This window comes from Oncorhynchus gorbuscha, linkage group LG12, assembly GCF_021184085.1.
Source record: "Oncorhynchus gorbuscha isolate QuinsamMale2020 ecotype Even-year linkage group LG12, OgorEven_v1.0, whole genome shotgun sequence".
Lineage (NCBI taxonomy): Eukaryota > Metazoa > Chordata > Actinopteri > Salmoniformes > Salmonidae > Oncorhynchus > Oncorhynchus gorbuscha.
Window position 1 is genome coordinate 77,083,260 of NC_060184.1, and position 144,179 is coordinate 77,227,438.

General features: G+C 44.4%; 1 protein-coding gene across 3 annotated transcripts; it reads left to right on the forward strand.

Moving 5' to 3' along the window:
* Positions 1 to 21,415: 21,415 nt before the first annotated feature.
* On the forward strand, positions 21,416 to 104,707 carry LOC123991414 (TGF-beta receptor type-1-like). 3 transcript variants are annotated; one of them, XM_046292990.1, is made up of 9 exons: positions 21,416 to 21,497; positions 62,262 to 62,510; positions 78,373 to 78,609; positions 82,075 to 82,305; positions 84,559 to 84,726; positions 88,053 to 88,209; positions 93,657 to 93,781; positions 94,786 to 94,916; positions 101,568 to 104,707. In XM_046292990.1, exons 1-9 carry the CDS (start codon positions 21,428 to 21,430, stop codon positions 101,691 to 101,693), a joined length of 1,494 nt encoding a protein of 497 aa, XP_046148946.1. In that variant the 5' UTR covers positions 21,416 to 21,427; the 3' UTR covers positions 101,694 to 104,707. The 3 variants fall into 3 exon arrangements, with proteins under 3 accessions (XP_046148946.1, XP_046148947.1, XP_046148948.1); XM_046292991.1 differs by having other exon boundaries at positions 94,798 to 94,916; XM_046292992.1 differs by lacking the exon at positions 78,373 to 78,609.
* Positions 104,708 to 144,179: the final 39,472 nt, after the last annotated feature.

The following is a 144,179-nucleotide window of genomic DNA, read 5'->3' on the forward strand; positions in this document are numbered from 1 at the left end:
CCTCATAACTGTTTTGGAATATATATATATATCTTTTTTTCCAGATTTCACAGGGAAGTTGAGTACTACATAAAATATTATACCAATCTAATCAATATGATTTTGCTCAAGAGTGAATTAGAACTGAAACATCACAGGTTAAACTCTTCCTTATCTTCAGGCTCTTTCGCATTTGTTTTCCTCGTCTTCCTCGTTCTCAAACGGAGAAGTTCCAAGATCCCTCCTCTCAGTGGGTTTTGTGAGAAAGAGGCAAGGGGAGAGGACATGAGGAATCAAAGGAAAAGCCCAAAGCCCCAACCCGGCACCTCTAACATGTAATAACATACTATTACCACAAGGGGACAGGCTGTGACAGAGTAACGGAGACGAGAGCGTCTGCTTCCTCAACACTTCCTAGGGCCCCTTGTCCGTAGTGCCCCTAGAAAGGGGACGACGAAGTGGAAGACCCTGGTGTCTGATAATGGTCTCGTCGGCTCCCCTTAAGTCTGATTTACATGATCCACTGTGTAATTAATGACCATGACAAGCACAGCCTCCATGGGTCCTCTCGCTCTCTCTCTCTCTCTCTCTCTCTCTCTCTCTCTCTCTCTCTCTCTCTCTCTCTCTCTCTCTCTCTCTCTCTCTCTCTCTCTCTCTCTCTCTCTCTCTCTCTCTCTCTCTCTCTCTCGCTCTCTCGCTCTCTCTCTCTCTCTCTCCTTCGCTCTCGTTCTCTCTTCTTCTTCCTCCCTCTCTCTTCCCTCTCTCTTCCCTCTCTCTCTCGTTCTCTCTCGTTCTCTCTCTCGTTCTCTCCTCTTCTTTCTCTCTCCCTCTTCCCTCTCTCCCTCTCTCTTCCCTCTCTCTCATCCCTCTTCCCTCTCTCCCTCTCTCTTCCCTCTCTCTTCCCTCTCTCTCTCGTTCTCTCTCGTTCTCTCTCGTTCTCTCTCTCGTTCTCTCGCTCTCTCACTCTCTCCCTCTTCCCTCTCTCCCTCTCTCTTCCCTCTCTCTTCCCTCTCTCTCTCGTTCTCTCTCGTTCTCTCTCTCGTTCTCTCGCTCTCTCACTCTCTCCCTCTTCCCTCTCTCCCTCTCTCTTCCCTCTCTCATCCCTCTTCCCTCTCTCCCTCTCTCTTCCCTCTCTCTCATCCCTCTTCCCTCTCTCTCTCTCGTTCTGGTGTTTGGGCTGGTGTGTGTCTGCTTGAGATGTGTAAATATTTTTATTGGGATGAACCCCTCTAAGAGCAGTAAAGTATCCAAAGTAAAATTCGTTCCTAGAACAGTGTTTTTTTGTTTCTGATCCACTGCTGAAATACCTCAACCATTGTAAGTAACAACCAGTGACCACAAGAACCTACTGCCCATACAGTAATGTACTAATGCACAGATGATGTGATGTGGGTGTAATCATTAGTCCAAAACGTTTCGCAACGAAGACCGTTTGCTTCAAACGGAAAGCGTTTTTTTCCAATTCAGGTAGGTCCTCTCCCTGTTTCGTTCCGTTTGCTTCCGTTCCCAGTGAAGACACCCCAGTCATGTGATGGAGATTCCAATGAGATCTAGGGAGGAGCGGAGAACATGCCTTTTCAGGAATTTTACAGTAATGTGAAATCCCATTGAAGAAGCCCGAGCACCACCGTCTGATTAATCCCTCAACGTGAAAGAGCACATGAACGTCTAACTAGCCGGTGCCCAAGACGCCAAAGGTCACATCTACAGCCACCTGCCTCTCTAACTTTAGGAACTGATCCTCTCTCGCTGGTTCTGTAAAGCAGTGTGGTATGTTGTCCTGTAATGCACCCTATTAGATTACAGCAGAATTTATTCTATACACAGTCACTTTTCTTTCCTTTCATGCTTATGATCATAATGGATTCAATTAATGTAACTGCATTCAATTACAGAGGCTCTTTACATGGCGAGCTGAGTCATTTACTGTAGATCACTCATCACTGGTCATAATATCACCAGCTATAGTGATGCATGGCAGCCATTTTGTGCCAGATGGCTCGTTGTACATTAGCAGTAGCCGTGGAGAGATGAGAGATGACTAAAGTCAATACTGAGATTCCTGATAGTGAACTCTATCCCTGATCCCTGAACTCTATCCCTGATCCCTGATCCCTGAACTCTATCCCTGATCCCTGATAGTGAACTCTATCCCTGAGCTCATTGTCACAATCTCTTCAGAGTGGCTCATACAAGTACCTGCTTGGCAATTTACCTGCATTACAGGTTCTGCCCAAAATCATCGCTCTTGAATACAAAAGTGATTTCTCAGTCTTCCTCAGCCCTATCCCTAAATATAATGTCAAAATGCATTTATTTTACCTTTCTTTTTTTTAAACTAGGGCAAGTCAGTTAAGAACAAATACTTATTTTCAATGACGGCCTAGGAACAGTGGGTTAACTCCCTCGTTCAGGGGCAGAACGACAGATTTGTACCTTGTCAGCTCGGAGTATTCAATCTAGCAACCTTTCAGTTGCCGCATTGCTCAGTCTACCATGATATATCACTCCAAACAAAAGGTTCTGGATAATAATATAATATAATAATGATATATGCCATTTAGCAGACGCTTTTATCCAAAGGGACTTACAGTCATGTGTGCATACATTCTATGTATGGGTGGTCCCGGGGATCGAACCCACTACCCTGGCGTTACAAGCGCCATGCTCTACCAACTGAGCTATTACGTGAAGCCTTAACACTCTCCAAATAAGTACAAATAAGTCTCCAAATAAGTAAAGTACACATTCAATTTCATGGCAGAAATTCTCATTGTTCGAAGCTGAGAACGAGAGAGTCAGTTTAGAGCAGGTATATGATTCATCACATCCATAGTTTACAGCAGGTATAAAAGCTGCAGTGCTTGTGTGCTAGCTTCCTCAACATTACAGAACAATAACCAATATCAATTATATCAATAATATATTACAGGAATAAAGATATTATATAAATATAACAGTGTTATCTTGTGATCAAGCCGTCAATGTTTTGTCATTTTTGGTGTCGTAAAAAATGTTAATTAACGGGTTAAGAATTAGCATGTTTGACATTTGAGTGGAACTACTACTACTATCAAATCAAAGTTTATTTGTCACGTGAAATGCTTACTGTTTGATAAGCGGTTTAGCAAAACAAGTACAGCCTGTATTATCGGCATACGGTCCCCAGTTATTGGCCACCTTACTGTTTTGTTCAATTCTAAGATATATCCGTTAAATGTTGTTCTAAAAAAGAGACACCAACCTCGCATCCAAACTGTTAACTAGATAGTTAACTGGTTGGCTAGCTTTCCGGTAAAAAAATTAATTACTTGCCTGAAATATTTTAAATATATTTCAGAGGTAAAATGTTGGATGTTAAATGATGTGTGTGTGGTTTGTCGTGCAGTCACATTTTACAATATACAGTGGTCCACAAAATGTCTATATATATTCTGTTTTTTTTTTAACTCTCAAAACCTAACTTACGTAAATTGGAATAGAAATCGGTGTTCAGCTAGCTAGAAGGGTGTCTTTAGTGGCAAAACGTACCATTATTTTCCAGTCCGTTTAAATGTTAAACTCGAGGTGATTTAATCCTCTAATCGCTAGACCTCTGACCTCTGAAGTTAGGAGATGTACGAAGTTAGGGGGTGTACGAAGTTAGGGTTTGTACGAAGTTAGGGGGTGTACAAAGTTAGGGGGTGTACGAAGTTAGGAGGTATACGAAGTTAGGGGGTGTACGAAGTTAGGGGGTGTACGAAGACTTCTACCTTGTGAGTGTGTGTGTGCATGTGTGTATGCGTGTAAAGGATAGATGTATGGACAGTCAGTGTAGGTCTGTGCAGGAAGAAAATTAGGGTTAGCTGTACAGCAGTCTGATTGCCTGGTGGTAGAAGTGGTCTTGCAGCCTGTTGGTCCGAGGCCCAGACAGTAACAGATTATTCCGGGTCCTCCTCCTACACCTCCTGATATAAATGACGGCAGGCAGGAAGCTCGCCCTCTGTGATGTATTGGGCCGTTCTCACCACACTCTGTGGAGCGGTTGAGGGCGGTGCAGTTGCCATACCAGGCGGTGATACAGCTGGTCAAGATGCTGTCGATGTCGCAGCTATAGAACTTCTTGAGGATCCGAGGGCCCATTACAAATTTTCTTCAGTCGTCTGAGGTTGAAGAGGCGCTGCCGAGCCTTCTTCACCACAGTGTCGGTGTGATTGGACCATGTCAGGTCCTCTGTGATGAACACACCAAGGAACTTGGTAGTCCGCAATCAGCTCCTTGGTGTTGCTGACGTTGAGGGATAGGCTATTTACCTGGCACCACTCTGCCAGGGCTCTAACTTCCTTTTTCCACACTGCAGAATCCCATAGTGTGTTTGGTTTACAGGTGACAGGTTGGGGACACGACACAGTGTTGGTGGCAGACCCCCTCTTCATGTGGTAAATGGGATGTCACCAGCTGTCGAGGCTGGTACATCCAGGATCCTATTTGGGAGCCATATGTGCGTGCACCCCGCATCATTAGTGGGAGAGAAGGAGGGCAACACCATTAATATTCACATCTGTCATTCAATCCTGAAAGAACCCCCCCCCCCCACCACCACCACCACCTGGCCCCGTTGCTCCCTCTCTTTCACTCAAACTCAAAAGTACGCCCCTTTTTAAAATTGTCGCATATTATCACCACGCATTGTCACAGAAAGACACAGACGCCATGTTTCCTTCTTTCCTTCCTTCTTTCCTTCCTTCTTTCCTTCCTTCTTTCTTTCTTTCTTTCCTTCCTTCCTTCCTTCCTTCCTTCCTTCCTTCCTTCCTTCCTTCCTTCCTTCCTTCCCTCGCACAATGCCAGACCTAGTAAGACTGAACAAAGATATGTGTAGCAAATCCCCATGTTACTGAGGAAATGCATAGGAAAGGTGATGACATCCCTGCCAAAGGCTAAGCTGACTGAACAAGAGTGTGCAAAGCTGTCATCAAGGCAAAGAGTGGCAACTTTGAAGAATCTCAAATCTAAAATATATTATCAAAATTATTCAAGCGCTGTTAAATTGGTTGTTGATCATTGCTAGACAACCTTTTTCAGGTCTTGCCATAGATTTCCAAGTGGATTAAGTCAAAACTGTAACTGGGCTACTCAGGAACATTCTTCTTGGTCATCGACTCCAGCGTATATTTGGCCTTGTGTTTTAGGTTATTGTCCTGCTGAAAGGTGAATTCATCTCCTAGTGTCTGGTGGAAAGCAGAATGAATCAGGTTTTCCTCTAGGATGTTGCCTGTGTTCAGCTCCATTCCGTTTCTTTTTTATCCTTAACGATTACAAGCATACCCATAACATGATGCAGCCACCACTATGCTTGAAAATATGGAGAGTGGTACTCAGTAATGTGCTGTATTGGATTTACCCCAAACATAACCTTTTGTTTTCAGGACATAAAGTTAATTGTTTTGACAGATTTGGAATATTTTAATTCTGTACATGTTTCCTTCTTTTCATTCTGTCATTTAGGTTTGTATTGTGGGGTAAGTAAAATGTTGCTGATCCATCCTCAGTTTTCTCCAATCACAGCCATTAAACTATGTAACTGTTTTAAAGTCACCATTGACCTTATGGTGAAATCAGTGGAGGCTGCTGAGAGGAAGACAACTCATAATAATGTCTGGAACGGAGCAAATGGAATGGAATCAAACACATGGAAAACATGTTGGATGTATTTGGTACCATTCCACCTGTTCTGCTCCAGTCATTACCACGAGTACGTTCTCCCCAATTAAGGTGCCACCAACCTCCTGTGGGTGAAATCCCTGTGCAGTGTTTTTCCTCTCCGGCGACTGAGTTAGGAAGGACGCCTGTATCTTTGTAGTGACTGGGTGATACACCATTCAAAGTGTCATTAATAACTTCACCATGCTCAAAGGGTTAAGCTAATTTTGACTTCTGAACTTATTTACGCTTGCCATAACAAAGGGGTTGAATACTAATTAACTCAAGACATTTCAGCTTTTTATTTTTAATTCATTTGTAAACATAACAACAAAACAAAACAAATAGAATTCCACTTTAACATTATAGCAGCGTGACTCTGTCCTTGGGACCCCAAGGAGTGCACGTTTGGTTACTGACCTATCAATACACAGCTGATTCAAATGATTAATGATTGATGATTAGTTAATTATTTTGGATCAGCTGTGTAACCCGAAGACCGAGTTAGGGAAACCTTGCATTATGGGGGATTGAGTGTAGACCAGTGACAAAACAAATCTAAATGTTCGTTTAAATTCAGGATGTAACACAACAAAATGTAGAAAAAGTCAAGGGGTGTGGATACTTTTTTCTGACGTCACTTCCTTTTTTGGTTGTTTGTAAAAATAAAAAAACAATTGTTGTTGTTTCTCTGTAATGCTACTTGAGACTTAACAATTTTATGAAGTTGTCTTCAGCCCAGATAGGATTCATAATCTCCAAACCTCATAACTAGATACCAAGAAGCCATTTCAGGTTATCAAGTTAGAGTAGCTAGCTTGTCTAACCATCTCAGCTGGCATGCCTGCTGGCAAGGGTTGGTAGACTTTGGAAAAGCAAGCAATTACTAAATGTACTGAATAAGACTCACATTCCTTTCAAACTTTTACCCCAATTTCAGCAGACATACAGAGAAGCATATTTAGTTTCTTTAAAAAATATATATCCACCAGCCAGGAGGATGTACAGACAGCATAAAAGGTATACTTAGATATTCAGAAAAATATATATCCACCAGCCAGGAGGATGTACAGACAGCTTAAAAGGCCAGGAGGATGTAAGACTTAAAAGGTTTTCTTAGATATTCAGAAAAATATATATCCACCAGCCAGGAGGATGTACAGACAGCTTAAAAGGTTTTCTTAGATATTCAGAAAAATATATATCCACCAGCCAGGAGGATGTACAGACAGCTTAAAAGGTTTTCTTAGATATTCAGAAAAATATATATCCACCAGCCAGGAGGATATACAGACAGCTTAAAAGGTATACTTAGATATTCAGAAAAATATATATCCACCAGCCAGGAGGATATACAGACAGCTTAAAAGGTATACTTAGATATTCAGAAAAAAAATATATATCCACCAGCCAGGAGGATGTACAGACAGCTTAAAAGGTATACTTAGATATTCAGAAAAATATATATCCACCAGCCAGGAGGATGTACAGACAGCTTAAAAGGTATACTTAGATATTCAGAAAAATATATATCCACCAGCCAGGAGGATGTACAGACAGCTTAAAAGGTATACTTAGATATTCAGAAAAATATATATCCACCAGCCAGGAGGATGTACAGACAGCGTAAAAGGTATACTTAGATATTCAGAAAAATATACATATTTATTTTACATAGAATGAAGCATAATGGTTATCAAATTGAATTTGTCACATCGTAAAACAACAGGCGTAGGCTACCAGTGAATTTTTATTTTCTATTTATTTTACTAGGCAAGTCAGTTAAGAAGAAATTATTATTTTCAATGACGGCCTAGGAACAGTGGGTTAACTGCCTGTTCAGGAGCAGAACGACAGATTTTGTACCTTGTCAGCTCGGGGGTTTGAACTTGCAACCTTTCGGTTACTAGTCCAATGCTCTAACCACCAGGCTACCCTTCCCAACAATGCAGAGAGATATTGAAACATTTTTTTAAAAGTAATAACACAAGGAAGAAATACACAATGAGTAATGATAACTTGGCTATATACACATGTTACCAGTACTGAGTGGATGTGCAGGGGTACGAGGTCATTGAGGTACATACTGTATGTACATATAGGTAAGGGTAGAGTAACTAGGCAACAGGATAGATAATAAACAGTAGCATGCGATGAGTCCAAGCACTCTGTAAAAGCGTGTCAATACAGACTATTTATTTGTCTTATGGTTTGGGAGTAGAAGCTGTTCAGGGTCCTTCCTGTTGGTTCCAAACTTGGTGCTTCGGTACCAAATGCTGTGCGATAGCAGAGAAAACAGTCTATGACTTGGGTGGCCGGAGTCTTTGACCATTTTTAGAGCCTTCCTCTGACACCACCTGGATGGCAGGGAGCTCGGCCCCCACTTCCCTCTCTATCGACTTGCGGTCGGATGCCAAGCAGTTGCAATACCAAGCGATGGTACAGCCAGTCAAGATGCTCTCAATGGTGCAGCTGTAAAACTAATTGAGGATTATGGCTCAAAATTGCAGGAAAATGCTGTTTTCAGGTGTCCGAAAAAATACTAAATTCTTGTGCCCCCTCAGATATTTGGGATGCATGACGCCCCTGAGAGAGAGAGAGAGAGAGAGAGAGACTCTGGTTTCAGTGCTCCACCAGATTTACTCAGCACATGGCTAATTTGCCCCTCCACCAATCTGTTCCTCTCATTTGCATGGCCATGTGGTGCAGTTGGTTTCCTTCCAGGGAGAAGAGGCCACTTCAAACTGAACCAGACACCAGCTACAGAGACTTTGGTGGAGGCCAGTGCACTTTCTAGAGACATTTCTAATCAACAGTTACATGGTTTCTTCTAACCAACTGTTACATGGTTTCTTCTAACCAACTGTTACATGGTTTCTTCTAACCAACTGTTACATGGTTTCTTCTAACCAACTGTTACATGGTTTCTTCTAACCAACTGTTACATGGTTTCTTCTAACCAACTGTTACATGGTTTCTTCTAACCAACTGTTACATGGTTTCTTCTAACCAACTGTTACATGGTTTCTTCTAACCAACTGTTACATGGTTTCTTCTAACCAACTGTTACATGGTTTCTTCTAACCAACTGTTACATGGTTTCTTCTAACCAACTGTTACATGGTTTCTTCTAACCAACTGTTACATGGTTTCTTCTAACCAACTGTTACATGGTTTCTTCTAACCAACTGTTACATGGTTTCTCAAGAGAAGCCAAAACAAAAGCATACCGTGGGAGCTGGTCACTGATACCAGATGTTATCATGGTTTCTTTGCCAACTGTTAGTCAAAAGTTTGATGTGACCGTTTCCTGTGTCTTCAATAGAGAAGTAGACACAGCTGAATGCTGCTGCCTTTGGTTACTCTTCTCTGATAAAACATATTTATTTATTTCATCTTTATTTAACAAGGAAAATCAATTAAGAACAAATTGTTATTTATAATGAACCAACAAAAGTTAAATGGTTTCTTCTAACCAACTGTTACTAAAAATTCTCAAGTAGGACAAAACACAAAATCACTACCGTGGGAGCTGGTCACTGATAAGGGAGATGTTATCTACTCGGCTTGATTGCCATTGTGAGTCAAAAGTATTGATGTGACACCACAACACTCTTCAAGAGAGACCTAAGACAACACCACAGCATGGCAGCAACACAACACTTTAAAGAGTTACTCAACACTACATAAAACATATTTATTTATTTCAACATTTAAGCATGGAAAATCAACATAAGAACAAATGGTTAGCAAATGACAACACAAAATGGCAGCAAAGCATGGCCTCCTATGACAACACGGACAACATGTGCACACAAAACAAAAAATGGTAGCACAAAACATGACAAAAACAAGACAACACGACAAGACAACATGGCAGAAACACAACATGACAGTAACACAACATGACAACACAACATGACAACACAACATGGTAGCAACACAATATCGCAACACAACATGACAACACAACATGGTAGCAACACAACATGACAACACAACATAGTAGCATCACAACATGACAACAACATGACAACACAACATGACAACACAACATGGTAGCATCACAACATGACAACACAACATGGTAGCAACACAACATGACAACACAACATGACAACACAACATGGTAGCAACACAATGTGGCAACACAACATGACAACACAACATGGTAGCAACACAACATGATAGCAACACAACATGGCAACACAACATAGTAGCATCACAACATGACAACAACATGACAACACAACATGGTAGCATCACAACATGACAACAACACAACATGACAACAACACCACATGACAACACAACATGGCAGCAACACAACATAGTAGCATGACAACAAAACAACATGACAACACAACATGACAACACAACATGACAACACAACATGGCAAAACAACATGGCAGCAACACAACATGACAACACAACATGACAACACAACATGACAACACAACATGGTAGCATCACAACATGACAACAACATGATAACAACATGACAACACGACAACACAACATGACAACACAACATGACAACACAACATGGTAGCACCACAACATGACAACACAACATGGTAGCAACACAACATGGCAACACAACATAGTAGCATCACAACATGACAACACAACATGACAACACAACATGACAACACGACAAGACAACATGGCAGAAACACAACATGGCAGCAACACAACATGGCAACACAACATAATAGCATCACAACATGACAACAACATGACAACAACCTGACAACACGACAAGACAACATGGCAGCAACACAACATGGCAACACAACATGGTAGCAACACAACATGACAACACAACATGACAACACAACATGACAACACAACATGGTAGCATCACAACATGACAACAACATGACAACAACATGACAACAACATGACAACACGACAACACAAAATGACAACACAACATGACAACACAACATGGTAGCAACACAACATGACAAAACAACATGGTAGCAACACAACATGGCAACACAACATAGTAGCATCACAACATGACAACACAACATGACAACACAACATGACAACACGACAAGACAACATGGCAGAAACACAACATGGCAGCAACACAACATGACAACACAACATGGTAGCAACACAACATGGCAACACAACATAATAGCATCACAACATGACAACAACATGACAACATGACAAGACAACACAACATGGTAGCAACACAACATGACAACACAACATGACAACACAACATGGTAGCAACACAACATGTAGCATCACAACATGACAACAAACACAACATGACAACACAACATAGTAGCAACACAACATGACAACAAACATGACAACACAACATGGTAGCAAGACAACATGGCAGAAACACAACATGGCAGCAACACAAAATGGCAACACAACATGGCAGCAACACAACATGACAACACAACATGACAACACAACATGGTAGCAACACAACATGGCAGAAACAACATGGTAGCAACACAAAATGGCAGAAACAACATGGTAGCAACACAACATGGCAGAAACACAACATGACAACACAACATGGTAGGAACACAAAATGGCAGCAACAACGTGGTAGCATCACAACATGACAACACAACATAGTAGCATCACAACATGACAACATGACAACAACACAACAGGGCAGAAGCACAAAATGGCAGCAACAACATGGTAGCAACACAACATGACAACGCGACAAGACAACATGGCAGAAACACAACATGGCAGCAACACAACATGACAACACAACATAGTAGCATCACAAAGTGACAACAACACAACATGACAACACAACATGACAACACAACATGGTAGCAACACAACATGGCAACACAACATGGCAGCAACACAACATGACAACACAACATGACAGCATCACAACATGACAACAACATGACAACAACATGACAACACGACAACACAACATGTCAACAAACATGACAACACAACATGACAACACAACATGGCAACACAACATAGTAGCATCACAACATGACAACACAACATGACAACACAACATGACAACACAACATGACAACCCAACATGGCAGAAACACAACATGGCAACACAACATGACAACAACATGACAACACAACATGGCAGCAACACAACATGGCAACACAACATGTAGCATCACAACATGACAACAACATGACAACAACACAACATGGCAGCAACACAACATGGTAGCAACACAACATGACAACACAACATGGCAACACAACATAGTAGCACAAACAACACAACATGACAAACACAACATGGTAGCAACACAACATGACAACAACATGACAACAACACAACATAATAGCAACATGACAAACAACATGGCAACATGACAAGACAACATGGCAGCAACACAACACAACATGGCAACACAACATGGTAGCAACACAACATGACAACACAACATGGAAAAACATGGCAACACAACACAACATGACAACAACATGACAACACAAGACAACATGGCAGAAACACAACATGGCAGCAACACAACATGGAAACACAACATGGCAGCAACACAACATGACAACACAACATGACAACACAACATGGCAGCAACACAACATGACAACACAACATGGTAGCAACACAACATGGCAACACAACATAATAGCATCACAACATGACAACAACATGACAACAACATGACAACATGACAAGACAACATGGCAGCAACACAACATGGCAACACAACATGACAACACAACATGGTAGCAACACAACATGACAACACAACATGGTAGCAACACAACATGGCAACACAACATAGTAGCATCACAACATGACAACAACAACAACACAACATGACAACAAACACAGCATGGTAGCAAACAACATGGCAGAAACAACATGGTAGCAACAAACATGGTAGAAGCACAACATGACAACACAACATGGTAGGAACACAAAATGCATGGTAGCATCACAACATGACAACACAACATAGTAGCATCACAACATGACAACATGACAACAACACAACAGGGCAGAAGCAAAAATTGCAGCAACAACATGGTAGCAACACAACATGACAACGCGACAAGACAACATGGCAGAAACACAACATGGCAGCAACACAACATGACAACACAACATAGTAGCATCACAAAGGACAACAACACAACATGACAACACAACATGACAACACAACATGGTAGCAACACAACATGGCAACAAACATGGCAGCAACACAACACGAAACACAACATGGTAGCATCACATCACAACATGACAACAACACAACATGACAACAGGACAACATGGTAGCAACACAACATGACAGCAGAACAACATGGTAGCATCACAACATGACAACAACACAGCATGGTAGCAGGACAACATGACAACACAACATGGTAGCAGAAACAACATGACAACAACACAACATGACAACACAACATGGTAGCATCACAACATGACAACAAACATGGCAGCAACACAACATGACAAACACAACATGGTAGAATCACAACATGACAACAACACAACATGAAAACAGCATCACAACATGACAACAACACAACATGGCAGCAACACAACATGACAACAACATGGAAAAACATGGCAGCACCACAACATAAAAACAACACAACATGACAACACAACATCACATGGCAACAACATGACAACAACACAAGATGGCAGCAACACAACATGACAACACAACATGGCAGCAACACAACATGACAACACAACATGACAACACAACATGGTAGCAACACAACATGAGAAACAACATGGTAGCAACAACATGGCACAACATGGTAGCAACACAACATGGCAGAAACACAACATGACAACACAACATGGTAGCACAAATGGCAGCAACAACGTGGTAGCATCACAACATGACAACACAACATAGTAGCATCACAACATGACAACATGACAACAACATGGCAGAAGCACAAAATTGCAGCAACAACATGGTAGCAACACAACATGACAACGCGACAAGACAACATGGCAGAAACACAACATGGCAGCAACACAACATGACAACACAACATAGTAGCATCACAAAGTGACAACAACACAACATGACAACACAACATGACAACACAACATGGTAGCAACACAACATGGCAACACAACATGGCAGCAACACAACACGACAACACAACATGGTAGCATCACATCACAACATGACAACAACACAACATGACAACACAACATGACAACCCAACATGGCAGCAACACAACATGACAACACAACATGACAACCCAACATGGTAGCATCACAACATGACAACAACACAACATGACAACCCAACATGGCAGCAACACAACATGACAACACAACATGGTAGCATCACATCACAACATGACAACAACACAACATGACAACACAACATGGTAGCATCACAACATGACAACACAACATGGCAGCAACACAACATGACAAACACAACATGGTAGAATCACAACATGACAACAACACAACATGAAAACACATGGCAGCATCACAACATGACAACAACACAACATGGCAGCAACACAACATGACACACAACATGGAAAAACATGGCAGCACCACAACATAAAAACAACACAACATGACAACACAACATGGCAGCAACACAACATGGCAACAACACAACATTACAACACAAGATGGCAGCAACACAACATGACAACACAACATAGCAGCAACACATCACAACATGACAACAACACAACATAACAACACAACATGACCACACAACAAGACCACACAACATGGCAGCAACACAACATGACACACAACATGATATCAATACAACTTAACAACACAACATGACAACAACACAGCATGGTAGTAGAACAACATGGCAGTAGCACAACATGGTAGCAGCACAACATGACAACAACACAGCATGGTAGCAGGACAACATGGTAGCAACACAACATGGCAGCAGAACAATATGGTAGCAGCACAACATGACAACAACACAGCATGGTAGCAGGACAACATGGTAGCAGGACAACATGGTAGCAGAAACAACATGAAAACAACACAGCATGGTAGCAGCACAACATGGCAGCAACACAACATGACAACAACACAGCATGATAGTAGCACAACATGGTAGAAAACATAACACGGCAGCAGCACAACATGGTAGAAACACAACACGGCAGCAGCACAACATGGTAGAAACACAACATGGTAGCAACACAACATGGTGGCAACACAACATAGCAGCAACACAACATGGCAGCAGCATAGCATGTTACAATAGCAGCACAACGTGGTAGCAGGACACACGGTGCCAATATTGTTAGGCACAGAATTCAACTGATTGTAAACATGGGCGAAAAAGCCAGTCTGTCACTCGGAGACAAATCAAAAGGCTGCAAAGGGATAGGAGGAATATGCAAATTGGAAGAAGGTATCATTGTGGGATGTAAAAAAAGATACTCAAATATACATCTACAGAGGATCTACTTTGTAAGGCCTCGCAGCAAGCGACGTCTTGCGAAAATAAAGACAGCAACCTGTCATGAATTATATCAAAGTGACTGTGCTGGTGTAATGTTATTTTTATGATTGTATTGCTTGAACAATTGTTCACAAAGTGGCTGTGATGTATTTGTATTGATATTGCTGCATTATGGTTGGGGGAGGGGGGGGGGTGTCTGCAGGCTTTCAGCTTCGTTCTACTTCAGCAGATAAGCTGCTTCCTACTGAGGGGGGCCAACGAATGCACACCACTTTTCATCAAAGGCGAACACTAATGATTCAAGTTTAAATCATTTTTGTGCCTCCCTGTACTCTTTCCAGCAAGGAATTCTGGAGAAACGTGTAGTGTTCAACATGAAGGACAAGACTTGTAGAAATATTCAGGATCTTTAACTTTTCCCTTTTCTTCTTCTTCTTCTTCTAATTAGTACAGAAATTCTGTTATCTTTCCAGTACTATGTAATTCACTGAACAAGCGCACTCGAGAGCAAGGCCCTCCCTGAAGATAAAATATTTGTTTCACTTGCCCTACTTAAATCCTTTACATTTAAACAGAAACAGACTGGGTTTTTTTGGAGTTGAACATACATTTATTTTAATTTTTATTTTACCTTTATTTAACCAGGCAAGTCACTTAAGAACAAATTCTTATTTTCAATGATGGCCTAGGAACAGTGGGTTAACTGCCTGTTCAGGGGCAGAACGACAGATTTGTACCTTGTCAGCTCGGGGATTTGAACTTGCAACCTTTCGGTTACTAGTCCAACACTCTAACCACTAGGCTACCTGCCACCTCCACACTCTAACAACTAGGCTACCCTGCCAGCTCTACACTCTAACCACTAGGCTACCTGCCACCTCTACACTCTAACCACTAGGCTACCTGCCACCTCTACACTCTAACCACTAGGCTACCTGCCACCTCTACACTCTAACCACTAGACTACCTGCCACCTCTACACTCTAACCACTAGGCTACCTGCCACCTCTACACTCTAACCACTAGGCTACCTGCCACCTCTACACTCTAACCACTAGACTACCTGCCACCTCTACACTCTAACCACTAGGCTACCTGCCACCTCTACACTCTAACCACTAGGCTACCCTGCCACCTCTACACTCTAACCACTAGGCTACCCTGCCACCTCTACACTCTAACCACTAGGCTACCCTGCCACCTCTACACTCTAACCACTAGGCTACCTGCCACCTCTACACTCTAACCACTAGGCTACCCTGCCACCTCTACACTCTAACCACTAGGCTACCCTGCCACCTCTACACTCTAACCACTAGGCTACCCTGCCACCTCTGCACTCTAACCACTAGGCTACCCTGCCACCTCTACACTCTAACCACTAGGCTACCTGCCACCTCTATACTCTAACCACTAGGCTACCTGCCACCTCTACACTCTAACCACTAGGCTACCTGCCACCTCTACACTCTAACCACTAGGCTACCTACCACCTCTACACTCTAACCACTAGGCTACCTACCACCTCTACACTCTAACCACTAGGCTACCTACCACCTCTACATTCTAACCACTAGGCTTCCTGCCACCTCTACACTCTAACCACTAGGCTACCTGCCACCTCTACACTCTAACCACTAGGCTACCTACCACCACTAGGCTACCTACCACCTCTACACACCACTAGGCTCCTAACATTCTAACCACTAGGCTACCTGCCACCTCTACACTCTAACCACTAGGCTTCCTACCACCTCTACACTCTAACCACTAGGCTACCTACCACCTCTACACTCTAACCACTAGGCTACCTACCACCTCTACACTCTAACCACTAGGCTACCTACCACCTCTACACTCTAACCACTAGGCTACCTGCCACCTCTACACTCTAACCACTAGGCTACCTACCACCTCTACACTCTAACCACTAGGCTACCTCTACACAACCACTAGGCTACATCTAACCCACTAGGCTACCTGCCACCTCTACACTCTAACCACTAGGCTACCTGCCACCTCTACACTCTAACCACTAGGCTACCCTGCCACCTCTACACTCTAACCACTAGGCTACCTACCACCTCTACACTCTAACCACTAGGCTTCCTGCCACCCCATGATGTAAATGACTACGGTTCAGTGGACGGATTGTTAGTTTCCATCGTTTCAGACGTTCCAATAGATGTTTAGAACATTATACCATCTTCACTTTGACATAAAGTCAAGGTTTTCGTCTGCAACCTTTACTCATCCAGATTTCTAAGCCAACCAGGTTGGCTGAACATAGGCTACTGTAAGTATGATAGTTGAGCTCATTGCCTGGCAAATAAGTTGTACCCCAAAATGATGCAAAACTGTATTGGAAGGGAGCTACTTCAGAACAATAAGAACTGAAAAATATAAAGTGACAAATTATACATAATCTGGTTCTGATCTCGGATCAGATTTACGGTTTAAGCTCAGCCTTACAGACAAGACCAGGTGGGAGGGGGAAACATATTCAGGACCATCGGAATGGGCCACGCCCTCCAGAGTGAAATGACACAATTGTCAAAAGTCAACATCTTGTCTGGGGGTTGTCGTGCTAGTCTGACACAGCGTAGCATCTGTAAACTCTCCTCAGCCTTCTGCTCTGTCCCTAAGGGGACAAGACGCCACAGTGGCCCAGATCCTAATGGTGGTGTATAGAGGGGATTTTTTGGGGACCAGGTCACCCCACCAAAAATAGGAATGACAGATAAAGGACACCCAACCATTCCCGGCCTGCGCTGGCACTCCTCCATCACCACCACCAGAGCCTGGGCTGTTTCTGGGTAGATGACTCCAAGAGGGGCATAGTCCACTCTACTCTCTCTCTGTTGAGCAAACACTGGCCTGCCGGCTGTCGCAATATCCACAGAGCAACGTTTTCACGTTGATTCCCCCTTCGCTTTTTTTTTTTAGGAGGTGACTCATTAATGCATCTGTGGGGGTTTGGTGGGACTGCAGAGTGTGCAAACTGAATATTCAGGAAATTACACAGATGGAGATCAAACAATGGACCATCATCAATCTCTGTCACCAACCACAGGTATGGGAGGGGAGGGACTTTATCCTGTTGAGGGTTGCAGAAGGGCAGAGTGAGTGAGTGAGTGAGTGAGTGAGTGAGTGAGTGAGTGAGTGAGTGAGTGAGTGAGTGAGTGAGTGAGTGAGTGAGTGTGTGTGTAAACCTAACCTTAACCATTGTAATTAACCCTTCCCCTGACCCTATCCTTAGCCCTTTAATCTAACTCCTAACATAACCCTAACCTTATTATCCCCTAAATGCAACCCCTAGCCTAGCTAACATTAGCATTAGCCACCTAGCCACCTAGCTAAATTTAGCCACAACAAATTGGAATTTGTAACATATCATACGTTTTGCTAATTCGTTTTGCTAATTCGTAACATATTGTACGTTTTGCAAATCTAGGTCCAGTTTCCTGATAACGATGAAACTTAAACTTGTGAGTGTTTGAACAATGTACCAATCAGTCGACTTGTTACGAATTGAAACTGAACGGATTTTTTAAATATATTTTTTTATTTCACATTTAATTAACCAGGTTGGCTAGTTGAGAACAAGTTCTCATTTGCAACTGTGACCGGGCCAAGATAAAGCAAAGCAGTGTAACACAGACAAAAACACAGAGCTACGAATATGTAGCGATGGCCAGCCGACTAGAGCATACAGGTCGTAGTGGTGGGTGGTATAAGATGATTTCGTAACAAAACGGATGGCACTGTGATAGACTGCATCCAGTTTGCTGAGTAGAGTGTTGGAAACTATTTTGTAGATGACATCACCGAAGTCAAGGATCGGTAGGATAGTCAGTTTTACTAGGGTAAGTTTGGCGGTGTGAGTGAAGGAGGCTTTGTTTTCAAAATAGAAAGCCGATTCTAGATTTGATTTTGGATTGGAGATGTTTAATATGAGTCTGGAAGGAGAGTTTACAGTCTAGCCAGACACCTAGGTATTTATAGTTGTCCACATATTCTAGGTCGGAACCGTCGGGCAGGCGGGTGCGGGCAGCGAACGGTTGAAAAGCATGCGTTTTGTTTTTACTAGAGTTTAAGAGCAGTTGGAGGCCACGGAAGGAGTGTTGTATGGCATTGAAGCTCGTTTGGAGGTTAGTTAGCACAGTGTCCAAGGAAGGGCCAGAAGTATACTGATGTCGTCTGCGTAGAGGTGGATCAGGGAATCGGCCGCAACAAGAGCGACATCATTGCTTTAAACTGTGTCTTTACAGGAGCAGTCTCGTGCTGAAAATTATTCCAGAATATTGGGGAAAGAGCTCGCTGTAGCTCTTAAATCATTTAGCGTCTGCTAAATGATTTATGGCTATTCATATTTTTTACACAATACAGTTTAACCATCAAGAGAAGACTGTAGTCCATTATGTATTCTAAGTGTTTGTATAATGTTAGCCATGTGTTCTGTATTCTAATTGTTTGTATTATGTTGTCCATGTGTTCTGTATTCTAAGTGTTTGTATAATGTTAGCCATGTGTTCTGTATTCTAAGTGTTTGTATTATGTTGGCCATGTGTTCTGTATTCTAAGTGTTTGTATAATGTTAGCCATGTGTTCTGTATTCTAAGTGTTTGTATTATGTTGGCCGTGTGTTCTGTATTCTAAGTATTTGTATTATGTTGGCCGTGTGTTCTGTATTCTAAGTGTTTGTATTATGTTAGCCATGTGTTCTGTATTCTAAGTGTTTGTATTATGTTGGCCGTGTGTTCTGTATTCTAAGTGTTTGTATTATGTTAGCCATGTGTTCTGTATTCTAAGTGTTTGTATTATGTTGGCCGTGTGTTCTGTATTCTAAGTGTTTGTATTATGTTAGCCATGTGTTCTGTATTCTAAATGCTTATAATATGTTTGCCATGTATTCTGTATTCTATGTGTTCTCTCTTGCTATTTTTTATGCAATGTTTGACTATGTAAATTCTGCATTTCTTCAGTTTGTGTAAACTGTGAGCAAGAATAAATAAAGCCAAAGCTGCTTGTTCCTTCATTTGCTATAGAAAATATCAATGTGACCTAAAAAATAGGATATAATGACAATGGTTTATTACATGTCCCCAAAAAAGTCAGATATAGGACAGACACTTCCGAACAAGTTCCTTTAGATATTTTTTTGGGGGACTATCTGTTATTCCATGTTGTGAATCTGTTGTTCCATGTGTTTGTATTGGCTAATAGCAGTAAGGCCAAAAATATGTTTTTATCAAATCCGTTTTTAATATATATTTTTTCTTCACGGGGTCTTAAAATTCTAAATCATATAGCAAAATGATGTTGGGCAATTAGTCCTGGCTCGCAAACGACATTCCAATTAATCTCAAAGGTGGTCGATGGGGTTGAGGTCAGGGCTCTGTGCAGACCAGTCAAGTTCTTCCACACCGATCTTGACAAACCATTTCTGTATGGACCTCGCTTTGTGCACGGGGGCATTGTCATGCTGAAACAGGAAAGGGCCTTTTACAAACTGTTGCCTCAAAGTTGGAAGCACAGAATTGTCTAGAATGTCATTGTATGCTGTAGTGTTAAGATTTCCCTTCACTGGAACTAAGGGGCCCGAACCATGGAAAACAGCCCCAGACCATTATTCCTCCCCCTCGGGGAGGGGGAGCTTGCAACACTAGGGTTGTGGGTTCGATACCCACGGGGGACCAGTACGGAAGTGTATGCACTCACTACTGCAAGTTGCTCTGGATAAGAGCGTCTGCTAAATGACTCAAATGTAAGTGCATTTTGCCAATTAAGACAAGCAAGCTGTAAATAGGCTTGTAAAAGTTCAGTGGCAATTTTAGCATGTAACTCTTTGTGAGGCAAAAAAATAATGTTTTAGATGCATGCCAGCAAAGCCACAACACAACACAACACTAAACAATACGTTCATTCCATTATAACGGTGACCAACGGTGCCCACAAACTGATAAGGCCTACATAAAAGCTGTCCCAACAGCAGAGCTTTCTTTTCAGCACCATGGAGTGAATCCTTAAACCACTGCTACACCTTTGCAATCAGCGGAGCATTGTCTTTCAGCATTAACAGTTCATTTATTTTAATTTGCTACCTTTTTTTTTTCAGCCGACACGGCTGACTTTCTACTGACAATTGAGATGAACAAATGGATAAGTATGTGAACTCTCAGGAAATGTATACATCGGCACGAGAAGGCTTGCTTGGTCTGGGCGGGGTTTGGTACCAGCGGTACCAGCCAATCAGACGGGTTTCCCTCAACCATGGACTAGCGAGAGAAGTTGAGACAGTCAGTCTGGAGTAAAGTCTCAACTACCATGGATGCAGTACCTTATTCTCTCGTGTTAATAGTCCTGTTCTTTGGGACTATGATTCAAGAAAATGATGGTAAGTGAGCGAGGTTATGTCTGGGGATTTTTTTTGTTTTGTTGTTGATTTCTTTTACATTTTATTTTAATAGGTTGTGGACACGAAGTTGATTTTCCCGGCGTCGGTTGTTTGCTCTTTGTTTTCAAGAAGCGGCAGCCTTTTAAAAAGACTTCTCAAAGATGGCGCAGGTCAGACTCGGAGCAAAGCGGCGCTGTCAGAGCCCATGTTTATTGTTGAGGAGGAAAATATCTATCTTTTTTTTGTTGAGGACTTTGGCTTTAGTCCAGGATCAATGCGCGAAGTCATTTGTAAACATGATGTTTCCGAGCTTTGACTGACTTTTTAAACTAGTAACTTGTTATTTCTCAGTCGAGCAAAGACTTTAGTTTGTATCCCTCACATTTGTTTGTGTTTTATTTGGTCTTAATCGTTCATTTCTCGTGCTGGACACTGACCGAGGAGTTAGATGAAGAGAACCTCATGGCAGAAATGTCCAGGCAATGGATGTGTGTTGCGTTTTTGTCCGTGTAGCTAAATAGTCACTGTTAATAAACAAACTGCTCCGGTTGGCTGTCTATTTTGAGGGAGGATTCCCCTTTTAGTTAACTTGCAAATACTTCTTCAATCGAAAGAGATTTGGTTTATAGTTGAACTTGACACCGTAATGGCTATACAGTTGGTTATAATGAACCTATTTTAGCTAGTCTTTTTGTTGTTGCTACAATATGCAGTTGCAGGTCACTCATGCTTTTTGTTTTTGTTGTAAAACAAGGTTTTAACGCCGTTGACAAAAGTTAAACGGCAAAAAAACTAACGTTATCTAGTGACTGATCTTAAGGGGGATGTTTAAAGTCATACTCATTGTACGAGCTGAACTGGCAAGACAAATTGCATCTCACTCGTGGTGATTTTCAAAAATAGCCAATATTTCCTTGACACACGGATTTCTGGTAACATTGTGGCTCAGAGGTGACTCGGACACCCCCTAGATAGTAATGTGGGCTAATTGTCAGACCAAGTAATTATTATGTAACTGACTAGTCGTTTTTTATCAGTTTGATGAATTTTGCTCGAAATTGAGCAGGAACTGCTACTAAAAGTGTAGAGCTGGGCAGCTTTAAAGTTCTCGTTCAACATTTTATCCATGCAATTGAACATCGTGAGACAACCCCCTAACAAGGACTTGGACCCCCCCCCCTCTTCTATGCTTTCTAAATTCCTAATGTGTCGATTATTGTACATTCCGTAACAGCAATGTGGCTGACAATGTGCATTCACACGTTTTTACGAACCTTGAGTTCCTTCATCCTAAATGCCATTATTGTTTAATTAAACACACATATTTGTGAATACGGTCAGCCTGTGATTACCACAAACGAATTTAATGATTAACTAGAATATAGAGTAATTCTGCTGGTTTGGAGGAACCTTCTGATATTCCTTTGTGTGGACGGAGAGTCGATGGAAACGTGATTAATACAGTCCCAGCTCACAGCGCTTGTATTTTGATCACGTAAAGGGAACCGTTCCCATACGTTTTAACCAGTGTGCTTTTTAAAAGAATGTTATTACATGAAACTCAATTGTTATGTTGACCTGCAGAGAGGATTTTTTTGTTGTTGTCCGTTTTTGAAATACGATTGACATGCTTTCGGTGACGTGGGAGCTTAAACGAGGCCGGGTGTATTTGCATCAGAATGAAATCCATATGCTTGATGCATATAATCCTACGGATAAAGGAGCAGACCACTTTCTCAGATTGAAGGTGCTGGACTATTTTTTTTGCGGGATTTCATTTACTTATTTTTACACCAATAAGAAGCTTAGCATCTAGGCGATCTATGCATTTCTGGGAAGCTGTTGTGTGTAAAATAGGGGTGGGGGGGTTGGTGAATCTGTACATCCCCAGTTTACCTCCCCTAGAATATTTGAAGCTATCACCGCTGTCATAAATGATGCACAGCGTCAAGATACATGGATATGAAATAGTTAACGTAAACACACGTTACGTGATAGTAGTGCTCACCATGCAGTCGGTAACATGCATGACACTTCCCTCTGAAATCGGACAATTGTCAGTTATATTGGACCTCCTACCAATGCTGTTTAGGCTTCATCATGGTGCTTCTCTCTTCTAAACGGACTCTCTAAACAATTCCATCTCCTTTAGCTGCGTTGGATGGGGCATTTGGTGACAATAGCAGTTCATTTCACATTATCTGTTGATACAGCTGGTGTTTGACCTTTGCGTCCTCCAGTGACCTTTTGCAAACCTCTTTACTGTCCGGCGTCCAGCTCCCGTGGTGTTCAACAATCCCGTTGTGCCCGGCTCAGAGCCCCCTTTAATTTGCGATCTGCTCAAAACGTGCGTTGCTTGCTCCCCGCATACTGCAGGTAAACAGCGCATGTTCATCAGGGAAATAAAAAAAATATGCGCAGCTTAGTTTAAGTGCTAGATCTCCATGTTACCGATAAGACCACATCAAAAGCTTTAAGCACCTGTGCTGCCGTGTCGGCATCAGAAAGAGGGATAAACTCCAGGCTGCAGCAGCACAGTGCAGAGCAAGACTTTTGAATTCAGTCACATTCCATAACCCCACTCCTCCCCCAGTCAAAAAGGGGTGTTTGCTATGGTCAATACAGTACATTTGCCTGTTGGTCAGAGGAATGTGAAACATTTGAGTGACCGACCCCCAAACTGCCTCTTGTCCTTGGCGTAAGGCACCACAACTAATTTGAGAAGTTGTATTTGTGCCCAGCTGTGATTGGATTCAGGGGTAGTGATGCATTCAGACGGCCCCCGCTTTTACCCGGGATCAAGAATTCTGCTGCGACTAGTTTAAAAATGATTATTTAAAACAAAACACCTTTTCACATGAGTTCCAAATATCTCTAACGGTCTCCTCAGCGTGAGTTGTTTTATGAACGTGATGTCAGAATGCACTCACTGTTCTAATGTGTGATTTGTTACGCAACACTACAGTTAACACACGCTGCCTGATAATTATCTATAGGCAATGTTTCGTCTTGTCAATTTCAAATTATTTTCGGAAACTAGTTTTATTTCCGAACAACAGTTTAAATTGAGGTGTGGTCCGCCCTTCTCGTTAATTCACATAGAGGTAGCCTATTTCTGTGTTGAGGACAATTTTATTTTTGAGGCATTGCCGAGTCTGACAAACTTCTCTCTTTGAGGAGAGCCCAAGTACTTCCCTAGTTTTTCCACAGGTCAAGTATGCAGACATTTACGCAGTCTTGCACGAACTGGTACATTTTCTGTCTGGAATTTATAGTTTCATTCACATGTTTTCAAGTACTGGTGACATCTAATGCATTCTGACTATTGCATACATTATTGTAATGGACACATGTGTGTAAAATGTGTGTAAAATACATTTTTTGAAGGTTGTACTGATTTACAATGAGCTAATGATATGCTGTTTGCCAGCTATGTGTGGCGCCATGTTTTTTTTTACATTATACAATGCATTCTGGGTGTCACGTAAACGTCTGTCAGACCAAAGATGTTCTACTGAGGTGAAGGAATGGCAACTCATCTTTCAAGCAAACTACCGGAAGTGAATGATCGTACACGACCCCCCCCCCCCCCCCCGTCTGAGCGACGACACCTGTCTGAGCGTACGCTGCATGGATCACTGTAGAATGATCACACCTGTCTGAGCGTACGCTGCATGGATCACTGTAGAATGATCACACCTGTCTGAGCGCTGCATGGATCACGCTGCATGGATCACTGTAGAATGATCACACCTGTCTGAGCGTACACTGCATGGATCACTGTAGAATGATCACACCTGTCTGAGCGTACGCTGCATGGATCACTGTAGAATGATCACACCTGTCTGAGCGTACGCTGCATGGATCACTGTAGAATGATCACACCCGTCTGAGCGTACGCTGCATGGATCACTGTAGAATGATCACACCCGTCTGAGCGTACGCTGCATGGATCACTGTAGAATGATCACACCTGTCTGAGCGTACGCTGCATGGATCACTGTAGAAGGATCACACCTGTCTGAGCGTACGCTGCATGGATCACTGTAGAATGATCACACCTGTCTGAGCGTACGCTGCATGGATCACTGTAGAATGATCACACCCGTCTGAGCGTACGCTGCATGGATCACTGTAGAATGATCACACCCGTCTGAGCGTACGCTGCATGGATCACTGTAGAAGGATCACACCTGTCTGAGCGTACGCTGCATGGACCGCTGTAGAATGATCACACCCATTTGTTGGTACATGTAAAAAGGGCTGAAGAAAAGGAGAGACAGAATGCTGCCAGAGAAGGAGTACATTGGAAATAGTAAAGGACTACCTGTTTTGCAATCTGTTTCAATCAGTCGCTGACTTCCTGTCCCCCAAATGCTCTACAGACACTCGTATTAAAGCCACCGGGTGAATTGCTTTTGTCATTATCCTTTTATCTGGAGGATATTTCCAGAAGCAATTTTGGCTAAGTGCCTTTTCTCAAGGGCAAAACAAAAAAACTGTACCTCTACCCCTCCCCTATTAGTATGAACTTGACCCATCTAGCCCATAAAACTCCTGGCCATCATGATGGAATGACGTGCACATACATCCATACAGCCGGAACTACTTTCCTGCATTGAGGTGTGTGTGTGTGCGTGTGTGTTGAATGGGGTTGGCCGCCTCTTCAGACCTTCCAATCACCTCAGCTGACTGACACATGCTTCGAATAGCCTACCTGCTATGAACTCACTTTTTTTTGGGGACGGAGGGGGGGGGGTCAGTTTACGTAACAGTATACAGCCCACTTGAGTCGGTGCTTTTGAACACTCCCCCGACATGTGCAATTTTTGAAAACCGTCAACTTGTGTACATAACCACACGGCACAGTAGCTCCACCGCACTGAGTAGTTCAATGTGTATCGGATTTATCTGCCTCTGCGGTGATAGGAAAAAGCCTCCCGACATATAAATGTGCTGCTGAGATTATCCCCACCCCACATCTACCACTGTTATAGCAGGATTGTTTTGACTCATGGTAAACTTTCATTAGTCTTTTCTGGTTTCATCCTACAGTAATCTCTGGTGTGAATTCTCCAGTCCCACGGGGAAACGTGTGTCCAGTTCAGTGTGTGTGTGCGTGGCAACATCTATTTGGTTAATGGCTGAATGTGGATGCTAGCTTTTTGTTTGTGTTTTTACTACTGCAGTCCACTCTCTTTTTGAACGGGCTGTGTCAAACATAAAATGTGCCCTCTCAGGGCTCCCTCCCTCCCCTCTAGCAGCAGAAGGGAAGGTTTTACGACTCCTCGGTGTGCCACTGAGGCAGCTTGGTGAGCAGGGTATTTATAAAGAACACTCAGTCATATGCTCTGACATGCAAGCAATTAGTAAGGCCTATGCAAAGAGAGGGGCGGAAAAAAGTTGCACTTAAAGGGGCAATCTGCGATTTTTATTTATTTATTTATTTGTTACATTCTTTTTTTATTATTAATTATTTGACTTTTAAATTAATGATTCATAGCCATTTTGATTCTTGAGCATAAATGCGTCATGAGCTTAGTTCAACTGTCTAAGCTAATCGGAACCCAAAATATAAGCTTGTAAACAAACACTGTATTGCCTCGACATGGTTAAAACTGTAATGCTGATATCATGGATGGTCAGTCCTTGGCTCCATAGCCCTGAATTTGAGAGTGGTTACATTTCTCCAGCCCTATCCCATAGCAGTTTACCAGAAACAGTGGCAGCATGGCAATTCTTTTGTTTGTTTTTAGTTTGAATTGCAGATTGCCTCTTTTTTTTTTTACACATTGACTAGTACTCACTGTGTGACTTACTGCTCTCTGAAGTGTTATTAGCAGGTCAGGATAGTGGCAAACACCAGTAGAAATGCAATGTACAGGCCAGGCATACACAGACAGTTCAAACGGCTGAAGTATCCTTTCATATCTTGAACAATAGTGAGCTATAGTCACCCACAAACCCATTGCAGTATTGATAGTTGAAATTTTGGCCTTTTTGACATTTTTTTGTTTGGATGAATAAGTGTTCAACCGTTTTGGAAGGAGTTTCGCTTTTTCAACACACTAAAGACATTGGCCGACTTATCTTGATGAGACTAGATGGTGTTTTTCTGTCCAATTTTTATGGGTGAGATTGTGCCTTTAAGCTCCATGCTCAACAATTGCAGGCAGGCAGGCAGCAGGCAACAAACTCATCTAATCTTGAGCACATTTGGAATAAAAAGCTGTGTGTGTGTGTGAGATATATAAATAAATAAATTGTTTTCATTATGCAGATATTACTACCTTGAGGTATTTTGTGGTCTCTTTTGCGAAAACATCTGTTGCTAACCGACTCTCATCCCAGTGAGTCAGTGGAGCATCTGCTCTGGTGGGGCTGAAGGTCTCTGCTGAACAGCTGGCAACAACGGGAGACTTTCTCTTAAATCAACCTGATGCATATTCATTAGAGGGCTCGTTCAGCCATCAACATGTTTATATTGAATGTCTGCTCGCTGGGAATTGCCGTCAACAGTATTTAAACTCACTGCTCCCCTCAACGCACCTGTGAAAAAGAATATTGGCCCTTTTTTTTTTACAATTTTATTTTGACTTTCTGTTTTAACCTACTAAGAATAACTTACAAATATTATCATAGCCAGTTATTTTTGACACGTAGGCCTAATTGAGAGAACTAACTGATATGCTTCCTTTTTTCCACACCAGTTCCTTTTTGAGAGTCCTAAACCCTGAGCTTGTGCTTTTGTTTCTGCTTGAGCAGCCAGACAATGTTTTGGTCTGAGAGGACGGTCCACCTCGCCCATCCCCACATCTTGTGTGGACAAAAGCAATGGAGGGAATGAGAGAAGGATGGGGAGCGGCGCAGGCCCTGCCATAATGGGGCAGACCGGGGGAAGCGCATGGGAGCGGGGCAGGCCCTGCCATAATGGGGCAGACCGGGGGAGCGCAAGGGAGCGGGGCAGGCCCTGCCATAATGGTAGGGGCCCTGCTGTAATGGAGGGAGCAGGCCCTGCCATAGTGGTAGGGGCCCTGCCAGGCCCTGCCATAGTGGTAGGGGCCCTGCCATAGTGGTAGGGGCCCTGCTTTAATGGAGGGAGCAGGCCCTGCCATAGTGGTAGGGGCCCTGCCATAATGGAGAGGGCTGCCATAATGGAGGGGAAGGGGGCAGGCCCTGCTATAAATAATGGAGGGGGAGGGCCAGGGAGTGGGCAGGCCCTGATGTTAACTGTTAATTGGTTGGCCCTTAGCAGCCAAAAATACATTTGACCAGTCATGCTTATCGGTCTATAGGGTAATTTGCATAATTTTGTGCAATTTCAATTGGCGCGTGTGTATTTTTGGTTAGTTGACACGCATCTTATTTATCACATGCACAGCATACAGAGCCTAGATTGAGGAGAGGAATACCCCACCACCTGTCAGACAGCATGCAGAGCCTAATTAAAGCGCACAGTCGCCATTTGGGTCTATCCTGCCTACCGTTAACTATCGGCGCATCACCCACCACTTTGCTATGTGAACTGGAGGCAGCAGCGTAGTGCAATGTGAACTCTGAACGTTTGACTTTACTTCAAATAATGAGGCATGCCTTGCTTAGTCATAACAACAACCCATCATAGTTGTTGATATTAGATTCCTCCTCTTTCTAAGAGATTTCTAACAGAAATTTTAATGTCTCTCAACTGTTTGCATTAGGTTTAGAACTGTTTTCTGCGAATTGCGTTTTGTTTGAAAATGACGTTTTTATTAGCTACTTAATTACAGGAGTTGCATGTACACAATAATAGGCTATATAGCCTCTTGTTATTGTTGCATGTTTCCATTTAAGCTCTTAATTAAAAATGTCAGGTCCTTTGTATGAATGCATAGTATCAGAGAGGAAGAGGCAAAGCAAGAGGTTTCACTCTCGCCAGAATCAGTCAAAAAAAAAAGTGTTTCTATGGGTTATTTTGGACCTAAGCTTGTCGCCTTCCTTCCCGCCTTGGGCCGACTCCCATTGTTAGGGCGGAAACATAAGTATCTCGTCATTATATACAGACCTATAATAGTATTTTGCTGGTCACGTCATTTTACTGTTTTGGAAACAATTTAACCGTTTGTTGACTGGTAGATTGAGGGTTTGTTTGTCGGTAGCAAAATTGACCGAACTTAGCCATGACTGAGAAGCTCCATCTGACCATCAAAATCCACAAACTAGCACTTTGCTACGTTTTGTGCACAGCAGGCCAGGTACTTATCAGGACAAAGAAACCAGAGAAATCCTAATTTCTCACTTCTTATTTATATATATTTTTACCTTTTTATTTAACTAGGCAAGTCAGTTAAGAACAAAGTCTTATTTACAATGATAACCTACTGTTCCTAGGTCAACTGCCTTGTTCAGGGGCAGTATACGGCAGATTTTTACCTTGTACACTTGGGGATTCGAACTTGAAACCTTGCGGTTACTGGCAAATGCTCTAACCTGCTCGGCAAAAAACATCAAAATCAAATTGATTTATATAGCCCTTTGTACATCAGCTGATATCTCAAAGTGCTGTACAGAAACACAGCCTAAAACCCCAAAAAAGCAAGCAATGCAGATGTAGAAGCACGGTGGCTAGGAAAAACTTCCTAGAAAGGCCAAACTTAGGAAGAAACCAATAGAGGAACCAGGCTATGTGGGGTGGCCAGTCCTCTTCTTGGCCATGTTCTGTTATAATCTCCACCCGGCACAGCCAGATGTTCAAATATTCATAAATGACCAGCATGGTCAAATAATAATAATCACAGGCAGAACAGTTGAAACTGGAGCAGCAGCACGGCCAGGTGGACTGGGGACAGCAAGGAGTCATCATGTCAGGTAGTCCTGAGGCATGGTCCTAGGGCTCAGGTCTTCAGAGAGAGAGAGAAAGAAAGAGAGAATTAGAGAGGGCATACTTAAATTCACACAGGACACCAGATAGGACAGGAGAAGTACTCCAGATATAACAAACTGACCCTAGCCCCCGACACAAACTACTGCAGCATAAATATTGGAGGCTGAGGCAGGAGGGGTCAGGAGACACTGTGGCCCCATCCGATGACACCCCGGACAGGGCCAAACCGGAAGGATATAACCCCACCCACTTTGCCAGAGCACAGCCCCTACACCACTAGAGGGTTATCTTCAACCACCAACTTACCATCCTGAGATAAGGCCGAGTATAGCCCACAAAGATCTCCGCCATGGCACAACCAAAGGGGGGGTGCCAACCCAGACAGGAAGATCACATCAGTGACTCAACCCACTCAAGTGACGCACCCCTCCTAGGGACGGTATGAAAGAGCCCTAGTAAGCCAGTGTCTCAGTCCCTGTAATAGAGGGGAACTGGCCAGGCAGAGACAGCAAGGGCGGTTCGTGGCTCCAGAGCCTTTCCGTTCATCTTCACACTCCTGGGCCAGACTACACTCAATCATACGACCCACTGAAGAGATGAGTCTTCACTAAAGATTTAGCATACGTGTAGGTATGTACGGCAGGACCAAATCGGAGAGATAGGCTTGCTCCAACCTATGTAATGCTTTTGTAGGTTAGCAGTAAAACCTTGAAATTAGCCCTTGCCTTGACAGGAAGCCAGTGTAGGGAGGCTAATATGATCAATTTTTTTTGGTTCTAGTCAGGATTCTAGCAGCCGTATTTAGCACTAACTGAAGTTTATTTAGTGCTTTAGCCGGAAAGTAGAGCATTGCAGTAGTCTAACCTAGAAGTGACAAAAGATTAAGGATTAACTGTTCTGCATCATTTTTGGACAATGTTACGTAGATGGAAAAAAACTGTCCTTGAAACCGTCTTGATATGTTCATCAAAAGAGAGATCAGGGTCCAGAGTAACGCCGAGGTCCTATTTATTTGAGACGACTGTACAACCATTAAGATTAATTGTCAGATTCAACAGAAGATCTAGCTACCTGCTAGCCTACCTGCTAGCCTACCTGCTAGCCTACCTGCTAGCCTACCTGCTAGCCTACCTGCTAGGCACCTGTCGCCCCACATGAACCTCTCCAAACCAAAAGACAATTTTTTTAAAGTATAAAAGGGACAACTCTTAAATGATGGTTATGAAATATACCAGAAACAAGTGTAGCAGCTTGTGAACTCTGGAAACAACGTGTCCACTCAGAATGAGATAATGGAGGGGGAGGAAAACTGGCGTAAATTACTGTAATGTTTTACTGACGTTAACAGAAATTAGTGTAACCAAATGACAGAGATTAACGGTACATTTTACTAATGGTGACATGCAGTACCAGTCAAAAGTTTGGACAAACCTACTCCAGGGTGTTTAAAAAAAATTCTACATTGTAGAATAATAGTGAAAACATCACAATTATGTGAGCACAGGGTAGCCTAGTGGTTAGAGCGTTGGACTAGTAACCGGAAGGTTGCAAGTTCAAACCCCCCGAGCTGACAAGGTACAAATCTGTCATTCTGCCCCTGAACAGGCAGTTAACCCACTGCTCCTAGGCCATCATTGAAAATAAGAATTTGTTCTTAACTGACTTGCCTAGTTAAATAAAATGTTAAATAAATAAATAACAATTATAAAATAACTCTTGGAAGCATGTATTAACCAAAAAAGTGTTAAAACAAATCACAATATATTTGAGATTCTTCAATGAAGGAGTTCCCACATATGCTGAGCACTTGTTGGCTGCTTTTCCAGTATGTATTTACTTTCAGAATTTAGACTTGAGCTAGCAGACTGGTTTAGACCACTGTGACTTCACACCACATCCCTCCTGTCCTGCTGCCACTTCTCTCAGCCTGGTCTAGTCAATGAGAGTTTGGCTACCCCAAGGCTGACTGGGTGGCGCAAAGCACACAGACCACCCCAGCCATAGGCTAAGCTCTGGAGCAGAGCGGGTTACATATTTATTTTATTTTTAGATTTTTTTATTTTATACTTTTTAAAATTTATTTTGACAGGGAAGTTTTATACTGAGACTAAGGTCTCTCTTTCAGTTGAGCCCTGCATAAATAACTCAAACATATTTATTTAGAGATATAGATATTAAGAAAAATACATTTATTAACATAGAGGTCTCTTAACATTTATCTGAACAGACCAATGGGGGCCAGAACATCTCATTTCATTGTAAGATCTCTTCCACATTTCAAAGCCTGTGTGTCTGTAACATCTGCCAGTTGTAAGGTTTCTAAGTTGTTCCACATTCAAAGTGTGTGTGTGTGTGTGTGTGTGTGTGTGTGTGTGTGTGTGTGTGTGTGTGTGTGTGTGCGCAAGGAAAGGCAGCGGCTCAGACAATTTGCATAGTAGTGTAGAGAGGATGAGGTCGCACCAATTTGGCATAGAGAATGTGATACTCACATTGTGTGATTTATCAGCAAGAGAGAACTCTCAGTCCCAGGTGAACATTGTTTCAAGTATAGTGTGCTAAATCGAAGTAGGTCATCTGTTATTTCAGTGTTCGCGGTGGTGACTGGCTCTGTCTTGTTGCCCTCGGCAGGAGAGGACCAATGCCTGACCCGGTTGGTCTGAGTGGATTGTCATAAACTCTTGAGATTTAAAGAAGAGCATTGGTACAAGATAAAACTGTAATTGGAGGCTACGCCGACTTAAAGGCACTGTCCTAAAAGAGTTTTATAGCCACACACTCGAAGATGGGATGTGTATATCAGTGGGCTTTCAACAACAAAAGATGTAGCCAGTGATATGTTAACATTACAATAGTTGTTGATTTACATGATATGCTGAGCCCCATCAAGGAATCATATTCAAATTGAACAAGATTACCTTTTTCTAGAGGAGTTCTACTTCTGTAATTTGTTTTAGTATCACGCCTGTAAATCGTACTGTGCTTTTTTTAATGAATGAAAAATTCTGACGAAGAGACAAAGTAGGCCTACCCACCATTTTACTGTAAGAGAACGCACAGGCTATCAATTGGCGCAGTCGTCTATACAACACAAAGAAACGAGGACTCCTTTCTCTCTTCTCTCTCTCTTCGCTGCTGCATAGCAATTGAACGGGTCGCTCTGCTATTGAATGCGAGATAATTCAATTACCTCATTAGAGGTTGCAGCCACAGGCTCCAAAGATGTGAAAATCCAATTGCCATTGATTTCGGAAATCTGAGGCCGTTGTCTTTTTTGCTTCTCTTTTTGCAGTGAACCGGTATTAGATTTAAACTTTATACCATCCTTTTCATTTGCAGCCTCTCTGGGGGGGGGCTCTTCGGTGCAGCAGGCACTTGAAGCTTGGACTTAGCAAACTACACCCCCCCCCCCCAAACGCTGTTAGAAAATGGCTGATTTAGTCATAATCAGATTGTGCGCTATGGAATGAAGTTAATTGGAGGCATTAGAGGACTTCAATGACTCCAGATGATATGAGGCTCTAAAAATGCCAGTGTAAATCACAAAGGTCTTGCTGTTGCCGAAATGCATTATTGACGACTGCATGTTTCATTCAGATAAATGTGCCGTCGCCCTCCGAAACAAGTTTAACCCCCGTGCGGCTTGCTGCTTACCAGAATTGGACCCTTATCAGTGTGAAGTCAGCCACGTTCTCTGCTCTGGAGAAATCTCTTGATTTGGTTCTGACAGTTAGGCTGGCCTAGGTCTGTTCAGTTATCGTCTAAACAGCCTTGCTGTCAATCAGTACATCTTCTTTGAACCTGGACCAGACTTTTCCTAAGCGCCTCCTAGCAGCAGTTCCCACTAGATGGCCAAGCTGCTAAGTCAAATTCGGCTCTATACGGTGCATTTGGAAAGTATTCAGACCCCTTGACTTTTCCCACGTTTTGTTATGTTACAGCCTTATTATAAAATGGATGAAATCGTTTTTTTTTACCATTTATAAATCTTCACACACTAACTGATAATGACAAAGCAGAAACAGTTTTTTTTTTTTTTTTTTGCAAATGTGTTAAAAATACAAACCTGAAATATCACATTTACAATAGTATTCAGACCCGTTACTCTGTACTTTGTTGAAGCACCTTTGGCAGCAATTACAGCCTCGTGTGTTCTTAGGTATGATGCTACAAGTTTGGCACACCTGTATTTGGAGAGTTTCTCCCATTCTTCGCTGCAGATCCTCTCATGCTCTGTTAGGTTGGCTGGGGAGTGTCGCTGCACAGCTGTTTTCAGGTCTCTCCAGAGATGTTCGATCAAGGTTCAAGTCCAGGATCTGGCTGGGCCACTCAAAGACATTCCGAGACTTGTCACGAAGCCATTCCTGCCTTGTCTTGGCTGTGTGCTTAGGGTTGTTGTCCTGTTGGAAGGTGAACCTTCGCCAACAGTCTGAGGTCCCGAGCGCTCTGGAGCAGGTTTTCATCATGGACCTCTCTGTACTTTGCTCCGTTCATATTTCCCTCGATCCTGGCAATTCTCCCAGTCCATGCTGCTGAAAAACATCCCCACATCATGATGCTGCCACCACCATGCTTCACTGTAGAGATGGTGCCAGGTTTCTTCTCAGACATGATATTTGGCATACAGGCCAAATAATTCAATCTTGGTTTCATCAGATCAGAGAATATTGTTTCTCATGGCCTGAAAGTTCTTTAGGTGCTTTTTTGGCAAACTCCAAGTCGGCTGTCGTGCCTTTTAAGTGAGGAGTGGCTTCTGTCTACCTAATGTTCCAGGCAGCCTGTAACCAGCTGCTTGCTCTCTCTGGGTCAAGGCCAGCATTCGTTTTAGCCTCAAATCTCTTAATCCACCTGCCTATGGTCTGGCCTAGTCGCCTTAGTGGTTTTAAGGTTTCCTTTACCTAGTAGTGACAGATGAGACGGTGAGCTGTGCCCTGTGTGCTAGCAGCCTCTCTAAGTGTTAGGTATGCTGTTTAAAAATGTCTTAGTTCTGCAATCCTGTTAACGGGATCGATATGACAACAGGCAGTGAAAGTGCAGGGCGCCAAATTCAAAACGACAGAAATAATAATAAATACAATTCCTCAAACATGCATGTATCTTATACTGTCTTAAAGGTAATCTTGTTGTTAATTCCACCACAGTATCCGCTTTCAAAAAGGCTTTACAGCGAAAGCACCACAAACGATTATGTTAGGTCACCACCAACTCACAGAATAATTCAGCCATTTTTCTAGCCAAAGAGAGGAGTCACAAAAAGCACAAATAGAGGTCAGGTCAGTACAGGTGCATCAAAGCTGGGACCGAGAGACTGAAAAACAGCTTCTATCTCAAGGCCATCAGACTGTTAAACAGCCACCACTAACATTGAGTGGCTGCTGCCAACACACTGTCATTGACACTGACTCAACTCCAGCCATTTTAATAATGGGAATTGATGGGAATGATGTAAATATATCACTAGCCACTTTAAACAATGCTACCTTATATAATGTTACTTACCCTACATTATTCATCTCATATGCATATGTATATACTGTACTCTACATCATCGACTGCATCCTTATGTAACACATGTATCACTAGCCACTTTAACTATGCCACTTTGTTTACTTTGTCTACACACTCATCTCATATGTATATACTGTACTCGATACCATCTACTGTATGCTGCTCTGTACCATCACTCATTCATATATCCTTATGTACATGTTCCTTATCCCCTTACACTGTGTATAAGACAGTAGTTTTGGAATTGTTAGTTAGATTACTTGTTGGTTATCACTGCATTGTCGGAACTAGAAGCACAAGCATTTCGCTACACTCGCATTTAACATCTGCTAACCATGTGTATGTGACAAATAAAATTTGATTTGATTTGAAGTCACAACTGGAGAATTCCTATGTCTGTAGAGAAGCCATGGAACGCAGGTCGCTATCATGTGAAATGCACGTGACCAGGACCTGGCTCTCTGCCAGACCACTGACTCAAAGAGCTCCCATCTGGTTCCACAACACAGTAGAAGCCTCATTCAAGTTTATAAAGACGGTTGACATCTAGTGGAAGCCCTAGGAAGTGCAACTTTATCCATATCCCACTGTGTATTCAGTAGGGGCTGGGTTGAAAATTGACCAACCTCAGATTTTCTACTTCCTGTTTGGATTTCTTCTCGGGTTTTTGCCTGCCATATGAGTTCTGTTATACTCAGACATCATTCAGTTTTTAGAAACTTGTGTTTTCTATCCAATAGTAATCATAATATGTATATATTAGCAACTGAGACTGAGGAGCAGGCCGTTCACTCTGGGCACCTTTCATCCAAGCTACTCAATACTGCCCCTGCAGCCATAAGAAGTTAAAGATTCACTTTTTTTTTTCTCCACCCAGAACCAGAGTCTGTCTCCTCTCTTGGGATAGAGGATGTGAGCCCTCGCTGCCTTATTGGGATGCAAAACTACATTTCTGCTAGAGCATCCATAAGTGATTAGGTGTGATATGCCTGAGCTGGTACAGTGTCCCTGAATCTGGAGGGCAGGCGGTGGTCTGATTCGTAGAGCAACGCACCGCCATGCCCCAATGGGCACTCTGTTGCTACTACCCCAGCCCAGAATCCTTAACACACCTATCCAATCAGGGTTGTGTGAAGCCCCCAGTGCGCTGAGCACATTTATTTTGTTGTATCGGGCAATTCCGCAGTAACAGAATTACGTGGAGAGGGGGGGAGGAGGAGATGGGGGAGGATGCCCTGGGGGAGGATGGAGAGCCCTAGGGGGGAGGATGGAGAGCCCTAGGGGGGGGAGGATGGAGAGCCCTAGGGGGGAGGATGGAGAGCCCTAGGGGGAGGATGGAGAGCCCTAGGGGGAGGATGGAGAGCCCTGGGGGGGGGGATGGAGAGCCCTGGGGGGAGGATGGAGGAGCCCTGGGGGGGATGGGAGGATGGAGAGCCCTGGGGGGGGGATGGAGAGCCCTGGGGGGGGGTTGGAGGCCCTGGGTGGGGGTTGGAGGCCCTGGGGGGTGGAGAGCCTGGGGGGCCCTGGGGGGAGGATGGAGAGCCCTGGGGGGGGGGAGGATGGAGAACCCTAGGGGGGGAGAACCCTAGGGGGGTGGAGACCCTAGGGGGAGGATGGAGGATGGAGGATGGAGAGCCCTAGGGGGTGGGATGGAGAGCCCTGGGGGAGGAAGGAGAGCCCGGGGGAGGGAGGAGGAGGAAGGAGAGCCCGGGGGGAGGGAGGAGGAGGAAGGAGAGCCCGGGGGGAGAGCCTGTGGGGGGAGGGAGCCTGGGGGGAGGAAGGAGAGCCCGGGGGGTGGAGAGGTGTAGAGGGGGAGGAGGATGATGGAGAGCCCTGGGGGAGGAAGGATGGAGAGCCCTAGGGGGGGAGGATTGAGAGCCCTAGGGGAGGAAGGGGGAGGAAGGAGAGCCCGGGGGGATGAAGGTTGAGGAAGGAGAGCTGGGGAAGGGTAGATGGCTCAGGTCTTGCTTGAATTTGAAACCTGTCTGGAATCCATTTCAGTGCACTAGCGACAAACCGGCGAGGCTATGTGCAGCGTCGCTGGTAGCTCATTTGTAACTAGCCTGTACCATTTGTACAAGTCAGGTTGCTTAGTCACACCTCGGGCCCTGCTCTCATGCTGCGCCGCCAGTTCCTGCTTTCAGTACATACACTGCTAGAGTTCTCTGGTTGGTAGTACTAAAGTCCGTTTAGAAAGGTTGATGTAACATATTCATTATATTTGGCAGGTAGTAGTAGTGATGGCACAATTACTGTATAATTGTGAAATCTATGATTCTGGAAGAAACCTGGCATAAAAATAACCATCATTACTTGTATTTTGAGTCCATTTCTGCGGTAGTGTTGTCACAATACTAGAACGTTTACTTCGATACCAGGTTTAGTGTCACAATACTCGATACCATCGTGATACTTAATAGATAAACTCTCTGTTCAGTTGTTGGGCATCTTGAGTTCAATATCATTACATTCTTAAACATTTTACATCAACGTTTTTCAGGGACAAACATAAATGCATCAATTTGACTTTGGTAAAAATAATCTAACTACGTAATAATTTAGTTGATTGGTAAATCTCTATTGATTAACTGGGTAAATCCAGATGTAGCCTAGGCCTATTAACAGGACAGGTGAATGCATATTCACCTGTATATGAGTCTCTAATCTGAAGTTTAGCATTGCTAACAAGTACATGTAATATCCCATAGAGAATGTTACCTAAATGCTAATGAACACGTTGCAACCATTTTTACACAGTCTCTGACCTGAAGTATTCACTGTACAGACAACCCAGCTCATAAAGTTATACAAGTAACTACAGTTTGCTGCACGCACAAAATAAATATTTATCCAGGAGGGGATTCTCTGCTGTTACCAAGTGGTGCTTGATTTTGGAAGAAGCTAACCACTTAACTAGATGGCTAACTAGCTACAAAATTAGCAAACCAAATGCAGAACTGCAGAGCATTTTAGCACATTTTAGTCAGATAACTTAATAGTTGTTATAAGATATCTAGCTGGCAAACATTTACTTGTTAATTCCATACTGTAACTTCTATGCAACATGAGTGGGGAGCTAACATGATGCACCCCAGACTGCCAGTGCAGGCTAAGTGGAGCAGGCATGGTGTGCGCTACATTAGGTGGTTGGCTGTGCTGATACAGGCTTGATCCGGGAGACACATTTGACAGAAGTACCGAAATAAAAAATTATAGTACCGAACTGTTTTTCTATTCATCAAAGAAGTGCCGTAGTTTTGGAATACCGTTCAAAACTATAATGTGGTAACATGAACTCTTTACAACGTGATGAAACAACCAAGGTGTTGTATCAAACAAGTATTTGGTAGTCTAGGCAACACCCCCCCCCCCCCCTGCAGCAGTACATGCAGTCAGAAGCTGTCACTGCCCTAGGTAGTAGTGTGATTTACTCATCAGTTCAGATGTGCCTCCTATACAGATTCATGATGAGTGGATGCCCTTTCTGTTGATCTCAACGTATTCCAACCAGCCATGCATGCTCACAACACAGCCCAGCCTTCCTAATGTCCATCTGGCAGTTGTTAATTTGATTCCACTAAATACTTGCCCAGACTGCTGCCTCAGGTAATGATTAGCAGTGCTTGTCTTTTTAACTGGAGGTTCCTGAAGGCGGGATAAGGGGGTACCTGGGAGACAGAACGATGTGGGGGGAACATAGAATGACGTACCTTCTCTACTTTTTACGCATCAGCTCGGTACAAGTGTAAATTATGCGTCGGAACTCCAGACTTAGATTGGACCAAATTCATTTCATGCCCTCCCTCCGCTAGAGTGTTGACTAGAGGTCGACCGATTAATCGGAATGGCCGATTTTTAATTAGGGCCAATTTCAAGTTTTCATAACAATCGGAAATCGGTATTTTTGGCCGCCGATTATAAAAAAAAAAAATGTATTTTATTTAACTAGGCAAGTCAGTTGAACACGTTCTTATTTTCAATGACTGCCTAGGAACGGTCAGTTAACTGCCTCGTTCAGGGGCAGATTTTCACCTTGTCAGCCCGGGGGATCCAATCTTGCAACCTTTTATAGTTAACTAGTCCAACGCAATTAACGACCTGCCTCTCTCTCGTTGCACTCCACAAGGAGACCGCCTGTTACGCGAATGCAGTAAGCCAAGGCAAGTTGCTAGCTAGCATTAAACTTATCTTATAAAAAACATTCATAATCACTAGTTGACTACACATGGTTGATGATATTACTAGATATTATAATAATATAATAATAATATATGCCATTTAGCAGACGCTTTTATCCAAAGCGACTTACAGTCATGTGTGCATACATTCTACGTATGGGTGGTCCCGGGGATCGAACCCACTACCCTGGCGTTACAAGCGCCATGCTCTACCAACTGAGCTACAGAAGGACCATTATCTAGCGTATCCTGCGTTGCATATAATCTGACTGAGCATACAAGTATCTAAGTATCTGACTGAGCGGTGGTAGGCAGAAGCAGGTGCGTAAACATTCATTCAAACAGGACTTTCGTGCGTTTTGCCAGCAGCTCTTCGTTGTGTGTCAAGCATTGCGCTGTTTATTACTTCAAGTCTATCAACTCCCGAGATGAGGCTGGTGTAACTAAAGTGAAATGGCTAGCTAGTTAGCGCGCGCTAATAGCGTTTCAAACGTCACTCGCTCTGAGCTTTCTAGTAGTTGTTCCCCTTGCTCTGCATGGTTAACGCTGCTTCGATGGTGGCTGTTGTCGTTGTGTTGCTGGTTCGAGTCCAGGGAGGAAGGAGCGAGGAGAGGGACAGAAGCTATACTGTTACAATGGCAATACTAAAGTGCCTATAAGAACATCCAATAGTCAAAGGTTAATGAAATAAAAAAGGTATAGAGGAAAATAGTCCTATAATAACTACAACCTAAAACTTCTTACCTGGGAATATTAAAGACCCATGTTAAAAGGAACCACCAGCTTTCATATGTTCTCATGTTCTGAGCAAGGAACTTAAACGTTAGCTTTCTTACATGGCACATAATTGCACTTTACTTCTCCAACACTTTGTTTTTGCATTATTTAAACCAGTGGTCACCAAACTACGGCCCGCGGGCCGGATACGGCCCGTCAGCACATTTGGCCCGGCCCTCTGAACAATACCAGAGACGCTATCAAATTTTTTTCCTATTTGGCCTCCAGAAAATCCTAGGCCCGGCCCTGTCAAAGAGAGAACGGAATAATGGCGAAAAGGTTAGGTAAGAGAAAAATTGATTCAGAATGCAGGGTATTTAACCTGCAGTGGACAAACGATAATTTTTTTGTTCAATGCAAAGAAAAGGCTGTTTGTCTCATCTGTCAAGAGACGGTGGCGGTATTCAAAGAATACAATCTTCGCCGACACTATGAATCCCGTAATAAAGACAAGTACGATAGCTTGCAAGGCCAAATACGAGCAGACAAACTCTCAAAGCTAAAAAGTGGACTACTATCTCAGCAGAATACATTTGTACGCCAAGCTCAGCTGAACCAGGCATCCGTTTCACTGACGGTGAGTTTGTTAAGAAATGTATGGATGCTGTCGCGGAGGTGTGTCCCGAGAAGAAAGATGCATTTAATGCCGTAAGTCTGTCGGCGAGTACAATCACCAGACGCGTTGAATTCTGTAATGAAGGTTGTGGTGTCGTGCATAAACTTCATCAGAGCAAAGGGACTTAAACACAGGCAGTTCCAAGAATTCCTGTCTGAACTGGAGTCTACGCACGGAGATGTGCTGTACTACACAGAGGTCCGATGGCTGAGCCGGGGCAGAGTTTTGAGTTTTGAGTTTTTACGAGCTGCTACCCGAAATTAACGCATTTCTTCATTTAAAAGACAAAACGGTCCCAGAGCTGATCGACCCAGAATGGAAATGGCACCTCGCATTTTTAACAGACGTGACAGAAATACTTAACAGCCTTAACTTGCAGCTACAAGGTGAGGGGAAACTCATTTGCGACATGTATTCACACATAAAAGCATTTGAGGTGAAATTAGCGCTGCTTTTGGAACAAGTGAAAAGCACAACTTCGTTCATCTTCCTGCTACCCAAAACCTGTCGACAGAGAACCCAGCGGTCCCGTTCCCAGCTGAAAAGTGCGTGGAAGCACTGGAAATGCTGAAGGCGGAGTTCGGTGTGCGATTCAGTGAACTACATGTTCATGCAAAAGAAATCCGTCTTTGATGAAGCCCAGCCTTCATATCAGTTTGAGTTGGCTGAGTTACAGAACTGTGATGTTCTGAAAGACGCATTCAAGCCCAACAGTCTCATTGACTTCTATGCCGCCCTCAAACGACACATATCCAAACATCAAAAACACGCAATGAAAATGTCCACAGTTTTTGGCAGCACGTATATCTGCGAGAAACTGCTGAAAACCCCGATGAGATCAAGATTGACAGATGAACATTTGCATCAGTGCTTGAGACTGGCTGTAACTAGAATGGAACCTGATATTCAACTTCTCACCAGCCAGATGCAGGCCCACAGTTCACACTGATGAACATACATAGGTAAGCTCACTTTTCTGACTTGAATGAGTCATTCTGAGCATAAACAAATATAATCATAATAAAATCTACTGGGATAAAATCCATCTTTACAACCATACTGGAAGTGAAATGTATTGTGCTGTTAGGTGCTGTATCACTTAGTTCAGTTTCTCAACCTGCTTCTTTGTGGTTTTCACAGGGAAGTTGATGAGAGAGAGCTGCAAACAGCGGTGTCTACAAGCCTACTGGAACCTACAAAAGGATTATAAGGAAGGAACACAAGAACTTTAAGAGACTGCTCATATGTGTCAGAGAGATTCTGCTCTGACAACTGAGCTGAACTTTTATCTGTTAAGATTGTGCATGGCACGACAGAAAGTTAATGTTCCATGGCTTTTTTTTCGATGAAGAACCCAGAGAGAGTTATTTAGTTATTATTTATTTCCTGTTTTTCTGTGAAGAACTCAGAGAGGGTTATTTAGTTATTATTTATTTCATTAAGTGTTATTTGTTTCCTGACTTTTTTTCTGTAAAGAACCTGGAAAGGGTTATTTGGTTATGTGTGGCTTTCTGGAAAACAATACATTTTTTAAGCTCCCCTACGATCGTCACACTTTTTCTGTTACAAACTGACACCGGCCCCCCTTCAGAGAAGGGAAAAGTTATGTGGCCCTCACAGGAAAAAGTTTGGGGACCCCTGATTTAAACCAAATTTAACATGTTTAATTATTTATGGCTAAATTGATTTTATTGATGTATTATATTAAGTTAAAATAAGTGTTCATTCAGTATTGTTGTAATTGACATTATAAAAAAAAATGTTAAAAAAATTAGCAGAATTTGTAATTATTTTTTATTTTTTAAATCGGTATTTGGTCCTCCAATAATCGTTATCGGCGTTGAAAAATCATAATCGGTCGACCTCTAGTGTTTACCCGAGTGCCCGGGCTTGTCGCTAGGTCTCGCCTATTTGTTCCCCCCTCTTGTTACTTTGTCTCACTGTTACAAGAGGCAGGGGGTGAGATTTTACCCCCCTAACTGCATACTGACAGCTATGCCTTGTTCGTGTGTTGCCTGGTTACGGCATGCTGGGGGAAAAAATTGTGTAGTGTTTAATGGATTAAAGGCTGTGGCTCGAGGCTCTGTGTGCGCTAGGCGCTTTGGCACTGGACTAGTGTGGGTAGTAGCGTGGCTGGGCCACACGGGGCAGGGCAGCGTGTCACCAGACATCAAACCTCCCTCACCTCTTTTGTCCTCTTGTGTTAGGATGTGCCCCCATTGGAATATTGGAGGCTGATAGCTGAAAATGACCTCTTCACCTCAAATCCTCCCCCCTTCCTCTGTTCCTCCTCTTCTACCCTCTTCCTCTTTCCACTCCCTTTCTATGTTGGTCCCAGAAAGCCTTCTCTTGGCACCGCCACCCAGAAAGCCTTCTCTTGGCACCGCCTCCCAGAAAGCCTTCTCTTGGCACCGCCTCCCAGAAAGCCTTCTCTTGGCACCGCCTCCCAGAAAGCCTTCTCTTGGCACCGCCTCCCAGAAAGCCTTCTCTTGGCACCGCCTCCCAGAAAGCCTTCTCTTGGCACCGCCTCCCAGAAAGCCTTCTCTTGGCACCGCCTCCCAGAAAGCCTTCTCTTGGCACCGCCTCCCAGAAAGCCTTCTCTTGGCACTGCCTCCCAGAAAGCCTTCTCTTGGCACCGCCTCCCAGCAAGCCTTCTCTTGGCACCGCCTCCCAGCAAGCCTTCTCTTGGCACCGCCTCCCAGCAAGCCTTCTCTTGGCACCGCCTCCCAGCAAGCCTTCTCTTGGCACCGCCTCCCAGAAAGCCTTCTCTTGGCACCGCCTCCCAGAAAGCCTTCTCTTGGCACCGCCTCCCAGAAAGCCTTCTCTTGGCACCGCCTCCATGCCAGCAGGGGCTCATTTACTTAACGTGGATATACACATTTACACTCTTCTGGTCTCTCGCTCTTTCTCCTTCTTCCTCTCCTTCAAAACCTAGCTCGGCAGCGAATCAGATGTGGATTGTGGAAGGCCCTCTTCCAACTCCCTCTCTCTGCTCTGGTTACAGCTGCGTGATATGGCCTAAAAATGATATCTAGGTTTTAATTACTTTTCTAAATAAGCTTTGTAGCACAATTTAAAGGTCAATACACTACATTTCAAACAGTCGGTAATCTATCGAATACAGGGCTTGTACAATTATACCTAAGCTTAATATAAGCCTTTAACCATAGGATCCTCTAATAATATAACTATTTTATCAAAATAGCTTGACCTGCTTTTTTATGCAATAATACATGAATTTTGTCGATAAACATTCCCTTTTTGTTACAAATGTAACCACAACCATTAGTGCTAAGCGACTAATGCTTAAAAAAAATAAAAATATGTTCGGTTTAAAAAGAATCAATAATAATCAATCGATTTGTAGTTTAGATATGTTTTATCTTTTTAAACATTAAATTCACTATGCATTATGTAGTTTGAATGTATTAACACAGAATAAAAGTCCCATGATGGTATTGACTGCCAACGACTGCTGATCACTTAAACATAATTTATTCATATTACTTTACTATTTCATTCCAAGTCATCACATCTTTGTAGAGCTGCAGTCTGACAAAATCACTATTTTAGTAGTTCTTCAAAGTAAAAAAAAGACCTTATGTGACTGCTGAATACCAACTATCAGTCACTTAGATCATGTATTTTCAGTCAGAGATGCATCGGGAAGAGACTGCTATTTATCCCGTCTTGATCACTCATTCTTCTGTCTCTTACATCGCAGGCGTAAAAACAACACCATGCCGATCAAGTTTAGACGCGCAATGGATTATGGTCATTGTAGTTAACTACATAGAACATTGGCCTGTTGGAAACTAACTCCCTACTACGTCGCACAGTTCGGGCATATGATCTGATTGCACTACACTATTTTATGGTCAACTTGCGGCGCCGACAAAGATGGCCGCCTCGCTTCGTGTTCCTAGGAAACTATGCATGTATATTTTTTTTCCCGTGTTATTTCTTGCATTGGTACCACAGGTAATCTTAGGTTTTATTACATACAGTTGGGAGGAACTACTGGATATAAGAGCAACGCCAACTCACCATCATGACGACCAGGATTACGACTTTCCTGAAGCGGATCCTGTGTTTTGCCCACCACCCAGGACAATGGATCGGATTCCAGCCGGCGAACCAAAACAACGACGCTGTAAAAGGGGCAGACGAAGCGGTCTTCTGGTCAGGCTCCGGAGACGGGCACATCGGGCACCACTCCCGAGCATACTACTCGCCAATGTCCAGTCTCTTGACAACAAGCTTGATGAAATCCGAGCAAGGGTAGCATTCCAGAGAGACATCAGAGACTGTAACATTCATTGCTTCACAGAAACATGGCTCACTCGAGACATGCTTTCGGAGTCGGTATAGAACTTTTTCTTTCTGGTAAGAAGAGGGACGGGGGGGTATGCCTTATGATTAACGAGACGTGGTGTGATCATAACAACATACATGAACTCAAGTCCTTCTGTTCACCTGACTTAGAATTCCTCACTATCAAATGTTGACCGCATTATCTACCAAGAGAATCACGACTCCATTTTGTTGCTCCCTGCCTATAGACAGAGACTAAAACAGGAAGCTCCTGCGCTCAGGTCTGTACAATGCTGGTCCGACCAATCTGATTCTACGCTTCAAGATTGCTTCAATCACGTGGATTGGAATATATTCCGCATTGCGTCAAATAACAACATTGATGAATACGCTGTTCGTTGAGCAAGTTTATTAGCAAGTGCATCGCGATGTTGTTCCCACTGTGTCTATTAAAACATTACCCAACCAGAAACTGTGGGTTGATAGCAGCATTCGCGCAAAACTGAAAGCGCAAACCACTGCTTTTAACCAAGGCAAGGTGACCAGAAACATGACCGAATACAAACAGTGTAACTATTCCTTTCGCAAGCCAATCAAACAAACTAAGCGTCAGTATAGAGACAAAGTAGAGTCGCAATTCATGGCTCAGACACGAGGTATGTGGCAGGGTCTACAGTCAATCACGGGTTACAAAAAGAAAACCAGCACCGTCGCTGACCAGGATGTCCTGCTCCCAGACAGACTAAACTTCTTTGCTCGCTTTGAGGACAATACAGTGCCACTGACAAGGCTCGCTACCAAACCCTGCTGACTCTCCTTCACTGCAGCCGACGTGAGTAAAACATTTTAAACGTGTCAACCCTCACAAGGCTGCAGCCCCAGATGGCATCCCCAGCCGCGTCCTCAGAGAATGCACAGACCAGCTGGCTGGTGTGTTTACGGACATATTCAATCAATCCTTATCCCAGTCTGCTGTTCCCACATGCTTCAAGAGGGCCACCATTGTTCCTGTTCCCAAGAAGGGTGCGTTCTGAGCCCTCTCCTGTACTCCCTGTTCACCCACGACTGCGTGGCCATGCACGCCTCCAACTCAATCATCAAGTTTGCAGATGAAACTACAGTGGTAGGCTTGATTACCAACAAAGACGAGACAGCCTACAGGGAGGAGGTGAGGACACTGGCTGAGTGTGGTGCCAGTAAAATAACCTCACACTCAACGTCAACAAAACAGATGATCGTGGACTTTAGGAAACAGCAAAAGGAGGACCCCCCCTATCCACATCGACGGGACAGTAGTGGAGAGGGTAGTAAGTTTTAAGTTCCTCGGCGTACACATCACGGACAAACTGAATTGGTCCACCCACACAGACAGAGTGGTGAAGAAGGCGCAGCAGCGCCTCTTCAACCTAAGGAGGCTGAAGAAATTCGGCTTGTCACCAAAAGCACTCCCGAACTTTTACAGATGCACAATCGAGAGCATCCGTTCGGGCTGTATCACCGCCTGGTACGGCAACTGCTCCACCCCCCCCCCCCTCCCCAAGTAAATATAAATAATATGTGGCTGGTCACTGCACCATACACAGCTACAGGTGGGGAAAGAAAAGGGAGCGTGATAGAGAAAGGAGAAAGGCATACAGCCAAGAGGCCGTCATGACTGAGGGCAAGGAGATGGGGGGGGGAGCAAGGAGATGAGGGGGAGAGCAAGGAGATGAGGGGGGAGAGCAAGGAGATGAGGGGGAGAGCAAGGAGATGAGGGGGAGGGGGAGAGCAAGGAGATGAGGGGGAGAGCAAGGAGATGAGGGGGAGAGCAAGGAGATGAGGGGGGAGCAAGGAGATGAGGGGGGAGCAAGGAGATGAGGGGGAGCAGAGATGAGGGGGGAGAGCAAGGAGACGAGGATGTATGTATGAGACTAGGTTGTCGGGAGAAGGGATTGCTGCCTGCCAGGCGGCAGGTCGAGCAGGGCTCAGACAGGCATGAATGAGTCAAGCTTTGCTCTACTCTGAGTGCAGCTAAGGCCCTAGAGTGGTGCTGTAGTGGAAGAATGAGAGGGGATACTCGCGACTTGGCAAGCGTGGGAGCCTGGCGTGTTGAATCAATTTGGCATTGTCTGGATGGATGGCTATATATTTGCTTCTCACAAGAGAGAGTCACGTCTTCGCCGGTGGCAGTCTCCAGGTTGAAACATTTCTCACAGAAGTTACCGGGGTCACTGACGCCAGGAGAGGTGTGACGACTAATGAAAACTTTTAGTAACATTAATTTAGTCAATTATGTGAGTTAATTGTCATATTTGGATTGTTTCAAGAGTTCATAAAGAGCTATTAATGTTGATGTTTCATTGTACTGTACATGCTATGAATGTTGATGTTTCATTGTACTGTACGTGCTATGAATGTTGATGTTGATGTTTCATTGTACATGCTATGAATGTTGATGTTTCATTGTACTGTACGTGCTATGAATGTTGATGTTTCATTGTACTGTACGTGCTATGAATGTTGTTTCATTGTACTGTACGTGCTACGAATGTTGTTTCATTGTACTGTACGTGCTACGAATGTTGTTTCATTGTACTGTACGTGCTACGAATGTTGTTTCATTGTACTGTACGTGCTACGAATGTTGTTTCATTGTACTGTACGTGCTACGAATGTTGTTTCATTGTACTGTACGTGCTACGAATGTTGTTTCATTGTACTGTACGTGCTACGAATGTTGTTTCATTGTACTGTACGTGCTACGAATGTTGTTTCATTGTACTGTACGTGCTACGAATGTTGTTTCATTGTACTGTACGTGCTACGAATGTTGTTTCATTGTACTGTACGTGCTACGAATGTTGTTTCATTGTACTGTACGTGCTACGAATGTTTTTCATTGTACTGTACGTGCTACGAATGTTTTATTGTACTGTACGTGCTTTTACCAGGTAAGTTGACTGAGAACACATTCTCAGTTGCAGCAACAACCTGGGGAATAGTTACAGGGGAGAGGAGGGGGATGAATGAGCCAATTGTAAACTGGGGATTATTAGGTGACCATGATGGTTTGAGGGCCAGATTGGGAATTTAGCCAGGGCACCGGGGTTAACACGCCTACTCTTACGATAAGTGCCATGGGATCTTTAATGATCGCAGAGAGTCAGGAGACCGGTGTAACGTCCCATCTGAAAGACGGTACCCTACACAGGGCATTGTCCCTAATCACTGCCCTCAGGGATTGGGATATTATTTTAGACCAGAGGAAATAGTGCCTCCTACTGGCCCTCCAACACCACTTTCAGCAGCATTTGGTCTCCCATCCAGGGACTCACCAGGACCAACCCTGCTTAGCTTCAGAAGCAAGATTGCAGTGGTATGCAGGATGGTATGCTGCTGGCATGCAATATTGAACTGTTTAATTTAGTTAGCTATGGATGGTGTTTCATTGCACTGTAAGTGCTATGGATGTTGTGTTACAGACACTGTTATTATTTTCGTCAGACATTCCTTGCTTTATTATTCAGTGAAATGTCCCATGGTAAAATGTTATTCAAAATATACATATCCTATATTATGGGTCTCTAACTGTGCATCTTTGATTTAACTTAATCATTTAATGCTAAGACGTCGATTGCAAGATATTAGCTCGTTGTCCCTTAAAGCCTCTTAATGACGGTAAACTTAGACGCGTACATCTTATCGTATTGTGAGTAGTGACGCATGCCTTGCTCCCGAGGCTGTACCCACAGGATACGATTATGGGCCTATAGTATTCACATAGTAATGGAGTTGGATGGATGGAAGGTAGATTATTATTGTTATTATACAACATTTTTCACCAACCTACATAATGGAGACCTCTCATCGTCAGTCGATGGGGATTTCCACCAACCTACATAATGGAGACCTCTCATCGTCAGTCGATGGGGATTTCCACCAACCTACATAATGGAGACCTCTCATCGTCAGTCGATGGGGATTTCCACCAACCTACATAATGGAGACCTCTCATCGTCAGTCGATGGGGATTTCCACCAACCTACATAATGGAGACCTCTCATCGTCAGTCGATGGGGATTTCCACCAACCTACATAATGGAGACCTCTCATCGTCAGTCGATGGGGATTTCCACCAACCTACATAATGGAGACCTCTCATCGTCAGTCGATGGGGATTTCCACCAACCTACATAATGGAGACCTCTCATCGTCAGTCGATGGGGATTTCCACCAACCTACATAATGGAGACCTCTCATCGTCAGTCGATGGGGATTTCCACCAACCTACATAATGGAGACCTCTCATCGTCAGTCGATGGGGATTTCCACCAACCTACATAATGGAGACCTCTCATCGTCAGTCGATGGGGATTTCCACCAACCTACATAATGGAGACCTCTCATCGTCAGTCGATGGGGATTTATACCAACCTACATAATAGTTGGATATAAATGGCCATTTATCCAGTTGATGGGGATTTTCTATTACGCTCCAGTGCTGCCCAGACCTCGGGGACCGGGCTATATGTGGGCCCTTACTACCTTACCCAGACCTCGGGGACTGGGCTATATGTGGGCCCTTACTACCTTACCCAGACCTAGAGGACAAGGCTCTCTGTGGGCCCTGCCCTTAGTACCTGATCCTGACCAAGGGACTAGGCTATATCTGGACCATGCCCTTACTACTTTACCTGGGGCTAGGGGACTAGGCTATATGTGGGTCCTTACTACCTTACCCAGGGCTAGGGGACTGGGCTATGTGTGGGTCCTTACCCAGGGCTAGGGGACTAGGCTATATGTGGGTCCTTACCCAGGGCTAGGGGACTGGGCTATATGTGGGTCCTTACCCAGGGCTAGGGGACTAGGCTATATGTGGGTCCTTACCCAGGGCTAGGGGACTAGGCTATATGTGGGTCCTTACCCAGGGCTAGGGGACTGGGCTATATGTGGGTCCTTACCCAGGGCTAGGGGACTGGGCTATATGTGGGTCCTTACCCAGGGCTAGGGGACTCGGCTATATGTGGGTCCTTACCCAGGGCTAGGGGACTAGGCTATATGTGGGTCCTTACCCAGGGCTAGGGGACTAGGCTATATGTGGGTCCTTACCCAGGGCTAGGGGACTGGGCTATATGTGGGTCCTTACCCAGGGCTAGGGGACTGGGCTATATGTGGGTCCTTACCCAGGGCTAGGGGACTAGGCTATATGTGGGTCCTTACCCAGGGCTAGGGGACTGGGGTATATGTGGGTCCTTACCCAGGGCTAGGGGACTAGGCTATATGTGGGTCCTTACCCAGGGCTAGGGGACTGGGCTATATGTGGGTCCTTACCCAGGGCTAGGGGACTAGGCTATATGTGGGTCCTTACCCAGGGCTAGGGGACTGGGCTATATGTGGGTCCTTACCCAGGGCTAGGGGACTGGGCTATATGTGGGTCCTTACCCAGGGCTAGGGGACTAGGCTATATGTGGGTCCTTACTACCTTACCCAGGGCTAGGGGACTGGGCTATATGTGGGTCCTTACCCAGGGCTAGGGGACTGGGCTATATGTGGGTCCTTACCCAGGGCTAGGGGACTGGGCTATATGTGGGTCCTTACCCAGGGCTAGGGGACTAGGTTATATGTGGGTCCTTACCCAGGGCTAGGGGACTAGGCTATATGTGGGTCCTTACCCAGGGCTAGGGGACTAGGCTATATGTGGGTCCTTACCCAGGGCTAGGGGACTAGGCTATATGTGGGTCCTTACCCAGGGCTAGGGGACTAGGTTATATGTGGGTCCTTACCCAGGGCTAGGGGACTAGGCTATATGTGGGTCCTTACCCAGGGCTAGGGGACTGGGCTATATGTGGGTCCTTATTACCTTACCCCTAACACCTACCCCTCTGTTGTTTGCAGCTGGGGCTGCCTCATTGCCACAGTTCCGCTGAGTGGTTTATTTATTTTTCTCTCGACACGATTGAGATTAACAGTAGGGGGAGCCATTTTAAGAAATTAATTAGGAAATAATTCCAATTATACCTGGAGTTGATATTTTGTCATGAGAGCTGTTTTTACTGGCCAGCTTTTGTTGACTTGTATCTCAGCAAGCCAGCAGTCGGTTGGAGGAAGTGACAGAGAGCAGGGTTTTATTTATTTATATATTTATTTAAATGTTTCCCCCTACTGAATTTAGTTGAATTCATTGACCGTAATTCACTCTGTATGAGAACTTCTGCTAAACAACTTCAATGTAAATGTAGTAATCTACTTGGGTGTAGTCTGTAAGTCTGTACATGTAGCTACTGTAGTCATCTACTTGGGTGTAGTCTGTAAGTCTGTGCATGTATCTTGTTTTATCCAGCCCAGCTCTTTATACACTTGATTCAGCTGATCAAAGTCCATGTGGTCAGGTGATGAGCTGACACATATCCAACATCCTCTTTAGGGACAGAAACAGACTGGTGTGACTGACCAGCCAGCCACTACCCCTAAAGTCACTCTTATAAGACTGGTCTGAGATCAGATGAGACACGGTGTGTTGTTTTCGTGTAGCCGTAGTCGCTGTGTCTGTGATTCATTTTCCAAGCGGGCAGTGAGTTACCCCCCCCCCCCCCCAGATCCAGAATAGGAACAGGCTGTGACTGAGACAACTTGTCCCAACCCTGACTGTCTCTGTCTGTCACACCCATCCTGCTGTTCTGGCAGACACTGAAACATGACAGACTAGTCTCGTCTCAACACTGTTAGCCTAAATGATTTAATCTCTTTCCTCAGTTTATCTTCAATGATCACTGATAGGCGACAGGTTTGGAACCTAGATTTCCATCATAGTGCCTTGACATGCCATGTTGGTTCAGAGCAGTGCTGTTTAACTTAATTACAACATTTCTCATGTTTTATGATCGGAGGGGAAGCAAGGAAGTTCAGGTCTATTGGGCTCTAGAGCCAAGGTGTCTTTCCCATGACCATAAATATACACTGGAGTTGCTTACCAAGACAACAGTGAATGTTCCGGAGTGGCCTAGTTACAATTTTGCCTTAAATATTCTTGAAAATGGTTGTCTAGAAATGATCAACAACCAACTTGACAGAAATGGAAGAATTTGTATGATAATGTGCAAATATTGTACAATCCAGGTTTGCAAAGCTCTTACATGCTGATCTGTTCTACGTGTGCAAGCTGGATAAATACATTTACACATGTTATTTAGTCATTTCATCCAAACTGCTCACGATGGTCTGCGTAGCCAGGGGCTAAAATAGAACTTGGTCTTTGTGTTATCATGTATTTTATGTGGTACTTTTTTTACCCCTTTTTCTCTCCAATTGGTAGTTGGTCTTGTCCCATCGCTGCAACTCCTGTACGGTCTCGGGAACGGCGACGGTCGAGAGCTATTCGTCCTCTGAAACACGACACTGCTCGCTTAACCCGGAAGCCAGCCGAACCAATGTGTCGGCGAAACACCGTGTCAGCATGCATGTGCACGGGCCGCCACGGGAGTTGCTAGAGTGCGATGGGACAAGGACATCCCGGGCCGGCTCCCCTAATCTGAACGACGCTGGGCCGATTGTGCGCTGCCTCATGGGTCTCTCGGTCGCTGGATCTTTGTACATAGAAAATCTACAAAGATCCAGAAGAAAATAAGCAAATGTTTTATATCCCAGGGCAAATTAGCTAGCAACATCAAGCTAGATACAGTTGAAGTCGGAAGTTTACACTTAGGTTGGAGTCATTAAAACTCATTTTTCAACCACTCCACAAATTTCTTGTTAAAAAACCAGTGTCTTGCCAAGTCGTTTAGGACATCTACTTTGTGCATGACCCAAGCCATTTTTCCAACAATTGTTTACAGATTATTTCACTTGTAATTCACTGTATCACAATTCCAGTGGGTCAGAAGTTTACATACACTAAGTTGGCTATGCCTTTATACAGCATGGAAAATTCCAGAAAATGATGTCATGGCTTTAAAGCTTCTGATAGGCTAATTGACATCATTTTAGTCAATTGGAAGTGTACCTGTGGAATCAAGGCCTACCTTCAAATTTAGTGCCTCTTTCCTTGACATCATGGGAAAATCTAAAGAAATCAGCCAAGATCACCTCAGAAAAAATATTGGAGACCTCCACAAGTTTGGTTCATCCTTGGAAGCAATTTCCAAACGCCTGAAGGTACCACGTTCATCTGTACAAACAATAGTACGCAAGTATATACACCACAGGACCACGCAACCGTCATACCGCTCAGGAAGGAGACTCGTTCTTCTCCTAGAGATGAACGTACTTTGGTGGGAAAAGTGCAAATCAATCACAGAACAACAGCAAAGGACCTTTTGAAGATGCTGGAGGAAACGGGTACAAAAGTATCTATATGCACAGTAAAACGAGTCCTATATCGAAATTACCTGAAAGGTCGCTCAGCAAGGAAGAAGCCACTGCTCCAAAACCGTCATTAAAAAAGCCAGACTACGGTTTGCAACTGCACATGGGGACAAAGATCGTACTTTTTGGAGAAATGTCCTCTGGTCTGATGATTTAAAATATAATAAAAAATTGAACTGTTTTGCCATAATGACCATCGTTATGTTTGGAGGAAAAAGGGGGAGGCTAGCTAGTCGAAGAACACCATTCCTACCGTGAAGCACGGAGGTGGCAGCATCATGTTGTGGGGGTACTTTGCTGCAGGAGAGGAACTGGTGCACTTCACAAAATAGATGGCATCATGAGGTAGGACAATTACGTGGATATATTGAAGCAATGTCTCAAGACATCAGTCAGGAAGTTAAAACTTGGTCGGAAATGGGTCTTCCAAATGGACAATGTCCCCAAGCAAACTTCCAAAGTTGTGGCAAAATGGCTTAAGGACAACAAAGTCAAGGTATTGGAGTGGCCATCACAATGCCCCGACCTCATTCCTATAGAACATTTGTGGGCAGAACTGAAAAAGTGGGTGTGAGCAAGGAGGCCTACAAACCTGACTCAGTTACACCAGCTTTGTCAGGAGGAATGGGACAAAATTCACCCAAGTTGTTGTGGAAGGCTACCCGGAACGTTTGAGCCAAGTTAAACAATTTAAAGGCAATACTACCAAATACTAATTGAGTGTATGTAAGTGAATGTGATGAAAGAAATAAAAGCTGAAATAAATAATTCTCTCTAATATTATTCTGACATTTCACATTCTTAAAATAAAGTGGTAACTGACCTAAAACAGGAATGTTTTGCGAGGATTAAATATCTGGAATTGTGAAAAACTGAATTTAAATGTATTTAAACTTCTGACTTGAACTGTAGCTAAATGTCCATGAATGTTTCGTATGTGTTACGAACTGTCCCCAAATTAATATAGTTTCACCCTGTGTATCCTGATCGCGTCTTTTGAGTAAATGAACTAACAATGAAAAAGCAAGGTATTTTTGAGCTATGCATAGAAAGAATGTAGTCTGCTACATTTCCTTGTGTTTTTTGCTAGAAGTTAATATTGCATTTTAACTAGCTACCAGGTTAAAAAAAAAAAAAAAAAACAGCACTGTTCGTGAATGAGGGAATCTGATTTATCAAGATGATAGCAAATATTTATTATCTGTGTGGAGAAGTGCAAACTGAAGCACAGCCATTTTACATTCATGAAATTACAATAGACGTGGTAAAGAGCTCAATGGAACGCAGACTGTGGGGGGTTCAAAGAAGGACGCCGGAAGGGCACACATTCAACATATCTGATCTAACAAAGTGGATTACCGTCAAATCTATCACAATTGGTGTACAGTCGTGGCCAAAAGTTGAATGACACAAATATACATTTTCACAAAGTCTGCTGCCTCAGTTTGTATGATGGCAATATGCATATGCTCTGGAATGTTATGAAGAGTGATCAGATTAATTGCAGTTAATTGCAAAGTCCCTCTTTGCCATGCAAATAAACTGAATCACCAAAAAATATTTCCACTGCTTTTCAGCCCTGCCACAAAAGGACCAGCTGACATGTCAGTGATTCTCTCCACGACTGTATTGTAACAGGCCCACTATGGTTACTAAAATCTGACTTGGAGATATATTATATATTTGGTTGTTTTCGCTGCACAACATTTAGAAGTTGTCTCTTTTCAGGTTTAGTAGAAGTGACTGCTAAATGCTAACTCCCATTTGTATAAGCTGGTAGCATATAGCTAGCATAGAGAAATCATTGGCGGGTGGGGAACAAAACATCGATATTTTGGGTCCAAACTCCCCAGACCTTAATCCCATTGAGAACTTGTGGTCAATCACAAATGAAGTTTAAAAAAAACTAATGCAGTTGATTGGTGACGATGACATTAACATTTTTTTGTATTTATTTTCAAATGCCTTTGACACTTATGAAATCCCTTCAGATTCCAGCTGACAAAAATCTAAAGACACTTGGCAGCAGCTACAGGCCCACTCTTCCTGGGGTCCAAACACATTAAGGCACTTGCATTCATTGTTTTATATGTTGTGTTTTGAATAAACTGCCTTAATGTTGCTTCATTGTTTTATATGTTGTGTTTTGAATAAACTGCCTTAATGTTGCTGTACCCCAGGAAGAGTAGCTGCTGCCTTGGAAACAGCTAATGGGGTTCCATAGTAAATACAAAAACAAAATATAGAACAGTACATCATAACATTATTACACCCCTACATATCTAGAATACAAAATGTATAATACATATATAATTATACTAATTTTTTACCTCAACACAGTGTGAAACAATAGCTTACATATAGGCTCATTTTCCTGGGGGGCAATGAGGAGACTCGGGATCTTTCCCTGACATTCCCATCGCATTTCAATTGTTTTGGTTGAGTTCCCTTGACCGCTGTACCGCATCTGCACTGAGAGTGAAACACATTAGGAACACCTGCTCTTTCCATGACACAGCCTGACCATGTGAATTCAGGTCAAGGCCATGCTCCCTTATTGGTGTCACCTGTTAAATCCACTTCAATCAAGTTAAACTTTTTTAGTGTCGCATGCACAAGTACAGTGAAATGCCTTTCTTGCAATCAGTGTAGATGATTGGGGTGGAGACTGGTTAAATAACTGTATATTTCCCTCCCCCCTTTCACTAACAACCATACCATTAGACTAGGAACTTGACTGGACTCTATGTAATTGGAAACCGTATATCCTGAGGCTGCATTTGTTGTAGCTGGGGATATTAACAAAACATATTTGAGAACAAGGCTACATAAATTCTATCAGCATATTGATTGCACTATGTGCAGGGGTGATACTCTTGACCAGTGCTACTCTAACTTATGCGATGCATACAACCCCCCCCCCCCCTTTGGCAAATCCGACCACTATGCCATCTTGCTCCCACTGCCTTATAGGCAGAAACTCAAATGGGATGTAGCAGTGACGATTATAACCATTCAACGCTGGTCTGACCAATTGGAAACCACTCTTCAAGATTGTTTTGATCAGGCGGACTGGAACATGTTCCGGTCAGCCTCAGAGAACATCATCGACCTATACGCTGACTCGGTGAGTGAGTTTATAAAGAAGTGCATTGGAGATGTTGTACTCACTGAGACTAAAACCTAGCCTAACCAGAAACCCTGGATGGATGGTGGCATTCGCGCAAAACTGAAAGCGCAAACCACCGCATTTAACTATGGAAAGGGGTCTAGAAACTTGTGTGAATATAAACAATGTAGTTATTCCCGCCGCAAGGCAGTCAAACAAGCAAAATGCTGGTACAGGGTCAAGTTGGAGTCGCAATTTGACGGCTCAGACACGAGACGTATGTGGCGGGGTCTACAGGAAATCACGGACTACGTCACGCTTCCAGACAAACTAAACACCTTCTTTGCCTGCTTTGAAGATAATACAGTGCCACCGTTGCGGCTCGCTAACAAGGACTGCACCCCCCCCTCCTTCTCAGTGGCTGACGTGAATAAAACATTTAAACGTGTTAACCCTCGCAAGGCTGCTGGCCCAGACGACATCCCAGGCCTCTTCCTCAGAGCATGCGAAGTCCAGCAGGCTGGTGTGTTTGCAGAACTAAATGACTACCGCCCCGTAGCACTCACTTCTGTCATCTTTAAGTGCTTTGAGAGGCTAGCCATGGATCATGTCACCTCCACCTTACCGGCCACCCTAGACCCAATTCAGTTTGCACACCACCCCAACAGGTCCAAAGATAACAAAATTGCCATCACACTGCCCTATCCGATCTGGACAAAAATAATATCCATGTAAGAATTTTGTTTGACTACAGCTCACCATTCAACAACATAGTACCCTCCAAGTTCATCATCAAGCTGGAGGCCCTGGGTCTCAACCCCGCCCTGTGCATTTGGGTCCTGGACTTTGTAGCGGGCCGCCCCCAGGTGGTGAAGGTAGGAAACATCTCCACTTTGCTGACCCTCAACACTGGGGCCCCACAAGGGTGCATGCTCACCCCTCTCAGGTACTCCCTGTTCACCCACAATTGCGTGGCCATGCATGCCTCCAACTCAATCATCAAGTTTGCAGATGACACAACAGTAGTGGGGTTGATTACCAACAACGACGAGAGGGCCTACAGGGAGGAGGTGAGAACACTCTGAGTGTGGTGTGAGGAAAACAACCTCTCACTCAACGTCAACAAAACAAAAGAGATCAACATCGACGGGACAGTAGTGGAGAGGGTAGTAAGTTTTAAGTTCCTCGGCGTTCACATCACAGACAAATTGAAATGGTCCACCACCACAGACAGTGTGGCGAGGAGGCTGAAGAAATTTGGCTTGTCACCCAAAACCCTGACAAACCTTTACAGATGCACAATCGAGAGCATCCTGTCGGGCTGTATCACAAACTACCTGCCCTCCATGACACCTAGAGCACCCAATGTCACAGGAAGGTCAAAAAGATCATCAAGGACAACAACCACCTGAGCCACTGCCTGTTCACACCACTACCATCCAGAAGGTTAGGTCAGTACAGGTGCATCAAAGCTGGGACCGAGAGATAGAAGCTGTTTTTCAATCTCAAGGCCGTCAGACTGCTAAACAGCAATCACTAACTCAGAGAGGCTGCTGCCTACATTGAGACTCAATCACTGGCCACATTAATACATTGATCACTAGTCACTGTAAACAATGCCACTTTAATAATGTTTACATATCTTACAGTATATACATGTGATATGAGTAATGTATGTATTTTATACCATCTATTGCACCTTCCCTATGCCGATCATCCATATAAACGCATCCATATAAACCAAATGACTTCACAGATCTTCGTTGTTAAGGGTTTAAACACTGTTTCCCATGCTTGTTCAATGAACCATAAACAATTAATGAACATGCACCCGTGGAACGGTCGTTAAGACACTAACAGCTTACAGACGGTAGGCAATTAAGGTCACAGTTATGAACATTTAGGACACTAAAGAGGCCTTTCTACGGACTGAAAAACACCAAAAGAAAGATGCCCAGGGTCCCTGCTCATCTGCGTGAACGTGCCTTAGGCATGCTGCAAGGAGGCATGAGGACTGCAGATGTGGCCAGGGCAATAAATTGCAATGTCCGTATTGTGAGACTGCAGCGCTACAGGGAGACAGGACGGTCAGCTGACCGTCCTCGCAGTGGCAGACCACGTGTAACAACACCTGCACAGGATCGGTACATCCGAACATCACACTTGCGGGACAGGTACAGGATGGCAACAACTGCCTGAGTTACACCAGGAACGCACAAGAGTTGAGAGGCTGAACTGAGGGCTTGTAGGCCTGTTGTAAGGCAGGTCCTCATCAGACATCACCGGCAACAATGTCGCCTATGGGCACCAACCCACCGTCGCTGGACCAGACAGGATTGGCAAAAGTGCTCTTCACTGACGAGTCACGGTTTTGTTTCACCAGGGGTGATGGTTGGATTCGTGTTTATCGTCGAAGGATTGAGCGTTGCGTTACAGGGAAGACATCCTCCTCCCTCATGTGGTACCCTTCCTGCAGGCTTATCCTGACATGACCCCCCCAGCATGACAGTGCCACCAGCCATACTGCTCGTTCTGTGCAAGATTTCCTGCAAGACCGGAATATCAGTGTTCTGCCATGTCCAGCGAAGAGCCCGGATCTCAATCCCATGGAGCATAGGGCCATTCCCCCCAGAAATGTCTGGGAACTTGCACGTGCCTTGGTGGAAGAGTGGGGTAACATCTCACAGCAAGAACGGACAAATCTGGTGCAGTCCATGAGGAGATGCACTGCAGTTCTTAATGCAGCTGGTGGCCACACCGGATACTGACTGTTGATTTTGACCCCCCCCCCTTTGTTCAGGGACACATTATTCCATTTCTGTTAGTCACATGTCTGTGGAACTTGTTCAGTTTATGTCTCAGTTGTTGAATCTTGTTATGTTCATACAAATATTTACTCATGTTAAGTTTGCTGAAAATAAATGCAGTTGACAGTGAGAGGATGTTTCTTTGTTTGCTGCTATTATCTTTCACCCCTTTTTAGATTTGTGTGTATTTGGTAGTTGTTGGGGAATTGTTAGATTACTTATTAGATATTACTGTTGGAACTAGAAGCACAGTCATTTCCCTACGCTCGCATTAACATCTGCTAACCATGTGTATGTGAACAATACAATTTTATTTGATCTTGAACCTTTTAGCAGAGGTAGAGAGACGTTTTTCATCTGCAAGTGCCCTGGCTGCAAAAAGGCTGAGCAAGGAAGCTGGCTTAGAGGCAGTGAGCCCCCGAGTGGCGAGGTGGATCACCTTGGAAACCAGCGAACATTGTTGAAGACTTGTTGTTTATTGTAGCAAACTGGGCTGAGTTTTTTTGTTTTGTTTTGCACTGTAGCTATTTATCTGTTGTTTTTAGCTGTAAACTCACTCAGAACACGTATCGTGTACACACACACTGTTATGTGATATTGCACTCTGGTATTTTATCATACGCTTTGTTGAGTTTCTTTTTGCAGGGTAGAAATCATTCTGGAGTCATTTTTTTGTTGGTATTAGAGGTCGACCGATTTTATCATTTTTGATCTCCGATACCGATTATTGGAGGACCAAAAAATGCAGATTTGCCGTTTTTTTTTTTTTTTTATGTTTTTTTTTTTAACATGCCTATTTAAAAAATAATGACAATTACAACAATACTGAATGAACAATGAACACATTTTATTTTAACTTAATATAAAACATAAATCAATCAATTTGGTCTCAAATAAATAATGAAACATATTCAATTTGGTTTAAATTTGGCAAAAACCCAGTGTTGGAGAAGAAAGTAAAAGTGCAATATGTGCCATGTAAAAAAAGCTAACGTTTCAGTTCCTTGCTCAGAACATGAGAACATATGAAAGCTGGTGGTTCCTTTTTAACATGGGTCTTCAATATTCCCAGGTAGGACGTTTTAGGTTGTAGTTATTATAGGACTATTTCTACCATGTGTTTTTCATAGACCTTTGACTATCGGATGTTCTTATAGGCACTATAGTACTGCCAGCCTAATCTCTGGAGTTGATAGGCTTGAAGTCATAAACAGAGCTGTGCTTCAAGCATTGCTAGGAGCTGCTGGCAAACGCAGGAAAGTGCTGTTTGAATGAATGCTTACGAGCCTGCTGCTGCCTACCACCACTCAGTCAAATTGCTATATCAAATCATAGACTTGATTATAATATAATAAACACACAGAAATACTAGTCTTAGGTCATTAATATGGCCGACTCTGCAAACTATCATTTCGAAAACAAAACGTTTATTCTTTCAGTGAAATATGGAACAGTTCCGTATTTTATCGGGCGGCAACCCGAAGTCTAAATATTGCTGTTGCATTGCACAACCTTCAATGTTATGTCATCATTATATAAAATTCTGGCAAATTAATTGGTCTTTGTTAGGAAGAAATGGTCTTCACACAGTTTGCAACGAGCCAGGCAGCCCAAACTGCTGCATATACCCTGACTCTGCTTACACTGAACGCAAGAGAAGTGACACAATTTCCCTAGTTAATATTGACTGCTAACATGAAATTCTGTAAACTAAATATGCAGGTTTAAAAAAATATATTTGTGCATTGATTTATAAGAAAGGCATTTATGTTTATGGTTAGGTACATTAGTGCAACGATTGTGGTTTTCACGAATGTGCTTTTGTTAAATCATCACCCGTTTGGCGACGTTGAAGTAGGCTGTGATTCGATGATAAATTAACAGGCAACGCATTGATTACAGGCAACACAGGACAAGCTAGTTAACCTAGTAATATCATCAACCGTGTGTAGTTAACTAGTGAATACGTGAAGATTGATAGTTTTTTATAAGATAAGTTTAATACTAGCTAGCATTTTACCTTGGCTCCTTGCTGCACTTGCGTAACAGGCGGCCAGCCTGCCCCCCAGTCTCCTTGTGGACTGCAATGTAATCGGCGTCCAAAAATGGCGATTACCGATTTGTTATAAACTTGAAATCAATTGGTTGACCTCTAGTATTCATCTCCTGTCTCTTGTTCCCTCCCCTTGTTCCCTCCCCTCCCTCCCCTGTCTCTCTACCTGAAACTCTATGTTCCATCACTCTTCTCCCTCCAGCCCTGCAGTGCTATTGCCAGCGCTGTCTCAACTCTACGTGCACCACGGACGGTCTGTGCTTCGTGACTGTCATGAAGTCTGGCAGCCGGCTCACCACCGAGCGCAGCATGTGCGTGCACGAGAGCGAACTGATCCCCCGTGACCGCCCCTTCATCTGCGCGCCCTCCACCAAGGACGACACAGGCATCTACCCAATGTGCTGCGCCTCCGACTGGTGCAACAAGAACCCCAACCTCAGCGTCTTCCCAGGTCCGTCCCAGTCTCTCACTGTCAGTCAGTCCCTTTCCTCATGGGTGCATCTCAAGAGAGCAGAGAGCTGACCCCTGATAAGTAACTTAGTGCAGTTAGCCAGTCCCAGTACAAATGTAGTGCAGTTAGCCAGTCCCTGTACCAAGGTAGTGCAGTTAGCCAGTCCCAGTACCAACGTAGTGCAGTTAGCCAGTCCCAGTACCAATGTAGTGCAGTTTGCCAGTCCCAGTACCAATGTAGTGCAGTTTGCCAGTCCCAGTACCAATGTAGTGCAGTTTGCCAGTCCCAGTACCAACGTAGTGCAGTTAGCCAGTCCTTGTACCAGTGTAGTGCAGTTAGCCAGTCCCAGTACCAACGTAGTGCAGTTTGCCAGTACCAACGTAGTGCAGTTTGCCAGTACCAACGTAGTGCAGTTTGCCAGTACCAACGTAGTGCAGTTTGCCAGTCCCTGTACCAACGTAGTGCAGTTTGCCAGTCCCTGTACCAATGTAGTGCAGTTTGCCAGTCCCTGTACCAGCGTAGTGCAGTTTGCCAGTCCCTGTACCAGCGTAGTGCAGTTTGCCAGTCCCTGTACCAGCGTAGTGCAGTTTGCCAGTCCCTGTACCAGCGTAGTGCAGTTTGCCAGTCCCTGTACCAGCGTAGTGCAGTTTGCCAGTCCCTGTACCAGCGTAGTGCAGTTTGCCAGTCCCTGTACCAACGTAGTGCAGTTTGCCAGTCCCTGTACCAACGTAGTGCAGTTTGCCAGTCCCTGTACCAACGTAGTGCAGTTTGCCAGTCCCTGTACCAACGTAGTGCAGTTTGCCAGTCCCTGTACCAACGTAGTGCAGTTTGCCAGTCCCTGTACCAACGTAGTGCAGTTTGCCAGTCTCTATTACAAATGCATTATCTTTTGTATTGTGATCCATCCAAGTTGTTGCAGTTATCAGGAGTGGACTGCTATCTATGGCAATTCATCAAGGATAGAAACAACAGATTGGATTGATATTCATTGCAGTTTGAGTGAGGTGCTGTGTGGTTACCTAACTGCTCTATTACTGGACTAATTTGTACCTCTGCATCCTTACCCCTGATTGGTGTATCTATAAATATTGAGATCATTTTGTCACGAATGTTCATGTTCAAGGTTGATTCATTCGATTATAGATGCACTTTGTATTCAAGCCACGGGTCAATTGTGTTGTTCAGTTGGGAGGCGGATATATTAACCGTCCTATAAGACTGTTAATATGCCCCCCCTCTCCCAAGCAACACACACACACACACACACACACACACACACACACACACACACACACACACACACACACACACACACACACACACACACACACACACACACACACACACACACACACACACACACACACACACACACACACACACACGTCCCTTATTATGTATGTTATTTCCTTGCCAATCTTGAGTAGCCTTACCTATCAATTATAATAATCATACCACCCTTCTGTCTGGCCATTCCGAACTACCAGCACGACGACGACAACACCATCAAAAATCTTTACAACTGCCCTTTGCACAGAAATCATACTATTAGAATTATGACAGAAATAACCGTCTGGGAATTAGGGATATGCACGGTTATTTGTATAGCCGAACTGACATCTGTATTTGAATACTTGTGATTATTTATTTTTGTTTATTTTGACACTGAAAAGTTTTATATTCAAGATATTTTAACTTTATTTAAGCAGGGAGTCACCATTGAGACCAGGGTCTCTCTCACAAGGGAGCCCTACGTAAACAATTTAATATTATATACCATATTAAAACCCAGGCCCTGCATGTCCCCAGGCACCCTCATTTGTTGACTTCTGTGATCGGAAAAGCCTTGGTTTCATTCATGTCAACATCAGAAGCCTCCTCCCTAAGTTTGTTTTACTCACTGCCTTAGCACACTCTGCCAACCCTGATGTCCTTGCCGTGTCTGAATCCTGGCTTAGGAAGGCCACCAAAAATTCTGAGATTTCCATACCCAACTATAACATTTTCCGTCACGATAGAACTGCCAAAATGGGGAGGAGTTAGCCTGCAAAGTAATGTCATACTTTCCAGGTCCATGCCCAAAAAGTTCGAACTACTAATTTTAAAAATTACTCTCTCCAGAAATAAGTCTCTCACTGTTGCCGCCTGCTACCGACCCCCCTCAGCTCCCAACTGTGCCCTGGACACCATTTGTGAATTGATTGCCCCCCCCTCCCATCTAGCTTCAGAGTTTATTCTGTTAGGTGACCTAAACTGGGTTATGCTTAACACCCCGGCAGTCCTACAATCTAAGCTAGATGCCCTCAATCTCACACAAACCATCAAGGAACCCACCAGGTACAACCCTAAATCTGTAAACAAGGGCACCCTCATAGACGTTATCTTGACCAACTGGCCCTCCAAATACACCTCCGCTGTCTTCAACCAGGATCTCAGCGATCACTGCCTCATTGCCTGTATCCGCTATGGGTCCGCAGTCAAACGACCACCCCTCATCACTGTCAAACGCTCCCTAAAACACTTCTGCGAGCAGGCCTTTCTAATCGACCTGGCCCGGGTATCCTGGAAGGATATTGACCTCATCCCCTCAGTTGAGTATGCCTGGTCTTTCTTTAAAAGTAACTTCCTCACCATCTTAGATATGCATGCTCCGTTCAAAAAATATAGAACTAAGAACAGATATAGCCCTTGGTTCACTCCAGACCTGACTGCCCTCGTGCAGTTAATATAGGTAGTGAGTGGAGGACAGGAGGGCTTCTTAAAGAAAAACTAACAGGTCTGTGAGAGCCGGAATTCTTACTGGTTGGTAGGTGATCAAATACTTATGTCATGCAATAAAATGCAAATTAATTACTTAAAAATCGTACAATGTGATTTTCTGGATTTTTGTTTTAGATTCCGTCTCTCACAGTTGAAGTGTACCTATGATAACATTTACAGACCTCTACATGCTTTGTAAGTAGGAAAACCTGCAAAATCGGCAGTGTATCAAATACTTGTTCTCCCCACTGTATATGGGATGATAAATAACATTGTGTCTGCTTCAAGTCAGATAGCCGAGTTGCCTTGGCTACTGGTTCTCTCTCTGCCTCCGACTTGCTCCAATCTCATAGCGGCCCATCTGCAGCAGCCTCTCTCCCTCGCACAGCAGCTCTCAGGTTAAAAATGATACACGTCTTTACAGTGAACTCTTTGGTTAACTATTTAACTAACTACACTGAATAAAAAAATATAAATGCAACATGTGAAGTGTTGGTCCCATGTTGGTCTCATGTTTCATGAGCTGAAATAAAAGATCCCAGTATTTTTCCATACACACAAGGCTAATTTCTCAACTTTTTGCCTCAAATTTTTATAAATCCCTGTTAGTGCGCATTTCTCATTTGGCAAGCTTATCCATCCACCCGACAGCTGTGAAATATCAAGAAGCTGATTAAACAGCATGATCATTACTTGTTGTTTTTTGTCAGGGACAGCCCATCTTTGTTGACCAACAGACTTTTCTTTTGACCAATCGATTGGTAGAAATGTTTAAACGTGTATTTTTCCATAAGTAAACACATCCTATGTATATTAATCAAATAAACTATATTAAATGCGCTTGTCTGATGCTTTAAGCCAACCGTTTGATGAAATAACTAAGACACACAAATGGCTAGAGGGAGTCCGCCCGCAATTGATTTTTATTCTGCTGGGCCTGACTTGGACTTGCTGCACGGTGTTAAACAAAATACAGTGATTTAACTGTGACTAGCACCCGTTCTTTCTCTCTCTCCTCCCTGCTGCAGCATCCACCACTGAACATTAACAATGTGTATTGTGCTGTCCGTGTTGCTGAAACATTACAGACATTTCTGACTGAAGTTCTGTTACGTTAATCCCTCATTTGTTTAGGATAAACATTTCCTAGTCCCTCAACCCTTGCTCTCTTTACGTGACACATGTATGTAGGGCTGACGTCGTTTGGTCGATTTGGCTGTTGGTAGACTTAGATTATTTTAGTTGAGCAGTGGCACATATATTTATTTTAAATTATGGCACACGAGACAGCTGTCTCATTCACGCCTCTGAATGGACTTTGTAGATTACTTTGTAAATTATGGTAATTAAGGATAAATGTACTACTGGTGATACGGGTGTGCCCCCGCGACTAGAATGGACTAGCCCACTGCGGAGGCCGCGGGGGCACACCAGTATCACCAGTAGTACATTTATCCTTAATTACCATAATTTCTCATCTACAAAGTTTATTTGGTTATGGGAATTTGTCATTTATGTTAACCTCTCTGGGATATGTGGCTAGCGTCCCACCTCGCACAACAGCTGGTGAAATTGCAGGGCGCCAAATTTAAAAAAACAACAGAAATCCCAAAATTAAAAATCCTCAAACATGCAAGTATTTTACACCATTTTAAATATAAACTTCTTGTAAATCCAGCCACAGTGTCCGATTTCAAATAGGCTTTACGGCAGGGTAGCCTAGTGGTTAGAGCGTTGGACTAGTAACCGGAAGGTTGCAAGTTCAAACCCCCGAACTGACAAGGTACAAATCTGTCGTTCTGCCCCTGAACAGGCAGTTAACCCACTGTTCCTAGGCCGTCATTGAAAATAAGAATTTGTTCTTAACTGACTTGCCTAGTTAAATAAAGGTAAAATAAAAATAAATAAATAAATAAAAAGCACACAAAACGATTATGTAAAAAGAAACCATAAAGCAATTTTCCAGCCAAGGAGAGCCTTCATTAAAGTCAGAAATGGTGATTAAATTAATCGCTAACCTTTGATCTTCATCAGATGGCACTCACATTGATATGTTACACAATAAATGTGTATTTTGTTCGGTAAAGTTAATCTTTATGTCCAAAAACCTCATTTTAAATTGGTGTGTTCTGTTCAGAAATGCATTGTCTCAAACAAACATCCAGTGAAAGTGCAGAGAGCCACATCAAATTGCAGAAATACTCCTAATAAACATTGATAAAAGATACAAGTGTTATGCATGTGTAACGGCTTTCTTCCGTTGAAGGAGAGTCGGACCAAAATTCAGCATGGTTAGTTTGATACATATTTATTAAAGAAAAAACACGAACAATACAAAAACAACAAACTGAAGGCTGTGTAGGTTTTCGCATATCTGGTGATAATAACGAACACCGAGACAGGAACAATCACCCACAAAATACACTGTGAAACCCAGGCTACCTAAATATGGTTCCCAATCAGAGACAACGAGAGTCACCTGACTCTGATTGAGAACCGCCTCAGGCAGCCAAGCCTATGCTACACCCCTACTCAGCCACAATCCCAATGCCTACTAAAACCCCAAAACCTGCAGACACCTTGGGGAAAACGTGGAAAACGTAAGCTGACTCCTAGCTCCTCCACAGCCATATAAGGAGTCATTGCCATGAGGCGGTGTCAAAAAATGCGGCACTTCCTGATTGGATTTTTATCTGTTTTTTTTCTGTAACATCAGTTATGTGGCACTCACAGACAATATCTTTGCAGTTTTGGAAACGTCAGTGTTTTCTTTCCAAATATGTCAATTATATGCATAGTCGAGCATCTTTTCGGGACAAAATGTCTTGTTTAAAATGGGAACGTTTTTCATCCAAAAATTAAAATAGCGCCCCCTATATTCAAGAAGTTAATGCAACCACTGTGTCAGATTTAAAAAAGGCTTTACCGCGAAAGCACACCTTGCGATTATGTTAGGTCAGCACCTAGCCACAGATAAACATACAGCCAATTTCCAAATAAGGAGAGATGTCACAAAAGTCAGAAATAGCATTATAAATATTCACTTACCTTTGATGATCTTCATCAGAATGCACTTCCAGGATTCTCAGTTCCACAATAAATGTTTGTTTTGTTCGATAAAATTCAACATTTATGTCCAAATACCTCCTTTTTGTTTGAGCGTTTAGTTCACAAATCCAAACTCACGAGGCGCGGGCAAGTCCAGGCGAAAGTTCAGACGAAAAGTCCAAAAAGTTATATTACAGTTCGTAGAAACATGTCAAACGATGTATAGAATCAATCTTTAGGATCTTCTTATCATACATTTTCAATAATGTTTCAACCGGACAATTCCTTTGTCTTTAGAACTGCAATGGAACGCAGCTAACTCTCACGGGCGTGCGCGAGACTGACCTCATGGCTCTCTGCCAGACACCCGGTTGAAACGGCTCTCATTCTCTCCCCCTTCACAGTAGAAGCCTCAAACAAAGTTCTAAAGACTGTTGACATCTAGTGGAAGCCATAGGAAGTGCAATATGTCCCGACAGACACTGTATATTCGATAGGCAATGAGTTGGAAAAACTACAAACCTCAGATTTCCCACTTCCTGGTTGGATTTTTTCTCAGGTTTTTGCCTGCCATATGAGTTCTGTTATACTCACATACATCATTCAAAGAGTTTTTTTAGAAACTTCAGTGTTTTCTATCCAAATCTACTAATTATATGCATAGTCTAGCTTTTGGGCCTGAGTAGCAGGCAGTTTACTCTGGGCACCTTATTATCCAAGCTACTCAATACTGCCCCCGAGTCCCAAAGAAGTTAATGAGTTCAATATGTTATTATTTATTATTATTATTACAGTCTTCATTGTAGGAGTGGACACATTATTTGCAGAGCATACAACCTCGGCGACACTTGGTTTATTTCATTCCATTTACGAGTTGCCCATTTATTCATTGTCTTCTTTTTGGCGAGCTCCTGTCAATCTTGAGTAAGGACAAATCAAATCAAATGTATTTATATAGCCCTTCTTACATCAGCTGACATCTCAAAGTGCTGTACAGAAACCCAGCCTAAAACCCCAACAGCAAGCAATGCAGGTGTAGAAGCACGGTGGCTAGGAAAAACTCCAGAGAAAGGCCAAAACCCAGGAAGAAACCTACAGAGGAACCAGGCTATGAGGGGTGGCCAGTCCTCTTCTGGCTATGTCAGGTGGAGCTTATAACAGAACATGGCCAAGATGTTCAAATGTTCATAAATTACCAGTATGGTCAAATAATAATAATCACAGTAGTTGTCGACGGTGCAGCAAGTCAGCACCTCTGGAGTAAATGTCAGTTGGCTTTTCATAGCCGATCATTGAGAGTATCTCTACCACTCCTGCTGTCTCTAGAGAGTTGAAAACAGCAGGTCTGGGACAGGTAGCACATCCGGTGAACAGGTCAGGGTTCCATAACCGCAGACAGAACAGTTGAAACTGGAGCAGCAGCACGGCCAGGTGGACTGGGGACAGCAAGGAGTCATCATGCCTGAGGCATGGTCCTAGGGCTCAGGTCCTCAGAGAGAGAGAATTAGAGGGAGCATACTTAAATTCACACAGGACACCGGATAAGACAGGTTAAATACTCCAGATAAAACAGACTAAACCTAGCCCTCCGACACATAAAATACTGGAGGCTGAGACAGGAGGGGTCAGGAGACACTGTGGCCCCATCTGATGATACCACCGGACAGGGCCAAACAGGCAGGATATAACCCCACCCGCTTTGCCAAAGAATAGTCCCCACACCACTAGAGGGATATCTTCAACCACCAACTTACCATCCTGAGACGAGGACGTGTATAGCCCACAAAGATCTCCGCCATGGCACAGCCCAGGGTGTGGGGGCGCCAACTCAGACAAGAAGATCACGTCAGTGACTAAACCCACTCAAGTGACGCACCCCTCCTAGGGACGGCATGGAAGAGCACCAGTAAGCCAGTGACTCAGCCCATGTAATAGGGTTAGAGGCAGAGAATCCCAGTGGAGAGAGGGGAACCGGTCAGGCAGAGACAGCAAGGGTGGCTCATTACTCCAGAGCCTTTCCATTCACCTTCACACTCCTGGGCCAGACTACACTCAATCATATGACCTACTGAAGAGTCTTCAGTAAAGACTTAAAGGTTGAGACCGAGTCTGCGTCTCTCACAAGAGTAGGCAGACCATTCCATAAAAATGGAGCTCTATAGGAGAAAGCCCTGCCTCCAGCTGTTTGCTTAGAAATTCTAGGGCCAATTAGGAGGCCTGCGTCTTGTGAATGTAGCGTACATGTAGGTATGTACGGCAGGACTAAATCGGAAAGATAGGTAGGAGCAAGCCCATGTAATGCTTTGTAGGTTAGCAGTAAAACCTTGAAATCAGCCCTTGCCTTAACTGGAAACCTGTGTAGGGAGGCTAGCACTGGAGTAATATGATCATTTTTGGGGGGTTCTAGTCAGCATTCTAGCAGCCGTATTTAGCACTAACTGAAGTTTATTTAGTGCTTTATCCGGGTAGCCGAAAAGTATGGCATTGCCGTAGTCTAACCTAGAAGTATCAAAAGCATGGATTAATTTTTCTGCATCATTTTTGGACAGAAAGTTTCTGATTTTTGCAGGGTTACGTAGATGGAAAAAAGCTGTCCTTGAAACAGTCTTGATAAGTTCGTCAAAAGAGAGATCAGGGTCCAGAGTTACGCAGAGGTCCTTCACATTTTTTATTTGAGACGACTGTACAACCGTCAAGACTAATTGTCATATTCAACAGAAGATCTCTTTGTTTCTTGGGACCTAGAACAAGCATCTCTGTTTTGTCCGAGTTTAAAAGTGGAACGTTTGCAGCCATCCACTTCCTTATGTCTGAAACACAGGCTTCTAGCAAGGGCAATTTTGGGGCTTCACCATGTTTCATTGAAATGTACAGCTGTGTGTCATCCCCATAGCAATGAAGTTAACATTATGTTTTCGAATGACATCCCCAAGAGGTCAAATATATAGTGAAAACAATAGTGGTCCTAAAACAGAACCTTGAGGAACACTGACATTTATAGTTGATTTGTCAGAAAACAAACCATTCACAGAGACAAACTGATATCTTTCCGACAGATAAGATCTAAACCAGGCCAAAACTTGTCCGTGTAGACCAATTTGGGTTTCCAATCTCTCCAAAAGAATGTGGTGATTGATGGTATCAAAAGCAGCACTAAGGTTTAGGAGCACGAGGACAGATGCAGAGCCTCGGTCTGATGTCATTAAAAGGTCATTTACCACCTTCAAGTGCAGTCTCAGTGCTACGATGGGGTCTAAAACCAGACTGAAGCATTTCGTATACATTGTTTGTCTTCAGGAATGCAGTGAGTTGCTGCACAACAGATTTTTCTAAATTTTTGGAGAGGAACGGAAGATTCAAGTTTTTTTTTTAATTTTCTGGGTCACGCTTTGGCTTTTTCAAGAGAGGCTTTATTACTGCCACTGTTATTGAGTTTGGTACACATCCGGTGGATAGAGAGCCGTTTTATTATGTTCAACATAGGAGGGCCAAACACAGGAAGCAGCTCTTTCAGTAGTTTTGTTGGAATAGGGTCCAGTAGGCAGCTTGAAGGTTTAGAGTCCATGATTATTTTCATCATTGTGTCAAGAGATATAGTACTAAAACACTTGAGTGTCTCTCTTGATCCTAGGTCCTGGCAGAGTTGTGCAGACTCAGGACAACTGAGCTTTGAAGGAATACGCAGATTTAAAGAGGAGTCCGTAATTTGCTTTCTAATAATCATGATCTTTTCCTCAAAGAAAAGTTAGTTAACTTACTTTTTGTAATAAATTAATTAAGTCCTGTTTTTTTTTGTACATGTTTTATGCAAATTATTCAATTGTTGCTTTATTTTATTTTGAAACTATATAAAATGCTTGATTTACATTTACATTACATTTAAGTCATTTAGCAGACGCTCTTATCCAGAGCGACTTACAAATTGGTGCATTCACCTTATGACATCCAGTGGGACAGTCACTTAACAATAGTGCATCTAAAACTTAGGGGGGTGAGAGGGATTACTTATCCTATCCTAGGTATTCCTTAAAGAGGTGGGGTTTCAGGTGTCTCCGGAAGGTGGTGATTGACTCCGCTGTCCTGGCGTCGTGAGGGAGTTTGTTCCACCATTGGGGGGCCAGGGCAGCGAACAGTTTTGACTGGGCAGAGCGGGAGCTGTACTTCCTCAGTGGTAGGGAGGCGAGCAGGCCAGAGGTGGATGAACGCAGTGCCCTTGTTTGGGTGTAGGGCCTGATCAGAGCCTGGAGGTACTGAGGTGCCGTTCCCCTCACAGCTCCGTAGGCAAGCACCATGGTCTTGTAGCAGATGCGAGCTTCAACTGGAAGCCAGTGGAGAGAACGGAGGAGCGGGGTGACGTGAGAGAACTTGGGAAGGTTGAACACCAGACGGGCTGCGGCGTTCTGGATGAGTTGAAGGGGTTTAATGGCACAGGCAGGGAGCCCAGCCAACAGCGAGTTGCAGTAATCCAGACGGGAGATGACAAGTGCCTGGATTAGGACCTGCGCCGCTTCCTGTGTGAGGCAGGGTCGTTCTCTGCGGATGTTGTAGAGCATGAACCTACAGGAACGGGCCACCGCCTTGATGTTGGTTGAGAACGACAGGGTGTTGTCCAGGATCACGCCAAGGTTCTTGGCGCTCTGGGAGGAGGACACAATGGAGTTGTCAACCGTGATGGCGAGATCATGGAACGGGCAGTCCTTCCCCGGGAGGAAGAGCAGCTCCGTCTTGCCTAGTTTCAGCTTGAGGTGGTGATCCGTCATCCACACTGATATGTCTGCCAGACATGCAGAGATGCGATTCGCCACCTGGTCATCAGAAGGGGGAAAGGAGAAGATTAATTGTGTGTCGTCTGCATAGCAATGATAAGAGAGACCATGTGAGGTTATGACAGAGCCAAGTGACTTGGTGTATAGCGAGAATAGGAGAGGGCCAAGAACAGAGCCCTGGGGGACACCAGTGGTGAGAGCGCGTGGTGAGGAGACAGATTCTCGCCACGCCACCTGGTAGGAGCGACCTGTCAGGTAGGACGCAATCCAAGCGTGGGCCGCGCCGGAGATGCCCAACTCGGAGAGGGTGGAGAGGAGGATCTGATGGTTCACAGTATCGAAGGCAGCCGATAGATCTAGAAGGATGAGAGCAGAGGAGAGAGAGTTAGCTTTAGCAGTGCGGAGCGCCTCCGTGATACAGAGGAGAGCAGTCTCAGTTGAATGACTAGTCTTGAAACCTGACTGATTTGGATCAAGAAGGTCATTCAGAGAGAGATAGCGGGAGAGCTGGCCAAGGACGGCACGTTCAAGAGTTTTGGAGAGAAAAGAAAGAAGGGATACTGGTCTGTAATTGTTGACATCGGAGGGATCGAGTGTAGGTTTTTTCAGAAGGGGTGCAACTCTCGCTCTCTTGAAGACGGAAGGGACGTAGCCAGCGGTCAGGGATGAGTTGATGAGCGAGGTGAGGTAAGGGAGAAGGTCTCCGGAAATGGTCTGGAGAAGAGAGGAGGGGATAGGGTCAAGCGGGCAGGTTGTTGGGCGGCCGGCCGTCACAAGACGCGAGATTTCATCTGGAGAGAGAGGGGAGAAAGAGGTCAGAGCACAGGGTAGGGCAGTGTGAGCAGAACCAGCGGTGTCGTTTGACTTAGCAAACGAGGATCGGATGTCGTCGACCTTCTTTTCAAAATGGTTGACGAAGTCATCTGCAGAGAGGGAGGAGGGGGGGGGGCGGAGGATTCAGGAGGGAGGAGAAGGTGGCAAAGAGCTTCCTAGGGTTAGAGGCAGATGCTTGGAATTTAGCGTGGTAGAAAGTGGCTTTAGCAGCAGAGACAGAGGAGGAAAATGTAGAGAGGAGGGAGTGAAAGGATGCCAGGTCCGCAGGGAGGCGAGTTTTCCTCCATTTCCGCTCGGCTGCCCGGAGCCCTGTTCTGTGAGCTCGCAATGAGTCATCGAGCCACGGAGTGGGAGGGGAGGACCGAGCCGGCCTGGAGGATAGGGGACATAGAGAGTCAAGGGATGCAGAGAGGGAGGAGAGGAGGGTTGAGGAGGCAGAATCAGGAGATAGGTTGGAGAAGGTTTGAGCGGAGGGAAGAGATGATAGGATGGAAGAGGAGAGAGTAGCGGGGGAGAGAGAGCGAAGGTTGGGACGGCGCGATACCATCCGAGTAGGGGCAGTGTGGGAGGTGTTGGATGAGAGCGAGAGGGAAAAGGATACAAGGCAGTGGTCGGAGACTTTGAGGGGAGTTGCAATGAGGTTAGTGGAAGAACAGCATCTAGTAAAGATGAGGTCGAGCGTATTGCCTGCCTTGTGAGTAGGGGGAAGGTGAGAGGGTGAGGTCAAAAGAGGAGAGGAGTGGAAAGAAGGAGGCAGAGAGGAAAGAGTCAAAGGTAGACGTGGGGAGGTTAAAGTCGCCCAGAACTGTGAGAGGTGAGCCGTCCTCAGGAAAGGAGCTTATCAAGGCATCAAGCTCATTGATGAACTCTCCGAGGGAACCTGGAGGGCGATAAATGATAAGGATGTTAAGCTTGAAAGGGCTAGTAACTGTGACAGCATGGAATTCAAAGGAGGCGATAGACAGATGGGTAAGGGGAGAAAGAGAGAATGACCACTTGGGAGAGATGAGGATCCCGGTGCCACCACCCCGCTGACCAGACGCTCTCGGGGTGTGCGAGAACACGTGGGCGGACGAAGAGAGAGCAGTAGGAGTAGCAGTGTTGTCTGTGGTGATCCATGTTTCCGTCAGTGCCAAGAAGTCGAGGGACTGGAGGGAGGCATAGGCTGAGATGAACTCTGCCTTGTTGACCGCAGATTGGCAGTTCCAGAGGCTACCGGAGACCTGGAACTCCACGTGGGTCGTGCGCGCTGGGACCACCAGAGTAGGGTGGCCGCGGCCACGCGGTGAGGAGCGTTTGTATGGTCTGTGCAGAGAGGAGAGAACAGGGATAAACAGACACATAGTTGACAGGCTACAGAAGAGGCTACGCTAATGCAAAGGAGATTGGAATGACAAGTGGACTACACGTCTCGAATGTTCAGAAAGTTAAGCTACGTAGCAAGAATCTTATTGACTAAAATGATTAAAATGATACAGTACTGCTGAAGTAGGCCAGCTGGCAGTGGGTGCGTTGTTGACACTACACTAATCAAGTCGTTCCGTTGAGTGTAATAGTTTCTGCAGTGTTGCTATTCGGGGGCTAGCTGGCTAGCTAGCAGTGTTGTTTACGTTACGTTGCGTTAAAAGAACGACAATAGCTGGCTAGCGAACCTAGAAAATCGCTCTAGACTACACAATTATCTTTGATACAAAGACGGCAATGTAGCTAGCTAAGTAGCTAGCTACGATCAAACAAATCAAACCGTTGTACTGTAATGAAATGAAGTGAAAATGTGATACTACCTGTGAATGCGACCGGGTAGTTGAGTTCTATACAGAAGACGTTGGCTAGCGTTGGCTAGCTAGCAGAGTCACCTACGTTAAGGACGACAAATAGCTGGCTAGCTAACCTCGGTAAATTAAGATAACCACTCTAAGACTACACACTCTAAACCTAAACAACACAATTATCTTGGATACGATGATACGAAGACAGCAAAGACAGCTATGTAGCTAGCTAACACTACACTAATCAAGTCGTTCAGTTGAGTGTAATAGTTTCTCCAGTGCAGCTAATCAGTGGACGTTAGCTAGCTGGCTAGTGAAGACTACGTTAGGACGGCGAAATACGATTTGCATTTCAAATCACGAATGACTCCTATGCTGTGATGACATGAACAAAATAAATGATTGATTGATTCAGTAGCCCATTCAGTAGTAGTAAGAATTGAAGTATAGGCCTAAATTGTCGTTTCAACACTAAATAGGAATGCACTTTTAGGCCTCCAGCTCAATGGTGGTTTATACAAGGCTGCTATTCTAAGCCTTCTTATGATAATTACTGATTTATTATAATGTTGATCATAATAACAATAAGAAAGAGTTCAAGGATATAGGAGGGCTATTATAAATACATATTTTTCCTGACGATTTGGAATAGTGTAAACAACACTAAATCAATTCCGAATATCACCAGACAAGTCTAATGAGGAAAAGCCTTTATTACAGCATAGCAAAGATTAGACATTTTGTGAAATTGTTTATCCGACATGTTGTGGTTGCCTGAGGCTTCGTACTCACGGAATGATTAGACTATTTAACAAACACTCAAACAGGACACAGAAGCAGGATCTGTCTTCTTTCTGTAGATATTTATGGATGATTTATTATAGCTAAGGTTTGCACAACGGGCAATTTTTTTATTTTTTTTTTCTCGCCAACTGTCAGAAAGCGTCTCGGGGAAGCTCATCTGCGTGCTCGTCGTCTTCACCAGGTTCTTTACCTGACTGCAGTTCAGCGTCGTAACCGACTTCTTCAGTGGTCAAATACTCACCTTCGATGGCCACTTGAATAAGTGTTCTCTTTACGGATGCAGATGGCAGACCTGTGAAATCCATAGATTAGGGCCCGAATGAATATATTTTGATTGACAGAGTTTCCTTTACATATGAACGGGTGTTCATTCAAATCTTAGGAATTGTTGCATGTTGACATTATATATTTTTTGTTCGGGGGTTGAATATCCGGATAATCAATAAAAATGATTGATACTACTCAAATAGTGAAATGATTTCAAACCTTCATCCCTACTGAGAATGCAGTATATAGGTGGAGGAGGCCCAGAACCCTGTTTGCAGGATCAACCTAGATTACACGTTCTTAGTGGAGGTGTTTTGAATGAACACATTCCATCTACACGAAGCATTTAGTTCTGGCATTGCTGTCTGTATAGGGACATGTAAATGTTGACGACAACAGATGGCTTTTGCCCACACAGTGCAGTGGCCCTGTTTTTCACCACACTCCCCGAAATGCTCTATCGTTGCACCAACGTAAGCCCACCTCTGAATTTTTTATTCTGTTTTTTTTTTAAAGTGTTTGCCAAAAGCCTTGTACTAGGGAGCACGCTGTTCCTGGGACATTTAATACTAGGCGATGGTTCTCAAACAGCTCCTTAAGGACCACCAGACATTTCACAATGTTGTTGTAGCTCTGAACTGGCTCACTCGATTGACCTAGTCAAAGGCTTGATGATTAGTTGACCAGTTGAATCAGGTGTGCTAGCTGTGGAATAGATGAAGTACCTGGAATGGCTGAGGGCCCCGGGTAGAGGTTTGAGAACCACTGCACTAAGACACTGTGTGCTAGCTCTCAAACACATGGAATGTCTGGGGTTCCCCCCGAGGAGAGGTTTGAGAACCACTCGACTAGTGAGCGCGCTGTTCTACTACTTTTAATACACTTCTTCAGCGCACCCCAAACTTGATTTATTTTTCCCTAGCTTCCCCAAGTGATGTTTACAAAGATGGCCGCCCCTAGTGAGTCGTGTTTTGTTTTCTAACTGTTAGAGATAATGTACAGGGTATTGAGTGGCCAACACAGTAGGAGCCTTTATCAGTAGCTTTTCCAGCAGCTTGGGGTTTTGAGAAGCTTCTCTTCCATTACTATTGATGTAGCCAGCCTTCGTGTCACCACGGGTCATCATTTAGGCATGTACTGTACCGTAACGACTTATGAATGCCTATTAACCGGCGCCGTGGTGAAGACAAGCGTGTGAGCCATCCAATTCATAACTCATTTATATTGGATGCCTTTCGACGACAAGGACCGAAGAGCCAAGACCAGGTACTGGTCAGACATTTTTTGGGGGACACTGGTGTATTCTGGGTATTGTAGGTTACCTGTCGTTTTGTACCCAGAACTTAATGGGTGTACAATTGGTCTCACTCCATGTTATCTCAACCAACGGCCCATTCACCCACTCTTATCCCGGAACCATCTGATAATTACATATTCAGATGGAACAATTTGAATCAATTATGTTGATAGTTGCCAAATAGATGAACTCCTGTGAGTTGTTCATGTCCATTGTGGCGTGTCTGGCCAGAGTGGATTTTTTTGTTTGTTTTTGTGTCTTAACTCTTTAAAAAAAAAATCCTTTAATACTCTCCCTTCCCTTTCACCCCCCCACAGTGCCGACAGTGAAGCCGGTTCCTCTGGGGCCTGTGGTTCTGGCGGCAGTGATCGCGGGGCCCGTGTGCGTGCTGTGCTTCGTGCTGGTGCTGGTCTTCTACGTTTGCCACAGCCGGGTGGGTGTGCATCAACGCGTGCCCAACGAGGAGGATCCCTCCATGGATCACCCCTTCCTCACCGTGGGTTCCACTCTCAAAGACCTCATCTACGACATGACCACCTCTGGCTCCGGCTCTGGTGGGTTAAGGAGCCGTGGGGATGTGTGTAGAGTGTTACTCTGTGCTTCCACGGTGTGTGTCGTGTTTGTAACAGCCTAAAGGTGTGTGTCGTGTTAGTAACAGCCTAAAGGTGTGTGTCGTGTTTGTAACAGCCTAAAGGTGTGTGTCGTGTTTGTAACAGCCTAAAGGTGTGTGTCGTGTTAGTAACAGCCTAAAGGTGTGTGTCGTATTTGTAACAGCCTAAAGGTGTGTGTCGTGTTAGTAACAGCCTAAAGGTGTGTGTCGTGTTTGTAACAGCCTAAAGGTGTGTGTCGTGTTTGTAACAGCCTAAAGGTGTGTGTCGTGTTTGTAACAGCCTAAAGGTGTGTGTCGTGTTTGTAACAGCCTAAAGGTGTGTGTCGTGTTTGTAACAGCCTAAAGGTGTGTGTCGTGTTTGTAACAGCCTAAAGGTGTGTGTCGTGTTTGTAACAGCCTAAAGGTGTGTGTCGTGTTTGTAACAGCCTAAAGGTGTGTGTCGTGTTTGTAACAGCCTAAAGGTGTGTGTCGTGTTAGTTTGTAACAGTAAAGGTGTGTGTCAGCCTAAAGGTGTGTGTCGTGTTTGTAACAGCCTAAAGGTGTGTGTCGTGTTTGTAACAGCCTAAAGGTGTGTGTCGTGTTTGTAACAGCCTAAAGGTGTGTGTCGTGTTTGTAACAGCCTAAAGGTGTGTGTCGTGTTAGTAACACAGCCTAAAGGTGTGTGTCGTGTTAGTAACACAGCCTAAAGGTGTGTGTCGTGTTAGTAACACAGCCTAAAGGTGTGTGTCGTGTTAGTAACACAGCCTAAAGGTGTGTGTCGGGTTAGTAACACAGCCTCACGGTGTGTGTCGGGTTAGTAACAGCCTCACGGTGTGTGTTATCTGCTAAGGTGTGGCTTCTTGTGTTGGGCCTCTTCTTTGTTTGCCCTTTGTGTGTGCAATTGTATCAGAGTACTATTGTTCAGTGCGTGTGTGTGCACTTACCAGCATGCGTCTCTGTGTGAGTGTGTGAATAACTCTGCCAGTTTGTGTAGCTTCAGAACAGCTCTTAGGGAGGCTCCCTGCTGTGACATGGTGGGGCAGACTGAGTCAGTGACTCGCTCTCCCTCCCTCCTTCCCTCGGTGAGGTGAGTGTGTAGTGAAAGCAGCAGTTATCTTATCAGTCCATCTCTGGCTCAGGTGGGCTCAGCCTTAACCATGGCGTAATGGGTGCAGAGCTGTGTGGGGCTCTAATGACAGGGTGGTGTTGGAGCTTTGTTGGGCTCTAATGACAGGGTGGTGTTGGTACAGGGCTCTAATGACGGGGTGGTGGTGTTGGAGCGGTACAGGGCTCTAATGATGGGGTGGTGGTGTTGGAGCGGTGCAGGGCTCTAATGATAGGGTGGTGTTGGAGCGGTGCAGGGCTCTAATGATAGGGTGGTGTTGGAGCGGTACAGGGCTCTAATGACGGGGTGGTGTTGGAGCGGTACAGGGCTCTAATGACGGGGTGGTGTTGGAGCGGTGCAGGGCTCTAATGACGGGGTGGTGTTGGAGCGGTGCAGGGCTCTAATGACGGGGTGGTGTTGGAGCGGTGCAGGGCTCTAATGATGGGGTGGTGTTGGAGCGGTGCAGGGCTCTAATGATGGGGTGGTGTTGGAGCTGTGTGGTGCTCTAATGACGGGGTGGTGTTGGAGCTTTGTGGGGCTCTAATGATAGGGTGGTGTTGGAGCGGTGCAGGGCTCTAATGATAGGGTGGTGTTGGAGCTTTGTGGGGCTCTAATGATAGGGTGGTGTTGGAGCTTTGTGGGGCTCTAATGATAGGGTGGTGTTGGAGCGGTGTGGGGCTCTAATGATAGGGTGGTGTTGGAGCTTTGTGGGGCTCTAATGATAGGGTGGTGGTGGAGCTTTGTGGGGCTCTAATGATAGGGTGGTGTTGGAGCGGTACAGGGCTCTAATGATGGGATGGTGATGTTGGAGCGGTGCAGGGCTCTAATGACGGGGTGGTGTTGGAGCGGTACAGGGCTCTAATGACGGGGTGGTGTTGGAGCGGTACAGGGCTCTAATGACGGGGTGGTGTTGGAGCGGTGCAGGGCTCTAATGACGGGTGGTGTTGGAGCGGTACAGGGCTCTAATGACGGGGTGGTGTTGGAGCGGTACAGGGCTCTAATGACGGGGTGGTGTTGGAGCTGTGTGGGGCTCTAATGACGGGGTGGTGTTGGAGATTTGTGGGGCTCTAATGATAGGGTGGTGTTGGAGATTTGTGGGGCTCTAATGATAGGGTGGTGTTGGAGCTTTGTGGGGCTCTAATGATAGGGTGGTGTTGGAGCGGTGCGGGGCTCTAATGATAGGGTGGTGTTGGAGCTTTGTGGGGCTCTAATGATAGGGTGGTGTTGGAGCGGTGCAGGGCTCTAATGATAGGGTGGTGTTGGAGCTTTGTGGGGCTCTAATGATCGGGTGGTGTTGGAGCTTTGTGGGGCTCTAATGATAGGGTGGTGTTGGAGCGGTGCGGGGCTCTAATGATAGGGTGGTGTTGGAGCGGTGCGGGGCTCTAATGATAGGGTGGTGTTGGAGCTTTGTGGGGCTCTAATGATAGGGTGGTGTTGGAGCGGTGCAGGGCTCTAATGATAGGGTGGTGTTGGAGCTTTGTGGGGCTCTAATGATCGGGTGGTGTTGGAGCTTTGTGGGGCTCTAATGATAGGGTGGTGTTGGAGCGGTGCGGGGCTCTAATGACAGGTAGCGCTGACAGAGCTGCTGGAAACTGCTGTCACCCCCAGACGCCAGCCCTGCTAGCCAGGAAACGTGATGTGAGAACTGGCAAGCGGACAGGACACCGTGTCATCTCGTTCCGACCAGAAATGAACAGCTTGCCATCAGGACCGGCATAGAAATCCACACATCTAGGATACCTGGATTTAATTCAGAATCATGTTCCTGGGATATTTTACTGGGGAAAAGTGGGAATCAATATTTATGTAGGATTTTCTGGTATAGGGCAAAGTGGATTTTTTTACATTTTTTTCTGCGTGGTATCAAGACCGTCACATCTGGCAGACTGGCTAAGTCCACAATGAAGTTTGATATGATGTACACTCCAACCCCTATCTAAGTTTCCTTGTTTCAGGCTTCTAAAATGGGATTTCATTGTGACAATAGGATCATAAAGGATGACCCAGCTCAATGTTTTGCTCTTTAACTGAGGCAAGTAGCTCAATCCACAGTCTGCCTGGATTTTGTACACATTAAGGTGGAGAGGGAGAGTGAGTGGGTTTAAGGTTTAAATGTATTTTATATTGTCTCAAAAGCCATCGCAGAGACAGTTCATTTGATAACTTTTTAAACTGACGTTTGGTCCAGGTAATTTTCATGTCTTCCTCTGAATTGAGTCTTTGCTAGTGTTAAACAACTGCTACTATGTAGTGTACATTGCAGTGAGAGACCAGGTCCTTTTGAAGTGTTTTTCTAAAATGCCTTCCTCCTCTTCTTCCTCCCAGGTCTGCCCCTACTGGTACAGAGGACCATAGCCCGGACCATCATCCTTCAGGAGAGCATCGGGAAGGGCCGCTTCGGCGAGGTGTGGCGGGGCAAGTGGCGAGGCGAGGAGGTGGCGGTCAAGATTTTCTCCTCCCGTGAGGAACGTTCGTGGTTCCGTGAGGCCGAGATCTACCAGACGGTCATGCTGCGTCACGAAAACATCCTGGGCTTTATCGCCGCCGACAACAAAGGTACAAACAATCACAGCTCGCCTCTAAAGCGTCAAATCACTTTTGTAAGGGTGCGTTTACTGACTAGGGCCTCTTTTCCTTAAGGTCTGTAGTACCCTTCTATCAGTAATCTAGGTAGGGGTTCTGGTCTGTAGTACCCTTCTGTCAGTGATCTAGGTAGGGGTTCTGGTCTGTAATACCCTTCTGTCAGTGATCTAGGTAGGGGTTCTGGTCTGTAGTACCCTTCTATCAGTGATCTAGGTAGGGGTTCTGGTCTGTATTACCCTTCTATCAGTGATCTAGGTAGGGGTTCTGGTCTGTAGTAGCCTTCTGTCAGTGATCTAGGTAGGGGTTCTGGTCTGTAATACCCTTCTGTCAGTGATCTAGGTAGGGGTTCTGGTCTGTAGTACCCTTCTATCAGTGATCTAGGTAGGGGTTCTGGTCTGTATTACCCTTCTATCAGTGATCTAGGTAGGGGTTCTGGTCTGTAGTAGCCTTCTGTCAGTGATCTAGGTAGGGGTTCTGGTCTGTAATACCCTTCTATCAGTGATCTAGGTAGGGGTTCTGGTCTGTAATACCCTTCTGTCAGTGATCTAGGTAGGGGTTCTGGTCTGTAGTACCCTTCTGTCAGTGATCTAGGTAGGGGTTCTGGTCTGTAGTACCCTTCTGTCAGTGATCTAGGTAGGGGTTCTGGTCTGCCGTGGCAGTAAGGTGGACTGGACTGGTGTGGGCTTGTAAGAATATTTGGATGGTGTCCGTGCACAAACCCTGCTCGAGGTGTGTGTGTGTGTTTTTATGGAGCCGGGTCAATGGTTGTCCAGCTGCTCTGAGCTCTCTCTGACTGTCTGTAGTTAACATCACATTGATCTGAGCTCTCTCTGACTGTCTGTAGTTAACATCACATTGATCTGAGCTCTCTCTGACTGTCTGTAGTTAACATCACATTGATCTGAGCTCTCTCTGACTGTCTGTAGTTAACATCACATTGATCTCTCTCTGACTGTCTGTAGTTAACATCACATTGATCTGAGCTCTCTCTGACTGTCTGTAGTTAACATCACATTGATCTGAGCTCTCTCTGACTGTCTGTAGTTAACATCACATTGATCTGAGCTCTCTCTGACTGTCTGTAGTTAACATCACATTGATCTCTCTGACTGTCTGTAGTTAACATCACATTGATCTGAGCTCTCTCTGACTGTCTGTAGTTAACATCACATTGATCTGAGCTCTCTCTGACTGTCTGTAGTTAACATCACATTGATCTGAGCTCTCTCTGACTGTCTGTAGTTAACATCACATTGATCTGAGCTCTCTCTGACTGTCTGTAGTTAACATCACATTGATCTGAGCTCTCTGACTGTCTGTAGTTAACATCACATTGATCTGAGCTCTCTCTGACTGTCTGTAGTTAACATCACATTGATCTGAGCTCTCTCTGACTGTCTGTAGTTAACATCACATTGATCTGAGCTCTCTCTGACTGTCTGTAGTTAACATCACATTGATCTGAGCTCTCTCTGACTGTCTGTAGTTAACATCACGTTGATCTGAGCTCTCTCTGACTGTCTGTAGTTAACATCACATTGATCTGAGCTCTCTCTGACTGTCTGTAGTTAACATCACATTGATCTGAGCTCTCTCTGACTGTCTGTAGTTAACATCACATTGATCTGAGCTCTCTCTGACTGTCTGTAGTTAACATCACATTGATCTGAGCTCTCTGACTGTCTGTAGTTAACATCACGTTGATCTGAGCTCTCTCTGACTGTCTGTAGTTAACATCACATTGATCTGAGCTCTCTCTGACTGTCTGTAGTTAACATCACATTGATCTGAGCTCTCTCTGGCTGTCTGTAGTTAACATCACATTGATCTCTCTCTGACTGTCTGTAGTTAACATCACATTGATCTGAGCTCTCTCTGACTATCTGTAGTTAACATCACATTGATCTCTCTCTGACTGTCTGTAGTTAACATCACATTGATCTGAGCTCTCTCTGACTGTCTGTAGTTAACATCACATTGATCTCTCTCTGACTGTCTGTAGTTAACATCACATTGATCTGAGCTCTCTCTGGCTGTCTGTAGTTAACATCACGTTGATCTGAGCTCTCTCTGACTGTCTGTAGTTAATATCACATTGATCTGAGGACAACCGACTCACTGTGTTCATTAACCTCTCCTCACCTTCTGTTTTTCTCTCCATCATTCCAATTACTCAACTTTTTTGTTTTGTCTTTGTACATGTCTCACCCTTTGCTCTTTTGTCAGATAACGGGACATGGACCCAGCTGTGGCTGGTGTCAGACTACCACGAGCACGGCTCTCTGTTTGACTACCTGAACCGCTACACAGTCACCGTGGAGGGCATGATCAAACTGTCACTGTCCACCGCCAGCGGTCTGGCCCACCTCCACATGGAGATCGTTGGCACGCAAGGTGAGTGACAACCACGTTGACCAATCAGTCAGAGGGCACAGCAACTCTCAACAATCAGCGACTGAGGACTTTTTTTTTGGTTGAGAGATGAAGTATTCCTTTTGGTTTCATGTATAATATTTATGTTATAAACTGTGTTATAAACTGATACTATTTCTGGTTGTCTTAACTCACCACCACTGTGGCCCCTGGTGTAGCCTATTATCGGCGACTTCAGGAGCTTAACGTCAGAATCTGTGATGACCAGCAGCAGGAGAAGGGTCGGGTCGGGAAGAGTTTTTTTTTTTTTTTTTTTTTTTGGTTAGGCTAAATTGATCTCTGGCTCCCTCTATAGTAATTTGTGTGTCTGAATTTTTAATCGCAGTGCTTAAAGCATCAGACAAGCTCAGTAGCCTACGTAGATTTGATTTTTATTAACACATAAGGTGTGTCTATATATGGAAAAATACACGTTTTAAAATGTTCACCAATCGATTGGTCGAAAGAACAGATGACTCTGTCGACCAAGATTTTTGTTGTTGTTGTCTCAGGGACAGCCCTAGTCACATGATGTATACAGGCAAAACGAGACACAACTTTATATAAATAGTAAGTTGACAGTATGACTCATTCAACTAGGCCACGTGTCTTGTCCTCCACAGAACAGGAGGGAAGCTTCTACAGGAGTCGAGACTGTCATGGAATCTACTTTCCTCATTGTACAGTTCTGTACATTGGGTTTTGCCCTCTTGCTCAGGATACATGCTATAGGCCATGTCCACTAGGCAGTGGTGCAGTATTTGGGGAATAAACAAAACTGTTTATTTAGCTGTTTATGGAGCCTCCGAGCAGAACATTTTCTCAGTAAAGCAGAGCGTTCCGGAGAGACTGTATGTGAACTGTATGTGAAATCCCAATCCCCCCCTGCAGAATCTGTAAATAGATGTTAAATCATCCCTGTCAGGCCTTTGTAGTTTCTCTTCTAACTGTACACTATTACCCCCAATATACCAGCTTATTAGCCCCAATATACCTCGTTATTAGCCCCTATATACCTAGTTATTAGCCCCTATATACCTAGTTATTAGCCCCTATCTGCCTAGTTATTAGCCCCTATCTGCCTAGTTATTAGCCCCTATCTGCCTAGTTATTAGCCCCTATCTGCCTAGTTATTAGCCCCTATCTGCCTAGTTATTAGCCCCTATCTGCCTAGTTATTAGCCCCTATCTGCCTAGTTATTAGCCCCTATCTGCCTAGTTATTAGCCCCGATCTGCCTAGTTATTAGCCCCGATCTGCCTAGTTATTAGCCCCTATCTGCCTAGTTATTAGCCCCTATCTGCCTAGTTATTAGCCCCTATCTGCCTAGTTATTAGCCCCTATCTGCCTAGTTATTAGCCCCTATCTGCCTAGTTATTAGCCCCTATCTGCCGAGTTATTAGCCCCTATCTGCCGAGTTATTAGCCCCTATCTGCCGAGTTATTAGCCCCTATCTGCCGAGTTATTACCCCTATCTGCCGAGTTATTACCCCCTATCTGCCCAGTTATTACCCCCTATCTGCCCAGTTATTACCCCCTATCTGCCTAGTTATTACCCCCTATATACCTAGTTATTAACCCCTATTGTTACTGTAATTTAATTATACCAATGTGTTTTCATTAATTAAATTCCCTTCATCTATTTTATGAGAATTTGTAAGATTCTTGTTTGCATAAAATAGACGGAGACCAGTCTTATCAATAATAGGTAACATAGTTTATTCTCGGAGCGCGCTGCCACGTTACCACGAGCAACAGTTTATATACAATAACATGACGTCATTTCACTGCTTCTAAAAATGAATCCCCTCCTCTCGACCGGGACAAAGGGAACTTTATTCCGAGTTCATTCTAACCCCCCTAGCACATACACAGGACACACAACACAACTGAATTAACTTTTGACTCCTCACCAACTGACCTAAAGGTTTAGGAAATGATAAGTTAACGTTCTCATCCATCAGCCTTAAAACGCATCTCGGGTGCACGTGCAGCGGATCAATAAAATATTCTAATAATTGTAATCGCACTTCCTCAATTCAAATATTATGGCGACACTATACCAAAGATGGTTTGGTACGGTTTAGAAACTTGGGAACCAATCCCATCCGGATTAACGGACATTCTAGGGTAATAATTACGCATCCATCGTTCTCTAGTGATACTAGTCCAGAGCGAATAGGGTTTATGATATGTAGAACCATACACGGGTTTATAAAATATTATGAACTCTTTCCATAGACTGACCAAGTGAATCCAGGTGAAAGCTATGATCCCTTATTGATGTCACCTGTTAAATCCACTTCAATCAGTTTAGAGGAGAGGGAGGAGACAGGATGAAGAAGGATTTTTAAGCTTTCAGACGATTTAAACATGGATTGTGTTTGTGCCATTGAGGGGGGAATGGACAAGATGAAAGATTTAAGTGCCTTTGAACGGGATATGGTTGTAGGTGCCAGGCGCACCGTTTTGTGTCAAGAACTGTAACGCTGCTGGGTTTTTCCACTCTGAACCGTTTCCTGTTTCCTGTGTCTGCCCAATAGAAAGGATCAAAGCGGTGGAATATAAATAGGAACATTTACCAGTTTCATTTGAAGACCAGGATGTTGACAGCTGTTGACATACATATTGCAAAATAGTTGGGAATAGATTTTTGATGTGCCTATTCCCATGGTACAGGGAGTATGAGTTGATGTATAAAACGATGCAAGATTCCAGGCAGGGTGTTGACCCTGGTTGCGTCTGTGGGTCGGGCTCTGGATGGGAATCTGTTAGAGGACTGAATGGGACCTAGATGTTGAGAGACTTCACTGCACGTAGATTGTATGTTTTATATATTCAATAAAATGGTCCACTGCAGAAAGGGGGAGAGATTCAACTCAATATTAGGAAGGCGTTCCTAATGTTTAGCATATGACATCTACAGGACCATATTATGGACTAGATTTTCTTTTCACATGAAGAAGGATGCAGGGTAATTTAAAGCTAAAAATGGTCTTTCAGCTGTCCAGTTCTTTCACATCAGTGTATATGGAAGGAGTAAGAAGAGACTGCTGAGATGCTTCTCCCTGCCCCCCTCCTCCCTCTCCAACATGTCAAATACAATCATGTTCTTTTGAATCGGTGAGCTCTCGTCTAATGCTTTTCCTCTTTTCTTCTCTCTCTCTCTCTCTCTCTCTCTCTCTCTCTCTCTCTCTCTCTCTCTCTCTCTCTCTCTCTCTCTCTCTCTCTCTCTCTCTCTCTCTCTCTCTCTCTCTCTCTCTCTCTCTCTCTCTCTCTCTTCCTCAACGCCATATGTCATACATTTCAGGGAAGCCGGCCATCGCCCACAGGGACCTGAAATCTAAGAACATCCTGGTGAAGAAGAACGGGACTTGCTGCATTGCCGACCTGGGCTTGGCCGTGCGCCACGACTCTGCCACCGACACCATCGACATCGCCCCCAACCACAGAGTAGGGACCAAAAGGTAACTGGATCCCCCATTCGGGCTCTGTTATGACTCTTATTTGGGATGGCAATTTGATAAAGAGTGAGCCGCCATGCCGGCTCTTTGATGTGGTTAGTGGCAACTTCAAACTACTCCACCTCAACCATTGAGCAGGAATCAGAAGGTAACAGGTGAGGATCACACCTGTCATTTGTTGTAACGATGTGATGGGAGATGCCGTTCTGGCTCCCACAGCTCATTGTAATGGCTGGAGGTGTCTTGAAACTGGTTGTCAATTCTGGCTCTAGAGTGCTGCCGAGCCCTCAACCACAGAGTGGGGAAACTCAAAGATAACTGGAGCCCCACGGGGCTGTCATTCCGCCTCGTTTGAGCCGTCATTTGTAGTGACGGAGCCGCCATCTTGGCTCTGACAGCCGCCACTCGCCATCATAGGCAAAAGGTGAAGGTGCAGTGAAACCCGTCATCTTCTCCGGCTCTCCAGAGAGGTCTAGCAGGTAGGTGAGGAGGGGAGGAGGAAGCGTCATGTCATGGAAACACGACGTCTCTCCCACCCTGCAGCAGAATCGATGACATTTCCCCCTTTTCCACAAGACAAGCCTGTGTGGTTGGAAAACACAGAGGTGATGATGGCCACACACACACAGCCGATCCTACCAGCTCAGGCAGTTACGAGCGATGTGCGTCGTTTCCCCTACTTCTATAATTCAACTCCAATAGAAAGAGGAGAAAATTGTCTTGACAACCATATCGCCGATTTTGCTTTCTTCTTGAATAACACTGTCTTGATTCAGTCTTCTGCGGTGTGTATCAAGCAACCCACCAATTCACGATGTAGATTCTATTCCGGCTGCTGTTGTTGACTGGACGGCTGCCACACGGAGCAGCTGTGTTACAACACTCTGCTAGTATAGAGCACCATGTGTTGTGTTACACAGCTCTGCCGGTATAGAACTGAGGCCCAAGCTCATTAATATCGCATGGTATTATTCATAGTTCACATCCGTTGTTGTTGCATCGGTTGTTGCATCCGTTGTTGTTGCTTTGTTGGTATCGTGGTCGGCTCCAGGACACGACACCGTGTAATATAACACGCTCAAATGGTAAAGCAGATTGAATCCTGCCTCCCTTGTCTAAGTGCCGTCGACAAGCACCTGGGAACCTGCTAGCCATTAGCCTAGAGGTGGAACCCTGTGTGACTTGTTTTCTCAGCCTTTATGTCCCCTCTGCCCTTCCTTACCTCTCTTGCACTCCTCCTCCCCTTCTCACTTGCTCCCCTTCCCTTCCCATCCCTCTCTCTTGCCCTCCTCCCCCTCTCTCTTTTCGCTCCCTCCCTCCCTATTCTCTTCTCCCCCATCTCATCCTCCCCTCCTCTCTATTCTCTTCTCCCCCTCTCATCCTCCCCTCCTCTCTCTCCCTCTCTTGCTCTCCTCCAATCCCAGGCTCTTGCTCTTCTCCCCCACTCTCTCTTGCTCTGCTCTCCTCCCCCCTCTCTCTTGTTCTCCTCCCATCCCTCCCTCTCTTACTCTGCTCCCCTCCCTCCCTCTCTTGCTCTGCTCTCCTCCCCCCTCTCTCTTGCTCTCCCCCTCTCTCTTGCTCTCCCCCTCTCTCTTGCTCTCCTCCCCTCCCTCCCTCTCTTGCTCTCCTCCCTCCCTCCCTCTCTTGCTCCCCTCCCTCCCTCTCTTGCTCTCCTCCCCTCCCTCCCTCTCTTGCTCTCCTCCCCTCCCTCCCTCTCTTGCTCTCCTCCCCTCCCTCCCTCTCTTGCTCTCCTCCCCTCCCTCTTGCTCTCCTCCACTCCCTCCTCCTCTCCCTCTTGCTCTCCTCCCCTCCCTCTTGCTCCTCCCTCCCTCCCTCCCTCTCTTGCTCTCCTCTCCCTCCCTCCCTCTCTTGCGATCTCCCTCCCTATCTCTCGCTTGCAATCCCCCTCCCCTACTTCTCTTGCTTTCCTCTCTCTCCCTCTCTCTCTCTCTCTCTCTCTCTCTCTCTCTCTCTCTCTCCCTCGCTCTCCCCCTCCCTTTCTCTCTTGCGATCTCCCTCCCTTTCTCTCTCTTGCGATCTCCCTCCCTTTCTCTCGCTTGCGCTCCCCCTCCCCTACTTCTCTTGCTCTCCCCTCCCTCCCTCGCTCTCCCCCTCCCTTTCTCTCTCTTGTGATCTCCCTCCCTTTCTCTCTCTTGCGATCTCCCTCCCTTTCTCTCGCTTGCGATCTCCCTCCCCTACTTCTCTTGCTCTCCCCCTCCCTCCCTCCCTCGCTCTCCCCCTCCCATTCTCTCTCTTGTGATCTCCCTCCCTTTCTCTCGCTTGCGCTCCCCCTCCCCTACTTCTCTTGCTTTCCCCTCCCTTACTTCTCTTGCTTTCCCCTCCCTCCCTCGCTCTCCCCCTCCCTTTCTCTCGCTTGCGATCCCCCTCCCCTACTTCTCTTGCTCTCCCTCTCCTCTCTCTCTCTCTCTCTCAATTAAATTCGAAGGGCTTAATTGGCATGGGAAACATATGTTTACATTGCCAAAGCAAATGGAATAGACAGTAAACAAAGTGAAATAAACAGGGTAAACATCATTAAACATTACACTCATTATACAAACGTTTTAAAAGAATATCGACATTTCAAATGTTATATTATTGGTAATGTACAGTGTTGTAACAGGTAGTTGAAGTATGAAAGGGAAAATAAACAGATAAATATGGGTTGTATTGACATTGTTTGTTCTCCACTGTATGTCCCTTCTCATGGCAATGGGCCACACATCTTGCTGCTGTGACGGCCCACTGCGATATTTACCCTAACAGATATGGGAGTTTTTCAATCTTTTGATTTCTTTTCAAATTCTGTGTTGATCTATGGGACATTTGTGTCTCCTAATGTGGTTACACATTTGGCAGGAGGTTAGGAAGTGTAGTTTAGTTTCCACCTCCATTTCGTAGGCCGTGGGCACATAGGTTGACATGGCTCCCTCGAGAGATGACAGGCTATGGCGGCCTCTCTCAATAGCAAGGCTATGCTCACTGAGTGTACATTTTGGTCTCTCTCCCTGGGCCAGGCAGGTGGTTGTGTGTTTTGGTCCAGACTGACTGACTGTATGTCTGTCTACCTGGCTGGCCCACTGGAATCTGTGGGGCTTAATTAAGTGGAAGTCTCAGGGACTTTACCCCCCTCTGGAACTGTGGAGGGAGATTAGGCCCAGCGCAGCTAAAACCTTTCCTTCCTGTGGCTCCAACTTTCCAGAGGAGAGAGGAGCCCCCTTCCCAAAACATTATCCCCCTCTCATCTCCCGCTAGGAATCTGGGATTTCCTCCCTTAAGGAACAAAATGGCTACTAACAGGATTAGAGATGTTGCCCCTGACGACTGGTTTAAGGTCAGTCTAATGATGCAGGTTGGGATCTGGAGGGGAAACTGATCCTAAATATGTGCCTAAAGGCCGGGAAACGTCCAAACTGCGATGGATTAGCTGGCTTCATCTCCAAATGTTAAGGGGGATAGTGTTTCATATCGCTCGGAGATACTGTGTTGGGAAATCGCGCCAGGCTGAGGATGCAATCAGTTTTATTGTAGTTTAAAAACCGAGGAACGGTTGCATTTTTTAATGCTTTGGAGTGTTGGGCAAATATTGATCAACTTCATTAACTATTTTGAGTGTTCTGAATTATAGGACACATCACTGCACTCTATACTCCTCTGTAAACTGGTCATCTCTGTATACCCGTCACAAGACTCACTGGTTGATGCTTATTTATAAAAACCCTCTTAGGCCTCACTCCCCCTTATCTGAGATATCTACTGCAGCCCTCATCCTCCACATACAACACCCGTTCTACCAGTCACATTCTGTTAAAGGTCCTTAAAGCACACATATCCCCGGGTCGCTCCTCTTTTCAGTTCTCTGCAGCTGGCAACTGGAACGAGCTGCAACAAAACACTCAAACTGGACAGTTTTATCTCCATCTCTTCTTTCAAAGACTCTTACTGACAGTTGTGGCTGCTTTGCTTGTTGTCTCTACCTTCTTGCCCTTTGTGCTGTTGTCTGTGACCAATAATGTTTGTACCATGTTTTCTGATGCTGCCGTGTTGTGCTGCTGCCTCAGTGTTGTGCTGCTGCCTCAGTGTTGTGCTGCTGCCTCAGTGTTGTGCTGCTGCCTCAGTGTTGTGCTGCTGCCTCAGTGCTGTGCTGCTGCCTCAGTGTTGTGCTGCTGCCTCAGTGTTGTGCTGCTGCCTCAGTGCTGTGCTGCCGCCTCAATGCTGTGCTGCCGTGCTGTGCTGCCACCTCAATGCTGTGCTGTCATGTGTTGCTGCCTTGCTATGTTGTCGTCTTAGGTCTCTCTTTATGTAGTGTTGTCTCTCTCATCGGGATGTGTGTGTGTTCTCCTATATTTGTATGAATTTATTTTGATTTTAAATCCCAGCCCCCGTCCTGGCAGGAGGCCTTTTGATAGGACCGTCATTTTAAATAATAATTTGTTCTTAATTTAACTAGGGCAAGTCAGTTAAGGTTAAATAAAACATGAATTCAAAAGGAATCAGCGAGTGTATCACCACCAGATCTAATAAGGAAGGCGTTTCGTGATTTTTATCGTCGATATGCAACACCTGCTCACGGAATTCAGACATTTTTTTTTCCCCTCAGTGTGGAAGGTTGTGGATTGGGCTTGTGAAATGAACGCTTGTGAAATGAACGCTTGTGAAATGAACGCTTGTGAATTGTTCCTTGATGGTTTTTACCCTTGTGGGGAAACGGGCTTCATTTTTCAAAGGTGCATGTGCCAGTTTTCCTGCAAACGTCGGTATTTATAAATGTTGAACTTGACGGGAAAGTGTGCGAATGTCCACGCCAATCTCAAACCGCACGCGCGCACAACCTCTGGGAGGTGGATCAATTGTAATAGCAAGCAAATAGGCTTATTGATCGTTCTGGTGAAATAGGTGTTTGATGCATGGGAATTATAACAATGGTATTGGATCAATCCCTATATAAAAATCATATCAATAAGTCCCAATAAATCCTAGAATCTCCACATCCGGCAGAATTTAGTATCAAATGCGTTGTTGATAAATGAGGCCCCAGAAGTCCTCACGAGGATAGTAAAACGAGGGGATATTTACCGGTCCCCAGACTCCCCACGAGGATAAAGGCTATTTTAGGTTCACGTTTAGCTGTACAGTTAGGGGTTAGGGGTTACAATTAGGGGTTAGGGGTTAGGTTAAGGGTTCAGGGCAAATACGAAATTGAATTGGAATCAATTGTTTGGTCCCCACAAGGATAGTGAAGTGTGTGTGTGTGTGTGTGTGTGTGTGTGTGTGTGTGTGTGTGTGTGTGTGTGTGTGTGTGTGTGTGTGTGTGTGTGTGTGTGTGTGTGTGTGTGTGTGTGTGTGTGTGTGTGTGTGTGTGTGTGTGTGTGTGTGTGTGTGTGTGTGTGTGTGTGTGTGTGTGTGTCTACTATCGTATCTAACCAACATTACGGTCTCTCTCCCTCCAGGTATATGGCACCAGAGGTGCTAGACGACTCGATAAACATGAAGCATTTTGAGTCGTTTAAGAGGGCAGATATCTACGCCATGGGCTTGGTGTTCTGGGAGATAGCCAGTCGATGCTCTCTGGCAGGTATGTGTGTTGCCCCCCCCCCATAGTCACTCAGTAATCCAGTAGATGTTCTGACAGGTACAGTGCCTTGCGAAAGTATTCGGCCCCTTGAACTTTGTGACCTTTTGCCACATTTCAGGCTTCAAACATAAAGATATAAAACTGTATTTTTTTGTGAAGAATCAACAACAAGTGGGACACAATCATGAAGTGGAACAACATTTATTGGATATTTCAAACTTTTTTAACAAATCAAAAACTGAAAAATTGGGTGTGCAAAATGGGTGGACCTAGGAGGGAACCTGGGAATCAGGCCCACCCAACCACTGGGGAGCCGGGCCCAGTCAATTTGCAATTTTCCCCACAAAAGGGGTTTATTCCCCCCCATGCAATCCCACAGGTGAAGAGTCCGGATGTGAAAGTGCTGGGCTAGCATGGTTACACGTGGTCTGCGGTTGTGAGGCCGTTTGGACGTACTGCCAGATTTTCTAAAATGATGTTGGATGTGGCACATGGTGGAGAAATGAACATTCAATTATCTGGCAACAGCTCTGGTGGACATTCCTGCACGCTCCCTCAACTTGAAACATCTGTGGCATTGTGTTGTTCGTGGCCTTTTATTGTCCCCCAGCACAAGGTGAACCTATGTAATGATCGTGCCGTTTCTTTATCTTGATATATCATACCTGTCAGGTGGATGGATTATCTTGGCAAAGAAGCAATGCTCACTAACATGGATGTAAACAAATTTGTGCAGACATTTTGAGAGAAATAATATTTTAGTGGGTATGGAACGTTTCTGGGTTCTTTTTATTTCAGCTCATGAAACATGGGACCAACACTTTACATTTACAATTTGTTCCAGTCTACTATATAAAAATCACATACAATTCATTGAAGTATATGAGCTACTTTTGATGCATGAGGGAAAACACAATTTTCCCTTGAGGAACAATAAAGTTTTGCATTGCACTCTGTCAAGCCATTGTGATGTATTTTAACGCGTCTGACGTGTTTTGCGTCAGGCATCGTTGAAGACTACCAGCTGCCATACCATGACCTGGTGCAGTCAGACCCTTCTGTGGAGGAGATGAGGCGGGTGGTGTGTGATCAGAAGCTACGACCCAACATTCCAAACAGGTGGCAGAGCTGTGAGGTAGGTGACACGTACACACACACACACACACACACACACACACACACACACACACACACACACACACACACACACACACACACACACACACACACACACACACACACACACACACACACACACACACACATCTTTGGTTTTTTAACCTTTCACATTCCTAGTTATGAAGTGGGAATCACCTCGCGGGAATGTGTAGCGTCTTCTCTTTGAATGCGGCCATAATACGTTGCCAAATTTCCTCAACTGAAAATCCACACGAGAGGATTTCTCTCCAGATAGTCTTTCCGAACTACTGTCTGCCTCACGGTGCGTTTAAACCCAAGAAAGATCAAAGCCCACAAACCTGAGACTCTCCAATGTGTCCATCTATCTCAGTGAAGACTCACGTGTCACATAAGAGGCGCACAATTGGCCCAGCGTCGTCCGAGGTTAGGGGAGGGTTTGTCCGGGGCAGGCTATCATTGTAAAAATAAGAATTTGTTCTTAATTGACTTGCCTAGTTAAATAAAGGTTACTTCCCACCCTAGGGGAAAGTAAGTGTGTTGCAACTCTCCCTCTCTCGCCGTCTCAAGTTTTCCCCCTTCACATTCTCATTCTCACACTCTCTCTTGACTCTCTCTCTCTTTCTCTCTGTCTCCTCTCTTTACTTTCTCTGTCTCTTTACTTTCTCTCTCTCCCCTCTCTTTACGTTTTCTCTCTGTCTCTCTGTCTTTCCTCTCTCTCTGTCTCCTCTCTCTTTACTTTCTCTCTCTCTCTGTCTCCTCTCTCTTTACTCTTCTCTGTCTTCTCTCTCTTTCTCTCTCTCTCTGTCTCCCCTCTCTTTACTTTCTCTCTCTCTCTGTCTTCTCTCTTTACTTTCTCTCTCTCTCTGTCTCCTCTCTTTACTTTCTCTCTCTCTCTGTCTCCTCTCTTTACTTTCTCTTTCTCTCTGTCTCTCTCTCTTTACTTTCTCTCTCTCTGTCTCCTCTCTTTACTTTCTCTCTCTCTCTGTCTCCTCTCTTTACTTTCTCTCTCTCTCTGTCTCCTTCTCTCTTTACTTTCTCTTTCTCTCTGTCTCCTTCTCTCTCTTTACCTTCTCTCTCTCTGTCTCCTTCTCTCTCTTTACTTTCTCTCTCTCTCTGTCTCCTTCTCTCTCTTTACTTTCTCTCTCTCTCTGTCTCCTCTCTCTTTACTTTCTCTCTCTCTGTCTCCTTTACTCTCTCTCTTCTGTCTTTCTCTTACTTTCTCTCTCTCTCTGTCTCCTCTCTCTTTCTCTCTCTTCCTCTCTCTCTCTTTCTCTCTCTGTCTCTCTCTCTCTCTTTACCTTCTTTACTTTCTCTCTCTCTCTGTCTCCCCTCTCTTTACTTCTCTCTCTGCCTCTTTTTACTTTCTTTCTCCTCTCTCTTTCTCTCTCTGTCTCCTCTCTCTTTCTCTCTCTCTCTGTCTCCTCTCTCTTTACTTTCTCTCTCTCTCTGTCTCCTCTCTCTTTACTTTCTCTCTCTCTCTGTCTCCTCTCTCTTTACTTTCTCTCTCTCTCTGTCTCCTCTCTCTGTCTCCTTTCTCTCTTCTCCTCTCTCTTTCTCTCTCTCTCTGTCTCTCTCTTTACTTTCTCTCTCTCTCTCTCTCTTTACTTCTCTCTCTCTCTGTCTCCTTCTCTCTCTTTACGTTCTCTCTCTCTCTGTCTCCTTCTCTCTCTTTACTTTCTCTCTCTCTGTCTCCTTCTCTCTCTTTACTTTCTCTCTCTCTCTGTCTCCTCTCTCTTTACTTTCTCTCTCTCTCTGTCTCCTCTCTCTTTACTTTCTCTCTCTCTGTCTCCTCTCTTTACTTTCTCTCTCTCTCTGTCTCCTCTCTTTACGTTCTCTCTCTCTGTCTCCCGCCCCACCTCCGTTTATTGGTGTCCCTGTTTGTTGACTGTAAAAACTGATACATTAGATTAGAGTCAATCCACAGTAATAAAATCCTGCAATCCAATCTGGCAGCTATGACCTGGCCTAAATGGCTGCCAATATGTTAGGACTGAGCTGAATCTGCTATTAACACAACAACGTGACCAAGACAGTGAGAACACTGTTCCTGATACCAAAATGACAGTCTGATTGGCATAAATAGTGCTTCTACACCTGCATTGCTGGCTGTTTGTGGTTTTAGGCTGGGTTTCTGTACAGCACTTTGAGATATCAGTTGATGTACGAAGGGCTATATAAATAAATTTGATTTTTATTTATTTATTTTTTTGCCTAGCAGGTATCAGCTGATGTAAGAAGGGCTATATAAATGGATTTGATTTGAATGTATTTTTATGGTTTGGCCAGAAAATGTTGCCACACACACACACACACACACACACACACACACACACACACACACACACACACACACACACACACACACCAAAGTAGATTTTTTTGTAGACACCACAACACAAATATTAAGCATTGTAACAAATCAATGCCAATTGATCGCACTCGTACTTACAATACAACTAACACAGGATGTCAAGACATTCCACCTGCTTAAACTGTATCTGGATACTTGTATGTATATAGAAACACACAATACCTTATAATGATAAAGCAAAAACAGTTTTTTTGGATTTCACATTTCCGTAAGTATTCAGACCCTTTACTCGATACTTTGTTGACATTCCTTTTGGCAGCGATTATAGCATCGATTCTTCTTGGGTTCGACGCTACAAGCTTGGCACACCTGTATTTGGGGAGTTTCTCCCATTCTTCTCTGCAGATCCTCTCAAGCTCTGTCAGGTTGGATGGGGAGCGTCGCTGCACAGCTGTTTTCATGTCTCTCCAGAGATGTTTTCATCTAGGATCTCTCTGTACTTTGCTCCGTTCATCTTTCCCTCGATCCTGGCAAGTCTCCCAGTCCATGCCGCTGAAAAACTTCCCCACAGCATGATGCTGCCACCACCATGCTTCACCGTAGGGATGGTGCAACGGTTTCCTCCAGATGTGAAGCTTGGAATTCAGGCCAAAGGGTTCAATCTTGGTTTTATCAGACCAGAGAATCTTGTTTCTCATTGGAAACAGGATGCATCTGAGCACCATTTCGAGTCTCATAGCTATTGGGTCCGAATACTTGTGTAATAAGGTATTTTTTGATTTTTATTGTAATACATTTGCAAAAAATGTATGGGCTATTGTGTGTAGGTGAGAATTATGTATTTATTGATTCCATTTTAGAATAAGGCTGTAATGTAACAAAATGTGGAAAAAGTTGAGGGTTCTGAATACATTCTGAATTTTGTGTGTGTGTGTGTGTGTGTGTGTGTGTGTGTGTGTGTGTGTGTGTGTGTGTGTGTGTGTGTGTGTGTGTGTGTGTGTGTGTGTGTGTGTGTGTGTGTGTGTGTGTGTGTGTGTGTGTGTGTGTGTGTGTGTGCGCACATACATATTTACAGTTGAAGTCAGAAGTTTACATACACCTTAGCCAAATACATTTAAACTCAATTTTTCACAATTACTGACATTTAATCCTAGTAAAGATTCCCTGTCTTAGGTCTGTTAAGATCACCACATTATTTTAAGAATGTGAAATGTCAGAATAATAGTAGAGAGAATTATTTCTTTCTTTCATCACATTCCCAGTGGGTCATAAGTTTACATACACTCAAATAGTATTTGGTAGCATTGCCTTTAAATTGTTTAACTTGGGTCAAACGTGTCGGGTAGCCTTCCACAAGCTTCCCACAATAAGTTGGGTGAATTTTGGCCCATTACTCTTGACAGAGCTGGTGTAACTAAGTCAGGTTTGTAGGCCTCCTTGCTTGCACACTCCTTTTCAGTTCTGCCCACTAATTTTCTATAGGATTGAGGTCAGGGTTTTGTGATGGCCACTCCAATACCTTGACTTTGTTGTCCTTAAGCCATTTTGCCACAACTTAGGAAGTATGCTTGGGGCCATTGTCCATTTGGAAGACCCATTTGCGACCAAGCTTTAACTTCCTGACTGATGTCTTGAGACATTGCTTCAATATATCCACATAATTGTCCTACCTCATGAAGCCATCTATTTTGTGAAGTGCACCAGTCCCTCCTGCAGCAAAGCATCCCCACAACATGATGCTGCCACCCCGTGCTTCAGTGTTGGGATAGTGTTCTTCGGCTTGCTAGCCCCCCCCCCCTTTTTCCTCCAAACATAACAATGGTCATTTTGGCCAAACAGTTCTATTTTTGTTTCATCAGACCAGAGGACATTTCTCCAAAAAGTACGATCTTTGTCCCCATGTGCAGTTGCAAACTGTAGTCTGGCTTTTTTATGGCGGTTTTGGAGCAGTAGCTTCTTCCTTGCTGAGCGGCCTTTCAGGTTATGTCAATATTGGACTCGTTTTACTGTGGATATACAGTGGGGCAAAAAAGTATTTAGTCAGCCACCAATTGTGCAAGTTCTCCCACTTAAAAAGATGAGAGACAAACTATGACAGACAAAATGAGAAAAAAAATCCAGAAAATCACATTGTAGGATTTTTTATGAATTTATTTGCAAATTGTGGTGGAAAATAAGTATTTGGTCACCTACAAACAAGCAAGATTTCTGGCTTGAGTAATCATGTTGAACAGTTACACACAACAGGAGCACATATACGAAAGACTGATGTAGTCAGCTAGCTAGCCATAGGAGTCCACTAAGTTAAGTAGTGTCATGTCTTTGGCTATGCCGGATTAAGTAATTACTATTACTTGATTGAGCTAATCATGTAAATGTAATTAACTAGAGAGTCGGGCACCACAAAATAATATTTATAGAGCTGTTATCTTCCGAATAAACTCTTAAAGACCTAGTAATATTTTACATCAATAGCAGTAAATATCAATCGTCATCTTACTTCAGTCTCATCTGAAGGTCGTAAATTATTTTATCAGCACGAACCCTGGCTAACAAGTTGAATCAGCAATACAAAATTGGGTTTAATTAATTATTTACTAAATACCTAACTAATTACACACAATTAATCATAACTTGATTACAAATGACGTCATAAAGGAAAACGTCCCTGGCGGGCGGAACAGATATGACAGCTTGTTACACAAAGGAAAAGGGGCTGGGTTGAGTGAAAGAGCGGGAGACTGGGAAGAAGGGAAGAAGCTGTGCTATCGTAAATACAGTATCTTATGCATTCTAAATTACCGTCCATTTGGAAAAGGAAAATGCAATAAATATTTACTCTGAGCTGCGCTTTAGTAGGTTGGTGGTAGATGGAAGGCCGTGTTGCCAAACCGAGTACTTTGTCCTTTGAAGAATGTCTCTGGTGGTCAAATGGATATGTTGTAGTAACGTCGTTGTGTGGTAGACGGGATACTCTGTTCCTTCCTAACCTGCGTTTGCAGCTGCGGATGCTAACTCAACGGCTAGGAGGTATCACTTCTGTAGTGAATAAGAGTTCAAAGTTCATACCATTTGCAACCAAAGTTCACGCTGATGTTGGCTTCATTCTGTAGTTATTATCTGAACCATTCAGACATAGGACCGTCGTCCTCGGAACAGGAAGTTATGTTGTTGTCAAGGGCTTATAGAGGAAGGGAGAGGGGGGGGTGTTTGAAAAGTTTTATAGCCCATGTCCCTTCACAGGGCGGGCCACTGATTGAGCAGCCCTATCTTATGAAAATCCAAATCTCACATTTTAGTAGCTAAAATCACGTTTCATCCCATCACAAATAATTGCATATTCAAACATTTAAATTGAACATCAATTCCATGTGAATCCGATAACTCTGATGTGTAGACTTTCCACTGTAGAGTTTGTCATATCATCGATGAGAATGTCTCAGATGACAACCGAACCGATATCATATTCATTAAGTACCACCGCATATGTTCAATTGGTCTGATTACCAGAATATAGTTCATTTCTCCCCACCTTCTGATGTTCCCAGAATCTCTATGTTAACCAAGGGTTTTGTAAATGTAACCTCAGTAGGGTAGAGAGAGGAAAAAGGGGGGGAAGAGGTGACTTTCATAAACCAACCCCCAGGCCAACGCCATGACACTGTACTGTAGGAGATGCTGTACTGTAGGAGATGCTGTACTGTAGGAGATGCTGTACTGTAGGAGATGCTGTACTGTAGGAGATGTTGTACTGTAGAGATGTGTCAGAGAGGCCTACTTGTCAGAAGGCTATGGAGTGGTATTTGTCACAGTTAGTTCAAATGAGTGCACTCGGTCTTAATAAGCACTGGTGGAAATCCCCAAGATGATGTCCTCGACAGGTCTCTGAGAAATGTAGACAAATGATGGGCTGAACACAGATGCTGTTTACAAGGCTGGCAGAAAAATTATTCAGCGTCTCATTCCATTCCTAACTTTCTACCTTCTTAAACAAGCTTTAGAGGAATGAGCAATTAGCATTGGAGAGGTCCTGGTTTTGAGGAGGTAGGTATTGGATAACCTTGTCTGTCCAATGGCCACATCCTCTCAGGAGTCTAAAAGTGGAAACGATTCAAAAAGCCCTGGCGACTTTGATCGAGGGTGGGTGAGGGGTGTGTGTGACACACACTGGTAAATTGCCTCGCTGTGTGGTGCTGGAAATACAAATCCTCACTTTTAAAAAATGTATTTATATCATATCCATGATTAAAAGGACTCTTACACATTACCGCTACATTCATTTAGTGATGTTTTATCAAGCCATCCTTAACTCCCTGACTCTCTCCTTCCCTCCAGGCTCTGCGGGTGATGGCTAAGATCATGAGGGAGTGCTGGTACGCCAACGGAGCCGCCCGCCTCACAGCGCTGCGTATCAAGAAGACCCTGTCCCAGCTCAGCCAATCAGAGGGCATCAAGATGTAGACATTTCCTTTAGTCTTGTTATATTATTCTGAATATTATTATTTTCATCGTCATCATTGGTTCTCTTCGGGCTGCTCCTCTTGGTTTGAAAGGGGAGGCGATGCAGCGTGGTGAGGTTTTACTCTGATACCCCCTAACCCCTCTCTAAACGCGGTCATCCTTATATTTGTCGCCGTGCCGACCGCCGCGATTTTATGTCTCTCAGAGGTGGATGGATCTGATGGAGGGATGTTGTCAGAGTGTGATTTTTTTTTTTTTTTTTTTGGGGGGAGAGAAGTGGTATGTATGGCTGGGTGATAAAGCTGTCCCCACTACACACCACCACCAACCTGTGTCAGTTCAGACACCAACCCCCTGTACTCACGATTGGTGGGATCTCCTCACCCAGTGCTCGTGAAGGACCTATAACAGTGATTACAGACAGCCGTAGTCCCGCCCTGCCACAGACCCATCAGCAAACTGGAGGAAAGGATCATCAAAACACCATACAGAAACCCCCAGGTTTCATGACTGCTGGTCGTAACATTCAGGGGTCAATGCCTCCATTCAAACAACAAGTGTTACATTCTGTCACTGGCTGTGGTGGCTCGGACTCAACGAGAGGAAAAGACTGAAGCAACAAACTTTAGTTTTATTTAGGACCATCTGGTACTTGTGAACAATTGTTTTCTTGTAGTTATTTGTGTGTGTTTCCATGGAGAGGTGCTGTGGACTCGTGTCCAGAGCATGTCGCACCGTGTGTTTCTCCCTCTTTTCTCCATGTATCACTGTACCGAGGGACTACAGGTCTGTTTAACTTATTTGCTTAGATTGTTTGCAACAACAAAAAAAACAACTGGACATGACCTCATTCAGTCTTCAAACAGCCGGACATGACCTCATTCAGTCTCCAAACAGCTGGACATGACCTCATTCAGTCTCCAAACAGCTGGACATGACCTCATTCAGTCTCCAAACAGCTGGACATGACCTCATTCAGTCTCCAAACAGCCGGACATGACCTCATTCAGTCTTGGCGAACATGCTATGACATATGCAATATAGATAGTGTATCTATTTTATATACTCTGTTCTGCTGCTACTACAACGTCAACTACAACCGCTCGACAGTCGCCACCATGCCTTCCAAGCCAGGTGTTAACTGGTGCCACTGCTTTAAACCTACCCCTTAAACCCTCATGTTGGTTTGTGTCTGTGTGAGATTGTATGGAGTATTGACAGAGGCCCTCAGCTGGAGGAGCAGCATGGAGTAGACCCTCTCAGAGCTGGAGGAGCAGCATGGAGTAGACCCTCTCAGAGCTGGAGGAGCAGCATGGAGTAGACCCTCTCAGAGAGCTGGAGGAGCAGCATGGAGTAAACCCTCTCAGAGAGCTGGAGGAGCAGCATGGAGTAGACTCTCTCAGAGCTGGAGGAGCAGCATGGAGTAGACCCTCAGAGCTGGAGGAGCAGCATGGAGTAGACCCTCTCAGAGCTGGAGGAGCAGCATGGAGTAGACCCTCTCAGAGCTGGAGGAGCAGCATGGAGTAGACCCTCTCAGAGAGCTGGAGGAGCAGCATGGAGTAGACCCTCTCAGAGAGCTGGAGGAGCAGCATGGAGTAGACCCTCTCAGAGCTGGAGGAGCAGCATGGAGTAGACCCTCTCAGAGCTGGAGGAGCAGCATGGAGTAGACCCTCTCAGAGCTGGAGGAGCAGCATGGAGTAAACCCTCTCAGAGAGCTGGAGGAGCAGCATGGAGTAAACCGTCTTATGCAAATGGTAGGACGTGACCTCGCCATGCTGCCTAGAGCAGCCACAACACCAACTTGTTGGTGCCATCTACTCAAGGGGTCTCTCTCCCTTCCCGTCTTCTCTCTGTCTCTTTCTCTCTACTCTGTATGGCAAAGCTCTGACTCACTGAATACCAGACTGATAGGGGTGCTAGTACTACCCACTGGTCTACACTAAGTCCCCCTCCAAGGTGGCTTTAAGGAAGAAGGAAACAACTACTCATTACTGGAGTTGTTCTATAATCGTGCATTGTTGGATTTCACTTTGTTTTCGTCTTTGTGTTGTTTCAAAGTGTGTGACGGCACACGTCTCTTCAAAGACTAAACAAGGTGAGGTACATTCATTTAAATATAGAAAATGGATTTTTACTAAGCCATAGGTTTCTAATTTTTTTTTTTTTTTTTTTGTGGCAACTTTTTCTACTACTTATAAGAATGTACGTTTATGGTGGATAAACAACATAGTATCACTGTGTGAACTGCTTGACATTTCAGCTTAGCAAGCCGTAAGGGACCAATGGAGAGAGTCAGAATCCTGTTATGTAAAAAGTAAGATATATATATATATATATATATATATAAACAATTATACTATTATAAAGTAGGGTCAATGTTCTATATAAAGGAATTACAAGTCAATGTAGCAGCAGATTTAATAAGTAATGTTTTGGTTTGTATTTGTGTTTGTAAGATATCCTATTGCCACACGCCTAAACCTGCAAGCTGCCTATTTATACCAATTTGGATTGTGTTCGTTTTGGTATGTCCACAGTCTTGATGTCATTCGAGTTTCTTGCTCTATTTCAGCATGTTTTTTTAAATACGGTACCGCAAACCATCACAATAGAAAGACAATTGTTTGTCTACAAGCCCCAAAAGATATCTGATTGTTTGTCTACAAGCCCCAAAAGATATCTGATTGTTTGTCTACAAGTGTACTTCTTCTGACCTACGTGCAGGTTTACCTGTGTGGCCATCAGGTTGTTTTGAGTTTCTTATTTTTAATGTATTCTTCTTTTGTATTCCTCTTGAACAGTCTGCTGTTTGGATGCATTCTATGTATCTATCTGTGTTACTACAAAACATCTGACTCTGTTCTGAAACCAGGGGAGGTCAGAGACGCTCTGTTCTGTTCTGAAACCAGGGGAGGTCAGAGACACTCTGTTCTGTTCTGAAACCAGGGGAGGTCAGAGACACTCTGTTCTGTTCTGAAACCAGGGGAGGTCAGAGACACTCTGTTCTGTTCTGAAACCAGGGGAGGTCAGAGACACTCTGTTCTGTTCTGAAACCAGGGGAGGTCAGAGACACTCTGTTCTGTTCTGAAACCAGGGGAGGTCAGAGACACTCTGTTCTGTTCTGTAACCAGGGGAGGTCAGAGACACTCTGTTCTGTTCTGAAACCAGGGGAGATCAGAGACACTCTGTTCTGTTCTGAAACCAGGGGAGGTCAGAGACACTCTGTTCTGTTCTGTAACAAGGGGAGGTCAGAGACACTCTGTTCTGTTCTGTAACCAGGGGAGGTCAGAGACACTCTGTTCTGTTCTGTAACCAGGGGAGGTCAGAGACACTGTTCTGTAACCAGGGGAGGTCAGAGACACTGTTCTGTAACCAGGGGAGGTCAGAGACACTCTGTTCTGTAACCAGGGGAGGTCAGAGACACTCTGTTCTGTAACCAGGGGAGGTCAGAGACACTCTGTTCTGTAACCAGGGGAGGTCAGAGACACTCTGTTCTGTTCTGTAACCAGGGGAGGTCATAGACACTCTGTTCTGTTCTGTAACCAGGGGAGGTCAGAGACACTGTTCTGTAACCAGGGGAGGTCAGAGACACTGTTCTGTAACCAGGGGAGGTCAGAGACACTGTTCTGTAACCAGGGGAGGTCAGAGACACTGTTCTGTAACCAGGGGAGGTCAGAGACACTCTGTTCTGTAACCAGGGGAGGTCAGAGACACTCTGTTCTGTAACCAGGGGAGGTCAGAGACACCCTGTTCTGTTCTGAAACCAGGGGAGGTCAGAGGTCATAACATTACAACATATCACATGCTTCTTGTTAAATCTGTACCATGATGCTTTTGTCTCTACATGCCTATTCACTGTTGGTGTTCCCCAAGGGTGAGTGCAGGGACCTCTCTCTCCGTCTCCTTGTCTCTCTGTTTCTCTCTGCCTCCTCTCCGTGTATGTGTGTGTGCATCAGGTCAGTCTTCATCTATAATGCTGGTAACCCTCCTCGACTAGATAAGTGCAGAAGTAGTCATTTTAAGTGTTTCCTTATTATGTCTCATTAGCTTCAGGAACGGAAGATCATCTTTACATTGAGTTGAACAGAAAGAAAACCGCCTCTTTTTGATACGGAATGATTTATATGCTGTGTCACACTGGTGTGAATGGTTCCTTGGTACATGTAAATATCTAGATATATCTCTTGTATTATTGGCTGGAAGCTTTGTCTTGCACAGTTGGTCAGCATACAAAATAGTGAACAAAAACCGTGAAATCTATCATAATATTAAGAGAGACTAACGGATATTGCTGCTATGATACATGGCAAACAAAACGAGAAAGAAAAATAGCTGAAATTTCATCATGCTGAATTTGGTGCGCGTGTGTGTGGGCGCGTGTGTGTGTGTGGGCGCGTGTGTGTGTGTGGGCGCGTGTGTGGGCGCGTGTGTGTGCGCGTGTGTGTGTGGGCGCGTGTGTGTGTGTGTGGGCGCGTGTGTGTGTGTGTGGGCGCGTGTGTGTGGGCGCGTGTGTGTGTGGGCGCGTGTGTGTGTGTGGGCGCGTGTGTGTGTGTGGGCGCGTGTGTGTGTGGGCGCGTGTGTGTGGGTGCGTGTGTGTATGTGTGGGCGCGTGTGTGTGTGTGGACGCCTGTGTGTGTGTGTGTGTGGCGCGTGTGTGTGTGTGTGTGTGTGGGGCGCGTGTGTGTGTGTGTGTGTGGGCGCGTGTGTGTGTGTGTGTGTGGGCGCGTGTGTGTGTGGGCGCGTGTGTATGTGTGGGCGCGCGTGTGTGTGTTTGTGAGCGCGCGTGTGTTTGTGTGGGCGCGCGTGTGTGTGTTTGTGAGCGCGCGTGTGTTTGTGTGGGCGCGCGTGTGTGTGTTTGTGAGCGCGCGTGTGTGTGGGCGCGTGTGTGTGTGTGGGCGCGCGTGTGTGTGTGTGTGTGTGTGTGTGTGTGTGTGTGTGTGTGTGTGTGTGTGTGTGTGTGTGTGTGTGTGTGTGTGTGTGTGTGTGTGTGTGTGTGTGTGTGTGTGTGTGTGTGTGCTGGATCTCCGACAGTGTGGGACATCTCTGGGACATTACAACCACAACACTCAACAACGGCAGAAGTTCAGCTGACTACTACTTCTCTATCTATGCCTCCGTCGTCAACACTGGCCAACGTTCATTCTGTATCCTACCAACATTTCTCTTAAATATCACCAGCAGCCTTTCTTTTGGTTTTCAAAATCAAATGTGACTTCTTCTTGCGGTGACTGTAAAAAAACACATTACTCATCCAGGTATTCCTGTTTCTCAGTGATATGCAGGGCCATTTTCCCTTCAAACAAGGTTCACCGTACAGGTTAACAGAAAAAACAACCATATCTTTTGCACCTCTGGTTTCATCAAAAATGGGTTGACACAATTAGTCGCAGCTTTCCAAACCTTTCTGTGCCTTCATTCTGCTCAAGTCCCACCCAGACATTGTAATAGAAACACTAGTTAGGAGGTCCCAGGCAGCAGACAGCCAGGAGATCCCAGGCAGCAGACAGCCAGGAGATCCCAGACAGCCAGGAGATCTCAGGCAGCAGACAGCCAGGAGGTCCGAGACAGCCAGGAGGTCCCAGGCAGCAGACAGCCAGGAGATCCCAGACAGCCAGGAGATCTCAGGCAGCAGACAGCCAGGAGGTCCCAGGCAGCAGACAGCCAGGAGGTCCCAGGCAGCCAGGAGGTCTCAGGCAGCAGACAGCCAGGAGGTGCCAGGCAGCCAGGAGGTCTCAGGCAGCAGACAGCCAGGAGGTGCCAGGCAGCAGACAGCCAGGAGGTGCCAGGCAGCAGACAGCCAGGAGGTGCCGGGCAGCAGACAGCCAGGAGGTGCCGGGCAGCAGACAGCCAGGAGGTGCCGGGCAGCAGACAGCCAGGAGGTGCCGGGCAGCAGACAGCCAGGAGGTCCCGGGCAGCAGACAGCCAGGAGGTCCCGGGCAGCAGACAGCCAGGAGGTCCCAGGCAGCAGACAGCCAGGAGGTCCCAGGCAGCAGACAGCCAGGAGGTCCCAGGCAGCAGACAGCCAGGAGGTCCCAGGCAGCAGACAGCCAGGAGGTCCCAGGCAGCAGACAGCCAGGAGGTCCCAGGCAGCAGACAGCCAGGAGGTGAAGGGTTGAGGAGGGAGGGAGGGAGGGAGGGAGGGAGGGAGGGAGGGAGGGAGGGAGGGAGGGAGGATTGTTGGCTGTATGTGCCCTTTTGTGACCCAAACCAATGATATGATCTGGTAATTCTATAACTAGCAGGCGAATGGTGTTGAGGGCACTGCTGGATATGCAGTCTGCTCAGACAAACACAGTACTGTTGCACCGAGCGAGGATCAACACTAATTAACCAAGCTGAGTTTGCTATTGTGTGATCTAATTGAGGCCAGGGAGACATGCCAATGTTGCCAGCTATGCCAAGCTTCTTCTATTTTTTTTATAGTTTTTAGAGCACTAAAACTAAACTCTGATGGCTCCACCTTCCCCGAGAGGCGGCTAACCAGAGCACAATTTGCATAATCTCTTCAAAGGTCATGCATATGCCCAGTTGGTAAAACCGCAACTGGTTCCTATTCTTGGGTCACAGTTTTACCAATCTTTCTATCAACGCTAATATCCAGACACTGTGAAGAATACCGGGGGCAGTAGTGTCAGAAAGAGCAGGCATTACCATTCTAGAGATACTTTACGACTGACTGCCAATTAATAACCAGAGAAAGGAAAGCGATAGTTGGTGTCACGAAAGGGCCCTGCTTGCTAAATGAACAGCCGACCGTTCTGTTCCTGTTCTGTGTGCCTGCTGTAGTGAGACCATTGTGCTTTATCCTGTTTTACACAGTTGGTTGGACTATACTCTCTTATTGGTTCTTGCATGTGATTTGTGTTCCAATGTCAGCATCACTTTATAAATAAAATATTAAAAAGTTGAAGAGAAAATAAACCGAAGTTAACAGGATATAGCAAGGTCAAAACCTAAAAGGAAAATACCTCCTAGAGAGCAATGTGTTTTTACCTCGGGTGTATATAGTCGATTTGTTTACTCCAAAGTTTGCCATTTTTGTTTCTATGAAATGCTAAGTTGAATACACATTTGTAAATGGTACTTTTTTTGTCAATGGTTATTGTGTTTTGTGGTGTTCCCAAGTAGTATATTCCTCGAGTTACCATTATGTGTATTTTGGCTTTTTCTGGTCTGTCCCAAATGTAAATGCTTTACCAACGTCAAAACTAGTCTTCTTTCCAAGCCCCTTCTGAGCTGTGTTGAAAATGTCTTGTAGGAGGCTACGAGGAGAGATGTCGAAGACCCTCAAAACCATTACAGAATCGCCTGCGTCCCCCCTTATGATTTCTAAACCATATGTATTTGAATTTTTCATAACGAGAATGAACACGCAACATAGGAAAGTAGCGGATTGACGTTTCTGTTCCAACATAGTTGGAGTGAAAAATGGTGTGAATAAAATAAAAAGGTTTGTGTAAATCCATGGTCTTGTTTTTTTGTTTGTGGAGTTGGCATTCACATTCACAGCCCGTGAATGAACTGTGTATTTCATTCCAGTACACAGGACTGAGAGAAGGAAATGTGATTGTTGATTGTTGATTGTTGGTTTTTGGCTGTAGGCTAGTATAACACTTCACAACAATGGGCCCACAGCCCGTGAATGAACTGTGTATTTCATTCCAGTACACAGGACTGAGAGAAGGAAATGTGATTGTTGATTGTTGATTGTTGGTTTTTGGCTGTAGGCTAGTATAACACTTCACAACAATGGGCCCACAGCCCGTGAATGAACTGTGTATTTCATTCCAGTACACAGGACTGAGAGAAGGAAATGTGATTGTTGTTGATTGTTGATTGTTGGTTTTTGGCTGTGAGGCTAGTATAACACTTCACAACAATGGGCCCACAGCCCGTGAATGAACTGTGTATTTCATTCCAGTACACAGGACTGAGAGAAGGAAATGTGATTGTTGATTGTTGATTGTTGGTTTTTGGCTGTAGGCTAGTATAACACTTCACAACAATGGGCCCACAGCCCGTGAATGAACTGTGTATTTCATTCCAGTACACAGGACTGAGAGAAGGAAATGTGATTGTTGATTGTTGATTGTTGGTTTTTGGCTGTAGGCTAGTATAACACTTCACAACAATGGGCCCACAGCCCGTGAATGAACTGTGTATTTCATTCCAGTACACAGGACTGAGAGAAGGAAATGTGATTGTTGATTGTTGATTGTTGGTTTTTGGCTGTAGGCTAGTATAACACTTCACAACAATGGGCCCACAGCCCGTGAATGAACTGTGTATTTCATTCCAGTACACAGGACTGAGAGAAGGAAATGTGATTGTTGATTGTTGATTGTTGGTTTTTGGCTGTAGGCTAGTATAACACTTCACAACAATGGGCCCACGGTAGCATGTTTTTCTACATTTCTACATTGTCACATGTCTGAAATAGGTTTCCATGTCTCTTTTTTTTTTTTTTTTTTTGCTTAATTTACACCGATTTATATAATGAACTGGGTTACTGTCATTTGTGTGGTTTTGTCTTTTACTGATGTGCCAGTACAATGGATTGACCTGCCTATCAAAGAAAATGTAATAGATACTCTATTGGTTTTGGCTGTAGTCTATGGCCTCACCAGTGACCATGTACAAAGTACAAGACGATGCCAGCTGGGTCAGAGTACAGTTCTCTACCTTGAAAACATTGCTTGTAATGTTTTAGGTGCTTTTGTTTTCGCTGGTATTAATACCATGGTATTTCATTGAAGATTATGTGTTATCAATGGATACTTTCTGGTACTTTAAATAATTCAACACAATAGTGGATGGCAGCCCTAGGGCTGTTGCGGTGACCATATTCTCACCACATCGGCTGATTGTAGTAAAATTCCACGTGACAGTCATGGTAATCTCCCGTTATGCACTCTGGACATGCTTTGTTATTGCCCAACTTGCTAATGACCTGGTACTCAGGGCTATATTGTTCCTCCATGTCCTAATGGCCTGGTACTCAGGGTTCTATTGTTCCTTCATCAGGTCCTAATGACCTGGTGGTACTCAGGGCTCTATTGTCCCTCCATCAGATCCTAATGGCCTGGTACTCAAGGCTCTATTGTCCCTCCATCAAGTCCTAATGGCCTAGTACTCAGGGCTCTATTGTCCCTCCATCAGGTCCTAATGGCCTGTTACTCAGGGCTCTCGTCCCTCCATCAGGTCCTAATGGGGCGGCAGCGGAGCCTAGTGGTTAGAGCGTTGGACTAGTAACCGGAAGGTTGCAAGTTCAAACCCCTGAGCTGACAAGGTACAAATCTGTCGTTCTGCCCCTGAACAGGCAGTTAACCCACTGTTCCCAGGCCGTCATTGAAAATAAGAATATGTTCTTAACTGACTTGCCTGGTTAAATAAAGGTTAAAAAATTTAAAAAATTAAATGGCCGGGTACTCAGGGCTCTATTGTTCCTCCATCAGGTCCTAATGGCCTGGTACTCATGGCTCTATTGTCTCTCCATCAAGTCCTAATGACCTGGTACTCAGGGCTCTATTGTCCCTCTATCAGGTCCTAATGACCTGGTACTCAGGGCTCTATTGTTCCTCCATCAGGTCCTAATGACCTGTTACTCAGGGCTCTATTGTCCCTCTATCAGGTCCTAATGGCCTGGTACTCGGGGCTCTGTCCCCCACTGACATCAATGCAAATTTGAATCACATCAAACACTTATCATCAAAACAGTATAGTGCTTTTAAAAGTCACCTCACGGTGATCAATTTGAATAAAGAAGTTAAGCAGCAGGTTGAAAAGTATAAAACATGGTTGTTGTGCGTGTTGTTTCAAAGCCAAGCACAATGAAATGGGCAGTGCTTTCTAGGGTGATGGTTAATTAAAAACATCCAAAGCTTAAATTAAAATCATTGTGTCGTTATACAAAGCCTACCCGCATGTTACATCTGGCAGAAACACGTCAAAATAAACTGATTTAAAATATATATTTGGTACCAAATTCGTCTTGCCTATATTCCAAAATGAAATCGATTTGACTAATCGCCTTTGAGCGTCGACTGTTATTATACATACTGGATGGACTACTTTATGCTACGGTCTAACCCTTTAGCTACGTATAGTGATGCTGATGGTTCATGATTGTGCAGGGCGGTTTACAGTTAGCCTACTTTTAGTGAATTTGTATATGATTTTTGAAAAGCCTAGTAATGTGTCATTTTTTTTATATTTTCATAATTAATTGAGTGATATTACTGTTAGCTACAGAATATCTCGCGTTTCCGTGTCTTCCTCTCTCTCCGTCATTCCTCTCTAGAGCGCGTGGACGGGCTGTCAACAGTTTAGTCAAATGTATTTTTTTTTAAATGCAAAACCATGTTATTTTCAATGTTCCTGAACAGATTTCACTTGGTTTCCCAAATTAAGCACTGGGTAGCTGCAGGAACAGGGTTGGACAGCCCATGGCCTAGAGAGTTTGGGCCGAATATCACCTATTTGCGCAGCTAGAGCATGCTCTTCCGTAGGTGATGTTTGCAGTGACATAAGCCTACCTTGCATGATTGAAAAACAAACTGACGTGAAAGCGGCCTCCTGTTCAGCAATAGAGTGCATACAGTATTATTGTTTGGTGTCGTCATTAGCGCAGTATACATGATCCCAATTCTAGCTCCAGGACGGCATCAATTTGAAAAACCCAACCAGTATAATGTGCCGGTTTATTGGTGATGGGGCCGTGCTGTTTACAAACTCTGGATAGTGGTAAAACAGATGTCATATCTGGAATCTTTATACACCTCCATTGGTAACCACCATGTGATTTCTGTACTGTACGTGTATATACGAACAGAGATCTGCAGGTATTTTTTGAGGCACCATCAGAATGGCGACAAGCTTGCCTTCTGTAAAGTGCTTGTGATGATGAAATCAGGAACCTGTCTATAGTCTACCACTTTGTTCATTACAAAATGGGAACTATCTTTCTCATTAGCAATTGAGTGAAAATATATAAAAATGTGTACTTACTGAGGTGTATGTTAATTTTCGGAAAGTATTCAGACCCCCTTGACTTGTTCCACATTTTGTTACGTTACAGCCTTATTATAAAATGGATTAAGTTTTTCTACACACAATACCCCATAATAACAAAACAAGGACATTTTATCACATTTTATTAAAAATAAACTGAAATATCACATTTCCATAAGTATTCAAATCCTTCAACTTTGTTGAAGCATTTTTGACAGCGATTACAACCTCTAGTCTTCTTGGGTATGACGCTACAAGCTTGGCACACCTGCATTTGGGGAGTTTCTCCCATTTGTCTCTGCAGATCCTCTCAAGCTCTGTCAAGTTGGATGGGGAGTGTTGCTGCACAGCTAATTTCAGGTCTCTCCAGAGCTGTCCGGGCTCTGGCTGGGCAATTCAAGGACATTCAGAGACTTGTCCCGAAGCTACTCCTGCATTGTCTTGGCTGTTTTCTTAGGGTTGTTGCTTTTGGAAGGCTGAGCGCTCGGGAGCAGGTTTTCATCATGGATCTCATTGTACTTTGCTAAGTTAATCTTTGCCTCGATCCTGACTAGTCTCCCTGTCCAATGCCACCTTCCAGAAGGTTCTCCGATCTCTGCAGAGGAACTCTAGAGATCTGTCAGGGACCATCGGGTTCTTGGTCACCTCCCAAACCAAGGCCCTTCTCCCCTGACTTCTCAGTTTAACCAGCAGTTTCTGAAGGCACTGTACGTTGTTTTTATTCAACAAATGCCAGCAGGTGCCTTGTCTCACCATCAATGGAAACAACCAAAGGAGGGAGCTGTTGCCCACCAATTGTGAGACACTGCTATGTACGGTGGGTTGGTTAGTTTCCCTCTTCATTCCCAATCTTCTGCATCACTCCCACTGAGATTACTTCACACATATCTTATCTGTAAATGTGGCTGATAAAACCACTGCTCGTTTAAAAAAAAAAGAGAATTGAAATAGGTATTTTAACAGGAACGGTTGTGTCTGGTGGGCCTACGAATTGATCCAGGGTTACAAACATCTGGTGGGCCCACAACCTGAACCATGCATAACCCAGGGTATGATCACCTGGTGGGCCCACAACCTGAACCATGCATAACCCAGGGTATGAACATCTGGTTGGCCCACAACCTGAACCATGCATAACCCAGGGTATGAACATCTGGTGGGCCCACAAACTGAACCATGCATAACCCAGGGTATGAACATCTGGTGGGCCCACAAACTGAACCATGCATAACCCAGGGTATAAACATTTAGGGGGCCTACAAACTGAACCATGCATAACCCAGGGTATAAACATTTAGGGGGCCTACAAACTGAACCATGCATAAACCAGGGTATAAACATTTAGGGGGGCCTACAAACTGAACCATGCATAAACCAGGAAATAAACATTTAGGGGGCCTACAAACTGAACCATGCATAACCCAGGGTATAAACATTTAGGGGGCCTACAAACTGAACCATGCATAACCCAGGGTATAAACATTTACGGGGCCTACAAACTGAACCATGCATAACCCAGGGTATAAACATTTACGGGGCCTACAAACTGAACCATGCATAACCCAGGGTATAAACATCTGAACCATGCATAACCCAGGGTATAAACATCTGAACCGTGCATAACCCAGGGTATAAACATCTGAACCGTGCATAACCCAGGGTATAAACATCTGAACTGTGCATAACCCAGGGTATAAACATCTGAACCATGCATAACCCAGGGTATAAACATCTGAACCATGCATAACCCAGGGTATAAACATCTGAACCATGCATAACCCAGGGTATAAACATCTGAACCATGCATAACCCAGGGTATAAACATCTGAACCATGCATAACCCAGGGTATAAACATCTGAACCATGCATAACCCAGGGTATAAACATCTGAACCATGCATAAGCCAGGGTATAAACATCTGAACCATGCATAACCCAGGGTATAAACATCTGAACTGTGCATAACCCAGGGTATAAACATCTGAACCATGCATAACCCAGGGTATAAACATCTGAACCATGCATAACCCAGGGTATAAACATCTGAACCATGCATAAGCCAGGGTATAAACATCTGAACTGTGCATAACCCAGTGTATAAATATTTGGGTGGGTATGTTAGTCCATATTGGAATGTTGTGCTGTCTGATCTGCCATGCAATGGTGGAAAAAGTACCCAATCTACATAAGTCTGAAAGTATTTGATATTAAGCAAGCCAGAGGGCACCATTTTCTTGTTTTTACTTTATTTACGGATAGCCAGGGGCACACGCCAACACTCAGACATCATTTACAGACAAAGCATTTGTGTTTAGTGAGTCTGTCAGATCAAAGGCAGTAGGGATGAGTGTGTTAATTGGACAATTTTCCTGTCCTGCTAAGCATTCATGTATGGATGTAAAAAAAAGTACATTATTTTCTTTAGGAATGTAGTGAAGTAAAAGTAGTAAAACCTATAAATAATATCGTACAGATACCACCTCCAAAAAAACTACTTAAGTAGTTTGGGGTGGCAGCGTAGCCTAGTGGTTAGAGCGTTGGACTAGGAACCGGAAGGTTGCGAGTTCAAACCCCCGAGCTGACAAGGTCTGTCGTTCTACCTCTGAACAGGCAGTTAACCCAATGTTCCCAGGCCGTCATTGAAAATAAGAATGTGTTCTTAACTGACTTGCCTGGTTAAATAAAGGTAAAATATATATATATTTTTTTTAAGTAAAAAATACTTTAAAGTACTACTTAAGTCCTTTACACCACTGCTGGCAAGCTTGCCAAATATCTTATTAATTATAAAACAAACAATAAGGGTGTCTATCAGTGTCAGCACCTGTGCAGTCTGGAGATGGAAAAACTAATTAAAATGTTCGGATCAGAGGAGCTCAAATATCAGACAACAAGATGCAGACTGTCCTTGCTCTACTGTCTGACTGGATATATGATTGAGGACATTTGATTGAGATGTTTTCAAAGTATGTTTATATTTTCTGCAGTTACATTGGCTCATAATATTGTCTGGCTTCTCAGCCGCAAAATCACTTTTGACTTAACCTTTATTTAACAAGGTAAGTCATTTCATGAACAAATACTTATTCACGATGAATGGCCTACCCCGGCCAAACCCTAACGAAGCTGGGCCAATTGTGTGTCACCCTATGGGACTCCCAATCACAGCCGGTTGTGATACAGCCTGGAAATGAACCTGGGTCTGTAGTGATGCCTCTAGCACTGAGATGCAGTGCTAGCACTGAGACCACTGCACCACTCGGGAGGCCCAACTTTACAGAACTTACATTTGTATCAGATAATGTTGGTGATATAATTGAATGTTATATTTATTTGGTCTGCCGCATGTTTTGTCTTCAGTACAGGGATGCTTTTCCGGGCCCAAAGTAGCATACAGTTTTCTACAGTTTAGGAATGTTTAACAATATGTCAACCATAGATGTGACTAATTTCCCCTTGAATAAATAACTGGAGTGTGAAATATGTGAAACAAAGAATAGTCAGATCTCCATGAATAGAATCTGGAATTAGCCAATCCCTTTTAGTAATTCCTTCCTTCCTCGATCAATGACTGACCTGAAAGCACCAATCAGGTGAGAGGAATATGGACGATATGGGAGAGGAAATTCAACCACGTTTGCTTTCATCTATTCAGATCAGTGCTGATGTGAGCCTAAACTAGACAGGGAGGGCTGATGGCCTGCCCCCCCCCCCCCCAGTGTTCCAATCACAGACTTACTCTGTAATCCACATCAAATATTGTTAGGCATTTGAGGGTAATTAAAGATAATGAATTTAACCTCCCGGCAACATGTGCCCATTTAGCAAGTCGTCCTTTGGTTTAGCACCCATTTGTACACACATGAGGATGGTATGAGGAATTAAACCTGCAAAACTCTTATGGTAATAGCTCCCTGCTGTTACCGTTCCTCTGTTGCCAGGCTTTGATATTTCCCTAATTAAAGTGAGGTCCACAAGAGACGAATGACTGGGTTTACCTCAGAGGAAACTTCCAATGAATATGACTATTTTGCTGTTGTTTACTGCTGAAAAAATATATTAATTGAGACTGTCAAGTGGTTTTAACACATTATGACATTCCTTTCAAAAAGCTTCATTCGGTCACATTTTAATTGCCCCTCAGGTGTGTGTGTGTGTTTGGTGTGTGTGTGTGTGTGCGGTGTGTGCGTTCGCTCACGCAGCAGCGTGTGTGCTTGCAATGATGTAACACTAACACAGTGTCTCCTGACCCCTCCTGTCTCAGCCTCCAGTATTTATGCTGCAGTAGTTTATGTGTCGGGGGGCTAGGGTCAGTTTGTTATATCTGGAGTACTTCTCCTGTCCTATTCGGTGTCCTGTGTGAATCTAAGTGTGCGTTCTCTAATTCTCTTCTTCTCTCTTTCTTTCTCTCTCTCGGAGGACCTGAGCCCTAAGACCATGCCCCAGGACTACCTGACACGATGACTCCTTGCTGTCCCCAGTCCACCTGGCCATGCTGCTGCTCCAGTTTCAACTGTTCTGCCTTATTATTATTCGACCATGCTGGTCATTTATGAACATTTGAACATCTTGGCCATGTTCTGTTATAATCTCCACCCGGCACAGCCAGAAGAGGACTGGCCACCCCACATAGCCTGGTTCCTCTCTAGGTTTCTTCCTAGGTTTTGGCCTTTCTAGGGAGTTTGTCCTAGCCACCGTGCTTCTACACCTGCATTGCTTGCTGTTTGGGGTTTTAGGCTGTGTTTCTGTACAGCACTTTGAGATATCAGCTGATGTACAAAGGGCTATATAAATACATTTGATTTGATTTGATGTAATCAATGAAATCCAAGCAGAAGACACTGGTACCAACCAAACAGCAATCACTGGCTCAGAGAGGCTGCTGCTGCCTACACTGAGACCCAATCACTGGCTCAGAGAGGCTGCTGCTGCCTACACTGAGACCCAATCACTGGCTCAGAGAGGCTGCAGCTGCCTACACTGAGACCCAATCACTGGCTCAGAGAGGCTGCCGCTGCCTACACTGAGACCCAATCACTGGCTCAGAGAGGCTACCGCTGCCTACACTGAGACCCAATCACTGGCTCAGAGAGGCTGCCGCTGCCTACACTGAGACCCAATCACTGGCTCAGAGAGGCTGCCGCTGCCTACACTGAGACCCAATCACTGGCTCAGAGAGGCTGCCGCTGCCTACACTGAGACCCAATCACTGGCTCAGAGAGGCTGCCGCTGCCTACACTGAGACCCAATCACTGGCTCAGAGAGGCTGCCGCTGCCTACACTGAGACCCAATCACTGGCTCAGAGAGGCTGCCGCTGCCTACACTGAGACCCAATCACTGGCTCAGAGAGGCTGCCGCTGCCTACACTGAGACCCAATCACTGGCTCAGAGAGGCTGCCGCTGCCTACACTGAGACCCAATCACTGGCCACTTTAATAAATGGATCACTTTATACAATGCCACTCTAAATAATACCACTTTAACAATGTTTACATATCTTCCATTACTCATATCACATGTATATACTGTATTTTAAACCATCTATTGCACCTTGCCTACGCTGCTCGGCCATCGTTTATCTATATACTTACATGTACATATTCTCATTCATCCCTTTAGATTTGTGTGTATTTGGTAGTTGTTGGGTAATTGTTAGATTACTTGTTAGATATTACTGTTGGAACTAGAAGCACAAGCATTTCGCCACACTCACATTAACATCTGCTAACCATGTGCATGTGACCATTAACATCTGCTAACCATGTGCATGTGACCATTAACATCTGCTAACCATGTGCATGTGACCATTAACATCTGCTAACCATGTGCATGTGACTGTTAACATCTGCTAACCATGTGCATGTGACCATTAACATCTGCTAACCATGTGCATGTGACCATTAACATCTGCTAACCATGTGCATGTGACCATTAACATCTGCTAACCATGTGCATGTGACCATTAACATCTGCTAACCATGTGCATGTGACCAATAACATCTGATTTGATTTGATTGGCTAAAGCCTTCCAGACATAGTAGTGGTCAAACATCGTCAGGCACTATGTGGCACCATGGGCATTACACTAACCTGTGACATGAATAAAACCCAACAGGTATATGTTTCACTTAATATTACTAGGCTACAATATTCATTGCAAAGAGTCAATGCAAAGACTCCAGGTAGCCATGTAATTAGCGGTTCAGGAGTCTTATGGCTTTGGGGGTAGAAGCTGTTATGAAGCCTTTTGGAACTAGACTTGGCGCTCCGGTACTACTTGCCGTGCGGTAGTAGGGAGAACAGTCTATGACTGGGGTGGCTGAAGTCTTTGGCAATTTTTAGATCCTTCCTCTGGCACCGCCTGGTGTAGAGGTCCTGGATGGCAGGCAGCTTAACCCCAGTGATGTACTGGGCCGTCGGAGGCCGAGCGGTTGCCATACCAGGTGGTGATGCAACCAGTCAGGATGCTCTCGATGGTGCGGCTGTAGAACTTTATGAGGATCTGAGGACCCATGCCAAATCTATAATAGCAGCTATGTGAAAGTTATCTTTATACAAGTGACCCTGGAGCAGATCCAGGCGTTAGTCTTTATGTGACCTATATTCCATCCCCTCTCTCTGATTAATTGTGTGTGTGTGTGTGTGATGTTTAGCTGTTCAATCTCTTAGTACATTTCCTACATTTCCTCACAGAGGCCATGGTAGGCCTGTTACCACGGAGTTAATCTCCCCCATAACTCGCCTCCTGGGCTGGGTGTTGCCGGGCAGGAAATCACAGAATCAGATGTGGAGCACTGTGAAAAAACTGTTGGTAATCCTCTGATGCCAGAGTGATGTGTGGTGCTGTACAGCATGACTGTCCGTTTGTAGCGGAGTCAGATTAAACTGTGGGGTTGTTGATAAAGGCTGTGGTGGGAGTCAGATTACCCTATTGGCTGTTGATAAAGGCTGTGGTGGGAGTCAGATTACCCTATTGGCTGTTGATAAAGGCTGTGGTGGGAGTCAGATTACCCTATTGGCTGTTGATAAAGGCTGTGGTGGGAGTCAGATTACCCTATTCGCTGTTGATAAATGCTGTGGTGGGAGTCAGATTACCCTATTGGCTGTTGATAAAGGCTGTGGTGGGAGTCAGATTACCCTATTGGCTGTTGATAAATGCTGTGGTGGGAGTCAGATTACTCTATTGGCTGTTGATAAAGGCTGTGGTGGGAGTCAGATTACCCTATTGGCTGTTGATAAAGGCTGTGGTGGGAGTCAGATTACCCTATTGGCTGTTGATAAAGGCTGTGGTGGGAGTCACATTACCCTATTGGCTGTTGATAAAGGCTGTGGTGGGAGTCAGATTACCCTATTGGCTGTTGATAAAGGCTGTGGTGGGAGTCAGATTACCCTATTCGCTGTTGATAAAGGCTGTGGTGGGAGTCACATTACCCTATTGGCTGTTGATAAAGGCTGTGGTGGGAGTCACATTACCCTATTCGCTGTTGATAAAGGCTGTGGTGGGAGTCAGATTACCCTATTGGCTGTTGATAAAGGCTGTGGTGAGAGTCAGATTACTCTATTGGCTGTTGATAAAGGCTGTGGTGGGAGTCACATTACCCTATTGGCTGTTGATAAAGGCTGTGGTGAGAGTCAGATTACTCTATTGGCTGTTGATAAAGGCTGTGGTGGGAGTCACATTACCCTATTGGCTGTTGATAAAGGCTGTGGTGGGAGTCACATTACCCTATTGGCTGTTGATAAAGGCTGTGGTGGGAGTCAGATTACCCTATTCGCTGTTGATAAATGCTGTGGTGGGAGTCAGATTACCCTATTGGCTGTTAATAAAGGCTGTGGTGGGAGTCAGATTACCCTATTGGCTGTTGATAAATGCTGTGGTGGGAGTCAGATTACCCTATTGGCTGTTGATAAAGGCTGTGGTGGGAGTCACATTACCCTATTGGCTGTTGATAAAGGCTGTGGTGGGAGTCACATTACCCTATTGGCTGTTGATAAAGGCTGTGGTGGGAGTCAGATTACCCTATTGGCTGTTGATAAAGGCTGTGGTGGGAGTCATATTACCCTATTGGCTGTTGATAAAGGCTGTGGTGGGAGTCACATTACCCTATTGGCTGTTGATAAAGGCTGTGGTGGGAGTCAGATTACCCTATTGGCTGTTGATAAAGGCTGTGGTGGGAGTCACATTACCCTATTGGCTGTTGATAAAGGCTGTTGTGGGAGTCAGATTACCCTATTGGCTGTTGATAAAGGCTGTGGTGAGAGTCAGATTACTCTATTGGCTGTTGATAAAGGCTGTGGTGGGAGTCACATTACCCTATTGGCTGTTGATAAAGGCTGTGGTGAGAGTCAGATTACTCTATTGGCTGTTGATAAAGGCTGTGGTGGGAGTCAGATTACTCTATTGGCTGTTGATAAAGGCTGTGGTGAGAGTCAGATTACTCTATTGGCTGTTGATAAAGGCTGTGGTGGGAGTCAGATTACCTTATTGGCTGTTGATAAGGGCTGTGGCAGGAGGCATGCTGCAGCCATACCACCCTCCACCCACCGCTCATCTGAAGCTAAGCAGGGTTGGGTCTGGTTGATCCTTGTATCGAAGACCAAGATGCTGCTACAAGATGTTTTGTTGGGCCAGTAAGGGGGCACTCTTCCCTTTGGTCTATGGATTCCACAATTCAACAGGGCAGTGTTGCAGATACTGTGTGCAGGTGGGGGTACTGGAGGACTAGAGATGGGCTAGAGTTTTGGTGTTAGGGGTACTGGAGGAGAGGAGTTGGACTGTTGGGGGTACTGGAGGACTGGAGTTGGGAACCACTGATGTAGAGGGTTACAATGGCAGAATTATCCCATATGCCTGAGACTGATACACCATTAGGGAGCGATGAGTTTGTGACCTGGTTACAGCCTTGTGATTAATACAGTAGCCCAAGGGATGCATTGGAAAGGGTAGTCTTGAGCTAGGATTGACCAAGGCTAGCAGGGGTGGCTGGTGGTGATGGTGGTAGCAGTAGCTCACAATGTCTAAACTTGTCAGTGAGAGTCGTGGCAATGTCTACCTTGGGACCTTCAACTGTGACCTTCAACCTTCAACTGTGACCTTCGACCTTCAACTGTGGCATCAGGCTGCATCCCCTTTCTCTAACCAGATGTATTTTGATTTATGGCCCTGGACTAGATCTTTAATAACACTTCATTCAATAATGTCTCTAGCAACCACAGGATGTTGTTTATGGGAAACGATTAGACGCCATATTGGATTTATACAACTGCAGTCGCCCAGGACTACCTGACATGAGGACTCCTTGCTGTCCCCAGTCCACCTGGCCATGCTCCTGCTCCAGTTTCAACTGTTCTGCCTTACTATTATTCAACCATGCTGGTCATTTATGAACATTTGAACATCTTGGCCACGTTCTGTTATAATCTCCACCCGGCACAGCCAGAAGAGGACTGGCCACCCCACATATGCTCTCTCTAATTCTCTCTTTCTTTCTCTCTCTCGGAGGACCTGAGCCCTAGGACCGTGCCCCAGGACTACCTGACATGATGGCTCCTTGCTGTCCCCAGTCCACCTGACTGTGCTGCTGCTCCAGTTTCAACTGTTCTGCCTTATTATTATTTGACCATGCTGGTCATTTATGAACATTTGAACATCTTGGTCATTTTCTGTTATAATCTCTACCCGGCACAGCCAGAAGAGGACTGGCCACCCCACATAGCCCGGTTCCTCTCTAGGTTTCTTCCTAGGTTTTGGCCTTTCTAGGGAGTTTTTCCTAGCCACCGTGCTTTTACACCTGCATTGTTTGCTGTTTGGGGTTTTAGGCTGGGTTTCTGTACAGCACTTTGAGATATCAGCTGATGTACGAAGGGCTATATAAATACATTTGATTTGATTTGATTTGATATGGAGACCGACTCTTCAGTGTTACAAATCTGTTGGGTTTACCACAACACTCCAAGCGACATTGTTTTAGAAAGAGATTGAATGTTGGTTAGGAGGCAGGAGAGAGTTTTCTAGTTTTGTGCTCTGTGTGGTGCATCATTGAAGGCCGCTGACATTGGCCCCCCAGAGCTCCACGGAATCTTGTTAAGATGGGACTCCAAATACGAAAAACGCAATTCCACTGTGTGTGTGACTAAGAGGTCGGACAAGGTTGTGCTGTGCCTGCACAATGAGGCTCAAAGAAATAAGTCTGAAATGAACAAATTTAAGAGCAACCATATTTGTTTGGCGACTGCCATTGATTGGCAAATTGGAGAGGGCACGATTGGTCGATCGAATTATCAATTTGTGACCGGCTCACGAAGAGCAATAATAACTGACAGAGCACTTTTCTATGGGGTGCAATATCATCTTCACCCTGAAATATGAGAACATGGTTTATTTGAAAGTGTCGAGATAGCTTGCATTAATAGCATTCCCCTTGCGGAAACGTTTTCTCCATTGTCATGTACAGTACCGGTCAAAAGTTTGGACACACCTACTCATTCCAGGGTTTTTCTTTATTTGTACTATTTTCTACATTCTAGAATGATAGTGAAGACATCAAAACTATGAAATAACACATATGGAATCATGAAGTAACCAACAACAACAACAAAAAGTGTTAAACAAATCAAAATATATTTTATATTTGAGATTCTTCAAATTAGCCACCTTTTGCCAAGATGACAGCTTTGCACACTCTTGGCATTCTCTCAACCAGCTTCATGAGGTAGTCATCTGGAATGCATTTCAATTAGCAGGTGTGCTTTGTTAAGTTAATTAGCTTCTTAATGTGTTTGAGCCAATCAGTTGTGGTGTGACAGGGTAGGGGTGGTATACAGGAGACAGCCCTATTTGGGAAAAGACCAAGTCCATATTATGGCAAGAACAGCTCAAATAAGCAAAGAGAAACGACAGTCCATCATTACTTTAAGACATGAAGGTCAGTCAATCTGGAACATTTCAAGAACTTTGAAAGTTTCTTCAAGTGCAGTCGCAAAAACCATCAAGTGCTATGATGAGACTGTCTCTCATGAGGACCGCCACAGGAAAGGAAGACCCAGAGTTACTTCTGCTGCAGAGGATAAGTTCATTAGAATTACCAGCCTCAGAAATTGCAGCCCAAATAAATGCTTCAAGGAGTTCAAGTAACAGACATCTCAACATCAACTGTTCAGAGACGACTGCATGAATCAGGCCTTCATGGTCAAATTGCTGAAAAGAAACCACTACTAATGGACACCAACAAGAAGAAGAGACTTGCCTGAATGAGTAGGTGTGTCTAAACTTTTGACTGGTACTGTAGGTCTAAGGCAAATTCAGTCCATTAAAAATAGTGACGTCCCAACGCTCCATCTGAGTTGACAACTTTGAACTTCGGGCTGGTAGAGAATTGACATACTAATTTCTTGCAGGAATCATAGACAAAATAGCATGTTATTACCCCCCCCCCCCCAAAGAGTTACATTTAAAAACCTGTTTTCACTTTGTCATAATTGGGTATTGTGTGTAGATTGATGGGGGGAGAAACAAACCCAATAAGGCTGTAACGTAACTAAATGTGTAAAAAGTCCAGGGGTCTGAATAAATTCCGAATTCACTGTATTATGAGGAAGTATCCTACATTTTTAAAAATTGTCCTTATTTTTCCCCTGTTTTTCAACATTTTCCCTGTCCCCCCCCTCCCTTAACATCATATTGTTCCCCAGCTTTGGTGCTTGCAACGCTAGGAGAAAAGCTTCTGCTAAATAACATATCATATTATTGTTAGTAATAGAATAAAAACCCTGACATTTTTTGGTTATGGGTCTGTGCTAGACTTACAATCCAAACTGAAACACTCCGTTTGTATTCCAGGCTAGGTCTGTAGAGTACACCTCCCTTTACTAGTGTATGGATAGTGTATGAGAGAGGGAGGTCATGAGCAGATGAGCTCCCGCATTTTTTCAGCATGTATTTTAACAAAATAGATAGATTTAGAGCAAGACAACCTTGGATTTTTGTTGGCAGGGACATATACAGGATGCTACCCTAAACAACATAACCTTCACTCCAAATCAAATCTCCAAACCTACAACCTGTTCTTTGACGGAATTACCTGGAATGCTTCCTACACCCAAGAATTATTATTCCCAAACTATACATTAAATGCTCTGGGAAACAAACAGAAATCTGAAAACACCATCCAACCTTGAACTGAGTGAGTAATGCTTAGTCTGAAGCTACTATTTACTTTCAAGAGCCAAGAGAAATACATTACAATGATATATTTGACTTTATATGGACTGAAAGCTTGCTAGGACAAAGAGATACAACTTCAATGAGCGCTGACGTGTGAAGTGAGAGGTGTCGAAGCCTTTGAGCCCAACAAATGGCATGTTGCCCCACCCAAACCCAGAGGCCTTGAAGCCCCTCCTGCCAAATGGCAGGCGACCCCACCCAAACCCAGAGGCCTTGAAGCCCCTCCTGCCAAATGGCAGGCGACCCACCCAAACCCAGAGGCCTTGAAGCCCCTCCTGCCAAATGGCATGTTGCCCCACCCAAACCCAGAGGCCTTGAAGCCCCTCCTGCCAAATGGCAGGCGACCCCACCCAAACCCAGAGGCCTTGAAGCCCCTCCTGCCAAATGGCAGGCGACCCCACCCAAACCCAGAGGCCTTGAAGCCCCTCCTGCCAAATGGCATGTTGCCCCACCCAGGCTACCCCACCCAGGCTACCCCACCCAGGCTACCCCACCCAGGCTACCCCACCCAAACCCAGAGGCCTTGAAGCCCCCTCCTGCTGTTCAGAGACCGGCATTTTCTACAAGAAATCTGCCTCCAGAAAAAAAAGCTTCTCCTGAGTGGGTGACACCCTCACCCCTTTTTTGCCTTGTTTATCAACAGAAAAACTTGTCAATAATCAACTGACTGGCTTTCTTGATGTCTATAGTTGTCACGCCCTGACTTTAGCGAGCCTTTTTATTTCCCTATTTGGTTAGGTCACGGTGTGATTTGGGTGGGCATTCTAGTTTGTCTATTTCTTTGTTGGCCGGGTATGGTTCCCAATCAGAGGCAGCTGTCTATCGTTGTCTCTGATTGGGGATCATACTTAGGCAGCCCTTTTCCCCACCTTCAGTTGTGGGATCTTGTTTGTGTGTAGTTGCTTTTTGCACTGCATATAGCTTTATGTTTGTTTTCTTATTTTGTTTGTTTTTCGGTTTCACTTTGAATAAAGAAAAAATGTACGCCTACCACGCTGCACCTTGGTCATTCTAACGACGGACGTAACAATAGTATTCTCTCTGATATGCAATCTGGTTTCCGCTCAGGTTATGCATGTGTCACTGAAATATTAAAGGTCCTCAATGATGTCACCATTTCCCTTGATTCTAAGCATTGTTGTGCTGTGATTATTACTGACTTGGCCAAAGCTTTTGATACGGTAGACCATTCCATTCTTGAGGGCCGGCAAAGGAGTATTGATGTCTCTGAGGCGTCTTTGGCCTGGTTTGCTAACTACCTCTCTCAAAGAGTGCAGTGTATAAAGTCAGAAAATATGCTGTCTCAGCCACTTCTCAGGCAGTAGGAAGCTCTTTCATCCATTTATATGCAGATGAGACAGTCTTATACTCAGCTGGCCCCTCCCTGGACTTTGTGTTGAACACTCTACAACAAAGCTTTCTTAGTGTCCAAAAAGCTCTCTCTACCCTTAACCTTGTTCGGAACACCTCCAAAACAAAGGTCATGTAGTTTGGTAAGAAGAATGCCCCTCTTCCCACAGGTGTGATTACTATCTATGAGGGTTTAGAGCTTGAGTCACCTCATGCAAGTACTTGGGAGTATGGCTAGACGGTACACTGTACAAATCAAAGCTGCAGGCTAAATTAAATCTAGCCTTGGTTTCCTCTATCGTAATCGCTCCTCTTTCACCCCAGCTGCCAAACTAACCCTGATTCAGATGACCATCCTACCCAGGCTAGATTTACGGAGACATCATTTATAGGTCAGCAGGTAAGGGTGCTCTCGAACGGCCTGATGTTCTTTACCATTTGGCCATCAGATTAGCCACCAACGCTCCTTATAGGACACATCACTGCATTCTATACTCCTCTGTAAACTGGTCATCTCTGTATACATGTCGCTAGACCCACTGGTTGATGCTTAGTTATAAAACCCTCTTAGGCCTCACTCCCCCGTATCTGAGATATCTACTGCAGCCCTCATCCTCCACAAACAACACCCGTTCTGCCAGTCACATTCTGTTAAAGGTCCCCAAAGCACACACATCCCTGGGTCGCTCCTCTTTTCAGTTTGCTGCTACCATGTTGTGTTTCTACCATGCTGTGTTGTCATGTGGTGCTGTCTTGCTATGTGGTCTTATGTCTCTCTTTATGTTGTGTTGTCTCATGTCGAGCAGTGTGTTTTGTCCTATATTTATAACATTTTTTATTTTATTTTTAATCCCCCGTCCCCGCAGGAGCCATTTTTGCCTTTTGGTAGACCGTCATTGTAAATAAGAACTTGTTCATAACTGATTTGTCTAGTAAAATAAAGGTTCAATAAATAAAAAATAAATTGTGAAGGAGCTGGTACGGTGTGGCACGGTGTGGTACGTTGTGGCACGGTGTGGCACGGTATGGTACGGTGTGGTACGGTGTGGTACGGTGTGGCACGGTGTGGTACGGTGTGGCACGGTGTGGCACGGTGTGGTACGGTGTGGCACGGTATGGTACGGTGTGGCACGGTGTGGCACGGTGTGGTACGGTGTGATATGAGCATTCTGTGTTTGTCACATCAAAGTTTATTTGTGCGCTGAATACGTGCGCCGAATACAACAGGTGTATTAGACCTTACAGTGAAATGCTGAATACAACAGGTGTAGTAGACCTTACAGTGAAATGCTGAATACAGCAGGTGTAGTAGACCTTACAGTGAAATGCTGAATACAACAGGTGTAGTAGACCTTACAGTGAAATGCTGAATACAACAGGTGTAGTAGACCTTACAGTGAAATGCTGAATACAACAGGTGTAGTAGACCTCACAGTGAAATGCTGAATACAACAGGTGTAGATGTTACAGTGAAATGCTGAATACAACAGGTGTAGTAGACCTTACAGTGAAATGCTGAATACAACAGGTATAGACGTTACAGTGAAATTCTTACTTACAGGCTCTAACCAATAGTGCAAAGAAGGTATTAGATGAACAATAGGTAGGTAAATAAATTAAACAACAGTAAAAGACAGTACATACAGTAGAGAGGCTATATACAGTAGAGAGGCTATATACAGTAGAGGCTATATACAGTAGAGAGGCTATATACAGTAGAGAGGCTATATACAGTAGTGAGGCTATATACAGTAGAGGCTATATACAGTAGAGAGGCTATATACAGTAGAGAGGCTATATACAGTAGAGGCTATATACAGTAGAGGCTATATACCTTAGAGGCTATATACAGTAGAGAGGCTATATACAGTAGTAAGGCAATATACAGTAGAGAGGCTATATACAGTAGAGAGGCTATATACAGTAGCGAGGCTATATACAGTAGTGAGGCTATATACAGTAGAGGCTATATACAGTAGAGAGGCTACATACAGTAGAGAGGCTATATACAGTAGAGAGGCTATATACAGTAGTGAGGCTATATACAGTAGAGAGGCTACATACAGTAGAGGCTATATACAGTAGAGAGGCTATATACAGTAGAGAGGCTATATACAGTAGCTATATACAGTAGCGAGGCTATAAAAGTAGAGGTTATATACAGTAGCGAGGCTATATACAGTAGAGAGGCTATATACAGTAGAGAGGCTATATACAGTAGAGAGGCTATAAAAGTAGAGGTTATATACAGTAGCGATGCTATATACAGTAGCGAGGCTACATACAGTAGAGAGGCTATATACAGTAGCGAGGCTATAAAAGTAGAGGTTATATACAGTAGCGAGGCTATATACAGTAGAGAAGCTATAAAAGTAGAGGTTATATACAGTAGCGAGGCTATATACAGTAGCGAGGCTACATATAGTAGCGAGGCTATATACAGTAGCGAGGCTATATACAGTAGAGAGGCTATAAAAGTAGCGAGGCTACATACAGTAGCGAGGCTATAAAAGTAGCGAGGCTACATACAGTAGCGAGGCTATAAAAGTAGCGAGGCTATATACAGTAGCGAGGCTATAAAAGTAGCGAGGCTATATACAGTAGAGGGGCTATAAAAGTAGCGAGGCTACATACAGTAGCGAGGCTATAAAAGTAGCGAGGCTACTGTTATTTAGGCTGATTTGAGGTAGTATGTACATATGGTTATACGTTTTTATTTATTTTTCTGTTTTTTATTGTTCCGCACTGCAAAGACATCAAGATGTTTTATGTTGAGTTTATGTTTATGTTTATGTTGACCAATAGCTACATGAATTTCTAGAACAGAAAAAGGCTAAATGCAATGACATTAATGTCAGGGAGCCATGTATTACGTCATGACCAAGTTGGCATTCCAGCCGACACACGTCATATTGTCATCGTAACGACAATAATTCTTACACTTGTGAGCGAGCGGTCTGCCAAGAGAATGGACTCGCGCATGATTGATTCAACAACGTCGCATTGCACCGAGCGAGCAGGAGATTGAGCAGAAAATAAAAACCACTCAAAGGTAATCAAAGCTACTATAACCAAGCACCCCTCAGGCCCACAGGGTGGAGAACAGGGAAAATGGAAATGGAAGATAAACACCCCTGAGGGCTGAGACCGACCAAGACCATGAATGGGAGATGCTGACACAGAAAATAAACTAGTACCAATAGTCACCACAACACAGGAACCAGTACTACTAGTCACCACAACACAGGAACCAGTACTACTAGTCACCACAACACATGAACCAGTACTACTAGTCACCACAACACAGGAACCAGTACTACTAGTCACCACAACACAGGAACCAGTACTACTAGTCACCACAACACATGAACCAGTACTACTAGTCACCACAACACAGGAACCAGTACTACTAGTCACCACAACACAGGAACCAGTACTACTAGTCACCACAACACATGAACCAGTACTACTAGTCACCACAACACATTAACCAGTACTACTAGTCACCACAACACATGAACCAGTACTACTAGTCACCACAACACATTAACCAGTACTACTAGTCACCACAACACAGGAACCAGTACTACTAGTCACCACAACACATGAACCAGTACTACTAGTCACCACAACACATTAACCAGTACTACTAGTCACCACAACACATGAACCAGTACTACTAGTCACCACAACCCATGAACCAGTACTACTAGTCACCACAACACATTAACCAGTACTACTAGTCACCACAACACATGAAACTGTACTACTAGTCACCACAACACATTAACCAGTACTACTAGTCACCACAACCCATGAACCAGTACTACTAGTCACCACAACACATGAACCAGTACTACTAGTCACCACAACACATTAACCAGTACTACTAGTCACCACAACACATTAACCAGTACTACTAGTCACCACAACACATGAACCAGTACTACTAGTCACCACAACCCATGGACCAGTACTACTAGTCACCACAACCCATGAACCAGTACTACTAGTCACCACAACACATTAACCAGTACTACTAGTCACCACAACACATGAACCAGTACTACTAGTCACCACAACACATTAACCAGTACTACTAGTCACCACAACCCATGAACCAGTACTACTAGTCACCACAACCCATGAACCAGTACTACTAGTCACCACAACACATGAACCAGTACTACTAGTCACCACAACACAGGAACCAGTACCACAACACATGAACCAGTACTACTAGTCACCACAACACATGAACCAGTACTACTAGTCACCACAACACATGAACCAGTACTACTAGTCACCACAACACAGGAACCAGTACCACAACACATGAACCAGTACTACTAGTCACCACAACACAGGAACCAGTACCACAACACATGAACCAGTACTACTAGTCACCACAACACATGAACCAGTACTACTAGTCACCACAACACAGGAACCAGTACAACTAGTCACCACAACACAGGAACCAGTACCACAACACATGAACCAGTACTACTAGTCACCACAACACATGAACCAGTACTACTAGTCACCACAACACATGAACCAGTACTACTAGTCACCACAACACAGGAACCAGTACCACAACACATGAACCAGTACTACTAGTCACCACAACACAGGAACCAGTACCACAACACATGAACCAGTACTACTAGTCACCACAACACAGGAACCAGTACCACAACACATGAACCAGTACTACTAGTCACCACAACACATGAACCAGTGCTACTAGTCACCACAACACAGGAACCAGTACCACAACACATGAACCAGTACTACTAGTCACCACAACACATGAACCAGTACTACTAGTCACCACAACACATGAACCAGTACTACTAGTCACCACAACACAGGAACCAGTACTACTAGTCACCACAACACATGAACCAGTACTACTAGTCACCACAACACATGAACCAGTACTACTAGTCACCACAACACATGAACCAGTACTACTAGTCACCACAACACATGAACCAGTACTACTAGTCACCACAACACATGAACCAGTACTACTAGTCACCACAACACATGAACCAGTACTACCAGTCACCACAACACAGGAACCAGTACTACTAGTCACCACAACACATGAACCAGTACTACTAGTCACCACAACACATGAACCAGTACTACTAGTCACCACAACACATGAACCAGTACTACTAGTCACCAAACACATGAACCAGTACAACTAGTCACCACAACACATGAACCAGTACTACTAGTCACCACAACACATGAACCAGTACTACTAGTCACCACAACACAGGAACCAGTACTACTAGTCACCACAACACAGGAACCAGTACAACTAGTCACCACAACACATGAACCAGTACTACTAGTCACCACAACACAGGAACCAGTACTACTAGTCACCACAACACAGGAACCAGTACTACTAGTCACCACAACACAGGAACCAGTACAACTAGTCACCACAACACATGAACCAGTACTACTAGTCACCACAACACAGGAACCAGTACTACTAGTCACCACAACACAGAACCAGTACTAACCAACACAGGAACCAGTACTACTAGTCACCACAACACATGAACCAGTACTACTAGTCACCACAACACATGAACCAGTACAACTAGTCACCACAACACATGAACCAGTACTACTAGTCACCACAACACAGGAACCAGTACTACTAGTCACCACAACACAGGAACCAGTACAACTAGTCACCACAACACATGCACCAGTACTACTAGTCACCACAACACAGGAACCAGTACTACTAGTCACCACAACACAGGAACCAGTACTACTAGTCACCACAACACAGGAACCAGTACTACTAGTCACCACAACACATGAACCAGTACTACTAGTCACCACAACACATGAACCAGTACTACTAGTCACCACAACACATTAACCAGTACTACTAGTCACCACAACACAGGAACCAGTACACTAGTCAACAACAGTACTACTAGTCACCACAACACATGAACCAGTACTACACCACACTAACCAGTCACACACAACACATGAACCAGTACTACTAGTCACCACAACACATGAACCAGTACTACTAGTCACCACAACACATGACCACAACAGTACTACTAGTCACCACAACACATGAACCAGTACTACTAGTCACCACAACACATGAACCAGTACTACTAGTCACCACAACACATGAACCAGTACTACTAGTCACCACAACACATTAACCAGTACTACTAGTCACCACAACACATGAACCAGTACTACTAGTCACCACAACACATTAACCAGTACTACTAGTCACCACAACACATGAACCAGTACTACTAGTCACCACAACACATGAACCAGTACTACTAGTCACCACAACACATTAACCAGTACTACTAGTCACCACAACACATGAACCAGTACTACTAGTCACCACAACACATGAACCAGTACTACTAGTCACCACAACACAGGAACCAGTACTACCACCACAACACATGAACCAGTACTACTAGTCACCACAACACATGAACCAGTACTACTAGTCACCACAACACATTAACCAGTACTACTAGTCACCACAACACATGAACCAGTACTACTAGTCACCACAACACATGAACCAGTACTACTAGTCACCACAACACATGAACCAGTACTACTAGTCACCACAACCACATGAACCAGTACTACTAGTCACCACAACACATGAACCAGTACTACTAGTCACCACAACACATGAACCAGTACTACTAGTCACCACAACACATGAACCAGTACTACTAGTCACCACAACACATTAACCAGTACTACTAGTCACCACAACACATGAACCAGTACTACTAGTCACCACAACACATGAACCAGTACTACTAGTCACCACAACACATGAACCAGTACTACTAGTCACCACAACACATTAACCAGTACTACTAGTCACCACAACACATGAACCAGTACTACTAGTCACCACAACACATGGACCAGTACTACTAGTCACCACAACCCATGAACCAGTACTACTAGTCACCACAACACATTAACCAGTACTACTAGTCACCACAACACATGAACCAGTACTACTAGTCACCACAACACATTAACCAGTACTACTAGTCACCACAACATGAACCAGTACTACTAGTCACCACAACCCATGAACCAGTACTACTAGTCACCACAACACATGAACCAGTACTACTAGTCACCACAACACAGGAACCAGTACCACAACACATGAACCAGTACTACTAGTCACCACAACACATGAACCAGTACTACTAGTCACCACAACACATGAACCAGTACTACTAGTCACCACAACACAGGAACCAGTACCACAACACATGAACCAGTACTACTAGTCACCACAACACAGGAACCAGTACCACAACACATGAACCAGTACTACTAGTCACCACAACACATGAACCAGTACTACTAGTCACCACAACACAGGAACCAGTACAACTAGTCACCACAACACAGGAACCAGTACCACAACACATGAACCAGTACTACTAGTCACCACAACACATGAACCAGTACTACTAGTCACCACAACACATGAACCAGTACTACTAGTCACCACAACACAGGAACCAGTACCACAACACATGAACCAGTACTACTAGTCACCACAACACAGGAACCAGTACCACAACACATGAACCAGTACTACTAGTCACCACAACACAGGAACCAGTCACCACAACACATGAACCAGTACTACTAGTCACCACAACACATGAACCAGTGCTACTAGTCACCACAACACAGGAACCAGTACCACAACACATGAACCAGTACTACTAGTCACCACAACACATGAACCAGTACTACTAGTCACCACAACACATGAACCAGTACTACTAGTCACCACAACACAGGAACCAGTACTACTAGTCACCACAACACATGAACCAGTACTACTAGTCACCACAACACATGAACCAGTACTACTAGTCACCACAACACATGAACCAGTACTACTAGTCACCACAACACATGAACCAGTACTACTAGTCACCACAACACATGAACCAGTACTACTAGTCACCACAACACATGAACCAGTACTACCAGTCACCACAACACAGGAACCAGTACTACTAGTCACCACAACACATGAACCAGTACTACTAGTCACCACAACACATGAACCAGTACTACTAGTCACCACAACACATGAACCAGTACTACTAGTCACCACAACACATGAACCAGTACAACTAGTCACCACAACACATGAACCAGTACTACTAGTCACCACAACACATGAACCAGTACTACTAGTCACCACAACACAGGAACCAGTACTACTAGTCACCACAACACAGGAACCAGTACAACTAGTCACCACAACACATTAACCAGTACTACTAGTCACCACAACACAGGAACCAGTACTACTAGTCACCACAACACAGGAACCAGTACTACTAGTCACCACAACACAGGAACCAGTACAACTAGTCACCACAACACATGAACCAGTACTACTAGTCACCACAACACAGGAACCAGTACTACTAGTCACCACAACACAGGAACCAGTACTACTAGTCACCACAACACAGGAACCAGTACTACTAGTCACCACAACACATGAACCAGTACTACTAGTCACCACAACACATGAACCAGTACAACTAGTCACCACAACACATGAACCAGTACTACTAGTCACCACAACACAGGAACCAGTACTACTAGTCACCACAACACAGGAACCAGTACAACTAGTCACCACAACACATGCACCAGTACTACTAGTCACCACAACACAGGAACCAGTACTACTAGTCACCACAACACAGGAACCAGTACTACTAGTCACCACAACACAGGAACCAGTACTACTAGTCACCACAACACATGAACCAGTACTACTAGTCACCACAACACATGAACCAGTACTACTAGTCACCACAACACATTAACCAGTACTACTAGTCACCACAACACAGGAACCAGTACTACTAGTCACCACAACACATGAACCAGTACTACTAGTCACCACAACACATTAACCAGTACTACTAGTCACCACAACACATGAACCAGTACTACTAGTCACCACAACCCATGAACCAGTACTACTAGTCACCACAACACATTAACCAGTACTACTAGTCACCACAACACATGAAACTGTACTACTAGTCACCACAACACATTAACCAGTACTACTAGTCACCACAACCCATGAACCAGTACTACTAGTCACCACAACACATGAACCAGTACTACTAGTCACCACAACACATTAACCAGTACTACTAGTCACCACAACACATTAACCAGTACTACTAGTCACCACAACACATGAACCAGTACTACTAGTCACCACAACCCATGGACCAGTACTACTAGTCACCACAACCCATGAACCAGTACTACTAGTCACCACAACACATTAACCAGTACTACTAGTCACCACAACACATGAACCAGTACTACTAGTCACCACAACACATTAACCAGTACTACTAGTCACCACAACCCATGAACCAGTACTACTAGTCACCACAACCCATGAACCAGTACTACTAGTCACCACAACACATGAACCAGTACTACTAGTCACCACAACACATGAACCAGTACTACTAGTCACCACAACACATGAACCAGTACTACTAGTCACCACAACACATGAACCAGTACTACTAGTCACCACAACACAGGAACCAGTACAACTAGTCACCACAACACAGGAACCAGTACCACAACACATGAACCAGTACTACTAGTCACCACAACACATGAACCAGTACTACTAGTCACCACAACACAGGAACCAGTACAACTAGTCACCACAACACAGGAACCAGTACTACTAGTCAACACAACACATGAACCAGTACTACTAGTCACCACAACACATGAACCAGTACTACTAGTCACCACAACACATGAACCAGTACTACTAGTCACCACAACACAGGAACCAGTACTACAACACATGAACCAACTACATGAACCAGTACTACTAGTCACCACAACACATGAACCAGTACTACTAGTCACCACAACACAGAACCAGTACTACTAGTCACCACAACACATGAACCAGTACTACTAGTCACCACAACACATGAACCAGTCACCACAACACATGAACCAGTACTACTAGTCACCACAACACATGAACCAGTACTACTAGTCACCACAACACATGAACCAGTACTACTAGTCACCACAACACATGAACCAGTACTACTAGTCACCACAACACATGAACCAGTACTACTAGTCACCACAACACAGAACCAGTACTACTAGTCACCACAACACAGGAACCAGTACTACTAGTCACCACAACACATGAACCAGTACTACTAGTCACCACAACACATGAACCAGTACTACTAGTCACCACAACACAGGAACCAGTACTACTAGTCACCACAACACAGGAACCAGTACTACTAGTCACCACAACACATGAACCAGTACTACTAGTCACCACAACACAGGAACCAGTACTACTAGTCACCACAACACAGGAACCAGTACTACTAGTCACCACAACACAGGAACCAGTACTACTAGTCACCACAACACATGAACCAGTACTACTAGTCACCACAACACATGAACCAGTACTACTAGTCACCACAACACATGAACCAGTACTACTAGTCACCACAACACAGGAACCAGTACTACTAGTCACCACAACACAGGAACCAGTACTACTAGTCACCACAACACATGAACCAGTACTACTAGTCACCACAACACAGGAACCAGTACTACTAGTCACCACAACACAGGAACCAGTACTACTAGTCACCACAACACAGGAACCAGTACTACTAGTCACCACAACACAGGAACCAGTACTACTAGTCACCACAACACAGGAACCAGTACTACTAGTCACCACAACACAGGAACCAGTACTACTAGTCACCACAACACAGGAACCAGTACTACCAGTCACTAGTCACACAACACATGAACCAGTACTACTAGTCACCACAACACAGGAACCAGTACTACTAGTCACCACAACACATGAACCAGTACTACTAGTCACCACAACACATGAACCAGTACTACTAGTCACCACAACACATGAACCAGTACTACTAGTCACCACAACACATGAACCAGTACTACTAGTCACCACAACACATGAACCAGTACTACTAGTCACCACAACACATGAACCAGTACTACCAGTCACCACAACACAGGAACCAGTACTACTAGTCACCACAACACATGAACCAGTACTACTAGTCACCACAACACATGAACCAGTACTACTAGTCACCACAACACATGAACCAGTACTACTAGTCACCACAACACATGAACCAGTACAACTAGTCACCACAACACATGAACCAGTACTACTAGTCACCACAACACATGAACCAGTACTAGTCCCTACCTGGCCAAGGTACAGACGACAGAAACACTGCTCTATCGTAATAGAGTTGTTAGACGTTGTATTTTCATTGTACAGTCCATTTGGTGCTTGCCTCTACACTGTAGGAGCTATGATTCGAGTCCCTGTTGCATCTCCCCTTCTCTCTCTCTTGCTACAACGGTGGCAGCAGTGGGCTCATCCCTGTGATTCCTTGTGGTGTTGGCGAAGTGTGCCAGTCGGTATGTGGGGCTTGAAGCACAATAAGAGTTCTTGAGAGAAGTGGAATAGGCCGTATGTGAGCGTATCTGCCTCTACTCAGGGACGTTTGCCTCTGGACCATATGAGCTATATACTTAATATATGGCCCAGGCGGACTGGAAACTGGAGCTATAAAAAGTAATTGAGTAGGCTGCATAGATTTCATGACTAGAAGCTCAAAAGACGAAAACGTCATTTCTTTTTTTGAAAATTGAAATTTGCTATCGTAAATGTTAGCAACACAATAAGAATGTGGTGATTGACAGAGTCAAAAACCTTGGCCAGGTCGTGAATACGGCAGTAATTTATCTTATTGATGGCGGTTATAATGTCATTTAGGACCTTGGGCGCGGCTGAGGAGCACCCATGACCAGCTCTGAAACCAGATTGCATCGCGGAGAAGGTACGGTGGGATTCGAAATGGACGGTAATCTGTTTTGTTAACTTGACTTTCGAAGACCTTAGAAAGCCAGTGTAGGATAGATATAGGTCTGTAGCAGTTTGGGTCTAGAGTGTCACCCCCTTTGAAGAGGGGGATGACCGTGGCAGCCCTCCAATCTTTAGGAATCTCAGACAATACGAAAAAGAGGTTGAACAGGCTAGCAATAGGGGTTGCAACAATTTCAGCAGATAATTTTAGAAAGAGAGGGTCCAGATTGTCTAGCCCGGCTGATTTGTAGGGGTCCAGATTTTGCAGCTCTTTCAGAACATCAGCTTTCTCGATTTGGGTGAAGGAGAAATCGTGGGGGCTTTGGCGGATTGCTGTGGAGGGTGCCGGGCAGTTGACCGGGGTAGGGGTAGCCAGGTGGAAAGCATGGCCAGCCGTAGAGAAATGCTTATTGAAATTCTCAATTATAGTGGATTTATCGGTGGTGACAGTGTTTCCTAGCCTCAGAGCAGTGGGCAGCTGGGAGGAGGTGCTCTTATTCTCCATTGACTTTACAGTGTCCCAGAACTTTTTTGAGTTTGTACTCCAGGATGCAAATTTCTGTTTGAAAAAGCTAGCCTTAGCTGTCCTAAATGCCTGTGTATATTTGCTCCTAACTTCCCTGAAAAGTTGCATATCACGGGGCAGAACGTGATATGCACGTTTATGTTGTTGTGCTGGTCAAGGACAGACAGGTCTGGAGTGAACCAAGGACTATATCTATTCCTGGTTGTACATTTTTTGAACGGGGCATGCTTATTTAAGATGGTGAGGAAGGCACTTTTAAACAATAGCCAGGCATCCTCAACTGACGGGATGAGGTCAGTGTCATTCCAGGATATCCCGGCCAGGTCGATTAGAAAGGCCTGCTCGCAGAAGTGTTTTAGTGAGCGTTTGACAGTGATGAGGGGTGGTTGTTTGGTCGCAGACCCATTATGGATGCAGGCAATGAGGCAGTGATCGCTGAGATCTTTGATTGAAAACAGCAGAGGTGTATTTGGAGGGCGAGTTAGTTAGGATGACATCTATGAGGGTGCCCGTGTTTACGGATTTGGAGTTGTACCCGGTAGGTTCATTGATAATTTGTGTGAGATTGAGGGCATCAAGCTAGGATTGTAGGACGGCCGGGGTGTTAAGCATGTCCCAGTTTAGGTCACCTAGTAGCACGAACTCAGACGATAGATGGGGGCAATCAATTCACATATGGTATCGAGGGCACAGCTGGGGGCAGAGGGAGGTCTATAGCAAGCGGCAACAGTGAGAGACTTGTTTCTGGAAAGTTTAATATTTAGATGTAGAAGCTCGAATTGTTTGGGTACAGACCTGGATAGTAATACATAACTCTGCAGGCTATCTTTGCATTAGATTGCTACACCGCCCTTTTTATGCAGTTCTATCTTGGCGGAAAATGTTATAGTTAGCAATGGATATTTCAGGGTTTTTGCCAGGATCCTAAGCCAGGATTCAGACACGTCTAAGACATCAGGGTTGGCAGAGTGTGCTAAAGCAGTGAGTAAAACAAACTTAGGGAGTAGGCTTCTAATGTTAACATGCATGAAACCAAGACTTTAACTGTTACAAATGAGAGCACCTGGGGAGTGGGAGTGGAGCTAGGCACTGCAGGACCTGGATTAACCTCCACATCACCAGAGGAAGAGAGGAGAAGTAGGATAAGGGTATGGCTAAATGCTATATGAACTGGCTGTCGGAACAGAGAGTAAAAGGAGCAGGTTTCTGGGCACGATAGCATAGATTCAAGGCTTAGCGTACAGACAAAGTTAAGGTAGGATGTGAGTACATTGGAGGTAAATCTAGGCATTTAGTAATGATGAGAGAGATATAGTCTCTAGAGACGTTTAAACCAGGTGATGTCATCGCATATGTAGAAGGTGGGACAACGTGATTGGTTAAGGCATATTGAGCAGGGCTAGAGGCTCTACAGTGAAATAAGACAGTAATCACTAACCAGGACAGTAATGGATGAGGCATATTGATATTAGAGAGAGGCATGCTTAGACAAGTGAACATATGGGTCCAGTGAGTGGTTGGGCTTACTGGGGACACGGCGATTCAGAGAGTTAGCAGACCAATGCTAACACGCTAACAGTTAGTAGGCCAGGGCTAAACAAGCTAGCAGTTAGCAGACCGGGTTAGCGAGCAATCAGTTAGTAGGGGCTAGCAGTTAGCAGACCGGGGCAGGCAAGCTAGCAGTTAGCAGAACGGGGCAGGCAAGCTAGCAGTTAGCAGACCGGGGCAGGCAAGCTAGCAGTTAGCAGACCGGGGCTAGCAAGTTAGACTTTAGGCTATTCTCATTTATCTTCAGAGATTCCCACAATTGTGTGATGTCGCTGTCCAGTACCCAGGTACTGAACTTCAACAGGATGTCGCTGTCCAGTGCCCAGGTGCTGAACTTCAACAGGATGTCGCTGTCCAGTGCCCAGGTGCTGAACTTCAACAGGATGTCGCTGTCCAGTACCCAGGTGCTGAACTTCAACAGGATGTCGCTGTCCAGTACCCAGGTGCTGAACTTCAACAGGATGTCGCTGTCCAGTACCCAGGTGCTGAACTTCAACAGGATGTCACTGTCCACTTCAGCGATGCTGAATTGCTGCCATTAGCATCTTTGTTGTTGCATCAGTTAGTAAAGCAAAAAGACACATCTTGGTGCTCTTAAAGGAACAGGTCTAGATTGTTCTTTTGTTGTTATTCTTCTCTGGAATGGCTGTCTAAACCAACATGTTGACCTGATTGGCATTGAATTCTCAGTTTCAATTTGTCTTGTGTTGCCATATGACATATAAGACACCCACCTACACAGACCAACTGTACCATGTTCATTATTCTCACATCTACAGTTCCTTTGAAAAGTATTCAGACCCCTTGACCTTTTCAAAATGTTAATGGGTTACAGCCTTGTTCTAAAATTATATAGAATTTAAATTCCCTCATCAATCTAGACACAATATCCCATAATGACAAGTAAACACAGGATTTTTGATTTTTTTACTAATTTATACAAATGTAAAAACTGAAATATCACATTTACATAAGTATTCAGAGCTTTTACTCAGTGCTTTGTTGAAGCACCTTTGGCGTCGATTACAGCCTCGAGTCTTCTTGGGTATGACACTACAAGCTTGGCACACCTGTATTTGGGGAATTCTTCCACATTCTTCTCTGCAGGTCCTCTCAGGGTGGATGGGGAGTGTTGCTGCACAGCTGTTTTCATGTCTCTCCAGAGATGTTCGATCGTGTTCAAGTCCGGTCTCTGGCTGGGCCACTCAAGGACATTCAGAAACTTGTCCCAAAGCCACTCCTGCATTGTCTTGGCTGTGTGTAGATTGATGAGGAAACACATTTGTTAATTCAATTTTACAACATGTCTGTAAAGTAACAAAATGTGGAAAAGGGGATGGGGTTTGAATACGTTCCAAATGAATTGTTTTATGTACTTTAAGCATACATTCATAAGCCCTTGGGCTGAATACTTGTTAACCTACATCCCTACACTCCTAGTATTTACAGTATGTGCAGGTCTGTTACCAGCCTAAACCAATCCCTCTGCTGATTGATAGCTAAGTCAAGGGGGAAGAACCATTTGCTGGTGGAGATATGGAGTACTTGATATCCAGGGACAAGCTGACTGATAGATTTTTTAGGTGTGAGTGGACAAATTGCTGAAATTGTATTTCACTCTGTTATTAATGTTCTCATTAAGTAATATTGCAGAGGTACGAGCAAGGTGAAATAAACATAGTGAAAAAAAACGTCTTTAGTGTGTTCACTCTTAATTCGTTTTATGTTAACCCTTTCTGCAATGGCTTTGGTGAGGAATAGCTTTGGTGATGACATAATAAATGAAAGAGGTAAATCCGAGCCTACTCAGTCCTCACAGAGAATAACCTGACTCATTTTTGTATAGCCTGATAGAATATGTATTAACAAAGCAGGCCTAATCTCTTTTGGTTGAGAAATGCACAGTGTGCAGAAGAGAAGATAATAGATTGGCATTGTTATTCCTCCAGCAGCATCACTTGCCCCTGTCAATGAAAACTAATGCTGAGAGTTAAAGGTATGAGAGAACGAGCGAGGAGGGGGGGTGGGGCGGGGGGTGGTGGATATGTTTGCTGTAGCATAATCCATGCGGGTGCGGGAAATCGGTACACAGCAGAAACCTCATCTGTTTCCCTCCGTTGCTCGGACTCAAATTTGGTCACACAAGATCGGCACGAAGAGAGCTGCATAATGCAGAACTGGTGGGCTGTAGCCTGTCAACCGGTTTCCCGAATTAAAAACCACTCTCACCGACTGCGAAACATAAAATGGGAGCCCAAACATGATAAGAATTAATATCGCGGAGAGAGTGATTGTGTGGATGTGTTTAGGTTTTGAGCTGTATCATATACGCATAATTGGTTACATTTCCGAGAATAGATAACGATTTAAAGGACTGATTCGGATGAGGATAACAAATAACTGCGGCCATGTGATTCAACCTGGATGTGTTGAAGGCTTCGAAATGTCATTATAAACATTTTGCAATAAAAAAGTCTATTAGTTGCCCTGATTCAGATTAACTAACTCTTTGATTGAGGAACTACGTTTTATTGCTATTTGCGCTCTGAGAATACATTCCTTATCATTAACAGATAGCCACCATTAATTCATTTTTAGTATCCTCCTTTTCCACAGGTGTTTGGACTCAAAATCTGTTTTTCTTTTTTGACAAAACTTGTCCTATATTTCGCTACTGGTAGGCTATTGACAAACTAGACAGATTTATTCAGAGTCCCGTTCCACAAGCGAAATATATTGGTAATCTATTTCCTCATTTTAAAACGCGCTTTCCTGTATACCAATAGGGAGTCCGTATACATGTTGACCTTGACGAGCTGCGGTTGAAATGGGAGAAGACGTGTCCAAAGTATTAAGATTGGTGTCGGCAACTGAAGCGGGGATGGAGGAAATATATTTTATCAACACCTTCCCCGACTGGGACCACGCAGTCTTCACATTTTCCAACTCAGGAACGGACAGCAACGAGCCGTTCGACGGAAATGGAGAAGTAAGAGCCTTGACTTGTGCTTTTAACGTTGACATAACTTTGACACGCCGCACTGTTGTGATTCACTTGCACATGCCATAGTCTTATTTTTGTAATTTTAAAGATCTCCATCTCTGACAAAGTACAGTTTATCCCCAAAGTAGACTGTTATTATTAGTCAGTAAATAGACACTCTTACATAGTAATAGCGGCCATTCCTGAACAGAGCCTACACAACTAGACTGACACAGGTGTGCTGCACCTTCTCATATCCAGCTGGGAGGTGGGTTTGGTGCTGTTCAGTGGCCATGGTGCTGAAACTGTTGACCTCGCTGACCGTGGTGCTGTCCGTGGTTCAGTCGCAGGTTCCTTCGGGTGTCTTTATTTTTATCAGCAGCCTTTCCTATATAACAGATGGCCTCGTGGTAGCGCCATCCCACTTCTGACACCAGTGCAGCACATTCGTCCCTGGCCTCATAGTGGAGAGAGTGGTCTGGAGAAAACAACATGTTTTTGGAGACTGTCAAGACGATTAGCAAGGCTGCTACAAGGACAATGGTTTTTACTCAGTGTGGGATTGATTTGTGACATTTGAAACTGCAGGTCCCCCTCGGAAAAGTCATTGAATCTAGCTGCTAATAAGGTTCTTTCGTGTGACTTGCCAAGTTTTCGCTAATGGCACTGGGGCACAATTATGAATCAAGAAACTGTAGTAATGGCCAGCTCCAAACAGTCTCGCCAGCATCGTGTAATCATGTAATGCCCTCTCAGCCTTTTATTATAGGGCTACACATACGCTC

Excerpts from the sequence above, each read along its gene's own strand:
- LOC123991414 (XM_046292990.1), top strand. The coding sequence starts at position 21,428 with ATGGATGCAGTACCTTATTCTCTCGTGTTAATAGTCCTGTTCTTTGGG. Across the intron at positions 62,511-78,372 it reads CAACCTCAGCGTCTTCCCAG|TGCCGACAGTGAAGCCGGTT; the intron begins GTCCGTCCCAGT and ends ACCCCCCCACAG. Across the intron at positions 78,610-82,074 it reads CACCTCTGGCTCCGGCTCTG|GTCTGCCCCTACTGGTACAG; the intron begins GTGGGTTAAGGA and ends TCTTCCTCCCAG.